This window comes from Ambystoma mexicanum, chromosome 11 (assembly GCF_040938575.1).
Source record: "Ambystoma mexicanum isolate Mex_15411 chromosome 11, UKY_AmexF1_1, whole genome shotgun sequence".
In the NCBI taxonomy this organism is placed as follows: Eukaryota; Metazoa; Chordata; class Amphibia; order Caudata; family Ambystomatidae; genus Ambystoma; species Ambystoma mexicanum.
Window position 1 is genome coordinate 471,283,689 of NC_090934.1, and position 144,179 is coordinate 471,427,867.

Sequence of the window (144,179 nt, forward strand, 5' to 3'; positions counted from 1 at the left end):
CTATGCCTCGCAGCGAATTGGAATGTCAGACCCTCTAACCAAGATGACCACCCCCCCAATATCCCATCAAGGCTGTTGCAAGTTCTCCTGTGATGGGCAGACCTATGCTTTTGGGTTCCCACCCCTCCTCCAGACAAGTCTTTTTCACTGGCCCAATAATCAAATACTTGCGAGGACTTGTACACCTATTTCCCCCTGTACAATTCCATATTGCGCATTGGGACCTAAACGAAACCATTGACTGCCTTCGCGCACAAGCCATCTGAGCCAAGGGTAGCAATTGATTTACGTATGGTCACTTGGAATGTTCATCTTGTGCCACCTTCTGTATCAGTGAACTCCAAGCCCTGTGTTTTGAGGAAACCTCTCTACTATCACTGAGACAAGGTAGTCTCATCTTTTTATCCAAGGTGGTGTCGGACTTTCACATAAATCAAGGTATTATGGTGCCTGTATTTTTTCCAGATCTGCAATCAGAAGCCAATCTGATTTTGTATACCTTGGATGTTCAGAGGGCCTTGAGGTTCTACCTTGAGAGGATTAAGCCTCACAGGTCCACAGATAGGCTATTTGCCAACTTTGATGGGGTACATCCTGGCAAACGAGCGGTTAAAGTTTTATTGCAAGATAAATTCTCTTTGTAGCCCTAAACTCTGTCTGTGCAATCCTAGCCACAAACCCCTGCTCAGTTACCCCTCCAACGCTCACACACACAAAACTTGTGTCCAACAGAATCTCCCAAAAAAAACAGACACTGCACTAGCCGGGAGAATTCTATACTACACACCACATCCTATCTCTCTTCCAGACCCATTACATTCCCCTCTGCACAACACAGGATCATAATATCTACAACATAAACTCACACCCTACAGGCCCACCAGAGATCTCAGATCAGGCGCAGCTCTCCTGCTTGTCATCCCAGTCGCAAACTCAAACAGAATAGGGGAATCTTCTTTCTCCGTCTAAGCACCACCATCTGGAAATCAATTCCATTTAGCATCTGCCCCATAGAGGATTGCCTCGCTTTCCGGAAGGCACTCAAGTCCTGGTTCTTCCTTCCTGCATCTTGATTGACCTGGTCCACCTCCTGGGTGAACTATCACCCCCAGACACATAGGTGGGGGCATTTGAGGAGACAACAAGACAGTGCCTAGTCAGCGAAGAAGGGATTCCAGTCAATCTGCATGATACGATCTGCATACCCTCATTGTAACTATATATCATCCTTGACTCTCTGGTACATATAGCACTCCATCTCAATGGAACATAGCCGTATACTTCGCAGGGCACGGTCACCCACCTGAATGCATCGGCAAAAAATTCACTACTCGACTTCATAGCGTACATCACTTCTGCCATTAGAATGCAGCTGAGTCCCACAAAAAAGTTTGTTCCAGCTTGGCACATAATAAGTCGACTTAACTCGTCCACTCTCCTGACAGTCTATAACAGTACCCATCCACTATCCAGATCTCCATGGCTCGCTAGCTGCTTCTTCCCACCTTTGTCCTGGATACAATGCACACACACATTCTAAAATCCTCCTTTGAACTCTCATACCTCGGTCTTCGGTTCACCGAGGGTGTTCACCCCATAGCACCATGACGCCATAGAGGCCGTAACAATGGTTTTAGGCGCTATACAAATGTCATATAACATAATATACCATATGGCACTGAGTGGTCACTTTACTGAGAACTGCCTTTTCTGTGGGGACAGAAGACTGGGAGATGCGTTTGTTGTAGTGATATCACACTGAGACCTGCTCTTCCTGCATAAACACTGAATGTAAGGGCTTTCTAAGTGAAAACCTTGATTAGATGCAACACAGCAGTACACACGCCTGCTGGATAGCACAGCTTTACGCACCCCTCTTCTGACACGGGGAGAGACTACAGCGCGAAAGAATGAATCCTGTGAGTGGGGCCCAGATCCTTATGAGGTCATTACATAGTGTACCATAGAATGAGGTAATACAAACTGCAATTGCTACATAACTTAAAAGCATGGGGAGTCTGGCATACAGCACAATATCGAAGAGATAGATCATGAATATGGACGTTTTTTCCTGGCCCCTTTGAAATAGATGTTTAAACAAGCATTTCAGCCATCTAGTTTATACTGGCTTGAAAATACTTTTCGCCGTTATGTGGCTTCGTTTAACAAACTCTAGGCTTGTTTCCCCTGGGGGTATACAATCAGCTCCTTTGGCGTTAATTAGACGTGAGCTGGGTTTGACCTCTCTCGATACAGAGCTCTCGGTTAAAAGAGGTTCTTTGTATCAGAAGCTACTATTGTCTAAATATAATATCTGGTGCTGGCTTCAAGACTATCTGCGCCTAAAAAGGAACCCCGAATTACAACGTTTTGCAGAACTGAATGTGTCTTTCCTCAGTAAAATTAATCACGAGCTAGCATCTAAAGCCCCGATGGAAACTGATTTGAAAACTCTTTAAAAAAAAGAGTTTGAGACTGGAGCCAAAGCATTCCATATCTTCACACTTTTTGTAAATGTATTAAAGAATATCTAAATGGGCTCCCTATCTATTTTAGTTTACAATCATATTTAAATAACTTTCCAACCAAAGGTTACAGGCAGCTTTTTATGAAATTTAGATTTAACTTACTGGAGACAATGGAGATCATTTTGCCCTAAATTGACACAATACTGTGTACATTATTTTGGCAAATGTGTAATGATATTATTTCTGTGAATTCAGAAGCCTTTTGGCATAGAGGCAGGGTGGGAAAACAGATTAGTTTGATGTTGGCTCTAATTCCCCAGTGAAAAGAAGTTGAAACTGTTTTGGGAATCCATCCAACCCAAAATATTCAAGGATTATATGATTAGGTCTGCGATATATGCTCTCAATAGAAATTGTAATTTTGTATTTTTTTCCTTAGGAAATTTAATCTAAGCATTGTCATCCCTTGTGATTACTGACTGGTCTTATTTATTTTATTCATTGTATTGTTAATTTATCATGCCCTTAATGGCAGTAAGTGGTTTCTAAGCACAGGATTCGAACCTGTTTTGTGCTGCACTGCGTTGTCTTGCTTCCAGGACATACGCGATACCCCCTGGCTTTTCTTCCGCCCCATAAATAGTACTGAAAATCCAAACTGTGTACCTTTTTTCCTTTGTTTGATGGTATCCTATCGTATAACCGTGTATAAGGTTACAATCACAAACCAGGAATACACGTAAATAAAAACAATACAAAAATAAATCACATTCATGAAGAGGAAGGGTACAAGAGTATGGTGCTCTGCGCTGAGTAAAGACGTCACTTCCTAATATGCGCGTGCGTGGGTAATGGCCGGAAGCGCTTTCGTATGCTCTTCCACGGTACTTGTGTTCAGCATGAGAATACTTGTGTTCCCACAATGGGAAACTATGTCACTGTAGTGATGTCACACTAGGATGTACCTTTATCATAGTGACATCCCTCTGATAACTGCCTTTACAGTGACATCGCACTGGGAGGCGTTTTTACTGCAGTGACATCATGCTGAGGGCTGCCCTACGACAACACAGGGAGCTATGCTTACTAGAGTCACATGACACTGAAAGCTATTTTTACTGAGGTGATTCATCTTCAGCGCACTGACGTCACATGTTGTGCTCCCCTGACGGTAGTGACATCATACTGAGAGTTGACCCTTTTTACAATACCATCATTATGGAATATGTATTTACTGCTGGAACATCAAACTATGTGCTAACCTTTCATTTCTGGCCTCACGCTGAGGCCATTTTTTACTGCAATGATGGCGCACTGTGTGTTCTCCTAACTGTACTGATGTCCCACGCGCCAGTCTTTATTGCAGTGATGACACAGTGTGTGCTCTCCCAACTGTACTGACCTCACACCGAGCAAGTCTTCCCTGCCATGATGACACAGTGTGTGCTCCCCTAACTGCAGGGACTTCAGACTAAGAGCCATCTGTTCTGTAGTGATATTGCACTGTGCAATCTCCTGACACTGAAACACACTTTTACTGAAATGTTTAGCTACTGTTAACTTCCCCAACTGGAGTGACTTTAGATTAAGTGCAATAGTAACTGTAGTGATAGCACACATCACATGTTACACAGGATCCTTCTGTGCTGCACTCCCACTTAAGAGATCTTGATTGGCACCTACAGTAGACCCTTCATCTCCAGTGAACAGGGTCCTGGTTCTAGTGCATATGGCAGTGAGCCTTGGTCCAACCGCAGTCATCCCCATTGTTCACTGGGGATGCCTAGAGGACGCTGCCATGGATGTCTTCTGGCTTCACCTTTAGGGCAGAGGACTTTGAAGTAACACTACTTCCAACAGAGGTCCGCTGAACCCTTTGTTTCCTTATCAGAGTCCAAAGATGAATGAAAGAATGAGGTGGTGCCCCTCTCTTTTTTAAGGCAAAATGCCACAGGGATTTGGTCCAAAGCAAGTCTACTATAAGGGCTTCAATCCCTGTTGGTGTAACAAGCGTCCTTTGCCTGAGGACATCACACTATCCGAGCACCTTCAATGCAGGAAATGGAGGGGACGGGAAAAAGGAATTGAGCCCTAACCGAAACAAGATGGCGGGACCTTTCACAAGCCCAACCTTCCCTCTATGTATAGTCTAACTTCACTCCCTTTCCATGCTTGGTGACATGTAGTAATCAGCACCAGGGTACAGGGCTGGCTGTTTTATGTCAGTACTGCCTCTGAAGCACCGTTCCCAGAAAACCTCCTGGGGGAAGTTTCTATGACTTGGGGGAAGGTATTACCCTTATTGCAGGATGATCAAAAATGTATCATCATTACTATTGTTCCACACATTAGCTGCGAAGCAATCAGCCTAGACACCAATATATATCAGTCCTGTCATCGGAAGCCCTAATCACCGAGCTGATACTGGTGTCATATCAAATTGCTGTTGCCGTATAATTGTGTGTTCTTATCAGTCACCATGCCAAACTAGCTCCCAACATAACAGCCCTCCTGGCTTCATACAAAATTAAAGGGGTCACCTCCTGCATAGGCAGCCTGTCAGGACTCCCCAAGCTGCATCTGACATATGTAGCCCGGACAACTTAAATGAAGGGACTCCCCGACTGCTGGCACTAGCCGGGCTGCTTCTAGCATATTCAGCCCAGACAAAGAAAATAATTTGGGAGCCCCCCCACACACAGCTGTTGCCTGCAACCCTAAGAACTGGTAGCTTGCCAGAGAATCCACCATCAACAGAAAGAACACCAGAAAGCAGCAGCAAGAACCTTAAAACAAGTAAGGCATTTTATATATAGTTTGTGTACAGTGCACTGTATGGACTTTGTATATATTTCTGAAGGACTGTATATATTTAAAAAAAGACTAACATTGTTTAACCATTGTTTTTGATGTAGCTGTTTAGGATTAGTTAATTTTGTAAATCCTGTCTTGTATTTTCCCCTTTTCTTCTTACAAAACTCTTTATAAAAAACCCTGCTGGTGCACAGGAAGATAGTTTTTCCCCCCAGGTAAGAGGTGCACCGTTTCAGTCTCCCCCAATTACTTTGGCCGCTCGTTACAGCCTGGTTGCTGTCTACACCAGCCCGATGCGAGTGCCAGCCTTCCTTTCCTCTTAGGTCCGGTCCCCTGGAAGCGCCTCTTGCATTATGTTTCTCATGATATGCGTTCTGCAGTTGCACGCATCTTGATGCCTGGACCCCCCCCCCCCCCCCGAAATCTTTGCTGAACATTACTATCTTCACCTGTACCATTAGCATTGACCGATGCGCCAAACTGCAAATAATTGCGTTCCTCCATTCATTGTGCAGCTTCTAAGGTCGGCCGTATGTTTTACGGATCTTTACCCCTAATACAATAACTTTTATATTACCCAATGTTTTTGTCTCTTCGGATATTACCACCTACACGGAACTAACAAGTTTGCTCTAATATGTCATTTAACTGCACATCCTCCGTCATGACTTTCCATTGGCTGTACTCTTTATGACCTATCTTGTTTTATGCTCATAATCTAGATTTAGCGCTTGTTACAAAAGGAGAGCGTCGCCTAGTCTGCTTTCCTTTCTACCTACTTTGTCCTTTTGCATGTAATCTAGATGTGGTTCCCAGCAACAGGAGGCAAACCTTCCCTAGCTTACATTTTACATGACCTATTCTGTCCTCTACATGTAATCTAGATGTGGTTGCCTGCAACAAGTGGTGAACCTTTCCTAGCTTGCATTTTACATGACCTATTTAGTCTTTTACATGTAATCTAGATGTGGTTCCCCGCAACAGGAGGCGAACCTTTCCTAGCTTGCATTTTACATGACCTATTTTGTCCTCTACATGTAATCTAGATGTGGTTGCCTGCAACAAGTGGTGAACCTTTCCTAGCTTGCATTTTACATGACCTATTTAGTCTTTTACATGTAATCTAGATGTGGTTCCCCGCAACAGGAGGCGAACCTTTCCTAGCTTGCATTTTACATGACCTATTTTGTCTTTAACATGTAATCTAGATGTGGTTGCCTGCAACACGAGGTGAACCTTTCCTTGCTTGCATTTTACATGACCTATTTTGTCTTTTATATGTAATCTAGATGTGGTTCCCCGCAACAAGAGGCAAACCTTTCCTAGCTTGCATTTTACATGACCTATTTTGTCTTTTATATGTAATCTAGATGTGGTTCCCCGCAACAAGAGGCAAACCTTTCCTAGCTTGCATTTTACATGACCTATTTTGTCTTTTACATGTAATCCCGATGTGGTTCCCCGCAACAGGAGGCAAACCTTTCCTAGCTTGCATTTTACATGACCTATTTTGTCTTTAACATGTAATCTAGATGTGGTTGCCTGCAACAAGAGGTGAACCTTTCCTAGCTTGCATTTTACATGACCTATTTAGTCTTTTACATGTAACCTAGATGTGGTTTCCCACAACAAGAGGCAAACCTTTCCTAGCTTGCATTTTACATGACCTATTTTGTCTTTAACATGTAATCTAGATGTGGTTGCCTGCAACAAGAGGTGAACCTTTCCTAGCTTGCATTTTACATGACCTATTTTGTCTTTTATATGTAATCTAGATGTGGTTCCCCGCAACAAGAGGCAAACCTTTCCTAGCTTGCATTTTACATGACCTATTTTGTCTTTTATATGTAATCTAGATGTGGTTCCCTGCAACAGGAGACAAACCTTTCCTAGCTTGCATTTTACATGTCCTATTTTGTCTTTTACATGTAATCTCGATGTAGTTCCCCGCAACAGGAGGCAAACCTTTCCTAGGTTGCATTTTACGTGACCTATTTTGTCTTTTACATGTAATCTAGATGTGGTTCCCTGCAACAAGAGGCAAACCTTTCCTAGCTTGCATTTTACATGTCCTATTTTGTCTTTTACATGTAATCTCGATGTGGTTCCCCGCAACAGGAGGCAAACCTTTCCTAGCTTGCATTTTACGTGACCTATTTTGTCTTTTATATGTAATCTAGATGTGGTTCCCCGCAACAAGAGGCAAACCTTTCCTAGCTTGCATTTTACGTGACCTATTTTGTCTTTTACATGTAATCTAGATGTGGTTGCCTGCAACAAGAGGCAAACTTTTCCTAGCTTGGATTTTACATGACCTATTTTGTCCGCCGTATCTAAATCAGAGAAAGCTCCCCTCCATATGAGGTGAGCTCATCCAAAATTGGATGTAGACTTATATACGTCAGAATTGTAACTCATCTCATGCACTTATCTGTAACCATATTCTCAAGATGAATGTGCCTAGATACCCCTGGGTTTTGTGAGCTATATAAATGTCAAAATAAAATAGAATACAATAAATAAAATAAGTGAAGCTAAACAGAAACTAAAAGAACCGCACGCCAGCATTCCTTTGTCTGCCTTTCCTTGTTTGTGCCAGTTATTATAACCTAGTGTCTTTCTCCATACGGGTATTTGGGGGAATCCACAGTGTCCTAACCTTTGCTTTCCCTCTCTCCATGCCAGTGAGGTGCTCACCAGGGTGATGTGAAACCCAGGTAAGCCAGGGTTCAAGAAAGCTAAGAGGCGGGTGAAGTATTTGTTAAAAGTATATAAAAAGTGTATTGCCTGACTGCCTATCCCTGTCTCCCCATAAGGTGCATGGGTGGATCCCCGCTACACTAGGCTTGGTTTATCTTTAAAGATGTACATGCCACCAGAGTGATTAAAGCATACAATTATTAGAATTTAGATCAGAGGTGCACACAGTTAGAATGTCACCCCTGTCTGCATTGACTGTGTCCCTCATCAGCTGCCAGGGATGTACATGTAACATTTGAACATGCTTTGTGCCACTACAGAACATGTGCTGTAGCTATCAGGAGATTGGTTACAGAAAGGCACATGTGTACAGTATTGTTTTGGCATGGGGCATTTATGAAAGGAGGTCTGAATAGCAGACCACCCTTTCAGAAATAGAATTACCCTCACCATGATATATAAATAAAAATAAAAAAGCCAGGGCTTTCACACCCTTGCAGATGACAATCCTTCACAAAGGGGCATAACTATTAAAGAGGTGTAGAAAGCTAGATGTGTGTGCAGCAATGTAAATAAAACATATGTTAGGCAAACACAAAAGTCTTGCATCTGTTCTTAGTTTGCTTCATGACTGACCTAACTCAGAGACACAATAACCGGCAATGAAGTTTCCTCAAGATGCAACTCCTCGGAACACTGCTGGTGAGGCATGTGGCTGTGACTGCTGGGCCTCTTTCTGCCCTCCAGCATGTTCTTTAGCTCCTTGTTGCTTCCAAGAAATCAGTGTGTTTGCTTGTTCCTGCTCAGTGTGCCTCCTCGCTTAGACAGTACTCTGGATCCTCCTTCTGGGTGCCGCAGCATTCTCTCCATTTTAACCCACGAGCAAGGTGGTTCATTTTCTCTGTAGAACCACAGCCTGTAGGTTCTTCCAGGACCTACATGAAATGGGGAAGAATGCTGCAAGAAATTGATCATTTAATCCGTGAAAGCTGACTCTTGAAATCTTGCAAGCGTTTAAGATATCCTCACACGGCAACCGTCTTGGATTGGGCAATATTGTCAGTTTGGACAATATGTTAACCGCTGGTGCATAACTGAGAGCCACAAAGCTACAACAATACTAACTTTGTTGCTGTACTGATGTTAAAGACTGTTTTTCTACAGCCTACACTGCATAGTGTTTGAAGTGCTCCCTGAGGTACATTTTCACCGATCTGCCTTTTAATGAGTGAGATCTTCTACTCTCATCATGCCCAATTCTGAGAATACAAGTGCAGCTGCAGTAGGAAGCCCAACTGCTTTATATATGTTTGACTACTTGGGCCTATGCACATGTGACATTTGAACATGCTCTGTGCCACTACAGTGCCTTGAGCTTCCCAGAGTGGATCCCTGCTTCTATCATTCCTATGCAGGACTACTCCTCCTTTGAATGCTTGGTCTGCAGGCTCTCTCTCTCTCTCTCTCCTGGCCTTTCTCTCACTGTGTCCACTATCTACCGGCCACCCAACCTTCTAACCTCCTTCCTCTCTGAGTGGGCAGATCTCTCCTCCTCCCTCCTCGCCTCTACCTCTCCTCGGAGACCTTAACATCGACTTGGATGCTTCCTGTCCTTCTGCAGGACTCTTTCACAACTCCTGCAACTCCCTCTGTCTCTCTATTCTTCCCTCTGTCCCGACTCATTCTGCAGGGCATACCCTGGATGCTGTGATCTCCTCAGAGCTCCTCATCTCCAGCCCTCTCACCACTCCTCTCTCCTGGAGTGACCACTTTCTCCTTCCCTCCCATCTCTCTCTCTCTACACCTCCTGCTGAGCCTACTCTAGCACTGCCACCTACCTTATTGGTCATCCGACCCATGAAGCGTGTGTCAGTGGAGGCATAGGCTGCTACTTCCTCTCCTCCTTCTGCACCTTTGGCTGACTCCCGTCCTGACACATCCCTTTGTAACCGCCATCTTTCTATCTCTGACACTCTTTTGATGTACTTGCCCCTGCCATGAGGATCCGCTTGAAGCCCAAATCCAAGTGCAACTCTTGGTACAACTCGGACCTCATCACTATCAAACACAATTGCAGGGTGGCTGAGAGGAAGTGGAGGGCTACAGGTGCACCCTTTGACTAACTGGCCTGCCCGCCTGCTCCAAAGGCAGTACAGACTCTCTGAATGTGCCAAAAAGAGACTACACATCCAAGCCTGCGTCTCTGCAGCATCTAACAACTCAGCCAAACTCTTCAAAATCTGCAAGTAGCGGGCCAACTCTGATGCAGTCTCTACCTCTCCTGTTCCTTCCCAGGCCCGCTGCACGGCATTGGCCTCTCATTTGATCACTAAATCTCAGGACATCCTTTCCACCCTCTCTTCCTCATCCTCCTCCTCCCCACTCCTGGCCTGCCTGTGGCCTACTCTCTTCCTTTGCCTTGTTCACCCCAGATGATGTTTCTAGACATGTCCGAACTATGAAAGTCTCATCTAAACAGGTTCTTCCCTTTTCTTCCAGAACCATCAAGGACCACAATGACTCCCTTGCTCCAGCCCTGGCAGATTTCGGCAATCACTCTTTTGCCACTGGAACTTTCCCCTCCCCCCTGAAGCACTGCCTTGTGCACTCCCTCCTCAAGAAGCCCTCTGCTGATCATTCCTCTCCGGCTAACTATCGCCCAATCTCTATCACTCCTTTCCTGGGCTAACTCTTGGAAAAGCTGTCCATCTCACAGCTAAACTTTCAAACTTAATCTGTTGTTTGTGTTCATGACCATCAGTCTGGCTTCAGAGCGGCCAGAATCACTGAAACTGCTCTCCTGAACATCTGTCATGACCTGCTCTCCAACCTGGACTCTAACCTTCCTTCTGTCCTCATTCTCCTCGATTTTTCTTCTGCTTTTGACACTGTCAGCCATGCCATCCTGCCGAAAGCACCCCTGTGATAACCTGGGTGTTAGGGATCAGGCCCTGGCTTGGCTGACCTTGAAGAGGGAAGGTCGAAATCCATCCCTGCCTCCCATCCCACCAGAAACACGAACCAGAAGAGGAACTGCATACCATCCCAGACCGACCCCTACTGCTCCCCTGAGTGACAAATATGTTGAAAGGTACCCACACCGTCAACCCTACAGATCAGGGCCAGCACAGAAACTGCCTAGAGTGGATGAGGAACCTCTGGATGTCGTTAAGGACACTTCAATTGACAGCCTCGACGAAAGCGCCAAGAAAACGTACTCATAGTCGTTAGAGACACCATGACATAGCAGCGTTAGACATGAAGCACACATGCCATCCGCACATCGGGACATGGTCACGCACCCAAATACATGAGGAACACAAGCGTACCTTTCTATAAGCTAGAGGACAGTCACATATACATACTGCCTTTGCTTTTATTATTTTGTCATTAGCTTGACCGCAGCAACATGGACACTGCAAGAAGCAAGAGATCCTGTGTAAATGCTTGCAGATGTCTATGTGCAGTTAACTCTATGGAACTCAAGGAGCACCCGAGGGACATGACAGCGCCATACACAACTAACCTATGGGTCCTATAGAACAGCCCAAATAGCTAAGGAGCCACGCCATGGCTCAGGCGAATTACAAGTAAGCCACAACCGTCTCAGTGAAAGCTGTGCTGAGCTGGGCTGACTTCAGAGCTAACAGAAGAGCAAACCGTGTGGAACAGGACCTTCTGCCAAGGCCACCATGATAGGAGTGACATTCCATTTCCTGAACTGCAGTAACACCAGCACAGTAGAAGCAAATAAATCCTCATCATTTAGACTAATTCAGAGCTGCAGAACCCAGGAACACGGTCTCTGGACATGTGACCGGCCAAGCCAATGATGAACTGAAACTAGCAGCTGAGAAAATGATATAGTCTCACACAGTCATACAATGGCTTGCAATAATATTCTTACAGAAGAAGCCGAGTATTGCATGAGGAGAAGGATCGCTCTCATAGTCTGTGGTGTTTCAATCACGTTATAATGCAGACACATAGTTGCTCTTGTTACCTTGAAAAGGTACACTCCAAGCTGAGAACCAATTCTGGTTCCAGGCATGGGGGCGACAGCTCTAGCCAATCACAGTTCAGGACCCTAGGTGTGGGTAACGAGGGGCAAGAACCAATCATTAGACCCTCACACTGCAACATTGTAGAAGTAGCATTTTTTTGAGGATGAACCAGGCCAGCCGTATGACATCGGAGAGCCAATAAACTAACAGCTATAGGGTTCACCATAGGTGAACTATCACTCAACACCCAATCCATGTGCGCAATAGGTTTGCTGGAGATGGGCCCAGATTGTGATGTCATGCTGACGACATAGAGCTACAAAACTGGCCTGCGAGCCAGAGACCTCTGAGAAGTTCCAGGAGCCAGTACTTGTACTTGAAAGCTGCTTCCCTGAAGTTATTCTACATCTGGAAAACTAATCAATCCCCTACAGCATTATCTAACTATAAAGCATCCACTCATAATTACAAAAGAGCTATCACTGAAGCCAATACATTTTATCTGGACTCCAGAATCCTTCAGGCTACCTCGAACTCTAAGGAATTATTCATAATTCTGAAAGAACAAGAGATTGTCTAAGAACCTGTAGCATCAACGATCATAAAAAATGATGACTGATGCTTGGATATTCAAAACGCCATGGCTAATAAACTGAATGGTATTCGAGAATCCATAGCCACCAAAAAAAGTGTACTCGACACACAGGGCACCCACATAGTCAATAATACCTTCATTAGGGATCCAGACATTCCCATCTTTGACTTTGAACCCATATCAGAGGTGGAGCTAGCCTCCATTATCGACAAACTCAAAGCAACTAACTGCACGGGTGATCCATGTGCCTCTACTATCATTAAAATATGCCCCCCTACTTTGGTACAGGCCATATGTAAATTTGTTAATGCTTCACTTCGGACTTGCACGGTTCCAGATGACCTGAAACAATCCTGGGTCACCCCATTGCTGAAAAAACCCAATTTAGATCAAGGTGTACCCACGAACTACAGGCCAATAACTAATACCCTGTTCCTATTAAAGATACTGGATCGGGTTGCTTATACTCAGTTGGCTCAACACCTGAGTTCACACCCTATTCTCAACTCTTTCCAGTCAGGGTTCGGACAAGGTTTCGGCACGGAGACCTCATTATTAGATCTTAAGTCACAACTGCTCCAAAGAATGGATAATCAGAAGGCCTCCCTTCTCATCTCATTAGACCAATCGGCAGCGTTCAACCTCATCGATCATGTCATATTGGCAGACTAATTGGCTACTCTCTCTTCTATTTAATAGATCTAGCAGAGTATGCGCTCATGAGGCCAAAGCTCCCGCAATTAAGATACACTTTGGTGTACCTCAAGGAGCCAGCCTGTCTCCTTGTATATATAACATCTTCATGACTCCCTTCTTTGCCCACCTTGCCCAAGAGGGCATACTATTCTCTAATTACACAGATGGCACACAGTGTGTCACCCCCCTCACTGGCCAACAAAATCAAGATGAAAGAGAACTTAATCGCATATTCACAATCATCGAACACTGGATGATGTTGAATAATTTTGCTTTAAACTGTGGAAAGACGGAACTCATGGATGTGGGTTGTGACAGCATTTTGACTAAATTAGACCCAGCTTATAAACATTTTCAGCTGGGAGATGCTCTCATTCCCTCTCTCCCAAAGTAAAGATTTTGGGGGTGGTTCTGGACCAATCACTCACCATGAACTCCTATGTGGCTAGTACGGTGTCCTCAGCCACCTATTATATTAAATTGCTTTCCCACATGCGACCACTTATCTCGCAACCTAACTCAGAGTCCATTGCTCGTGCCATCATAGGATCGAAATTGGATTATTGCTGCAGTCTCCTAGCAGGTGCTAGCAAAAAGACTATCAGTCGCCTTCAGGTGGTGCAGAATGGAGCGGTCAGAGTTATTTCTGGTCTGGCCCGTAGAGCACATGTTTCTGAGGCATGTCGCGCTTTGCACTGGTTGCCCGTGGATGCGCGCATTACCTTCAGACTCATGGTTATCACTTTGAAATGTCTTAAGGGCATCATGCCCATTTACCTTCAAAGGTACATAGGAATAAAATCTAATCTCGGAAATCTTCGCTCCAATAATCAGAACCTGCTTCACCAGCCCAAAGTCAAAACCAAGAAAGCACAATGGGGTGCATTTGCCTTTGTGCCACCAGCTATCTGGAACACCCTACCAGTTCAGTTGAGACACTCTGTAGCCCTGAGCAACTTCAAAAAGGACTTAAAAACCTTCCTTTTCAAGTACTAGCACACGATCCTTAGCTTCTCCTTTTCTGCTCCCGGTCCTACGGGTCTTCTTCTTTATTTGTCTTGTCGGCGCCCTCACACCTATGGGTTTATGGTTGCGCAATATAAATGCAATAAAGTAAACTAAAGTACTGATCCCTGTTGGTTTTGGCTGTAATAAACCGCAGTTTGAACTTGCTGTCTGTCTGGGCCTGTGTTCCTTTTGGGGGGGTGGGGGGGAGTTAGGCCTTCCATGATTTTGGGGTCTGCAAATTCCTAGCAGCACTCCTGCCTATCTGGTAGTTTCATCCTAACAAGTTGGTAGCACAGAGGATGGTAGACTGCACCAGCCCGACACCACGCCGACCCTTCCTTCACTGAACCTGAGAGGCTGTGGACCCTCGCGTGCATTCCAAGTACACCAAGTACATCGGGAAATGCGTAATCGTATAAAGGCTGTCAGAACTGTTTGAAAATCAGAACAGTGAATCGGCGAGTTGTTCACGCAGACCAGGAAGGGGAGGCAATCATCTTGAAAGGGGGGCAGGCAGCCGAGCAGCACCAGTGAAGTATGGAACATAAGTATTGGTCCAGACTAACAGCAATTGTGGGTGTGAGAGAGGGTGTTGAGTATTGTGGGGTACCGGTGGGTAGTGTATTGTTAGATGTTGAGGAGAAGTATGGTGGGGTAGTGTTTAGAATTGTGTAAGTAGCGTGAAGTAGTAGGGACGTGAGCTGAGGTAGGTGTTCTTTTTATGTCTAGATATCCAGTCTGAGAGGGCTTGGATGACGAGAACTTATGAATAAAGGTATTCCTATGGGTTGGGTGTTTTAGCTTGGGTCATAGATCATGGTATTCCCATGTGAGCTAGCTGGAGCTATCCTAGATTGCAGAAGGTGAATTGGGTGGTTAAGTCCCCTGGAGAGAGGCGTTTCACACGTTAGGTGATGCAACGCGTGCAGTTCAATCACAATAGAATAGACGTATACTCTCTGGAGAGGCAGGAAGACAACAGTGTGGTTGTGTGTGGGGTCGGTGCAACAGGTTATTGTTGGTCAGTGTTGTGTGTGCAATTGGTTATTCACCGGTATTGTGATTTTAGCTTGGTGACATCACCCTTAGGTCGATATATAGGACTGAGAGTTTTGATGATAAGGAGCTAGTGCTGTGGACTTAGGATTGGTAGACGAGGTGAACCATTGGTGGTGCGCAGAAGGTGATTGCGCAGGATTGTGGTGGTGTGCCTGAGAGAGGCAGCAATTGTGAAGGAGGGGCAGTGTGCCAGGCATAGCTGGAAAGGTGCAGGGCCAAAGAGGCTGGTAGAAATACAGTGTAGATTGGTCCAAAGCCACAGAAGGAAAATTAACAAGGCCATGGCCACCTTGCGGCAGTTTCTCCAGGGACATGCAGCAATCCCTACTGACACATCCACAGGGTACCTATAAGGGGAAGAAGTTGGCCAAGCCCATGGCTATATTTGCGCTGTGGCGCATGTTCCAGGAGGGAGAAGGGGAGCAGGCAAGGCGTATGTGGATGATGAGCCAGCAAGAGGTGAAGGAAGAGGGAACTCAGCCGTCCACACCTCCCTCTACCCCTCCAAGTGTAGTATCTAGTCATCAAGTGTAGTATCTAGTCATCAAGTGTAGTATCTGATGACACTGATGATGAACCTACATATACTAAAGAAGAGAAACCGAAAGGTGCAGGACTACCAGCTAGTGGCGCGGGAACAAGTGGGGAGGGGCTGAAGAGCGCAAAGGTAGAATTTGAAGGCATAGTTATGGACGAATAATTAGCAGCGCAGATACTCTTGAAACCTAAAGGTAAGACCACAGGGGAGGCAGAATGGGCGACTAACGGGCTCAGGAGCCTGGAAATTGAGCGCAAAACATCTAATTGGGCAGACATAATGGAGGAAGAGGATAAAAGGGAGAAAGAGAGGTAAGTAAGGTTAAATAAAACATGAAGACAGAGAGAGGAGAAGAGAGGAGAAATTGGAACGGGATGATAGGGAGCGAAGGAGGGAGGAGGAAAGAGAATAGCAGGAAAAAGAGCACGAGGAAAGAGTAGAAAGGGATCTAAAGGAAAAGAAGAGAGTGGAGAGGGAGATGATGCAGAAAAAGGAGAGAGAGATGGAGAAGGCAGAGAGACAGAGGGAGATAACGGAGCAGGAAAAACACAAGTTAGTAGAAATGGAACAGAGGAATTTGCAGTTGGACAGGCTGATGAGGGAACAAGCTTGAAAGGAGGAGGATGAGCGAGCAATAAGTGCGGTCAGTGAGCAAGTGGCACTGGAATGGGAGAAGAAAAGACGGGAGGAGGAGGGGAGAGTAGAACCAGATAGCACGGATATACATGGAAGGGGCTCAGTAGGAAGTGGCATTGCACGTCTAGGGCTATGGGTAGGAGGCAGCAAGTATGACTTGGTGGACATTGACCTTAGTACAAACCTTAACGCCGACTCAACATCAAGGAAATTTAATTTTTCCGATGACTTCTGTAGTAACATGGACGTAGCGTCTGACAACGATGACAGACATAGCGGTGACGAGAGGGGGGAGCAGAGCAGACAGACAGGTGCACCACACATAAAACATATGTTAATAGGCTCAGGGATCTCCCATGACGCAGGAGAGAGGAGACACTGTTGGCATATTTCAGAGGGCGACTGTCTAGAGCTTATGATGAAAGCAAGCGGGTACCCACACTAGAACTAGTGGACATATGCACAGACATTGAGGGTGAGAGAGGACCTATTCAGGTCAAACAGTATCGAAGGACGGCAGAGGAAAGGGCAGCATACTCACAGATGTCCCTATTAGAGAGGGGAGGGACAAGGCCTTAGTATGTACCCTGAAAACATACGGACAAGGAAAATGTTAAGTGCAGATTACCCTCATTGAGTGCGGGAGCTGAGGAATTGATTTATGAAATGGGGAAGCTGACAGCAGGGCACAGGCTAGCAGTGGGTGACGTCAAGAGACTGTTGGTTTCAATATTGGGTGATGCAGCTGATGACATATGGAAGAGGGCTGTGTTCCCAGGGGTGATGATACAAAACACAGCACATGACAGAACGCGGTTCACAAATTGTAGAGCAGCAGTATTGAAAGCATCACAGACACAATACCCAGAGACGTCACACATTGGGGCAATTACATCATGCAAAATGCGTGAGGACGAGGATCCTGTCCAATATTTTCAGGAGAATCAAGAGCTGTGGCGCCTTGAAACTCGAGAGCTGTGGGACAAAATAATAGCAATCTTTTATCACATCTTAGTGCAGGTACTCCCAGAACTGGTACAGAAGAGTTTGAAGAAATTGGTGGGGATGGAAGCAAAGGGATGGCCAGAGATCCAGCTTGCATTAATGTACCACTGTAGATTGAGGCAGGAGAAGGTTAAACAAAAGACAGAGGAAAGGAAGGCAGATGAGGCCAAGTTAGTGCAAAAGAAATTATCAAAGTATGCAATGTATTTATTTATTTATTTTGAATTCTTTTATAACACCTTATGCCCACAGGCCTCAAAGCGCTTAAAAAAACACAACATACAAACAATACAAAAAAAGGAACATAAAAAATGTAAAAACAGTTCAGTCAAATCATTGCTCAGAACAGTGAAACAGGGTCAAACTATAAGACCAAGATTCGTGGAGCCCATGGGCAAATATTTACACAGTCTCAAGTACATAGGCAGGGTGCTGGCTCTGCACCGCACCAGAATGCAGTCTCTGCTCCCTTGGGCACACCAATTAACCAGTTCCACCCTGTGTATGAATTTCAAATCAGAAGAGCGCACTACCCTAGGCCCCGTTCTTGCAGGAAGCCACGCAAGTACTTTGTTGCGAAGTGCGTCTCTGGGTTCACACTTAGAGGGTTTAGGAACATTGGTAATAATAACAACCAGGGCTTTGAAATCTTCATCCTCAGTTATTGCCATATTGGATTTCTTTTTGTGCACAGACCTTAAGGTAGCAAGTTCTGAAAATTGTGGACTCGGGCCAACCAGCAAGACGCCCTTTTGCAGTAATGGTGACAAGCTCCAATGGGGCAGAACTATGGTTCCATGATGGCTTACATGCTGAGGTGGAAGAAGAAAGTGGTACTTCGTTACGAAGAGAGCACGGCTCAGCACACGTGCCAGCATGCAGAGGCCCAATCAAGTGTACATGATGTTCAGCTTCTTTTGGGGGCAAGTCTGTCTTTAGCAATGGGCAAAGGGCTTGCAGATAGGGCATTGGCTGCTTGCGCACTTTCATTAAAAAAGAACGCATGATAATTCTCTGCAGAAATGTCAAGTGAAACTAGCCATGCGTCAATGTCCTCAGAAGTGTAACAATTATTCAATTCCTTTATCAGAGTATCTTTGCAGAGGCTCCAGTGCTCAGAGATGGAGTTCATCTCAGCGTCCTCCAACGAGGCAAGGGGGGAGGCGAGGGTGAGAGAGTCAGCCCTCACCAACCGAGGGGAGTGTGCCAACATTGTAGAGGATAACCAGTCCCCATTAGCCTCGGAGGCTACGGGATATCCCTCTGTGATCTTAGTATTTCTATCCACCCTACTGGGAGTTGCTGGTGGGGTTAAACATAATGAGCCTATTTTGTTTACCTGCGGATTGGGTGTAACTACCATGTGGGCTGTATCACTTTGGTTAGTTTTGTCCTTGAGTACTGGGCTCTTAGGGTATGGGGCCAAACCATTGAATGGAGTTGTACAGGACACCTCATGGGGGCCCGTAGACTCATACAAAGACTCAGTTCGCTTAATCCGAACCCGCTCTCTCCTAGAAGAGCTAAGTGCCAAAACTTCAGACAGCTGTTCTTTTTTAGGAGCACTCAAGGAGACCGGGGAATCAAATGCAAAATTGATTATTTCAGGCATAGGGCCTCATTACAACCCAGGCGTTAAGGGCTTAACGGCGCCATCGGCGCCGTTAACCCTTAACGCTTGATTACCATTTTAACGCCTGCTTTTAGCCGGCGTTAAAATGCAAGGCGCTAACCCGCCTTGGTGCTGATTACAGCACCGTAATTTACGGTGCCATAATTATCGCCTTCCCCACTCCCATTATGCCCTATGGGGCAAAAATGGGAATGGGGAAGGGTAAATGGGGAATGGGGATTTACCGCCCCACTCACCTTGGAATGGGGCGGTAAATCCGCCATCCACCATGGTGTAAACAGAGTTTACACCATGGTGGTAAAGTAGGGAACTTACCGCCTGGGTTGTAATGAGGCCGATAGTGTGACAAGTACAATGCATGAACCATGTACAGAATGAGGAGCAGTGTGAGCATAAACAAAAAAGAAAAACCGTTGAAACAGCAGCGTTATTGAGCTTGTGTTAGTGTGCAGAGGTCAGGTCAGCTGAGGGTCGGGCCACAGGTAAACAAGGTGGAACATTGGAAAAGCAGCAAAGGCATACCTGGAAGCCCGGCGTCTTCCCCACCAAAGCTGTGTCTGAGCCAGAGACTGTGCACTCATATAGGAGCGGAGGGCAGAAGGGGCAGCACGGCCAAGAAGTCAGGCACCAGCCAAGCTTCAATGGCACAACAAGAAAAAACGGCAGCCATCCCCTTCAGAGGTATGGAGAGAGTCTGGAGCAAGGCGCACCAGCGCGGTTAGAGGAAAAAACCTGGCAAGAACACAGGAAGAGACATCAAGCCACACTGCCGTGCAACGGACAGCCGCTTCCGACAGCTAGCAGTTGACCGCCCCAGCAATGGATGGGGAGGTCATAACCGGCCCCGCCCTGCAGGCACCAGCACCGCAGCAGCAGTGCCAACAACCACAGCAATACGCACCACCCATGGGAAGAGGGTACATGTGAAGGGGTTGGTTTCTGCTGGGATTCCGAGGAAGGGGAGGGTTTTAGAGGGGGCAGGGCTTTGGCCCACAAACGCATCACAATCAAGGGGGCTTCCGGGGATACAATCAGCAGATGCAGCACGGGCCAGAAGACTTTGCAGGGTGCTTTACAGGGCAGGGGAGGGAGCCACCTCTGTGTTGGACGTGTGGGCAGCTAGAACATATTTCCAGAGCATGAATATTCAGAGAGGTACAACAGAACTGAGGAGACCAGGGACAGAACTATCAAGGGGGACAGGACAATCATTATTATGCTCAAGGTGCATAACAACAAGGACAGAGTCAGGGCACCTATCAGCAGATGCCACCAGCACAAACACAGGCACCAGTGCCACCACAGGTACAAACAGAGGCACCACAATCGACACCACCGTTACCCCAGTACCTACAAGCATCACAAATCAGAGGAAGTACACAGCAGTTAGCACAGATACAAGACTGTGACACAACGGAGCCCATGGACACAGTGGCAATGGTACCAGTTAGACAGCTGGGAAGAGTTACCATGGTGGGAAATAACCCTTTTACAGGGAAAGGTTTGTCGTTGTACCCCTAATAGGACAGCCCACAGATGAACTTGATGTGTCCCATCCTGTCGGTCACACCCAACCCTGTGGAGGAACCTCACATAGGGGTGGCGATAGGTGACAAAACTCTTTCCTTTCTTGTTGACTCTGGGGCGACTAGGTCATGCATCCGGGATGGGACTTTTGCATTATCAGGCGATGCCATGAACACGCAAGAAATCTCTGGGGCTCGGGAAGAGGTTTGTTTCACTGATAATATTTCCCTATCAATAGGAGAGCACGACTTGTCACTATGTGACTTTACTCTGGACAGACACCTGTAAACATATTGGAATGTGACATCATGAGCAGACTAAACATGACTATTTCATTCACAGACAAATACATAATATGCTCAACACCAGGCATACACATGTTAAATGTAAGACAGATAGTGCAAGCTTATTGTGGGAACACCGTACAGAGCGTGCTGCCAATGGACCCAGAAATGTTCCAATATGAGACAGATATTGACATTGCATGGATGCCAGGCATCGCAGGGAAGGTGTGGCGAGTGCCCGGTGAATATCTGTTCAGGCCAGAGACACCATTAGACGAGCCAGAGGGAAAGATAGTATCCATTGAGATCCAAGCAGTGTTGGCTAGAGAGGATTGGATTGCAGTACATGCAACAGATGACACTGGGAGGCCGGAAGAGCAACAATTGCAGTTGCAGAAGGACGCAGGCTAACAACAATGACAGATGAGGAAATATTTGGAGAAGAGAGGCTGGAGTTGGAAATGGTGTTCGAAATGAGTGTAGCTTTTCTGTTACAGATCCATTACAGAGAGGTGCCACAGAGAATGGGGATGGCACTGGAGGCGCCGCCCACATTCTGGGAGGAAAACATGGCCAAGGTACCTAACAGTTTATGGATCACAAGTCCTTATGACGTGGGGTGCATAAAGAGCATAGGGGGGTGAAGATCAAATTGAAATACAGAAGCAATTTTGCCAAGAGTAATATAATATCCCCTAATCAAGGAAGCAGATGAGGGAATCTATGAGACGATCAACGCCCTCATTGAAAGAGGCATTCTAGTACCCTCAGAATCTCCGTGCAACACGGCTGTGTAACCTGTATGCAAGGCTAATGGGGGGGTCATGGTGTTTCATTCAGGATTTACATCCTCCTAACCACATCGCAGAGGCAGAGTATCCAGTAGCAGCAAATCCTACAACAATTTTGTGTGGCATTCCAGCAGAAGCCACTTGTTTCACAGTCATTGACCTAAAGAACACATTCTTTTCAGTACCACTACACCCAGGCTCACAAGACTTGACAAGCTTTATGTATCGCAACCAGAAGTGAAAACATACTAATTTGGCACAGGGGTACTGCGAGTCACCATCTATCTTTAACAGTGTGATTCAGATGGATTTAGGCAATATTGAAACAGAGAGCGCAGTTCTACAATACGTAGATAACATTTTGATTTGCAGTGAGACAGAACATCAATGCAGGACAGATTCAGTGCACATGCTGACAGTTCTATCATACAAGGGATACAAGGTAGACAAGGCCAAGCTACAGTATTTTCAAAAGGAGGTGCTATACATTGGACATATGATATCAAAGGATGGGAGACACATTGCCCAAAGAGAGCACAGACAATTCAAAACATGCCACAGCCAAAAACATTGAGGGAAAAGCAGCAGTTTTTGGGTTTGTGGAACGATTGTAGGGCATTGATCTTTGACTACAACACATACACCAGACCACTCCTGACTGGATTGAAAGAGACCCAGGGTGGAGCAAAGATACTAACCTGGAACACAGAGATGACTGACACCTTCTTAGAATTGAAAGAGGCAATATGTACAGCTGCAGTGTTAGGGACCTCAGACTATAAAAAGTTATTCTTGTTTTCCCACACTGACGGTGTAGTGATGAAGGCAGTTCTGAAACAGATGACAAGCATGGGCCATAAGCCAATTGCTTACTACAGCAGACAGCTTGACCCAGTGATGAGAGGACATTATCTGTGCAAACAATCATTGGCTGCTGCAGCCTTCGCAGTGGAACGGTCATCAACAGTGACAATGGTGTGCACCAACACTCTTTATGTGGGGCATGCCCTGTTTGCGATACTGCACAAGCCATGGAGTGCATTGACTACACAGAGAGCAAAAGGATATGAGGTAATACTATACAAGGCAGTATTGAGGAGAGTCAGGTGCAAGTCTGTAAACCCAGCATTATTCTTGGCAGATGTCTAGCAACCAGGGGAGTGGGCTCATGATTGCACAAAAAACATAGAGAAATTCAGTGAGAAACGCAAGGTGAAGGGTGATGCACTTGAGCAGGGAGACATGCTTTATATTGATGGTTCATCAACTATTGATCAGACCGATGGGATCAGAAGGACTGGGACTGCTGTAGTGAGATTGAAGGAGGACTGGACGTGTGAGGGAGTTGTGAGTGCACAGTTGCCATCTCATTATTCAGCACAGGCAGCAGAACTAATGACCCTTATATTGGCTCTAGAGCACAGCGTAGGCAAAAGTGTGATGACATATTCTGACAGTGCGTACGTCACATCAACAAACCAGGGTCCGACCAACATTTAACACCCCACGAGGTACAAGAGCTGGCTCGTATATCTATGGTCATGGATGCCATCATGGCTGGCAGATGGACTGAAGGTGATAGTTGGAGCACTAGCACTGGGAGCAGCTTCCCTGTGCGGGACAAAGATTTGATTGGCAGATGCAAGAAAACAGCAGAAGAAGCAATAGGAATGTAGATACTGATGGATAGGAGTCATGGATGACATCGCAAGAGAAAGAGACATAATGAAGGAGTGCATAACAATGAGTGACCTAGTTCTGACACTGACAAAGGTAGATAATCACTGTCACCCAAGGAAGTGTGAAGGGAAGTGGGTTTGGTGCAACTCCGAAGGAGCCTGCTCTTACATGTACTGGTCCTTTGATGATCATGTAAACTATTATGGACACCTCGGAGGAGTGACAAAGATATGGCAATTGAAAGAAGACGAGTGGTTCTTTCATGATGTGGTTGACAAGTCAACCATAAGGGGGACTAAAAAGGGAATGTCAAAATCCAACCCTGCCTCCCATCCCACCAGGCACATGAAATGCAAGAAGGTTTGCAGGAATCATGACCGTCATACCATCCCAGACAGACCACTACTGTAACCTTGAGTGACAAATACATTGAAAGGTACCCACTCCGCCAACCCTACAGCCCATACCCAGCACAGACACTGCCTAGAGTGGATGAGGAGCCTCTGGATGCCGTTAAGGAAACTTCAATTGACAGCCTCGACTAAACCATCAAGAAAATGTACTCAAAGTCATCAGAGACACCACAACATTGAAGCGTTAGACATGAAGCACACGTGCCATCCGCACATCGGGAAATGATAATGCACTCAAATACATGAAGAACATGTGCATACTGTTCTATAAACTAGAGGACAGTCACATATACATACTGCCTTTGCCTTTATTATCTTGTCATTAGCTTGACGGCAGCAACATGGAAACCACAAGAAGCAAGAGATCCTGTGTAAATGCTTGCAGATGTCTATGTGCAATTAACTCTATGGAACTCCAGGATCACCCAAGGGACCAGACAGTACCATACACAACTAATCTATGGATACTATAGAAAAGCCCAAACAGGCTAAGGGGCCACGCCATGGCTCAGGCAAATTACAAGTCGGCCACAACCAAACAGAAGAGCAAACCATGTGGGACAGGGCCTGCTGCCAAGGCCACCACAATATGAGTAACATTCCATTTCCTGAACTGCATTAACATCAGCACAGTAGAAGCAAATACATCCTCATAATTTAGACTAATTCAGAGATGCAGAACACAGGAACACAGTCTCTGGACAAGTGACTGGCAAGCCGATGATGATCCAGAACTAGCAGCTGAGAAAACGGAGCAGTCTCATGCAGCCAGACAATAGCCTGCAACAAAGTTGTTACAGAAGAATCTGAGTATTGCATGAGGAGAACGAGCACTCTCATGGTTGGTGGTGATTCGCACACATTATAATGCAGACACATAGTTGCTCTTGTTACCTTAAAAAGGTACACTCCAAGCTGAGAACTGATTCTGGTTCCAGGCCTGGGGTGACAGCTCTAGCCAATCACAGTTCAGGACCCTAGGGGTGGGTAGAGAGGGACAAGAACCAATCATTTGACCCTCACACTGCAACATTGTTGAAGTAGCGTTTTTTTTTAGGGATGAACCAGGCCAGCGTCTAATATGGGAGAGCCAATAAATTAACAGCTATAGGGTCTGCCATAGGTTGACTATCACTCAACACCCAATCAACTTGCGCGATAGGTTTGCTGGAGATGAGCCCAGATTGTGATGTCATTCTGACGACATAGAGCTACAAAACTGACCTGCGAGCCAGAGACCTCTGAGAAGTTACAGGAGCATGTTGTTGTACTGATGCCTGTTGGTTTTGGCTGTAATAAACCGAAGTTTGAACTTGCTGTCTGTTTGGGCCTGTGTACCTTTTCAGGAGGGAAGGAGTTAGGCCTTCCATGAGTTCGGGGTCCCCGAACTCCTATTAGCCCTCCTGCCTACCTGGGAGTTTCATCCTTCCTCCCTTCTCTTCCTTTCCCTTGTTCAGCCCAGATGATGTTTCTAGACAAGTCTGATCTATGAAAGTCTCGTCAAAACAGGTTCTTCCCTGTTCTTCCAGAACCATAAAAGACCACATTGACACCCTTGCTCCAGCCCTGGCAGATTTTTACAGTCACTCTTTTGCCACTGGAACTTTCCCTTCCCCCCTGAAGCACTCCCTTGTGCACTCCCTCCTCAAAAAGCCCTTCTACCAATCCTTCCTCTCCGGCTAACTATCACCCGATCTCTATCACTACTTTCCTGGGCAAACTCTTGGAAAATCTGGTAATCTCCCAGCTATAACTTCATACTGAATCTGTTGGTTGTCTCCATGACTATCAGTCTGGCTTCAGAGCAACCAGAAGCACTGAAACTGCTCTCCTGAACATCCGTGAAGACCTGCTCTCCAACCTGGACTCTAACCTTCCTTCTGTCCTCACTCTACTAAATCCTTCTTCTGCTTTCAACACAGTCAACCATGCCATCCTGCTCAAGCACCTCCATGATAACCTGGGTGTCATGGATCAGGCCCTGGCCTGGCTGACCTCCTTTCTCTCTGACTGACCATCTCAGGTCCAACGGGGGTCCTTCCTCTCTTCTATATCTCTACCTGTGGTGTTCCCCAAGGGTCTACCCTCTCTCCCTGGCTGTTCAACCACTACCTGGCACCTATAACCCACCACATCGCTGCTTTCTGCTCCAACTTTCAGTGTTATTTAGATAACACCCAGCTCTCTTTCAGGCTCCCCTCGGGGGCCTCTACTCCTTCTCTCATTCCTGACTGCCCATCTGCAATTCATGAGTGTTGTGCCGAAAATGATCTATGCCTTAATGCCAGTAAGACAGTGATCCTCCTCATCAGAACACCTGCTCCCTCCTTTCCTCCCGCTCTCCGGCTGCCCACTCTGGGTTCTCTTCCTGCTCCTACCTGTGAGGCTAAGAATCTTGGGTAATCTTTGACCCCAACCTCTCCTTCTTTTCTCACATTTCTGACATCTCTAAGAAGTCAAACTATCAGCTTCACCCCCTCAGAGGTATTCTTCCTTTCCTCACTTTCCCCAAGAAGCTCACTGTCACCAGAGTTCTGGTCCTCTCAAGGCTGGACTACTGCAACAGCCTCTTTCTAAATTCTTCTGCCTCTACTCTCCGTCCTCTACAACCTATCACGAACAGGACTGCAAGACTTGTCCTTGACCTCAAGTCAAGGGATTGTATTTCTCCAGCTCTAAAATCTCTTCACTGGCTCCCAGTGGCAGCAAGGATCAAGTTCACGACCCTCTGCATTGTCCACAAGGCTTTCTGGGGCCTGGGGATGCACTACCTCTACCTCTCTCTTCTTAAGCATCTCCCATCTCGAGCTCTCTGCTCATCCACCACAAACTCTCTGTTGGTCAGCCGCTTTTCCAAGCAGAGAGTTGGGGGCAGATCTCTTTCTTCAGCTGGGGCCTCCTTCTGGAACAGCCTCCCTGCCTCTCTCAAACTTGAGCAGAACCATATTTGGTACTGGAGGCAACTCCAGACCTTCCTCTTCTCTCCCGATTTTTCTCTTCCTCTCCCCTGCTGATGACCCCACTGGTCATCTGGCCACACTCTGAAACTGGGCCCAGGTTCCTGCCTGTCCAGTTGCACCTCGCAGTGCCTCTTGGCTGCCCTAGCACTTGTGGTCTGTATCTGTAACCCTACAGTCCCCTCTCTCTGCACTTATGAGGCACCCGTTGGCTGCACTTTCTGATTACCTGCACCTAGCCACCCACTGGTTGCACTTTTGATTACCTGCACTTCTCCACCGCCCACTCTTTTTACACTTCTCCCATTCCCCTTCCCTGCGCTTGCGCGATCTGACTGACATAAGGCCTAATAAGATGGTTGTTTTGTCTGCCCTCTGTTTCCCCCACCTTGTCTTGTCACGCCTAGGAACACTTGTGGACAGGCGGGTTATAAATGCCATATCATATCATATCATATGAGTCAGACATTTTGTAACCTTCCTTCATGTGCATATTCAGGACTATTTAGTCAAATATGCTTGCTGTATGCTCATCCATTTGGTTGATGACGAAGAAGAAGACCTCATTCTCACTCTTCCACCGGACAAAACTTTCTCATAAAAGAACCTGAAACAATGTCTAATTAAATACTTTGACTTCCAAGAGAACGTCGATCATGAGTGTTGTATATTCAATTTGGTGCATCAGTTGCCCTGGGAATCGATGGACAGGTTTTGCAAAAGGCTATGCAAACTAGTGGCACACTGTGACTTTCACAAATAATGAAGCCATATGACTGAATTCTAGGGGGCTGTTCTTCTCCCTTATTCTAGAAGCGGTTTCTAGAAGAGCCACTGCCATTAACCACCCTACTCACCATAACAAGAACAGATGCAAGTGTTGGAGCACAAGTCTCTCAGGTGGAACAGAGCAAATCAAGCAAAAGTGAGCTGATATGTCCCAGGTCCAATCAATCATGGGTCAAAGATAGGGAAAACATGCCTCCCTGGGAACAAAACTCAACATTGTAAATTTTTATGCTACAGGTGGGGTCAGCCATTCCTATATGATGGTATATGACCCTCCTTGAATCAAATGTAGAAGGACTGTGACAAAGAAAACCACTTCATGAAAACTGGCACTTTCACTGCCAGAAATGCACGGACAAAAGAAATGGTGGTAGCAAATAGCGGATCTATAGTACTGCTGTTAAACTGCCATCTCCCTTATAGTCCTGATTTTGGAGAAGAACGACAAGCAGACCCATTCTCTCTCAGTCAGAACTTCAAGTCCTTCAGTCGGCAGCCAACAGCCCCATAACAAAAATCAGAGAACATTGTTGGCCCAACTTGAATCCAAAAATAGAACATTGTCAGGTGTTGTGCATATACTACAAGGTGAAGTCCCAGGTAGTTGACCATCCAACAGCAAGAGATATAGAGGTAGCTGCCATCATGTTTTAAATTCGGCAAGAGGAACCCATTATTGAACTGTATCTATCAGTCTTTCAGGGGATAGGTGACTTCAAGAAGCTCCAGTAACATTAGACATCAATAAGTATGTGAAGCCTTTGGCTTGATATCACTATCGAGTTTTGATACACCTACAACCACAAATTGATCCATCTTTATATCTTCAAGAAACTGTTTACAATTGTTACAGATCATCAGGCCTTGATGACAATATATGATAATTCTAAATGTAAGATATCTACGCGAATTAAAAGATGGGTATTTGGCTTCAGGAATATGACTTACACATTACTTACAAACCAGGCAAGGCATTTAATCTGGCTTGCGCAATTCATGTCCAGGCATCCCATACAGTCAATGTTGCACTAAAAGTCCTTGGCTGTGGAATATGTTCATAAAATACATAAATACAATAAATAAATAAATGAAATAAATAAATAAATTACCACATGGAAACTCTGCCATAAGGACCAGAACATTTTTTGCAAACACAAGTTGGTCCAATACTTTATAAAATGAGCGAAGGGGTCATGACCCAGAGATGGTGTTTAGTCTCTATTGCTAGCACAAATCGAGAAGATATAGTAAAGGTGGATCTATTGACTTTCAAATATGTCCAGTGTGAACTCTCCAAGTCATCAGAGGGGGTTGTGAAAAATCAAAGATATTTGTTCCTTCTCCCCGAGGGGATCCTTCTCCTTTGAGGCTAGGGAGGTGAGCCTGTGCTGCAAGACCCTCCCTTTGGGTATGGCCAAGTGGGGCCTCTCTGGGAGAGACTCCCCCTAAGGTGACAAGGACTCCCGTTGCTGTGAGGAACTCCCTAGACCATCCACCATAATGGCATACATGGGATTGCCACATGTTATGATATGATATGATATGGAATTTTTAACGCTCCTATACACAAGTGTTTGAAGGCGCGACGAGCCAAGGGAGGGGGAACAGAGGGAAGACAGACAACAATCCTAGTAGGCCAGGTGTCATTCTGATCGCGCAAGTGCATGGACGGGGAGGGAGGAGAAGTGTGGGGAGGGGAAGGGAGAGAGGACAGTGCAGTACATGGGATAAGAAAATAAATAAACAATAAGTAAACGTACGGCCAGGAGGTGGCAAGTGCAAGGGTAAGTGCAGACATCAGGTGTCAAGAGCAGGTAGAGGGACTGTAGGGATACAGAAAACGGTCCCCAAGTGCTGGGGTTGCCAGGAAGGCAGTGCAGGAGTGTGACTGGTGGGGGAGGCGACCTGGGCCCGAGATCAAAGGGTGGCCAGGTAACCAGTGCAGTTTCAGTGTCAGCCAAGAAAGTCAGCAAGGTAGAGGAGGAGAAAAAGCAGAAGTAAAGAGAAAGGTTTTGCAATGCTTCCGGAAAAGAAGATGATTGTCCTCAAGTTTCAGGGGGGCAGGGAGGCTGTTCCAGAGGTAGGCCCCAGCCGAAGAAAGAGATCTACCACCAACTAGTTGCTTGGAGAAGCGACTGACCCTGAGGGAGTTTGAGGCAGAAGAGCGAAGAGCTTGAGAAGGAAAGTATTTAGGAAGAGAGAGTTGAAGGTATTGAGGCCACAGGCCCCAGAAGGCCTTGTGGACAATGCAGAGGGTTTTTAACTTAATTCTCATGGCCACTGGGAGCCAGTGCAGAGATTTCAGTCCTGGAGAGATACGATCCCTGGGCTTGAGGGCAAGGACATGTCTCGCAGTCCTGCTATGGATAAGTTTCAGAGGGCAGAGAATAGAAGCAGGCAGATTTAGAAAGAGGCTGTTGCAGTAGTCCAGCCTAGAGAGAACGAGGGCTCTGGAGACAGTGAGCTTCTGGGGGAAGGAGAGGAAAGGAAGAATACCTCTGAGGAGGTGCAGCTGGTAGTGTGACTTCTTAGAGATGTCAGAGATGTGAGGAGAGAAGGAGAGTGTAGAGTCGAAGATGACCCTGTGGTTTTTATACTTGCAGGTGGGAGCAGGCCAGCCAGAGAGCTACAGGAAAAGAGGGAGCTGGTGTGCCGATGAGGAGAATCTCAGTCTTGCTGGCATTAAGGCAGAGGTCATTGATGGCACACCACTCCTGGACAGCAGACAGACAGTTAGAGATGAGGGAAGTAGAGGAGGAGGCTGATGGAGCCTGAAGATGAGCTGGGTGTCATCCGCATAGCACTGAAAGTTGAGGCAGAGAATGGCGATGCGGTGGGCCAGGAGTGCCAGGTATTGGTTGAACAGCCAGGGAGAGAGGTTAGACCCATGGTGGACACCACAGGTAGAGAAAAAGATAGCAGAGAGGAAGGACCCAAGTTGTACCTGGGAGGGTCGGTCGGAGAGGTAAGAAGTCAGCCATGCCAGAGCCTGACCTGTGATATGCAGGTTATCACCGAGACGGTTGAGCAGGATGGCATGGATGGCAGTGTCGAAGGCAGAAGAGAGATCAAGCAGGATGAGGACGCAAGGGGTGTTAGAGTCAAGGTTGAAGAGCAGGTCTTCATGGATGTTCAGGAGAACAGTTTCTGTGCTTCTGGCAGCTCCGAAGCCAGACTGATGACAACATACAGATTCAGTGTGGAGATTAAGCTGGGAGATGGCCAGTTTCTCCAGGAGCTTGCCCAGGAAGGGAGTGATGGAGATTGGGCGATAGTTAGCCGGGCAGGAGAGGTCGGTCGAGGGTTTCTTAAGAAGGGGTTGCACAAGGGAGTGCTTCAGGGGGGATAGGAAGACTCCAGTGGTGAAGGAGTGATTGCAGAAATCAGCCAGGGTAGGAGCCAGGGAGTCAATGTGGTCCTTGATAGTTTTGGAGGAACAGGGGTGAACCTGTTTCGATGAGACTTGCATAGATCGAACTTGTCTAGAAACCTCGTCTGCAGAGAACAGGGGAAAGGCAGAGAAGGAAGGAGGAAAAGTCGCTGCAGAAAGCCCAGAGGACGAGCAGGGAGTGGGGGGAAGGTGGGGATAGAAGGAGAGAGAGGACAGGATGTCCTGAGTTTTATAGATGAAGTGAGAAGCCAGTGCCGTACAGAGAGCCTGGGAGGGGACAGGAGAGGTAGAGACTGCAGGATTGGTCAGTTCCTTGCAGATTTTAAAGAGTTCAGCCGAGTTGCTAGATGGCGCAGAGACGAGGGCTTGGATATGCGCTCTCTTCTTGGTTAGGACAGAGAGCCGTTATTGCCTTTGCAGCAGGCGGCAGGCCAGTTTGTCAGAGGATGTACATGAAGCAAGCCATTTCCTCTCCCTTTAGGGTGACGAGGTCAGAGTCGTACCAGGAGTTGCACTTTGCTTTGGGCTTCAGGTGGATTCTCATGACAGGGGCAAGGATATCAAGAGCATCAGATATAGCAGACTGGAGCATGGAGAGGGCTGTGTCAGGGTGAGAGTCAGCCAGAGGAGGACAGGGGGTGAGAAGGTGGCGACGAAAGCCTCAGCTGACACGCACTTCATGGGTCGGATGACCGAGAAGGTGGGTGGCAGTGATGGAAGTGGCTTGGCCTGAGGGGTAGGGAGGGTGAGGTGGGAGGAGAGGAGAAAGTGATCCCCCAAGGAGAGAGGAGTGGTGTGAGGGACAGAGAGGGGAAGGTCTGAGGAGATCAGAGCATCAAGAGTGTGCCCTGCAGAATGAGCCAGGCAAGAGGGAAGAATAGTGAGTGAGAGAGAGTCGGAGAGGTCACAAAAGAATCCAGAGGGAGGACAGGAGGCATCTAGGTGGATGTTGAAGTCTCCAAGAAGGAGAGTTGAGTAGTAGAGGCCAGGTGTGAGGCGGAGAGGTCCGCCCACTCAGAGAGGAAGGATGAAATGTGACCAGGTGGCCGATAGATAGTAGCCACAGTAAGAGAATGGCTAGGGGAGAGAGAGAGCCTGCAGACGAGGCATTCAAAAGAGGAGTAGGCCTGCGTAGGAGTGACAGAGGCAGGAATCCACTCTAGGAAGATCAGGCTACACCCCCACCAGAGCGGTTGGCCCTGGGTGCAGAGAGGATCTTTTAGCCGTCAGGTAGGAGCGTATCAAAGCTTGTGACAGAGCTGGCCGTGAACCATTTCTCGGTGAGACCGAGGACATCAAGGTCAAGTTCTTCCAGAAGGCGGCAGATATCAGAGGAGTGTTTGACAGCATAGCAAGAGTTTAGAGTGGCGATATGGAGAAGGTTGCCATCCTTGAAGGACTTCCGGGGAGGGGTACAGATCAGTGGTACACCCTGCAGAAGGAGCCCGAGAGGGGGCAGAGAGAGAAGGGGAAAGCAAAGTAGCCAAGGAGGGGCCAGAAGGGGAAAGGGAGGTAATCAAGGAAAGGGGATAGGGGACAGCAGGAGAAGAAAGGAAGTTGATGAGGAGTAGGAAGCATCTATCAAAGAGGAGAAGGTTGGCCTGAGGGCCTTGGACCAGGACGGTCCCATTAGAGTTAACATGAATGATGACCTTAGAGGCTTGGAAGGATGCTAGGAGGGCGTTCCAGCAGAAGGAGCCCGAGAGGGGGCAGATAGAGAAGGGGAAAGCAAGGTAGCCAAGGAGGGGTCAGAAGGGGAAAGGGAGGTAATCAAGGAAAGGGGATAGGGGGCAGCAGGAGAAGAAAGGAAGTTGATGAGGCGTAGGAAGCATCTATCAAAGAGGAGAAGGTTGGCCTGAGGGCCTTGGACCAGGACGGTCCCATTAGAGTTAACATTAATGATGACCTTAGAGGCTTGGAAGGATGCTAGGAGGGCGTCCCAGCGGGTTCCACCTTTAATGGGAGAAGAGGAGAAAGGGGAGAGCACAGAGACCATATGAAGGGTCCATAGGTCTGGCGAAGGCACGACAAAGAGGATGTTGGTGAGAGTTTCCTTGGAGGAGGCACTGGTGTAGGTGTCGGCGATGGGGGGGCCTGGGTTGGAGACCAGGATGTCCTTTTTAAACTTCTTCCTACCAGATTTAGTGATGAGAGCAGGATAATCAATAGAGAAGCAGTTAGAAAAGATAGGAGAGACAGAGACCTTTGCGAAAGTCACTGGAGTAGGCAGACAAGACAGCAGGAGGCAAGCAAGTTGCGCAATAGGACAGTCGACAACACTAGTATAAGAGTTTTCAAAATGCGCCGGTTAGAGCAAACCTAAGTTCGAGAATCCTAAATAGAGGAGAAAAGGTCTGGTTTTTAACAATGCAATTCCTTTAAATACTGATACAGTGCATATTAAAACAACACATGGAAAAACACCAACGTTTGAGAATCCTAAATAGGGGAGAAAAGGTCTGGTTTTTCACAATGCAATTCCTTTAAATACCGATACAGTGCATATTAAAACAACACAGGGAAAAACACCTAAGTTTGAGAACCCTAAATAGGGGAGAAAAGGTCTGGTTTTTCACAATGCAATTCCTTTAAACACTGATACAGTGCATATTAAAACAACGTGGGGAAAAACACCTAAGTTTGAGATCTTAAAAGGGGTGAAAAGGTCTGGTTTTCACAATGCAATTCCTTTAAACACTGATACAGTGCATATTAAAACAACACGGGGAAAAACACCTAAGTTTGAGAATCCTAAATAGGGGAAAAAAGGTCTGGTTTTTCACAATGCAATTCCTTTAGATACCGATACCATGCATATTAAAACAACACAGGGAAAACACCTAAGTTTGAGAATCCTAAATAGGGGATAAAAGGTCTGGTTTTTCACAATTCAATTCCTTTAAAAACTGATACAGTGCATATTAAAACAACACAGGGAAAAACACCTAAGTTTGCGAATCCTAAATACGGGAGAAAGGTCTTGTTTTTCACAATGCAATTCCTTTAAACATTGATACAGTGCATATTAAAACAACACGGGGAAAAACACCTAAGTTTGAGAATCCTAAATAGGGGAGAAAAGGTCTGGTTTTTCACAATGCAATTCCTTTAAATACCGATTCAGTGCATATTAAAACAACACGGTGGAAAAAAACACCTAAGTTTGAGAAAGAAAAAAAAAACATGATGAACTCCAGGGACCTCTCTGAAGACAAAACGAAAATATCCCAGTCTGTACAAAAAGGAGGATCTGTCTCTTTAAGGGGGATACCTACATTTACCTGAGATGCGGAACCTGGAGCAAGAGAGTATGCCGAATAGAGGCGAAGCATGACTAGAGAGAGAAGAGCATAAGCAAAAGAAGCCCCCTGACGAAGTGCCGTCGGGAGATGGCTGAGCCACCCAGGAGCCCACGACTATTGTAGGAGTCCTGGGCACAGAGGGAAATGCAAGAAGCTTGGAATTTCTGACAAAAGAGAAACGAAAAAGAAGGGCAGCCATATCTCTGTGGTGGCATAACCATGAAGACTTTGTGGTGGGTAGTCTGTCCGTCGAACAGTGCCAAAACGACCAAACAACAAAGTCCACGAGAGAGCTTGCAACCCGTAGTCCCACGTGATCACGTAGAGGAAGAGAACTGAGTAGCAGATAGCTATGCCAAGGAGGAAGATGAGCAGCGCAGTAGAGGAAGAGAACCCGAGTGAGTGGTGAGCCTGAAAGCATTTCACTGCAAACACAGAGGTAACCTGGAGAACAGGAGTACTGCAAAGCTGCCGGGGCATCACTGAGTAAGAGGAGAAACTTATCTCAGTGAAATTGACAAGATACTGAAAGTAACGCCAGCAAAGTGGAACTGTATGAATGTACCCACAAGAATAACGAATAAGCCTGAGAGAGAAGGTATCAAGGAATGATACCAAGAGAAACTCATCCCAGTGAACGTGACGAGTTCCTAAATCTGAAGCCCGTAAAGTTGAACTGTATTAAATGGATCCAGAGAATAGTGAATAAACCTGAAAGAGAAAGTGTTAAGAGCTGCAAGCAAACAAGAAGGGTGGCAATCTAAATGGGAAATGTAGTCATAGGACAAAGAAGTGATCAAACTGAGCCATGCTAGGAAAGGGAAACGCTGACGTTGCTACAACGGATGGCCAACCCAAAGATGCCAGGACTGTAGAGATCAGAAGGGCATGTACACATGGGAGAAAGTTGTGCCCTGGGGACCCCAACGGGCCCATAGAGTCAGGGTTTGCCCAGAAGCACTTTAAGACAATATAGCAGCACCCGTGAGATGGATGGGGGTGCAGATTAATACTCCAAAACCAAATCAATAATGACAACTCGACGGTTTGGCAAAGGGAGTCCGTTTAATGACAAGTACAAAAAACGGGGAGTTTGATGAAATATCAGCGGATACATGATCTTCCCTCTCGCTTCACAACTCCAACGAACTTCATAATAACAACATCATTTGTACTAAAATCTCGTCATCACTGACGTTTAATACTTAAAAGTTGGCATTCAATTCTAGTGGTTAAGGAAAGGTAACTTTAATATAGGTACTATATCTTTATATGGTAACGGAGCAAGGGGATTGGATAAACACTGTCAGGTCGGACATATAAGCCCTACCTACAAAATGGCTACTATACACATCACTAAAAGTACGATGTCCCATTGGTTCTACTAATTATAGGACCCTAGATTACCTAGTCTACTGTGATTGGGTTGGCACCAAACCCCACTCAACTTTTCCACTTTGCCTATCAGCACGCAGAATGGTCGGCCAGGTGCAAGGGCCCCTCAGCTCCCCGGCCTTCCTCCAATTATTGTTACAATCAATCATCTCTTTAGTGGCCATGTGTCAATTATTTCACTGTGGTTGGCCTCGAGACTGCATCTTCTGTCTGGAAAAGTTCTTATATCTTTACCTGGCCGACTGCCATGCGTAGGTGTGAAAATATCGCTTCTTCTCGCTTGGCTGGTCACATGATTCAGACACCGTGAATTTGCCTCTTCTTTATGTAATTCGTGTATTTGATTTTCTTTTGACCTACCACCTGCCTCCAGTTTCTTATCTTGACCTTTCTGAAGGAGGATGTTCTGTTCTAAGTTTCAATTAATTGTAGCTACTGTTCGTCTCTTCTACTGATACGACCTTGGCTTTCTTGACACGATTTGCCTTTGCTGGGTTTCGTTTTTGCTGCTTATTCTTGGTTTTGCTAGATATGAAGCCCTCCTTATGTGGACTTTAGTAACCTTTGGTTAATTCTGCTTTTTGTGCAAAGTGGAAGTATACTTATATAACGTGCTTCTTTTGAGGTAGATTATATATAGTGGCACTTGCTGCACTATCTTTCTACTAAGCATAGCAAGCCGCACGATTTTCTTAGCTTCTTTTGTGGTTCCAAGCATGTGTACATGCATAAACTGGTCGGTTGTCTTCATCATGCTCATGGCATGGGTTCCTTGCGTTTGACATCGTCTTTTCACTTTAAGTTCACAATGTCTCTTGTTCATTGCGTTTCGTCTCTTTACATCATTCTGTGGTTGTCGTATCTTCTATGTGTGAGTCAGTCTGGGTTCTTGTGACGTCACCATTCATCTTCCATTAAGACCCTTTTGGTTTCTTCAGGGACTATACTTAGACGATCCTCATTTCGTTTCATTTGTTGGTATGGTTTCCTTAATGGGTACTTTACTGTCCATGGTTTCCTAGGTACTGGTACTTCAATAGGTGCTGTTCTTTTGATAGGTACTGGGCAGAGCCCCACTGCGGCTCTCTGCTGGTTTATTTGCTCATCATACGTCACATATTTTGGTGTGAATGTTCCTGGTACTTCAAAATGGACGGTTAGAGTGTGGGCTGTATTTGGGACCTCCTTTACAGAGTATAAGAAAGAGAATTACAAAGCCTTGTCGGATACCTATTCCAAAAGGGGAGAGCAAACATAAGTACATTATAAAAGAGCTACAGGACCTTGTCCAGAAGGTGGCAATAGACTATCTGAAGATATCTCACAAGAACTATGAAACACATAAATACATTGCCATAGGAGAACAACCAGATGGAAGAGACATTTAAGTTAGTCAAATAGTGGTCGGGTCAGTTATTTTGGACAGAGGACATCTTCATTTCAGACTTCTGATGACTGACGAGCAACTTGAGTTATTTGCATAGGCAGGGAAAGACCTATAGAGTAGGAAAAGATAGGTCTTATTCTTATTGTTTGAATAAATCACACTCAAAATGTTTTTCAAGTGCCTTCCTGCTTTTTCTGATCCACCACAGGGTTCACAGGAGAGGCTCTTGTATGCTCATACCCGGAAGATAACAACAGAGATTATAGACACTGTGCATGAAGCCCACCAGTGAATAGTGGTCACAAAAAGACAGATAGGAGACACCATGTGATCCCCTCACTGAACGTAATGGTTGAAAAAATGGTAGGTGGGTCTGTGTCATTTGTGTTAGTGTAATAAATGACCACAGAAGCCCAAACACCTAATCATATGAAAACTATATGATGCAGTATGGGACTGCATGGCAGCTGACTTCTTTTGGCCACTGAAAAATAACAAACACTATATTGTTTCATGGATGCATACTCCAGATTGCTGCCATTTCATGCAATGCCACATACGAATACGACCCCATGAACACCTCATCACCCTAATAAAATGCAGCTAGCTGAGCACATTCCGGTCAGCTACTCACATAGGCGTTCCTCAGGCCTAACGCAGCCAGAACCCAGTCTGGGTGTCCACCCACCAGACTGCACACATCCAACTGATATCTTCAGCACCACACCTATCGCAAGTAAGCAGCTATCATCCAACAACTACACCAGCTGCCCACATAGCCGATGCACCCACGCATCATACAGCACTATCTCTCTCTACTGACCTGAACTACGGTTCCCGAGGGCGTTCAGCCTACCAGCGCTTTGAGGTCATACCAATGATATATAAGGCGCTATATAAGTGCCAATTAACATAACATAACATGTCAGCGCCGGCTGTACTTCTCTTCCTCAATGACATATTTTCACGTTGGATAACTCATATGACAGTAAAAAGTGACAATGGCCCACCATTCAACGGACATGAATTGGCACACATCATGAAACATATGTGGTGTTACACAGAAAATATCTTGACTTTGGTCTTTGGAATGAGAGATACATGGGTGGTCTCAAAAAAAGTGGTGCAACACAGTAAGGCCAGTGCCATGTCTCTCATTCAGGCTGTATGTGCTATGTTGCGACACAATCACATATCATCTGACAGCACTGCAGTAAACTGGCCCACAGAGTGAATGTTTGGAAGGAAACCACACACAAGATTACCACGTCTACAGTCATGAAATCCGAGCCAGGGGTGTTGCTAGGTCTGGAAAACATCCAGGGCTATGCTAATATCGGGACTGTCGGGACTCGGGGTAGCTAGCCTTTTGGTTGGAGCCCCTGAGATTCTATCCGGGGCTACAACCAAAAGACCCGGGGCTATACCCCTCTAAGACCCCGTAGCAACACAACTGTGAGAACCATAGCATGAATCAAGATGTAGAGTATAACAGAAAGATTCACATGAATATGCTGGTAAGATAGCTCAGCAAATTGAGTGCTTGTTGCTGCGATCAGTGTGTGATCTTCAGGTTGCAGGTTTGAATCCTTGCAAAGCCAACTCAGCCTTTCATCCTCTCGAAGTTGATAAATGAGTGCCAACTTCATTTGGGTGGTAATTGTACGAAATATGTTCTATGGAAAGGGCTATATGAATAACAAATCATGAACATTCTGATCACAGATCATTTAAAGTCAGGTCATAAAGGGCCTCATGACAAGTATGCCGGTCTGGAAACAAGGGTGACGGTAAGCTCACTGGCACCTTTGTTTCCAGACCGACAAACTACTCGTTTGCCTGCTGGAGCCACTGTGCCTGACAGGTCTGAGCCTGCCGGACACAGCAGTCACGGTAGGCAAACCCGTCACGGAAGCACCGCCACCGTCCCCACTCCCATAGAGTTCTATGGGACTCAATTGGAATGGGGATTAACAGATTTACCGGCGCCTGACTTCACAACTGCCGGACTCGTAGCAAGCCGGTGGCACCATCAGGCGCTGGTAAATTTGTACAGGTCCAGCGGCAACCCGCCGGTAGCAACAGCAGAGTTCCCACCAGTAGCACCGGCAGGGTTACCGCCAATCCATAAGAGGCCCAAAGTCTTGGTTTGCAAACATCAAACAAATAAATCTAATGCAACATTTGACTCACTACCAAAGACCGTAACTCACATCAAAGGTTGCATCTTAAGGGCAAGAAAATTGACAGAATAATCACAAGGAACGGTTTTCATTCGTAAAGTATATTGAAAATGAAACTGCTCTTGACAGCGTAAGTGAGGACGAATCTTGCAAAGAAGACAAATGTAGGTGGCAGTCCCTTCTCCCATATACCGACCAAGAAGGGGGGGAGTTAGAAGACCTTTCAGACTCATAGAAGAAATATGAAATTGCTCTTTGTCTAACCCACCATGAATACCTACACATTGGGCCTCATTACTACGTTGACAGTAGCAGTGCCGGAGTCTTTTTACCGGCACCCGGCAATGGGGATGTCCCTGGGCATTCCATCCCCAGCGGACCCGGTACATCTCCATTGCCGGTAATAATTACCCTTGGAGCCCTATGGGGCTGAAATGGGAATGGGGAGGTCGGATGAACAGGCACCATTCGTGAATGGTGTTGGTGCATTCGACATGGTCTGCTCGCGGGTGCCGGTACGCCCGCCAGGTCAGATTTGCGGGCGGAAAGGCACCCGCGAGCAGAACTCGTAGTTTGCCAGTCTGAAAGTAACGGCGCCGGTAGCTTACCGGCACCGTTACTACCAGACCGGCAAACTTGTAATGAGGCCCATTGTTCTTTTTTAACTGCTTTGGTTTTCTTTACTGAGCCAGGAAAGATGGCGTGTCTCCCATGCATGATTAACTTCTCTGAAACAAGCAGCCGACAGTAAAACATTGGCAGTTGCAGGATTGGTCGGGGAAGAACACGCAGTGACCAGGGGGGAGGAAGAATAGTGCAGGCTATTTCAGGCGTTCAGTATAGGGGAAGAAAGCTATACATGCGCGCATCATGTACAGCAAGGAAAATAAAGATCACGTTCCACCACGCAAAAGTCTCCCGCCTGCACTAGATTCTCTTTGGAGCTCATGTTCGTCAATTGAGTAATTTGACAGGGGGGAGCCGTTAAGTGTTGACACTTTCAGTCGCCTCATACCAACATGAGCTCCTTCGTGTCTTACCTCAGTCAGAGACACGATAGGGCCATCTCCCCACAAATCCTCCCTGGCTTAATGCCCCCCCCCCATGGCGAGGGTGGGCACAAAGCCACCAAGGGTAACCAAGAAGTGACGGCAGCACTTGGAAGAGAAAGACGTTCAGCTCTGCGGCCTGTGTGCAAGTCACTGCAAGTCATGCATTCCCAAGGCCTGGCCTTCAATTGCATTGTTCTACGCACAGAATAAAAGCAAATTGTCTGTGGTTCTGCCATCCAACCGCAGTCCCTAATGAGGGGAAAGAGTGCGCTTTAAGGTTTTACGAGATACAAAGAAAGTGGCCTCGGATTCAGCTGTCACCACACTGTCTCCATATAATGGCCGTTTTATGAATGTGCTTGTCTGGGAATTTATTTCAAATGTTTTCCTCCCTTACTTTCCGTTGATGCAATAAAAACATTTTAAAATGTTTCAGCATGGAGGGCATCCCCCCATCCCTCGGAATATTTACATGAAACTCATAACGTCAATCCTTAGGGACGATCCACAGCTGGTACCGTGGCATGAAATACTCCCATCTCGTGCCACAGGTTCCCCCAACCATGTACACACGGGACAGAAGGATCATGATACGATACGATAACAGAAGTGTAAAGCAGAGTACAATGGGGACACCTTCCCAGCAAACATACATTGCTTTCCAAACAATTGTTTTGCTCCATTGACTTCAATGGAATCGCCCTCCCAAAACATCTTACGTCAGCCTCCTTGGAGACTCAAAAAGTTGACAATATTGTGTTTAGCATGTGAAAGAGAAAGACATCTTCATGGACTGTGGGTACAGTAAAAAGCGACCACGATGACCCACTCACTGAACTGCTGCTCATCTTCTAACCTATTGAGGTACCTAGAAAAAACAATTGATGTCTACTGGCGTTATACCCTGTATTCCCACCTTATCTTTTTGTCCTTCGCAAAGGGTAGCTTTTTCATGATTTAGGACCTTATTATGAGTTAGGTGGCATGCTGTCAAAGTGGCAGTAACAGAATTACCGCCACTTCTACCACACCGCCGAATCAAGAGTTGGCGCTAATTCCACCATGCAGATTTAGCACCAGTGGAAATAGCACCCGCACAATTACGGCATACATATGCTTCAAATTGAGGTGCACACACAGGAACAGCACCACTGAGCACATGGAGCAGAGAGCAGGATCAGACGCCCTGCAAGTTGACAGCTAAGTTTAATGAAGTATAAGATCTAAAATCTGTAATGAATGCGATAGTGACGTCAACATGCACATGCGCGTATGACGTCATTGACATCCTGATCGTAAATAATGCGGGAAAATGCCCCTCATTCAATCTACTGAAGATTTTTGAATAATTTTGAATGGCCTGATAGATTCTCATCAAGAACTGCCATTAAATTTAATGGGACAAAACGGTCAGTGAATATATGCGTGACGTCACCACGCGCATGCTTGTGTGACTTCACTATTGTCCTGGTGGCGCAGATAGGTAAATATACGGGTAAGAGTCCGTTTTCATTGTTGTGCACAATTACGTATGTGTGAACCGAAATAAATAGAGTTGAGCTGAAGAAGTGTCATCTAGTCTGGCATGAACCAGAATATAGAGATCTGGTCAATAATTTGTCAGTCTGAAACAACATGTGCTTACAATAACGTCATGGTGGTGTAATGGTGTTTAATGCTAAAACTTAGCTGTTTCTTATATATTATATCACCGGCACCTATTTCTCTCTAGGTCCATTCTTTTACGATTTGATGCTGCATTCGCAGTTGCAACCAACCCAAGCATTATGTCACACGCGCATGCGCGTAGTGACGTCATCGCCGAAATAAATACCGGCATCCAAAACAAGATGGCAGTACCTGCTGCTTTGATTCTGGAGTGCCAGGAGTAGCAAGAAGTAGGCTCGGAAAGGATAGCTGATTCTCTTCTTTCTACCTGAGAAGTAAGTGTCTTTTACCTCTATCCCAGGGCCTACAGACCCCCTTATGCAAGTTCCCCATACTAAATGGACTCTTTTTATAACTTTTACTTTGAGGACATGACAACCATTCCCTGCCACTGTCGGTTTCATCAAATTGGGAGTATAGCTACTAATTCTTCAGCATTACTGGCCTACCACCACCTACACGCATACAGCTACTTCTCCTCGAGGTAAGAAGATAATCATGACTTTACTATAAGCATCCTCAGACCGTAAGCTCATTTTTTCTCCTGTGAGCACTGGCACTGATTAGTTGAAACTTTCCATTTTTAGGACTAGCCCTAAACAGTAGGTCAAGTAAGGGTTCTCTAACAATTAACATTGGAGAAGAACATTGGAGGCTTCGGTCTTACATACCAACAATCTCCTAGTGACCTCTTTTAAACAAGTTTAGACTTATTTCTTCACATTTATACAAATTTACCTTGGGTTATAACCGGACTTCGATAGCATTGGATATACATACCATTTCCATTCTCGCACCTATTTTGCAAAAATGACTCTCACTAAAACTTCCATAACTCCCTCAGTTTTTATGATAGAAACAAAATTTCAACTCCTTCTTGTACCTAACATCTTTGGCTATCCATAGAACCCATAGCATTGCAGAACAGTGGGATTCACCCGTTATTGCGAATATCGCACAAGGAAACATTTGCAGCAATTTTACATTCTGAGAAATTTTACACGTGTGAAAAAGCTGTAATTTATTTAGCACTTGGACTTTAAGATTTTAAATGTTTTCTTCTGACTAAATCATTGCTTTTGATTGTTTGCAACTGTTCAAAGCAGCTCCCATAGGAATTTATAACAATTTAAGTATCTTTGACCACATTTGGTGTTTTTGCTCAGTCAATTCCAAAGACAATTCCAAAGCCATGCTGACAACTGAAAAGTCAATTCCGTTTTTCTCTTGTGTTTGAAGGGGAAAGGTGGGACTGATATTCTGTTTGATTTGTGCTATTCCTGAATACCTGCTCTCTCCTCCCATCTCTTTAAATTGCCTATTGGTGGGTTGAGGGGCGTTGCAGGGCGATCCTCCAACCATAATACTATCCGTTCTACACCAATTCAAAAGTATCATTTTCTGTACTGCATTTGTTTTGTGCTCCTTGCTGATTCCTAGTGCATTAAAGAGATTATTGAGTGTCCTGTCACCCCATTGGAGATTGTTTACCTATTAAAATATATTGTGATTAAATTCTAAATACATAAATAAATATTTACCTTTGCAAACTAGCCTGATTCCTGGTTCAGTGTGACTGGGGGGGTTCCAGGAGAAGGGTGTGATACAAGTGGCATATCGTTCAGAATATTGAGCTTATTGATAAAAATAAATAAGGGTTTCAATAGCGTACTACATGCTGGGCGGGACTTGGGTGTGTTCCGGATTGAAATCACTTACAGCTTGGGGGCTTGTCCGGGATCCGGAATTTGACATACCACTCATGACAGTCTAACACAGCGTGCCAGCCGGCGGGGTACATACACCTTGTTGGGTTACCATACTGTGCTACACTGTACAAGCACCCCTCAAAAGAAATACTCAAAGGAATTGGGCCTGTTTGCAAAAGTAATGTAGCCCTGAGATAAGTCAGAAGGAAATTAATATTTCCGGAATGGCGACCCCAGTGGAAATAAATATTGCCCAGGAACACTTTCTGCACAAATTGTTTGTCAGGGGTGAATGGCCAGAACGGGACAAACAGGTATGGCTGCAGGGAATAAAACAAGAAATCACTGGAATCAACCTTAATACCTGGCAGGACAAGGGTCCATTACATCAAGCACTTAGTGAATTGTATATGACCCCTAAAATAAAAGAGGTGCAATGCAAAATTGCCAAAATAGTGTCCTACCTGTACCTCCACATAGGAGTCATACAGGAAAAGTATGCAGACCATGTAGATTTCACAAAGAGGCAAGGGGAAGCACTGCAGAAATTCCAGAGCAATCTGGACTCTGCAGAGCAAAGGCTCCAAGATAGCAAAGAATCTGAAACAGAGGCTAGGCAGTATGCCACCAAACTCCAAGAAGTTCTGGCTCTCTTACTGCAAAACAATGCAGAGCAAGATGCCCAGGTAGAGACACTGCAAAAAGAGTATCAAGAAAGGTTGGATTCTCAACAACAGAGTCAACAAAAGCTGGAGCAGCAATTACATTTTAACAGAGTATGTGCAGAACAGTTAGGTGCCTTACAAGACCAGATAGACCAATTAAAAGGGGAAAATAATACATTCATTATTAAAGACCTAGAATCCCAAGCAGTGTTTGATGAGGAGTGCCAGAAAGCTGGGGCACTTAAAAAGCAGAGGGACGACCTGGCTGCACAGAGAAGTCAGGATAGGGATGCCTTAGGCCAGGAAGTCAGCCATTTAAAAACTAAGTTGGAATAAGGTAAGCTGGCCCTTCAGGAATTTGGGGAAATCAAAACTGATTATGAAAAGCTTTTAGAGCACACTAGGAAGGTGGAGGATGCTTTGGCAAAGAATAATCAGACTAATAAGGACCAAACTCAGGAGGTAAGTCTCCTGCAGCAAAAATTGGCCCAATACTCCCAATGCAGGCAGGAAGCACAGAGAGACAATGAGGCTCTCTGTGAAAAAAATGACAGGCTCCACAAACAGATAGACATGCAAGAACAAATCATAGAGACCTGTAAGGCCTTAATAGAGGAACAAAAGGGTCATATTTTAGCATGTCATCAGGGAGTAGGGTCTGAAAGAGATAAGGTAAGATGGTAAAGAGAAACCCCTGAGCATAACCTCAGGGCCCTTGGCATCAGGGACTTCAATCCCTTCAGTTCCATGGACTCTGCCACCCTCATGTCCACTGGCTCATGTGAACCAAGGGCCACGGGGATGGTAGACTTCAATACAATTGGAAATGTGGGACTGGCAGATAAGCGCCTCCCAGAAATGAATGGGCGGGAGAATCCAGTGAGGGAAGAATCAGAGAACTGTATCCTCAAAAATATCACCTACCAAGAGATCAGTCAGTTAAATTTGGTGGGGAATTCCATGAGACTAGGCCCACAAAGAGCATTTAAAAAACCTCTTCCTAGTTAGGACAGTGGGGGGGGAGGTACTCAGCCAATCCTGGGAGCAAGGGAGAGTCAGAAGACTCTTCTGAGCAACACAGGCTTCAAGAGACTAGGCCCCACATTCTGCCAGCTATTCCCAATCCCGCAGATTCAGGGAGAACCTAGAGGGTCAGACAGCCACCTCTGGTAGCAGTGCCTCTGGGTAGGAGGATGAGTGGACCAGGGTGACCAGAAATAAAAAGGGCAACAAAATTAAGAGAGCCCTATTGAAAGATACCCTGAAGCAAATCAAGGCTATTAGGAGCGTCATAATGCCCTACCATAAAAATGCTAAATATTCAGTTTGGGAGCACCTCGAATTGTTTGAGCAAATTATGGAGACTTTCCACCTGAAGGACAGCCAAAGCTGTATTCAGTATGTCAAGTGGACATTTTCACCTGAATACTTCAGCTTCTTTGCGGGGCTGGAGGATCAGAACCATTCAAGATGGTCCACCTATAGGACGGCCATCTTAAAGCATTTCTCAATACACAGAAACCCTCAAGAGGCCCGCAAGGCAGCCTACAATCTGCAATGTGGGGAAGACCAGGCCCTACAAGAATTTGTCCAAGAACTGAAACGTGCCTTTGCGCAGACCAACAGGAGGGTGCGCCCTCCCTAAATATATTATGACCCAGCTGGTGAGGGACTTTCATGAGAAAAGATCACTAGACTGGGTCATTGAACAAACAACTCCCATCTACAAAGTGCAGAAGCCAGTAGAAAATAAAAGTGCCAATAAAAGCCCAAACCCAACCAACACCCCTGCTGCTGCTAAGATGGCGGATGTGAAGGTTGCCCCCATTTTAGATCTGGAGATGGGGGGGCCTAAAAACATTCCTGTGCAAAATCCTACTAATCAAGGACCCAGAAGGCCCTAAGGTCAATCCCAAAGAGGGAGTCATGGAGGTAACCCCACAAATGGGACCCCTAACTCCCCTGACTACGTCAGCCCCCGTTAAAAGGGCAACAGACCCATCCTGGACTATGTGTGGGCTCCCCCCACCCAGAGGGGGGAATCCAACCAGGCAACTGCCAACTCAGGAAACATCCCTCCTAACTTTCCCTAGGAGGGCAGTAACCCCCAAATGCCGGGTTGAGGTTCTTTCCCCGGTACCCGCCAAACACCAAACCCAAAAAAAAACTTATTTCTTTCCCCACTTTCCTGAGCCCAAACAGCCTAATCCAGGAGAGGGGAGACCAAGGGTGGAGGGGTACCAAAACTATCCCAACCAGGGGTATTATGGGAGAAGGGACAGTTACCCTTCCCGTGATCAACCAAGGGTAGACCACAGGACCATTTACCAGCCAGAGCAGGTGTCCCAACTGGAGCGCCAGGTCCAGAACTTGGCAGAGGATCTGGGTCACATGCTGAGGGCTCAACAGAACCCTCAGATGAGAATGGCGACTCAGAACTCCACAAATCAAGGGTCTGGTGGTCCAGAGCAATGACAGGGGAGAACCCCGACAACCCACCAGTTCCAAGGGAGGAGGCACAAGGGGAAGGGGGGTGTAAAGCCTTAGAGGAAGCTTCCTTCCCCACTTGTGAAAAGCCCTTGGAAACCCAGGAACCGGAACCAAAATCTCCTGCCTTCAAAAATCTGCAACCTAAGGAACAGAGGGTGGGTAGGAGAACTAAAGAGCCTAAAAAGACCCATTTTGTGGAGGAGGTTCGAATCTTCCAATTTGAAGGAGAGGGGTCGTCAGAGGATTCTGGGAAAATGATCTTCTCCTTCAGGGATGGGGAACTCCTGCCAAAGAAAAATGAGTCCCAAGAAATCCTGATCAGGACTGGGTAGATGTGGGGACTGAGTTTAAACCGCCCATTATTGAACCCCAGATGACCAGCAAGAAAGTCACCTTGTTCAAACCAATTCTGGTGACTGCCTCCAAAAAACGGGAGAGCAGCCTAGGATCAAAATGGGAGCCCAAAACTCCCCCCATAACCAACTGTCAACTTTTTCTTACAGATTCCCAAGATCCCAAACAAAATTCTGCCCAAATCACCCCTCTATCAGAATCCAGAGCAAAGAAATTAACCCACCAATTGGCCAAAAATGTGCATTATCTTTCCCCTGGAGAAGGAGCAAAGATTTTATTGCCCGGTCCAAATACAGGGGCAATGTACATTTTTGGCACTGGTGAACACAGAATCGTAAACCACCCTTCTGTCAAAAAGGGCCTATGATCAGCTGAATTCGGGAAGGGGGGACAAATACCAAATCCCTCTCACACCTCTTCCTGGACAACTTCAGAGCTTCGATGGGAATGAAATTCCTGTCGAGAGGACTGCCGATTTAGACATTAAAATTGGGCGACACAAGGTAAAGCACCCGGTCATAGTTGTGACACCAGAGGGCACACCATGTTTAGGGAATGACATCCTGCGTAGATTGTCTCCCCTCATAGATTTTGTAAACAAGATCCTCTGTACCCAGACTAACCCACTAATAAAATTGAAACATAGGGCCTCATTACAACTCAGGCGTTAAGGGTTAACGCCACCGTTAACCCTTAACGCCTGATTCTGATTTTAACGCCTGCTTTTAGCAGGCGTTAAAATCCATGGCGCTAACCTGCCATGGTGCTAATTACGCCGCCGTAATTTACGGCGGCGTAATTAGCGCCTTCCCCACTCCCATTATGCCCTATGGGGCAAAAATGGGAATGGGGAAGGGAAAATGGGAAATGGGGATTTACCGCCCCACTCACCTTGGAATGGGGCGGTAAATCCGCCATCCACCATGGTGTAAACTGAGTTTACACCATGGTGGTAAAGTTGGTGCACTTAGCACCAAGGTTGTAATGAGGCCCATAGTGTCAACCATGTTAGTTTAAATGGCACATGCCATATGGTTGAACAGAAACCTGACCAAATTGAATTCCATTTCCAAAATAACCGAATCCCTGTCGTGACAGTAATTGCAGTAGGACAACAAACTGGTGATGGGAAGTCCTCTCTATTTCTGAAAATCAACCTTCCTTCCAGTCTTAAGTGGCATTCCACACTGGAAGGGAACACTCTGAAATTCTATGCAAATTCACAATCAGAAAATCCCACTCCTACAGTCCAAAATGATGAGAAATCAGCTCAAAGCTTGGCTGACATTCAGAAAATTGGAGAGCAGTTGTTCATCCCTATTCAGTTAAATGAGGGGAAGGACTCTGTTCTTGCCCGAGTGTGCTTGAACAACGGTAAGAGCTTCATCAGTGAAGCCATGTTCCGAAAAATCCCAAAAGATCCAGCCATTCCCACATTTAAATTGATAGACAAATGGGAAATGGACCTGGAAACACCCAATTGCAAACATCTCCTGCCTAGCAGGTGTATGCTCAAAATTTCGATAGGCAACAAGAGCATAGTCCATAATTGTTGGGTTGTGCGAGATGTCCCTGCTGCATTTTATTTAGGCAGTGACATTCTCAATCGCTTTGCCATTAGTTTGGACCTAATAAACGTCAAAGCCTGGTCCCGATTAGCGGGTAATCCCATGGATTTTGATGATCCGGAGAACGCATTTCGGTCAGCTCAATTTCTGCCATATGCAGCTGAAATTCAGATTGGAAAGGAAGTTACCATCCCAGAACGGACCCGACTAGTCCCACTTAAAGTAAAAATCAAAAGAGGACAGAAACTGAAAAATCCTGACGCCTATGTTCATCTCAATGCCCATTTTCAACAGCAAGGGTTGGGGTTAAACCCAACGCCACTAGTCAATACAGAACATGACACCATTCCAATAGAGGTGGATAACAGCGACCTAAAGAGTATCACTCTGGGCGCAGGCACCATTATTGGAATTGCGGTTGATGACCGACATTTTTCCATAGATTTAGGTAACAAACTGATAGGACCGATCCCCAATGACTTTTTTGACTGTAATAGCAACAATGACACACCAGACAGGATCCTCACTCGGCATGGGGGGAATTTCCTGGTGTAATCTTCCTGCCCTTATGGTAAGGAAGATGTGACCTATGACTTCAGGAGGGATGAGGTGATCTTTCAAGTCCACCAGGACTGCCTTCGCCACCTGAAGCCATCAGTCCAAGTCAGTACTGTGACCAGGAACTTCTCCACCCAGCTGGAGGAGGCCGCTGAGATAGCCAAACCAGAAGTCTTTCCGGGCTTCAGGCAGATGATTGAAGAGAGAGTCAACCTAGCTGATGTCTGTGAGACTCTGGAGCAAAAGCAAAAATATAAACACGTTTTCTTAGATTTTGAAGATCTCTTTGCAGTGGAAGCGTATGACTGTGGTCGCACCGACATCCACACAACAACAATTCCCATGGACCCTGGCATAACTCCAGTGTTTGTGAAGCAATATCGCTTGTCTCTCACATCAATGGAGTCCCTTATTGAAATAATTAAGAACCTTTGAGTCCCGTGGGAAAATTCGTCCAGTCCACAGCACCTTCAATAATCCGGTGCCGGGGATTCTGAAACCAAATGGCCAGTGGAGACAATGTGCTGACCTAAGGGAGCTCAATAAACGGGTCCATACTTCCCGATGGCCTCTTCCCTACATTGACCAAGGGCTGGCCCAGATCCAGGGGTCAAAGGTATACACTGTCATTGACCTGACCAATGGGTACTGGACTGTACCTGTCAGTAGGGAGGACCAATACAAGCTGGCCTTTACCTTCGCGGGGCAGCAGTACACTTGGACCCAGACTCCCTTCGGATACATCAACTCCGGCAATGAATTTAACATCATTCTGCATAAGGCCATGCCCGACGTGGGTGAAGTCGGTAGTGAAAGGGGAAACCTGGCCTAGGTAGATGATGTTCTAATCAAAATCTCAACTGTGGAGGAACACATAGCGGAGATCTGTTATGTTCTGTCATAGTTGAGGGCTGCCGGAGCAAAACACTCTTTCCAAAAGGCACAGTGGTGCAGGACCCATGTCAATTTCTTGGGGTGTGAGATAACTCCTGAGTGTCTCTGTCCCCAGGAAAAGAAAGTAGAAGTGCTCCAGAAAATAAAAGACCCCACAACTCTGCGGGAACTAAGGAGCCTCCTTGGACTAACTAATTACAGCAGAAAGTTCAGTGAGGATGACGGAGAGATCATGAGACGCCTGATCCATCTGTTGTAGGGGGGGTCAAGTGGGAGTGGGGTCCTGAACAAGCCGAGGCAGTAAGACAACTCAAAAGAAGCCTCTCACAAGCGCCTTGCCTAGCTTACCCTGTCAAAAACAAGGAGCTCTTCTTGGACACAGGGTTCTCTAATACATGCTTGACTGCAGTAGTATATCAAAAGCATGACAAGGTCAATAAAGTAATCTCCTATGCGAGTAAGACTTTACCTTCTGTGGAGGAAAAATTCAACGATTATAAGAAGGCAATCCTGGCAACGGTGTGGGCATTGAAGAATTACTGCCCGTTTATCCAGGGGGAACACATCATAGTGGAGACTCCACACCAACCTTTGCAATATCTTCAAAGTGACAGAATCCGGGCCAGAAATGTGAGTAATTCCCGAATTACTTCCTGGATTCTGTCAATGCAAGGCTTTCCTGTGGAGGTCAGAAATGGCCTCCACTGTGTATCTGCAATGGTCTCAATATTTATCTGCCACCGTTCCATTGCATCCAGCCCCCTCCAGATTGCATTGATGGAATGCTGTGGCATGGACTGTGGCCTATGGGAGGTCTGGGGCTGAAGCAGGGGTGGCCCAAAGCATCACGTGGTCCAATGGCATCAGTGTCACCCTCTGTATCCAAGTCACGCTGCAGATGTGCCTGGTTGTCTGCTTCAGGTGACGTGAGGGGGTCATGGAATGCAGATGTGTGGGTGCGGGTGTAGAGCCATGGGTACCAGTGGCTTTTGGTGGCTCCTCAAACACAACCACAGGGGTCGGCTGTGGAGTTGATGGTGGTTGCAGCTGCCAGGGATGCAGCACCTGCAGCTGTGTATGGTATGCTGCTATCAGGTGCAGTGCCAGCAGTGGAGTGTACATTGCTGGTGGTTGTGCCACTTGGCTCATTTGTGGGGACCGTGGTGGTATCTCCACTTGTTGCAGTTGGCATGGCACTGCTGGGTCCTGGCCCTGGTACTTCACTCCTGCCCTTCCTCATGCTTTTCCCATTGCTGAGTGGTGCAGGGTTGGAGTTTGATGTGCTTGCACCGTTGGCCCTGATATGGGATGTAGATAGGCTGCATTGGTTCCATGTAATAATGTCCCCGCAAAAATGCACCCTGATAAAAAAGTCGCAGCAACATTATGTATTATTACCTGATACCCCCGTATCATCATCCTGAGTCGACTGTGAAGCTGTTGGGTGGACAATGACATGCTGTAAGTCCTCATGCATACTGGTACGTGGTCATGCAACATGATGGACTGTCCTCGTACACACATGTGGATACAAACATGTGGTTTGATGGGCAGGGACTATTGCAGGCCAATGTATATGGCTAATGCAAGGTGGTGGTAGTGTCTGCTGAGGGTCTACACCGCATATGCATGGGCTCATTGCCTGTTGGGTTTGCAGTGTGCCTTGTACATGTTGTGGTGCAGGGGATTCACTGTCACTTGCCTTTCCCAGCATACATAGGTGCTTCTCTTGTTTGCATGGGCTTACATGCATATTTCCCCTACAGTGCACGTGCATGTGTACAGCTTGTCACCTTTCTTGCATGTGGTGGCATTGGCTTTGTACACATTGCCATGTGGTTGCATATTCCACTGTAAATTGGGCTCCTCTATGCTGAAGGACACATGCATGGGATGGTTATTAGGCCAGTGCATTAACATGGGACGGGGTACATTCATACTCACCAGCTTCGTCTTGGCTGCTGGCTCCAACCCCAGTACTCCCAACACCCTCAATCTCTTCCATGTGGAGGATGCTGCTTGCTTTCTCCTCCCTCGGGGTCAGGACAAGGGGATCCACTGTGCCGCCTCCTGTGGCAGTTGTCTTACGCTGGTATTTCACCAGGAGGCTGCAGACGCTGGTGTGCAGTAGCACCTGGAGCATTTCATGTGCCGAATGGGATTACCAAATAAATGATATCAGGACCAAATAACTGGACAGACTCAAAGAATATCGCAAAATAGCAGTTCAATAAAGTAGGTAAACCTGACAAACAAACAAATTGTAATTCACACACTCTCAATGCATTTCCATTACACAAACGGCTTTATACCTTGATGTACATCAGCTATGAAGTCATCCTACATAGTAAACAGTATTAGATTGAGGGATTGGTTAAGGGAACATATATACCTATAGTTCATAAAAGTGTAAGCATCATAAGTTGCTTCCCCTTATCTGATAGGCACACCTTGAACAACCTCTAAATATGTATAATACACATAATAATGCAATACCAGCAGCAGATAGGCTTCTGCAACAATGTATAGTTCACCATCACTTAGCGCCTCATGATTTGTTAGCACTCTCTTCCAACCTTGGGCATTCAGCTCTTTAGCAGAACGTCAGCAACAAAACCCAGTTGCAGGGGAACATCAGACAACTGCCTTTCTTAGATAATTAGCCTACCATCTCTCATCATTTAGGCCCTAAGCCAAGGCTTCTTCTTTGTAATTGACCTTGCTGGCCGTTCTCTTCCTCAGATCTTTAAAGGGAGCAAAGGTGCTTTGCTGCCTTCCTCTGGAGCTTTATGAATAGGCCTTGTTTTCTGTTCTTACACTATGTGTGAGGAGACCATGGTTTTGTCCATTTTGTCCTTCTATTTAATGCTATTTGATTCTATTCTATTGGGTGCTATTACTCATCTTGACCTCTGGAGACTTGGTTGCTCCGTCCTGCATATGTTTTCTGCATCTTTGATCAATATTTGGCACTCATAATTATTCACTCCTTTACTTCATTTGAGAGAAATATGTCTTACGTACATGGCTTATCCTCTTCAACTCCTTTCGTTCCTTGCAGTTGCTTCTTGCTGTGGCATTCATGATCCTGAATCAAGGAAATATCATATATGCTGTGCCTGTCAGCTCTTCAGCCTTGGTCTCTCTCCTTGGGGCTTCTCGCTTACTATTTATATGATGCTGATGTCCATTTTCTCAACATGGCTGCTTCCCTCGGGTTATATTTCCTACTTTAGCAAGCTTCTACATTGTCTTAGATACCTTGCATTTCTGCGTATATATATATCAATTACATTTCTTGTCATTTATCTTCTTAGTATATATATATATATATATATATATATATATATATATATATATATATATATATATATATGTATATAAATGTATATATATATATATATATATATGGTTTTCTTCGTATTTGCATGTATGTTTACTTCGTTGCTTCAGTTGCATCTTCATTCTTTGATCCTCCATACGTCAGATTAAGTGTGTCTATTTATCTTCTCTCTTTGTGACATCACTTTTCTTCTGTCATACTTTACTTATAGTTCTTCTATGTCCAGTGGTGTCTGCCAGCTCATGTCTACAGCATCTGTTTGAGGGTTCATTCGATACGGTTGTCTGAGCGCATAACATCTCTCATACCTTTGATGTGCTATTGGGATGATACAAGGTGTCATACATAATGCTCTCTTGCTGTTCTTCGAGTATGATAGAGCTGAGGCTGGTGGGCCCTATAGATGTCTTGTACATCTGCCTCCCTACTCTGGCATTGAGGTCATTCCAATGCTTGCGGCAGTCCTCGCTGTCCCGTAGGACAATGACCACTGCCGCAACCTTGTCCTGAAGGCTGGCCCAGATGGCAGCCTTCCTCTACCCAGATTAACCTCTGTGCCTTGACCCATATATCTCATCAGCATGAGCCACAACTTCATCTGTGAGGACCTGCAATTCAGAGCGGATTGTATTTTTGAATATGGTCAACGCCGGGCTTCACGTTCCTGCCATGATGCTGTTTCCACCAGCAGTAATTCTTCTGTCAGGATTAGCTCTGATGTGCCTGGTGGTAACGGTAAACCTTCCTTAAATTGGCAGAATTTCCATTCAAAGTTGCTTTGCGGCACTCATTTCATCAGATGGAATTACTGTTACTGCTGATGGTCTGTGCGAGCTGCCCTCAGTCTGCCAGACTGCACGGCAGTAACAGTAATTCTGCTGGGCGGAAATACCACTGCGCTCATCACCCAACTTGTATCTTTATTTGCCATCCTTCAGAATCGCAGCTGTTCCCATTTGCACTTCACCTTATGTTCCCTGCTGTGCAGAGCAGGTACAAACAATACCGGTGAAGCTTGGTATTTCCTCACCCTGCTTCCCACTGTTGACAGCAACAGGTAGGTGACTCGCCCACTTCTTCTCCGTGGTCTCCAATGCAGTGTCGAGCATTGTCAGTCTACTACTAAGCCAAGCTAGGCAAGTTACTTACGCACGCACATTGTAACCCTCTGGGTGCATCCCCTTTTGAGAGCGCCCCATTACTTCCCAGCTAGGTTTGCACTTTAGAAAAAGCCATGCATGCTGGGAAGGATAGGTCTAGTGTCCAGGGCTCTAAGCAGCCCTTCTGCTACAGAGAAAAGGTTGAGACTCACATGTCTCGATCATCACCAAGAATCGAATTAGAATTTCAGTAATTTTTTTTGCACACCACCTCATTTACTCAATGCTGCTGTGCCAAGCCCCATCCCTTACAATTGATTGTGAATTTAAGACATGCTGGGCTTACTAAAGCGAGTTTCATTAACTTTTTCTTTTTCTAAAAGTGTATCTGCCATATTTGCAGGATCATAAAAGCATACTCTTTATCTTTAAAATACTGTCCTTAAAAACATTGACAATATTTTTAAATGTGACTAAGAACCTGCGCATATCTCAAACCAAACTTAGTAAGGAATGTGGGGATTTTTATTTGTGTTTTATTTGGAAGGCAACGGGGTGCTTTAAGAGTTACAGGCATACCATACATGACCATCATTCTGAGTTTGTTGGTACCTCGGTGGTAAATCCATGAGATACCACCAAACGGATTTGCAGTTAACACCACTTGGTCAGTATGGTGGTGTAAAACCCCATTTAAAGGACTCTATGGGGATTTCAGCAGAATTACTGCCGGCGGTAATACCACTGATGGTAATTCTGCCAAAATTGAATTCCGCAAATGGTAATTCTGCCAAAATGGCAATTTCTTGGCAATAAGGTGCCAGAATTACATCCAGCATTTTGTTGAAAGTTTTTCCTCCACCTTACCTCCAAACCCATAGTTCAGTGGTGCGGTAATGCAGCCGTAATGCAAGGGAACCCTCCTTACATCACTAATGCTGTCAACATAGCATTTATTTTAGCTAGCATTTAGGGTAGCTGGGAATACTCAACGTTTGCAATGAATAGGGAACATGTAATCTTGTTTCAATCCTTGCAGGATATACATTATTATTGTGCTTGCGGTAGGCAGACTTGCAGAGTTTATCCTTTTAAAGTTCAAGCCTGAGAAGTTGTTTAAACTCCATGGTACTTCTAAAAGTATCTATAATGCTCACATAAGAAGCAAGTCGCTAAGTGGTGCCCTGACAAGTTAAACCAGCTCCAGAAAGAAAACCGTAGGTTCGAGCGACGCATGAGTGGAAACTACTCACCAGGGGAAATGCTGCCGATACCTTCACATCTACAGGTCAGAAACTAAACGAAATTAAGGGCCAAAAAAGCTCACTATGCACACTCCATAAAGCCTGAACGACATAGTCAACATGATCAAAGAATTCAAAAACCCTTCAGCCTTCAACATTTCAACAACTCCTTCTCAGCTACTCTGCGGCTCGATCTCAGCACACATTCAACGGATCTGGGGCCACCAAAACAAGGAGGTCTAACAGCACTAAACCCGACGTAGCACCACGCACGCTACGACTACTGTTGCTGGGACTTCCACCATTCTCAAAACAAAAATTCATGACCTCAGTCAATGCTAGCAATTCAGCAGGGTCACCCAAACAGGGATGTTGCTAGGTCTGGAAAAGATCATGGGCTAAGCTAATGTTGGGACTGGCGGGACTCAGGTCTAGGTAGCATTTTGGTTCTAGCACCTGAGCTTCTATCCAGGACTACAACCAAAAGACCCAGGGCTATAGTCCCCTCAACCCCCCCTAGCAACGCCTCTGCACCCAAAGGCCTATGCCCCCAAAACATGTGATGAACAAAGCCATAATCCAACAGCCCGAGTTCACCCCTATTTTCCAATACCGTCTCAAATTACCCATAGAATAAAGCATCATTAGAAGCCTTCAAAAATGCTTTCAAGACTTTACTTAAATAACTGACAGCTGACCACATCAGCCAGGCAAGCCACTGCCCTAGCTCAAACCCCCATCCCCCTCCCTCCCGTCCCCTTTCTTTTCTAAAATCCTGGAGACATTTGTGTATCAAAATCTGCGGGAAAACATGGAAATTAGCAACTTCCAACACAAATCACAACACTGATTCAAGCCAAAGAGGGCAACATAATCCACACTCCAGCATTTGGAACCCCCCAAAAAACAGTGACAAACACGTCAAGTGCACTCACTCTGCTGGCTATCTCTAGAGCATTCAATCCCATCAGCAAAGAAATACTGCTAAAACGTCAGCATGCACGAAACTCCTCCTTAAGAAAATGTTATGCATGAAACCATTCAACTGTCCTACGCATGTAGAAAATACTCTTGGAAACATGGTGGCTGGCACCTTTGTGTTCAATTTGGTCATATGCAGGGGATGTCTTCACCAAGTTTTAGTTCGAAATTCAGTTCACCTTTGTGTCCCCAGACCAAAAGACCTTTGCTAGACATATATTTGACCAATGGTGGATGCAACCTTAAAATGAGTCACACTATTAAGCATCCAATCACGTCAATGAGATTGCCCACCTACTCTGTGAGTTCTATGTCAGAATTGAACAAATTGTTTACTTGTCCGGCCCGGCACCCTTGGGAAACTCGCTGTAGTATGATGGTATAGGATGGCCTGAGTCGATTAATATCTTTATCCCCCTACCTGTCCCCTTAACCTCTGCAAATGGTGCTATATATTGCTCGCCCATTTATAGTATCACTTGACTGCCTTCGTTGGACTCCATGGGCTCCTCAACATAGCTTACATTATTCTTTCCCTTCTTTGGGTGTAGCCCGGCATACCCTGGCAACATGGCCTATGCACCGCATCCCCTGCATATCTCCCTGATTGCTGGGCGCTCCTTTCATAAAGCCATACGCTCCAGGAACCATACCTGGAAGATGTTGGGTTTTCCTTATCATTTAGTATGTCTTTTTTGAAGAGGCATCCTTCCATGACCACCACTTCCACCCTTTCCACTTTCGTCTTTAGTATTTACAGAAGATACACATTTGGTTGTGAATTTGACACCCCAGGCAATTGTCAGCGCCTCCACGAGTGTCGGATCTTTGGACAGATACATCCTTTCCTCCAGGACCTTCTTGATGGATGTGTCCATTATTATGTGATACTCTAATATACTCCTCATCATTGCCCGGGAAACTACATCCGTCCAGCAATGCCCTGAGATCAGCTCAAAGTTGTCCATAGCCTCCCCCCTCCCTTGATGCCTTGAAAAACACTTGTAGTGCTCCGACACTATGTTGTTTTTTCTGTCCACAATGCTTTTCCAATGTCCTCATGGTTGTTTCAAATGCACTGGCACATTGCTTGCTGCGCCTGCATCACCTTGCGCCTTGTGTCGCTGCCGATTCAGGGTCTGGCAAATGCGTGTGGATGTGCAGGCCCTCTTTGTCCAAACGTGTCATCAAGGTAACATATTTGTCCCTATCTGCCCATTGTGCTGCATCACCAGCTCATACAAGAAAGCCAGACATATCTTTCCAATGCTCCCCTGGAACAGGAGGACCATCAATTGAAGGCAGAAAATAAGGTGGTGATATACAATTCTTTATGCTAATATCTAATTCAACACAAGATACACAACCTGATGCTTGTGTCAAATGAACCACTCTGTTCACTGTAATTGCTTCCCCCAATTACAAACAGAAGTTCCTTTTGCTGCAACAGATCAGAGGAATCTCTGGCATTGTTACTCAACAAGGAGTTGCAAAGCAGTGACACCAATTCCCAGAATGGAGCTGCAGCGCCCTCGCCTTCAAGGATAGCTGCTGCGTGCATGACCACGTCTGCCTAAGTGATGATGCCTATAGGGCACATTCAGCCCAAATGGGATGATATTGGAGAATACAAGGAAAGATTCCTTCCAGCACTCCGCAACTTTGCGCCTACCACCAGCACCCCGCATCTTCACATAAGTATAGGGGTCGACTACCATCCTACTGCCACCTCATGTCTCGCATTGAGTCAGGGTTTTCTTGTCTGCGATTCGGTGCAACAGTTTCAAAATAGCTTTGTACTGCACAACTCACCAACAGATGGTTCACTAACACTCTGCCTGACACTGGCCAAAGACCTGGGCCACATTGCCTTTGGGAATCAGCAGGCCTGGAAAGCCCTGCCTGGGCCTACGTGAGTGTTTCTGTGCTTTTTTTTAAAAAAAGGAAAAAGAAAGTTGAATTTTTTTTCCCTCGCGCTCCTAGCGCGGTGTTTGACCTGCTCCTGCTCCCCCCCTCCCACTTCCTGGTCTTCCCCTCCCTCCCCGCCTCCCTGCCCGCCCACCCCCCCCTCTGATTGGCTGTGTGCCTGCCTCCCCTCTGGCCTACTCGACGGCCGTTCCCCACGCTCGCTTCTTTTCTCCAGCTGAGCGTGGAGAGCGGTCGCCGGTGGCCTGAGGGGATCAGCAGGCCTGGAAAGCCCTGCCTGGGCCTACGTGAGTGTTTCTGTGCTTTTTTTTTTTTTTAAAAAAAGGAAAAAGAAAGTTGAATTTTTTTTCCCTCGCGCTCCTAGCGCGGTGTTTGACCTGCTCCTGCTCCCCCCTCCCACTTCCTGGTCTTCCCCTCCCTCCCCGCCTCCCTGCCCGCCCACACCCCCCCCTTCCTCTCCCTCTGCCTATAACCTCCCCCCTCCTGGGCAGCCCTCTGCCCGGCAGCCCCCGCGGCTAAGGGCCCCAGGCCAAGGGCGACTCCTACAGTGCGGCTCCCTGTGTGTCTGCAGGTGTCCGCAGGGGACGCCAGGTGCCAGTTCCTCCGCTCTCTGGCCGACCCCTCCTCACCTTGCACACCTCATCCGCACGAGGCCTCGCCCCCTTATTCCAATTGTTTGGTAAACTATGGTGCTTTTTTCTCCCCTCGCAGGATTCTCAAACTTAGGTGGCCCTGACCTACTAAGCATTACTGTTTGCTCTGCATTGTGTTCAACTAGGGTGCTTTTTCTCCCCTCGCAGGATTCTCATACTTAGGTGGCCCTGACCTACTAAGCATTACTGTTTGCTCTGCATTGTGTTCAACTGGGGTGCTTTTTCTCCCCTCACAGGATTTTCAAACTTAGGTGGCCCTGACCTACTAAGCATTACTGTTTGCTCTGCATTGTGTTCAACTAGGGTGCTTTTTCTCCCCTCGCAGGATTCTCATACTTAGGTGGCCCTGACCTACTAAGCATTACTGTTTGCTCTGCATTGTGTTCAACTAGGGTGCTTTTTCTCCCCTCGCAGGATTCTCATACTTAGGTGGCCCTGACCTACCAAGCATTACTGTTTGCTCTGCATTGTGTTCAACTAGGGTGCTTTTTCTCCCCTCGCAGGATTCTCAAACTTAGGTGGCCCTGACCTACCAAGCATTACTGTTTGCTCTGCATTGTGTTCAACTAGGGTGCTTTTTCTCCCCTCGCAGGATTCTCATACTTAGGTGGCCCTGACCTACTAAGCATTACTGTTTGCTCTGCATTGTGTTCAACTAGGGTGCTTTTTCTCCCCTCGCAGGATTCTCATACTTAGGTGGCCCTGACCTACTAAGCATTACTGTTTGCTCTGCATTGTGTTCAACTAGGGTGCTTTTTCTCCCCTCGCAGGATTCTCAAACTTAGGTGGCCCTGACCTACTAAGCATTACTGTTTGCTCTGCATTGTGTTCAACTAGGGTGCTTTTTCTCCCCTCGCAGGATTCTCAAACTTAGGTGGCCCTGACCTACTACGCATTACTGTTTGCTCTGCATTGTGGTAAACTAGTGCCCTCCACTCACTTCCTGTCTGCATACTCGTGTCGTCCGCCTCCCCTCTTACTCCATGGTGCTCTCTATCTCGCCTATCTACTCTAACTGCTTCTCCATTGACTATCCTGCTCTCCTCACTAAATCCGGTAGGAAAAAGTTTAAAAAGGACATCCTGGTCTCCAACCCAGGCCTCCCTATCGCTGACACCTACACGAGCGCCTGCTCCAAGGAAACTCTCACTGACATTCTCTTTTTCGTGCCTTCACCTGAACTATGGACCCTTCACATGGTCGCTGTGCTCTCTCCTTTCTCCACCTCTCCCATTAATGGTGGCACCCGTTGGGATGTCCTCTTGGCCCCTTTCCACTCCTCTAAAGCCATCATTAATGTCTATGCTAATGGGACCGTCTTGGTCCAAGGCCCTCAGGCTAACCTTCACCTCTTTGATAGACGCTTCCCATGCCTCATCAACTTCCTCTCCGCTCCCGCTGTCCCCCCTCCTCTGTCCTCGGCTACCTTGCCTCTCCCCTCCCTCCCTGCCCCTTCTATTGCTTCCTCTTCAACTCCTTCTCCAACACCTCCGCAGGGCGTACCTCTGATCTGTACCCCTCCCCGGAAGTTTTTCAAGGGTGGCAACCTTCTCCACATTGCCACTCTAAATTCTCGCTCTGCCATCAAGCACTCCTCTGATATCTGTCGCCTTCTTGAGGAACTGGACCTCGACGTCCTCGGTCTCACTGAGACTTGGTTCACTGCCAGCTCTGCCACCAGCTTCGACACACTCCTACCTGATGGCTACAAGATCCTCTCCGTGCCCAGGCCTAACCGATCAGGGGGTGGTGTTGCCCTTATCTTCCCTGAGTGGATTCCTGCCACTGTCACTCCTACGCAGACCTACTCCTCTTTTGAATGTCTTGTCTGCCGACTCTCTCTCTCTCCTAGCCATTCCCTTACCGTGGCCACTATCTATCGGCCACCTGGTCAAATTTCCTCCTTCCTCTCTGAGTGGGCTGACCTCTCCTCCTCACTCCTGTCCTCAACCACCCAACTCCTCTTTCTCGGTGACTTCAACATCCACCTCGATGCCTCCTGTCCCCCCACTGGTCTCTTTCGCGAACTCTGCAACTCTCTCTCACTCTCTATTCTCCCGTCTGGGCCTACTCACTCTGCAGGGCACACTCTTGATGCTCTGATCTCTTCTGACCTTCCCCTCTCCCTCCCTCTCTCCACTCCTCTCTCCTGGAGCGATCACTTTCTCCTATCCTCCTACCTCTCCCTCCCTAACCCACAGGCAAAGCCACCCTCTTCACTGCCTCCCACCTTCTCGGTCATCCGACCCATGAAGCGCGTGTCAGTTGAGGCTTTCGCTGCTACCTTCTCGCCCCCTTCTCCCCCCTCGGCTGACTCCCACCCTGACACAGCCCTCTCCATGCTCTATTCCTCTATATCTGATACTCTCGATATCCTTGCCCCCGTCATGAGAATCCGCCTGAAGCCCAAAGCCAAATGTAACTCCTGGTATGACTCGGATCTCGTCACCCTAAAACGCAAGTGCAGGGTGGCAGAGAGGAAATGGCGTGCTTCATGTTCATCCTCTGACAAACTGGCCTGCCGCCTGCTCCAAAGGCAATACCGGCTCTCCGTTCTCACCAAGAAGAGAGCCCTTATCCAAGCCCGCATCTCTGAGGCATCTAACAACTCGGCCGAACTCTTTAAAATCTGCAAGGAGCTGGCCAACCCTGCTGCAGTCTCTACCTCTCCTGTCCCCTCCCAGGCCCTTTGCACTGCACTGGCCTCGCACTTCATCTCAAAAACTCAGGACATCCTGTCCTCGCTCTCCTCCTCTCACCTCCCTCCCTCTCTTCCCGGCTCTTCCTCTTGCTCTCTTGCAGCCGCCCCTCCGCCCTCCTTCTCTGCTTTTCCACCTTTTTCTGCTGATGAGGTTTCCAGACCAGTCCGATCTATGAATGCCTCGTCTAAACAGGTTCACCCCTGTTCCTCCAAAAACATCAAGGACCACATCGACTCCCTGGCTCCTGCCCTGGCTGACTTTTGCAACCACTCATTCGCCTCTGGAGTCTTCCCATCCCCCCTCAAGCACTCCCTTGTGCACCCCCTCCTCAAGAAACCCTCTTCCGACCCCTCCTGCCCGGCCAACTATCGCCCAATCTCCATTACTCCCTTCCTGGGCAAGCTCCTGGAGAAACTGGCCATCTCCCAGCTTAACCTCCATGCTGAATATGTTGGTAACCTTCATGACCATCAATCCGGCTTCAGAGCGGCCAGAAGCACGGAAACTGCTCTCCTGAACATCCGTGAGGACCTGCTCCTGAACCTCGATTCCAACACTCCCTGTGTTCTCATTCTGCTCGATCTCTCCTCTGCCTTTGACACTGTCAACCATTCCATCCTGCTCAACCGTCTCCGTGATAACCTGGGTATCACTGGTCAGGCTCTGGCATGGCTGACCTCTTTCCTTTCCGGTCGACCCTCCCAGGTCCAAATGGGCTCCTTCCTCTCCGACATCTTTTTCTCCACCTGTGGTGTCCCCCAGGGATCCAACCTCTCTCCCTGGCTTTTCAACCAGTATCTGGCACTCCTTGCCCACCGCATCGCCGCTCTCTGCCCCCACTTCCAGTGCTATGCGGACGATACCCAGCTCATTTTCAGGCTACCCTCGGCCTCCTCCTCTTCTTCCCTCATCTCCGACTGTCTGTCTGCTATCCAGGAATGGTGTGCCGCCAATGACCTCTGCCTTAACGCCAGTAAGACTGAGATTCTACTCATCGGCACACCCACTCCCTCCTTCCCTGCAGCTCTCTGGCCGGCCTCCCTTGGCCCCCTTCCTGCCCCTACCTGCAAGGCTAAAAACCTTGGGGTCATCTTCGACTCCACACTCTCCTTCTCTCCTCATATATCTGACGTCTCTAAGAAGTCACACTACCAGCTGCACCTCCTCAGAGGTATTCTTCCCTTCCTCTCCTTCCCCCAGAAGCTCACTGTCTCCCGAGCCCTGGTTCTCTCAAGGCTGGATTACTGTAACAGCCTCTATCTTAATCTGCCTGCCTCCACTCTCCGCCCTCTGCAACTTATCCAGAACAGAACTGCGAGACTTGTCCTTGGCCTCAAGCCCAGGGACCGTATCTCTCCAGGACTGAAATCTCTTCACTGGCTCCCAGTGGCTGCGAGGATTAAGTTCAAAACCCTCTGCATTGTCCACAAGGCCTTCTGGGGCCTGGGGCCTAAATACCTTCAACTCTCTCTTCCTAAATATCTTCCTTCACGAGCCCTTCGCTCATCCGTCTCCAACTCCCTCATGGTCAGCCGCTTCTCGAAGCAACGAGCTGGGGGTAGATCTCTCTCCGCAGCAGGGGCCTCCCTCTGGAACAGCCTTCCTGCCTCCCTGAAACTTGAGGAGAACCATCTCCGGTTCCGGGAGCACCTCAAAACCTTCCTCTTCGCTTCTGCCTTCTCTCTCCCTCTCCCCTGCTAAACCTGCCTAACTCCCCACTGAAATTCTGCACTAAACCTGCATCTTGGCCACTCTCAGCGACCTCGGTCCAGGGCCCAGCCACTCTCCACTTGCACTGCCTCCCTGGCTCCCCCTGCACTGTGGAACTGTCACTGTATCCCTACAGCCCCCTTCCTAGCACTTGCTCTGCACTTACCTCGCACTTGCCACCAGCTGGCCCTTTTATTTATTATTTATTATTTTATTAGGCTACTTACCGTGTACTGCACTTTCCCCCCACCTCCTCCCCCTGCACTTTCTCCTTTTCCCCTTACCTCTGCACTTGCCCGATCTGAATGACACCTGGCCTAGTAGGATCGTTTGTCTGTCTTCCCCTTGTTTCCCTCCCTCCCTGCCTCGTCGCGCCTTGAAACACTTGTGTATAGGCGCGTTACAAATACCATATCATATCATATCATATCATACACGGCACTCCCATGCTGGCAGGTTGCTGTATTCACAACAGTGTATTGGTGAGGTCCGGTATGCCAGTGGTCTGGGGGTTACTACAAGCTCACCCATACAGCTCCCAAGGGCCCAACAACCCTTCCCCTCAGAACAAAGGGAGGACTCAGCCAAGTACAAGTTAGAACTGTTGTTTATTACAAAAACCGACAGGGATCATTCAGGACATTCAAAAATCTCCAGAGCCTCCATTCCCATACCTGTATCCACCCTTTTTGATACAGAATGTCATCACAACCTGTCCCTCCCTGAAAAACCTATCACAACATTTAGTTGTAAGCTCAGAATTGTATACACTATAGATTACCCTTATAGATCTTACTCAATAGACCCTTATGTGTCAGGTGGCTGGCCTTCCCCTTCTCCAAGAAACTATCTATTACATAGTTGCAGGGTCACAGGATTACCACTGGCCCTTGCCGTCTGCCATCCACCCTGGGATTTCTGTCCCCTGATTGTCTGGAACGGGTCTCGCCAGGCATTGGACCCAGCTCAATTCTCAGCGCTCTGTGCACCTCTTCAAGGTGATGAGAATGACTATGTGTACCCAATGTATCTGTTAGCAGTACCACGTTTGCCTGTGAGAGTGCTCTCCATGTTGCAACGTTGTTAACTTGTTCATGTTTCACTTCATGTCTGTGTTGCTGAGAACTGTTTGTCTTCCCACCGCTGGTGAATGACCATTGTCTGACTTGGCTGCATTACGTTGTTGAGGACCACAAAATCAAGCTCTTCTGGTCTGCAATTATGAGGATTTATTCTGTTTTTCTACAGATGGCCCCTTGTCGTCTTAGGTTTGGAATGTGCTGCTTGTCCCTGACCTTGGCTGTGAGCCCTGGCCTTACTTCTCTGTGCAGCCTGGTTCTGCTTCCCCTCATCTCTTGTCCTATGGCTTGTGGCCTTATGTGATTCTCGTTTTACTTATACTATGATTTATGCACACTTATGTCCTGCTATGTGTATAGTTCCTATAGCATAGTCGTATCCGGTCCTGCCAGGCTCCTTATATGATCCTGTAGTTCCATAGGGATAGTTGCCATATGCATCTGCAAGCTTGCTCTGCATCTCTTTGTTGCCTTGCATTTAGCGTTTCTGCATTTAGCTAATTAGAAAAATAATAAAAGCCTCTGACAGTATGTATATCTATCTGCTGTCTATCTACAGGACTTTGTAAGCATGTTTTTCATGTATATGAGTGTGTGTTTGTGTAAAGTTGTGTATGGAGGGAGTGTAATTCATGGCTAACGTGGCTATGTCGTGGTGTCACTAATGATGTCAGCATAGAGGTTTCTCTGCATTTAGTCAACATCATCCATCATGGCATTTGGGTCTATGACCACTGTTGAAGCACCCGTATCCATAAAGACATTCACTGGATAAGGTTTGAATGGCTGTCTGAGAGAATACCTTTCTGCCTATGTCTCAAGCACTGGTGCTTCTGGGGGCTGTCCAAATAGTGAGTGACTTTGTGCGTTCTTGACTCTATGGGTTGTCATGTTACTGGTGTTGAGTGGGGGCATTCTTGGGACCCTCTCTTCTGGTGTGTCACCAGTCAATTTCATCATAAAATGTTGTAGGCAGATGTGGTGAAACAACTTTGATAGATAAAGCCCCCCCACACCCATACAGAGGCTCAACACATGGCAGCCATCTAACTGTTCCACCAACCATCATTGCCCAAGCTCTCAAGTCAGAATCCCCTCAATAAACCATTTCACATTGGGGGGTCGTAGAGATGTGATCTCGAGGCCCACAAGACATAAAATGCACACAACCCAAAACTACTTCCAGGATTACAGGCAAGGCATAGTGTTTGAGCCTTGCAGCACAATGGGCAGAAGTGTGCATGGTGAGCCTGTCATCACCTAGTGCATCAGAGAGTGAGGACGCTAAAGTACTATGGGAATTACAGGGAAGCCTTCCTGAAGACTTGTGTGTGCTTAGAAGCATCTGGTCAACAGCACTGGGGCAGTTCTGTGCTTCGGGGTGTGGATTTCCAGCATGCAGCTCTGGTGTTCATGGTGCAGCAAGGTCGTGGCAGGCAGTCAGTTGGAAGTTGAGTCCTGGTCAGGGCTTATGTCATAACTGGCAACATGACGTAGATCCAGTTGGCATTGATGCAAAGGCTCCAAAAAGATGGCACGTCATAGGTGCTGAGGATATCAAGGACCGGCCATCCCTTGAGCGTGAACATGATCTTCAATACATGTTGACTGGATGGGTTGTCTTGTTTCCATGTTACAGAAAACCTGCCAGTGAACTACAAACAGACCTGAACTCTGAAACATATGTTGTGGGGCTGTGCTCATTAAAAAAAAATGTCGACTACCATCCGTCAGTTGGGGGTTGTTGCCCAGTGACCGGAAGCTCTGATCGTGTGGTGGCTGATGGTGTCTACGCATCCAATGACTTGCTGCGCGCTACGAACTCTAGCCTGCATTGTGTTGCTTGCTGCTGCCTAAATGTTACAGGAACAACAGGTGTGCCAACATTCAAGTGATAAAAGTAGAAAAGAACATCAACTGTAAGTGAACTCCTGTGTTTTCTGGGGTTTCAATTTAATTCATTCTTATCTACCAGCATCTGGACCAGCTGTTTGGAGGAGTGCTTCAGGTAATATTCAATCTATCTGGGAGCTCTTTCCTAAGAGTGATGAATTATGAGGAGCTTGAAGAACGAGTACAAGGGATATAATACTAGGTCATTATTAGTGAAGTTTTATATGTATTTTTTTGTTAATTTCAATGTGTTTTTGAAGGCCTTAAACTATGACTATGATCACTTCAATTGCTCCACCTGTGATATTTATGCCTCCTCTGCATGAACCACTAGTCCAACGAGAGTTCCGGAAGAAAGTGCTTGATTCATATCTGTTGGCATGGGAGGAAATAACTCTGGCGTGGAAAGGAAGCCGGCCATTTTATTAAACTAAATTGGCTTGATGGCAGTAGGGGAATTTGAAACCTTGCCACTTGCGAATATTAGGGAATAGCGATGGTGCTGCAATTAATGTATTTTGAATGACAGGAAACATGCAAGTAAGCATTTCGGAAGTATGATGAACGTAGCACTTGAAAGCACATTCCTTTTAACGTACTGCAGGTTTAAAAAAACATAACTAATGCGTATGTATCTGCATTGAGGGGTTTGGTAGCTACTTGCAAGATTGGGCAGCTAAATGGAGGACTAGTAAGATACTAGATGGGCAGGTAGTGTTGTGTTGTCTTCTGCCTCTCTTCGTGTGGGCTGAAGCACGCAGGGCCTGTGCTGTCACTGTGGAATGTGGTCACGGAATGAATGCCTGGTGGTAAACTGAGTGAGCGTTCTGTAGGCAACAGTTAGATATGGATGCTGACTGTGAGGAAGGGGTGTGGGGAAGTAATCATCTCCCTGTGGACTTACCGTAGATACTTATCATCATGCTAGAGGCATATCAGCGGAAAATAATGCATCCCCTTCCTGGTTGCATCACTGGCGATGACAGCGATGTTCTTCTATGGAGAGGGACAGACGTGAAGGGGGAGCAGCAAAGATTTGGACAGCAGCTGCTCCCCAAAGCACCCATCCACACCCACAATGAAGACGAGTATGGGGGTGGGGGGTGCCAGTTTGAAGGAGCAGAGGACTGGCGTGTGTCTCCGGTAATGGTCTCAGAATCGTTGTTTTACACGAGGGACAGTGGTGTAGTTGACTTCCACCAACTAGAACTTGGCAGACCACCAGTGGACGAGCAGACCCCAGGCGCCTTTTAAGGGGAATATTATGTGCTCCTAATGTGGGATGTGGGCACCACGTTGCCCCATTGAGTGACTTGCCTCCATTTTGCCCCTCCATTTGTCAGCAGTGATTTTGCTTGAGCCAACAAAGGTGTTATATGTATGGATCTGGCAATGGCAGTCGTCTGTGTCCATCTCCAGCCAAGGGCGAGAGTCCATTGCGTGCTGGTGTCTGCAGGCCATTGGAGATTCTGGGAGCTCTTCTCCCTTTGGCAAGTGCTGGAGGAATGATGACGTCACCAACCATTTCACTGCGGGCCACAATATCAATGCCACTGTGTGCCAAGAGACGGAGCTCCGTTCCTCTCCTCAGTGACGATCTGCACGATGTGGTGTCCTGTTCTCTTACGTCATGAGAGGACTGTTGGTATTGTGCAATGGGTTTGTACCTAGTTTTGGAGCTGCGGGACCGTGAGCAGGCAATGGGTGCCCCAGGCAGAAATCTGGCCAGTGCAGATGAGGAATGAGCGAGGGGGAATGATTGTATGGAGGGCTTTCTTGGCAACGCTTCTACCTCTCCCTTCCCGCCTGTGAAATGGAACTTTACAGAGGGACAGAGGAAAGTCATTTTACCTAAGGGAAGGGTGAAGCTTCATTATTGTGACCTGGAAGAGGAAGGGGGTCGGTGCTGGGTGCAAGTATGGAGTTTGGAGAGCTCCTCATACCATGAGTCAACCCTTGAAGTGGAGGAGGTGTTGGGCTGTCACACAGTAATTCTTATGCAGTGATTTTGCAGGAGTTTGACCCTTAACTGCTATCAATGCTACATGAGACAAAGGGCCTAACCATCAAAGAAGAGTAGAAGTAGTTAAGTTTGTGTCTAGAGGCATGTGTTTTTTTCATGCTAGTTGAGATATGTAGTGGCCTCATGTGTCAGGTCAGGTGTTCCCATCCCGATAATGGGGTGAAGAGGGATAATATTTAGATATGGGAGGTCTGAAATATATGCATACTGTGCAGGTTAGGAGGGGTTAGGTATTACACTCGCCCCTTTGGTCACCCCTCGTTAAGGTAGTCAATGGTTGGTCATGGGACGTGTTGGTCATTGGAATGGTGGGTATGGGATGGTCCAGTTGGGTCCCAATGTTTGACTCTCAGCTAAAGGAGATTTTGGGTTAATGCAGTGTGTATTTGTTGTTTCTTCTTGTTTGGTTAGTCAGTCCTAAGGGCTGGCCAGGTGGGTTCTTTGTCGGGCATGGAATGATGGTGCATTACATGTATTTAGTTCTGTCATCATAGTAATGGGTAATGTACCTTGTGTTTCACTACATATCCCTTATTTTGTGTGGATGGGTGATTTGGTTCCAGGGTTTTTGATGGCCATCACACCTGGAATGGTCCATTGGGTTCAGGAATTCTTTTCATTGTGCGTAATGGTGACTGTGTGCATTGTTTTTGGAATTCCACACATCTGGATTGGCTGGTCGGGTTCCAATAATGTTTTTTATTCTGTTGAAGTGTGACTATTTCCATTGTTTTTGGTATTTCAGCATACCTGGAAAGGCCAGTCGGTACCAGAATGATTATCAGTTGTTCTTGAGATTGCCTGCAGCAGTGTCTTGCTTGGCTTAGTTTTAGGATGCTGCTATGTGCTTGTTAGAATGGATTTCTGAACTCTGCTCTGGTGAAAAGAGGTTCAAGAGGACACCCTTGTTTAAGTGAAACAGGGAACATTTCTAGGAAGTTAGCCAGGAAACTTCAAGGTAGTTTGGAGAGCAGTCAAGGGTAGGTCTCAGGATTAGTGGGGGAGATCTGATGTCTTGGATGAGCACACACAGTACGATGACAAGAATTACCCTTAGACAGTGATATATCAAAAATATACGATTTATTAGGCCCAGAACTAAACAGAAGTGAAGAAAGGCTAACCGTAATTCTACTACTTAAACACACACCCTATAAAACATATGTATAGACACTTTTTGGTCAATGTGGTAAAGTGTGGATTCCAGCCAAAACCTGTGAGGAGCGAAAGCAAACAAACTTTATCACAATGGCCAACTCTTTAATCGATATCTCTACCTTAAAAGTCCAGCCTTACGAAGATCGGAGCCTTGTGCTCAATGTTATGTTTATTCATAAAGACCCTTGTAGATGCATCAAGCTCACAAGAGACAAGCTTCAATGGGAAGGAAAAGTTAGAAGATGACACTGGAGTATGGAAATTCGGTTCCAAAAGTTAGAGAAGGATCTTCTGCAGAGAACAAAGCTGTCCCCACCTTTTGGATGGCTATGCGAAGCGGAGGCCATCCAAGTCAATGTAAGGACAACAAGGGATACTTCATGCGTAAAAGGGGTGTGGACTAACTATGGGTCACCGGTAAGTGTATTGATTACTCACTGCCCTTAGCTCACTCTGCATCCAAACTTGGCAGGTTCGGATATCATCACCTGTAGTGTGAAATCGCACTCTTGAACATGCCTCAAGATGCACAGACTCTGCCGATGCGGTTGCGTGTCCGGTTTGCACCAGGAGCTGGATATCTCAACTCGCATGAAAAACAAAGAAAGCACCTCTGCAGCAGGTCTCAGCACACTTGAAGGAAGGCGAGAAAGTCACCAGCAGCGACCGCCACTGTCGCACAGTGATGCAGGGGCACCCAGGTGTTGTGGTGTGACGCACGCTTCTATCTCGTGGCTCAAAGCAGCTTAGATGCCGAGATTTTGCAAGAAGGTGCTTTGTAGTGCGACCTAGGTGTCCTCCAATGCTAGAGTCAGAACTCGGTGTAGTAATGTTCCAGCACCGGAACCAAGGTTTGAGCGATTCAGCCCACTGGATGGCCCAGGGACACTTTCGAGAAGGCTCGTTTGTAGGACACTGAGGAGACATTGAGCGTAGTTGGTTCCACAACTCAAAAGGGTTGAAGCACCTTTGCAGGTCTTTGGAAATCGAGTGCAAGCAGGGCTTAGTCGTGACCACATCGGGATCAGGGTGTCAAACCTTCTCTGCGTGATTCTGGATGGTCCTTGGATCTGCTTCACTGGTCTGGATACTTGGCTCAGAGTATAGGTCTATTCGAACCTAAGGTTGATCTGCAGGTCTGAACTTAGGCCCCTCCCTCATATCCCAAAGCCCAGTGAGTTTTCGCGCCCCGCTGGCCAATGAGGAGAGCTGCCCCACTCATGCACACCAGCAGTGGTCCAATCAGGGACCACTGCGGCTCTCATGCTCTTGTACACACCAGCCATCCTGGCACCAGTAATGTGGCTTGGTACCAGAGAGTCCCAGCCCACTTCCTGGGTACCTACACACGTGACATACATTAGTCCGAGAAATTCTGTGGCTTTCGCAGGTGAATGCATGCCCAAATAAGGATTCCCCGGTTCACTCAGACCAAGAGGAAGATCAACTGACAAAATGGCCAAAGGAGAGAACAAAAGACCTCATGGCATGGCTATGACGGGCACTAGCTACAGTCATGACAGTCATGAGCCAAACGCGCGACGCGTGGTATGACTTGAGTACACAAATATATGTGAAAAGGCTACTTCTGCCTCCAGTCCACTCCTAGGCATCTTGTCCAGTTCCCAAAGAATTCTTACTGGATGTCTAGGGCCCGAAAGCACAAGGATCCCAGTGTGCTGTATTGTAATGTACTTTGCACACTAAAATACAGTTGCCAAACTTGGCAACATAGTCAACACACTAAGGGAAACAATGTTTCCCACTACTGACTGCCTGAAGGACAAGTCAGTTTCCCCATAACGATGAGCAAAAGCCCAGTGGAGTGTAGCTGAAGGCTGTGCTCCACTGGTAAAATGTCAAGGCAGGAGGCTGTAACAAGAGCAAAACGTTTGGAGTGTTCACAAATAGAAAAGCAAAATTGCAGTAAGTGAAATTTTCCCTAACAGTGCCATGTAGAATACAACGAGAAATTGTTTTAAATTCAAATGCAAAATCAAACAAATCTAATTTAGGGAAGCAATCACCAGTGTAGTGATAATATACAGCAAAATGTTATAATACACTTAATTTAATCTTTCTGACATCAGATACATCAATGTAAATAATAATGAAAGCAAGATCACTGTTTGTCACACTCATAGATAGCACTTGCGTTAGGTACTCCCCCTGCAACACTCCCATTAACCCCTGCTAACTAAATTCTGTCTGGATGGAAAGGAGTGGCAAGGAGTCACAAATAAGAAGGAACACTCAATTCGACCTATCACCCCAGAATGGGAGGCCAAAACGAAATGAAAACCTTGAAAAAGGAACAAAATGGCACACAGAGTTCACTGGATAATTTGAGGTCAGTTTACATATGCGGTAAAAGAGATAGGAGTGGACATAGTTTGGCTGTACTAAAGAGGCAAGAAAACTTACAAGCTACAGGGCAAGGTACTAAAGCAACATGAACACAGGTGAGAAAATTGACTTTGGGGCGGAAAACAGTGCAGCAAAAATCACACGTGCCAGAATTGCAATTTCTTATTTTTCACAGATTTTAAACAAGCAAACTGCTAAGGAAATGAGCTTAGCAATCAAAATCGGAAATCAGTTTTTGGGATAGGAGACAAAGGCACATAACAGATAGGATACTGAAGTGAAGGGGGGACTCTTATAGGGTGACAGTATGGGTTTCTTTATACGAAATGAAAATCAGATTTTATAATGAAAGCAATCACACAGGCAAAAATCGGTTTTGTTAACAAAATGATTTGTTCTACTGAGACTTTATTTTAGTGGCTAGATTATTAAAGAAAGACACTGCACGCAAGGAGGTTAATTTGCAATTTTAACCAATTTGTGCCGTGTTCCTCCTTATTGGAGAATGAATGTATTTCTTTCAAAAATGGTACTAAGGACTTACACAGAGGACTGAAATGATTAGAAAAGAATTACACTAACAGATATATATACTACACCGATTATTCTAAGGACAGGATAAACAGAGGATGCTGACAATTTGGGAAATTACTAGGGTTCTTATGAGATTTTCATAGGATTTGGACAGAATGTGAGGTAACAGAGCGTTGTATGCAGCTTTTGGTACTGGGAAGGGTGATACTTACAAAATGCACTTGAGTTGGGTAGTTTGGACAGCTAACCAGGTCTCTGAACAACGGGACAAGGATCTGGTCACTTGGGCACCAGCTGGGCTCACATTTATGGGAACAGCTGGACAACAGGGGTCTGGTCACTATGGACAGCGCTATGCATCAGCTGAGCAAATGGGTCTAGTTGCTGGATTCTCCCCAAGGGATAAGCAGCCAGCCTCTACTCCTTTCGTCCTGAATTATTGGGATGTATTTGGTTCTGGACAGGTGGCTCTGGGTAGGTGGTTCTGGACAGGAGGTTCTGGATAGGTGGTTCTGCCTCGATCTGGATCAGCGACCTCTGGACCTGGTTCTGGAGTCTTGGAGTCTTGTATGGTGAATTTTGAACCCCCTCATGCCTCCCTGCCTAGCTCTTATATAGGCAGAATGACATCAAAGAATTTACAATGTGGGGGGAAATGACCTGGACATGCCGCTTGATTTACGATAGGTCAGGCTATTCCTGTTGCGACCTCCCTCTGAGCTGATTGGACTGAAGGAAGTGACCTCCCCTTAAGTGTATGCATTATGACTCCTTTTGTCCCACAAACCTAATTTTCCAAAATTCTACAAATGGCTACACATAAGCATAATAGTGTCTGGCATATTTTCTCCAAATTGAATATCTCCCCCAAAAGGCCTTTTTACTGCCATTCATGCCAACCACATGCCAGGAAGACACACATAGGGCCTCATTACACGGTAGGCGGTAAACCATGGTGCTATTAGCACCATGGTTGCTGCCTGTACCATACCGGTACCACCATGGAGGAAAGGGGAATTACCACCCCATTCCAAGGTTGGCGGGGCAGTAATTCCTCCTTTCTCCATGGCCCTTCCCCATTCCCATTTTTGCCCCATAGGGCATAATGGGAATGGGGAAGGAGCTAATTACGGTACCACAAATTGCGGTACCATAATTAGCACCAAGGTCCCTTTGCGGGTCCCAACTTTAACGGCTGGTCTACACCAGCCGTTAAGGTCGGGTCCCGCAAAGGGACCTCGTAGTAAGGCGGTAAGGGTTAACGGTCACCGGTACCCTTACCGGTGACCGTTAACCCTTACCGCCTTCTGTGTAATGCGGCCCATAGTCTTATTTTACTTGTCCAAAATTACATCAAAACTGTCATAATATCACATTACTGCTGGTGAAATAAATGTCTTAATATAAATAGTTCTTTAAGGTCTATGGATGGCATTTGTCACGTATGGGCTGTCCTTCAAATCTCCGTAGCCAGCCTGCCCCCTCTGTGTCAGTCTGACCAACAGGGTTACCATAGCACCCTTTGATCCTAGGCAGTTGAAGCTGAGGAGGGGCGTCAAAGGAATTCACACTAAATTGTGACAGTGCTAGTTCCCCTTGGTCCACTGTCCCTTGCTGTAGAAATGCCGGCAGTCTGACGAGGTTGCGAATTTCCACACATTGGCCCTTTCATATTTGTAAAGGGGCTTCCTTTCCCATGGGGGCTGGTACCTTTGAAGTACCTGCCTTGCCAAACTGGTTCTGATGTTTCAACAATTTCTTTTTCTTTTTCACTCTTTATACTGTTTCTGCACGAGCATTGGGATGATTCCACATTTAGCTTTCAGAAGAGCAGTTTTCTTGCTTTTGCAAAAACTGATTTACACAGGTTCATATTTGACATGTTGATTTCACAAGATGCGGTTTTCATTGTATTTGCCTTCTAAAGGCTTTTTTATAGCTTTTTTTATAGCTCTGGTCAGTTTCTGTACACAGGGATATGCTTGAAAAATGGTTTCTGTGTATTTGACATATAGCAAGAGAGGGAGAGCTTTCTTTTGAAGTACTTTGCGTGGGTTAATTTGTTTCCAAAGTGAATCCTACCCGTGCGGACTGAAATGAAATTCCCTGCTTTATTTGCTAAAACAATGCCGTTATGGAGGGATAGCCTTCTTTGATGGTGTTCAAAATGCAATAGATGGACATAGTTGTGTTTTACTGGAACAAAACTGTGTGATGTTTAAAAATGAAAATAGCACCTGTGTGAAGCCGTTTAAAAATACAGGACATTTTCTTGCGCAGTTTTGAGTTTTTGAGATGATAGACTATCAGCGCAGAGCCATTCTGTCTTTGAGATATTTTCTTTGGATTTGCATGAAGAACACAAAATGCAGCCATTTTTGGGGTGTCTATGTTCAATCTCACCCCATATATGCTTGGCAGACAAAAGCACCGCCATTATTTATGTAACTGCTAAAATGCAGTTTTGTGATGCAGGGGATTTCTGTTGGGGTTAGTAAATATACCCCCACATAATTCCCCCCCCCTGCTTTCCCAGAACATCTTGTTGAGGGAGAGTAGGGCAAAGTGGGGTTCATCTGGCAGAGTTCTTCTTTCATCAGGAAGCGGCACGCCAGGATTTCCTTCTGTCTTTTGGTTGGAGAGTATGGAACGGCACCCCCTTTCCTTCCTTCCCTTTCCAGGTCCCTCTGGAGGTCCTCGGCAGTCTAGGAGGTAATTAAGTTAATAATCTAATAGGAGATAGATAAAAACAGGTTTTAGAATCTTTCACTGACAGTCTTCCCGGAACAATAACAACAGCTGAACAATGCATACAGTTACAATTTTCAGTGGGATTTGAATAATGTCCTCAAACAAATTACTCAACAAGGCAAAGACATGATTGGACTTTTACACCATGGTTTCATCATACAGTTTTGCAATAACAATAAAGAAAAGTACTCCCTGTTACATAGATATACCTATGGGCCTACATATTTCCTTCTCCTTTTTCTTTTTCTTTCTTCTCATTCTCCAGATGTCTCCTCTGTTTGATTTTCCTTTGGCTGATCAATCAGCTGCAAAGTGTGTCTGGGATGACAACTTGTTAACTGATTGATGTGGACCAATTTCTCTTCTGACAGTTCTCCTTTGGGGATGCAGATTCTGTAGGCGACCAGACGTGGGGCCTCATTACGACCCAGGCGGTAAGTTACCGCCTGGGCCGTGACTTTACCACCATGGCGTAAACTATGTTTACGCCATGGTGGTTGGCGGACTTACCGCCCCATTCCGAGGTCGGCGGGGCGGTAAGTCCCCAATCCCCATTTACCCTTCCCCATTCCCATTTTTGCCCCATAGGGCATAATGGGAGTGGGGAAGGCGTTAATTACGCCACCGTAAATTACGGTGGCGTAATTAACTCCATGGTCCCTTAGCGCCATGGATTTTAACACCTGCTAAAAGCAGGTGTTAAAAGCGCCATGGCGCTAAGGGACCTCGTAATTGGCGGTAAGGGGTCGGCGCAGCTAACGCTGGCGTAAACCCCTTACCGCCAGGGTCGTAATGAGGCCCGTGGTCTCCCTCTCACTGTGCTTAGAGAGGCATCAGCTTCACCTCACTGATGATCCCCAACAAGGGTGAAACACGTGTATGGGGTTGCTGGTGGTACTCTCGTTCAGGTTGGAATTGCCATTGCATTTCGGTGCTGGACTGCCCCTGGGCAGGACAAAGACTGATATGCAAATGGATATTTCCCATCTGTGAAAGGCACAGTGAGTAAAAGCAGTGGCTGCGAACTCTCAAGTGGTTAATAACCACTGAACAGGTTATCAGGCCTTGTTCTGTCGAGAGAGGGGGGGCGCCCGCTACCTTTGTAAACTAAATTTCAAGGAACCTGGGATTGGTAACCCTAGGTCTCCTGGGGGCAACCAGACGTGGTCTCCCTCTCACTGTGCTTAGAGAGGCATCAGCTTCACCTCACTGATGATCCCCAACAAGGGTGAAACACGTGTATGGGGTTGCTGGTGGTACTCTCGTTCAGGTTGGAATTGCCATTGCATTTCGGTGCTGGACTGCCCCTGGGCAGGACAAAGACTGATATGCAAATGGATATTTCCCATCTGTGAAAGGCACAGTGAGTAAAAGCAGTGGCTGCGAACTCTCAAGTGGTTAATAACCACTGAACAGGTTATCAGGCCTTGTTCTGTCGAGAGAGGGGCGCCCGCTACCTTAGTAAACTAAATTTCAAGGAACCTGGGATTGGTAACCCTAGGTCTCCTGGGGGCAACCAGACGTGGTCTCCCTCTCACTGTGCTTAGAGAGGCATCAGCTTCACCTCACTGATGATCCCCAACAAGGGTGAAACATGTGTATGGGGTTGCTGGTGGTACTCTCGTTGAGGTTGGAATTGCCATTGCATTTCGGTGCTGGACTGCCCCTGGGCAGGACAAAGACTGATATGCAAATGGATATTTCCCATCTGTGAAAGGCACAGTGAGTAAAAGCAGTGGCTGCGAACTCTCAAGTGGTTAATAACCACTGAACAGGTTATCAGGCCTTGTTCTGTCGAGAGAGGGGCGCCCGCTACCTTTGTAAACTAAATTTCAAGTAACCTGGGATTGGTAACCCTAGGTCTCCTGGGCGCAACCAGACGTGGTCTCCCTCTCACTGTGCTTAGAGAGGCATCAGCTTCACCTCACTGATGATCCCCAACAAGGGTGAAACACGTGTATGGGGTTGCTGGTGGTACTCTCGTTCAGGTTGGAATTGCCATTGCATTTCGGTGCTGGACTGCCCCTGGGCAGGACAAAGACTGATATGCAAATGGATATTTCCCATCTGTGAAAGGCACAGTGAGTAAAAGCAGTGGCTGCGAACTCTCAAGTGGTTAATAACCACTGAACAGGTTATCAGGCCTTGTTCTGTCGAGAGAGGGGCGCCCGCTACCTTTGTAAACTAAATTTCAAGGAACCTGGGATTGGTAACCCTAGGTCTCCTGGGGGCAACCAGACGTGGTCTCCCTCTCACTGTGCTTAGAGAGGCATCAGCTTCACCTCACTGATGATCCCCAACAAGGGTGAAACACGTGTATGGAGTTTCTGGTGGTACTCTCGTTCAGGTTGGAATTGCCATTGCATTTCGGTGCTGGACTGCCCCTGGGCAGGACAAAGACTGATATGCAAATGGATATTTCCCATCTGTGAAAGGCACAGTGAGTAAAAGCAGTGGCTGCGAACTCTCAAGTGGTTAATAACCACTGAACAGGTTATCAGGCCTTGTTCTGTCGAGAGTAGGGCGCCCGCTACCTTTGTAAACTATATTTCAAGGAACCTGGGATTGGTAACCCTAGGTCTCCTGGGGGCAACCAGACGTGGTCTCCCTCTCACTGTGCTTAGAGAGGCATCAGCTTCACCTCACTGATGATCCCCAACAAGGGTGAAACACATGTATGGGGTTGCTGGTGGTACTCTCGTTCAGGTTGGAATTGCCATTGCATTTCGGTGCTGGACTGCCCCTGGGCAGGACAAAGACTGATATGCAAATGGTTATTTCCCATCTGTGAAAGGCACAGTGAGTAAAAGCAGTGGCTGCGAACTCTCAAGTGGTTAATAACCACTGAACAGGTTATCAGGCCTTGTTCTGTCGAGAGAGGGGCGCCCGCTACCTTTGTAAACTAAATTTCAAGGAACCTGGGATTGGTAACCCTAGGTCTCCTGGGGGCAACCAGACGTGGTCTCCCTCTCACTGTGCTTAGAGAGGCATCAGCTTCACCTCACTGATGATCCCCAACAAGGGTGAAACACGTGTATGGGGTTGCTGGTGGTACTCTCGTTCAGGTTGGAATTGCCATTGCATTTCGGTGCTGGACTGCCCCTGGGCAGGACAAAGACTGATATGCAAATGGATATTTCCCATCTGTGAAAGGCACAGTGAGTAAAAGCAGTGGCTGCGAACTCTCAAGTGGTTAATAACCACTGAACAGGTTATCAGGCCTTGTTCTGTTGAGAGAGGGGCGCCCGCTACCTTTGTAAACTAAATTTCAAGGAACCTGGGATTGGTAACCCTAGGTCTCCTGGGGGCAACCAGACGTGGTCTCCCTCTCACTGTGCTTAGAGAGGCATCAGCTTCACCTCACTGATGATCCCCAACAAGGGTGAAACACGTGTATGGGGTTGCTGGTGGTACTCTTGTTCAGGTTGGAATTGCCATTGCATTTCGGTGCTGGACTGCCCCTGGGCAGGACAAAGACTGATATGCAAATGGATATTTCCCATCTGTGAAAAGGCACAGTGAGTAAAAGCAGTGGCTGCGAACTCTCAAGTGGTTAATAACCACTGAACAGGTTATCAGGCCTTGTTCTGTCGAGAGAGGGGCGCCCGCTACCTTTGTAAACTAAATTTCAAGGAACCTGGGATTGGTAACCCTAGGTCTCCTGGGAGCAACCAGACGTGGTCTCCCTCTCACTGTGCTTAGAGAGGCATCAGCTTCACCTCACTGATGATCCCCAACAAGGGTGAAACACGTGTATGGGGTTGCTGGTGGTACTCTCGTTCAGGTTGGAATTGCCATTGCATTTCGGTGCTGGACTGCCCCTGGGCAGGACAAAGACTGATATGCAAATGGATATTTCCCATCTGTGAAAGGCACAGTGAGTAAAAGCAGTGGCTGCGAACTCTCAAGTGGTTAATAACCACTGAACAGGTTATCAGGCCTTGTTCTGTCGAGAGAGGGGCGCCCGCTACCTTTGTAAACTAAATTTCAAGGAACCTGGGATTGGTAACCCTAGGTCTCCTGGGGGCAACCAGACGTGGTCTCCCTCTCACTGTGCTTAGAGAGGCATCAGCTTCACCTCACTGATGATCCCCAACAAGGGTGAAACACGTGTATGGGGTTGCTGGTGGTACTCTCGTTCAGGTTGGAATTGCCATTGCATTTCGGTGCTGGACTGCCCCTGGGCAGGACAAAGACTGATATGCAAATGGATATTTCCCATCTGTGAAAGGCACAGTGAGTAAAAGCAGTGGCTGCGAACTCTCAAGTGGTTAATAACCACTGAACAGGTTATCAGGCCTTGTTCTGTCGAGAGAGGGGCGCCCGCTACCTTTGTAAACTAAATTTCAAGGAACCTGGGTTTGGTAACCCTAGGTCTCCTGGGGGCAACCAGACGTGGTCTCCCTCTCACTGTGCTTAGAGAGGCCTCAGCTTCACCTCACTGATGATCCCCAACAAGGGTGAAACATGTGTATTGGGTTGCTGGTGGTACTCTCGTTGAGGTTGGAATTGCCATTGCATTTCGGTGCTGGACTGCCCCTGGGCAGGACAAAGACTGATATGCAAATGGATATTTCCCATCTGTGAAAGGCACAGTGAGTAAAAGCAGTGGCTGCGAACTCTCAAGTGGTTAATAACCACTGAACAGGTTATCAGGCCTTGTTCTGTCGAGAGAGGGGCGCCCGCTACCTTTGTAAACTAAATTTCAAGGAACCTGGGATTGGTAACCCTAGGTCTCCTGGGGGCAACCAGACGTGGTCTCCCTCTCACTGTGCTTAGAGAGGCATCAGCTTCACCTCACTGATGATCCCCAACAAGGGTGAAACACGTGTATGGGGTTGCTGGTGGTACTCTCGTTCAGGTTGGAATTGCCATTGCATTTCGGTGCTGGACTGCCCCTGGGCAGGACAAAGACTGATATGCAAATGGATATTTCCCATCTGTGAAAGGCACAGTGAGTAAAAGCAGTGGCTGTGAACTCTCAAGTGGTTAATAACCACTGAACAGGTTATCAGGCCTTGTTCTGTCGAGAGAGGGGCGCCCGCTACCTTTGTAAACTAAATTTCAAGGAACCTGGGATTGGTAACCCTAGGTCTCCTGGGGGCAACCAGACGTGGTCTCCCTCTCACTGTGCTTAGAGAGGCATCAGCTTCACCTCACTGATGATCCCCAACAAGGGTGAAACATGTGTATGGGGTTGCTGGTGGTACTCTCGTTGAGGTTGGAATTGCCATTGCATTTCGGTGCTGGACTGCCCCTGGGCAGGACAAAGACTGATATGCAAATGGATATTTCCCATCTGTGAAAGGCACAGTGAGTAAAAGCAGTGGCTGCGAACTCTCAAGTGGTTAATAAACACTGAACAGGTTATCAGGCCTTGTTCTGTCGAGAGAGGGGCGCCCGCTACCTTTGTAAACTAAATTTCAAGTAACCTGGGATTGGTAACCCTAGGTCTCCTGGGCGCAACCAGACGTGGTCTCCCTCTCACTGTGCTTAGAGAGGCATCAGCTTCACCTCACTGATGATCCCCAACAAGGGTGAAACACGTGTATGGGGTTGCTGGTGGTACTCTCGTTCAGGTTGGAATTGCCATTGCATTTCGGTGCTGGACTGCCCCTGGGCAGGACAAAGACTGATATGCAAATGGATATTTCCCATCTGTGAAAGGCACAGTGAGTAAAAGCAGTGGCTGCGAACTCTCAAGTGGTTAATAACCACTGAACAGGTTATCAGGCCTTGTTCTGTCGAGAGAGGGGCGCCCGCTACCTTTGTAAACTAAATTTCAAGGAACCTGGGATTGGTAACCCTAGGTCTCCTGGGGGCAACCAGACATGGTCTCCCTCTCACTGTGCTTAGAGAGGCATCAGCTTCACCTCACTGATGATCCCCAACAAGGGTGAAACACGTGTATGGAGTTGCTGGTGGTACTCTCGTTCAGGTTGGAATTGCCATTGCATTTCGGTGCTGGACTGCCCCTGGGCAGGACAAAGACTGATATGCAAATGGATATTTCCCATCTGTGAAAGGCACAGTGAGTAAAAGCAGTGGCTGCGAACTCTCAAGTGGTTAATAACCACTGAACAGGTTATCAGGCCTTGTTCTGTCGAGAGTAGGGCGCCCGCTACCTTTGTAAACTATATTTCAAGGAACCTGGGATTGGTAACCCTAGGTCTCCTGGGGGCAACCAGACGTGGTCTCCCTCTCACTGTGCTTAGAGAGGCATCAGCTTCACCTCACTGATGATCCCCAACAAGGGTGAAACACGTGTATGGGGTTGCTGGTGGTACTCTCGTTCAGGTTGGAATTGCCATTGCATTTCGGTGCTGGACTGCCCCTGGGCAGGACAAAGACTGATATGCAAATGGTTATTTCCCATCTGTGAAAGGCACAGTGAGTAAAAGCAGTGGCTGCGAACTCTCAAGTGGTTAATAACCACTGAACAGGTTATCAGGCCTTGTTCTGTCGAGAGAGGGGCGCCCGCTACCTTTGTAAACTAAATTTCAAGGAACCTGGGATTGGTAACCCTAGGTCTCCTGGGGGCAACCAGACGTGGTCTCCCTCTCACTGTGCTTAGAGAGGCATCAGCTTCACCTCACTGATGATCCCCAACAAGGGTGAAACACGTGTATGGGGTTGCTGGTGGTACTCTCGTTCAGGTTGGAATTGCCATTGCATTTCGGTGCTGGACTGCCCCTGGGCAGGACAAAGACTGATATGCAAATGGATATTTCCCATCTGTGAAAGGCACAGTGAGTAAAAGCAGTGGCTGCGAACTCTCAAGTGGTTAATAACCACTGAACAGGTTATCAGGCCTTGTTCTGTTGAGAGAGGGGCGCCCGCTACCTTTGTAAACTAAATTTCAAGGAACCTGGGATTGGTAACCCTAGGTCTCCTGGGGGCAACCAGACGTGGTCTCCCTCTCACTGTGCTTAGAGAGGCATCAGCTTCACCTCACTGATGATCCCCAACAAGGGTGAAACACGTGTATGGGGTTGCTGGTGGTACTCTTGTTCAGGTTGGAATTGCCATTGCATTTCGGTGCTGGACTGCCCCTGGGCAGGACAAAGACTGATATGCAAATGGATATTTCCCATCTGTGAAAGGCACAGTGAGTAAAAGCAGTGGCTGCGAACTCTCAAGTGGTTAATAACCACTGAACAGGTTATCAGGCCTTGTTCTGTCGAGAGAGGGGCGCCCGCTACCTTTGTAAACTAAATTTCAAGGAACCTGGGATTGGTAACCCTAGGTCTCCTGGGAGCAACCAGACGTGGTCTCCCTCTCACTGTGCTTAGAGAGGCATCAGCTTCACCTCACTGATGATCCCCAACAAGGGTGAAACACGTGTATGGGGTTGCTGGTGGTACTCTCGTTCAGGTTGGAATTGCCATTGCATTTCGGTGCTGGACTGCCCCTGGGCAGGACAAAGACTGATATGCAAATGGATATTTCCCATCTGTGAAAGGCACAGTGAGTAAAAGCAGTGGCTGCGAACTCTCAAGTGGTTAATAACCACTGAACAGGTTATCAGGCCTTGTTCTGTCGAGAGAGGGGCGCCCGCTACCTTTGTAAACTAAATTTCAAGGAACCTGGGATTGGTAACCCTAGGTCTCCTGGGGGCAACCAGACGTGGTCTCCCTCTCACTGTGCTTAGAGAGGCATCAGCTTCACCTCACTGATGATCCCCAACAAGGGTGAAACACGTGTATGGGGTTGCTGGTGGTACTCTCGTTCAGGTTGGAATTGCCATTGCATTTCGGTGCTGGACTGCCCCTGGGCAGGACAAAGACTGATATGCAAATGGATATTTCCCATCTGTGAAAGGCACAGTGAGTAAAAGCAGTGGCTGCGAACTCTCAAGTGGTTAATAACCACTGAACAGGTTATCAGGCCTTGTTCTGTCGAGAGAGGGGCGCCCGCTACCTTTGTAAACTAAATTTCAAGGAACCTGGGTTTGGTAACCCTAGGTCTCCTGGGGGCAACCAGACGTGGTCTCCCTCTCACTGTGCTTAGAGAGGCATCAGCTTCACCTCACTGATGATCCCCAACAAGGGTGAAACATGTGTATGGGGTTGCTGGTGGTACTCTCGTTGAGGTTGGAATTGCCATTGCATTTCGGTGCTGGACTGCCCCTGGGCAGGACAAAGACTGATATGCAAATGGATATTTCCCATCTGTGAAAGGCACAGTGAGTAAAAGCAGTGGCTGCGAACTCTCAAGTGGTTAATAACCACTGAACAGGTTATCAGGCCTTGTTCTGTCGAGAGAGAGGCGCCCGCTACCTTTGTAAACTAAATTTCAAGTAACCTGGGATTGGTAACCCTAGGTCTCCTGGGGGCAACCAGACGTGGTCTCCCTCTCACTGTGCTTAGAGAGGCATCAGTTTCACCTCACTGATGATCCCCAACAAGGGTGAAACACGTGTATGGGGTTGCTGGTGGTACTCTCGTTCAGGTTGGAATTGCCATTGCATTTCGGTGCTGGACTGCCCCTGGGCAGGACAAAGACTGATATGCAAATGGATATTTCCCATCTGTGAAAGGCACAGTGAGTAAAAGCAGTGGCTGCGAACTCTCAAGTGGTTAATAACCACTGAACAGGTTATCAGGCCTTGTTCTGTCGAGAGAGGGGCGCCCGCTACCTTTGTAAACTAAATTTCAAGGAACCTGGGATTGGTAACCCTAGGTCTCCTGGGGGCAACCAGACGTGGTCTCCCTCTCACTGTGCTTAGAGAGGCATCAGCTTCACCTCACTGATGATCCCCAACAAGGGTGAAACACGTGTATGGGGTTGCTGGTGGTACTCTTGTTCAGGTTGGAATTGCCATTGCATTTCGGTGCTGGACTGCCCCTGGGCAGGACAAAGACTGATATGCAAATGGATATTTCCCATCTGTGAAAGGCACAGTGAGTAAAAGCAGTGGCTGCGAACTCTCAAGTGGTTAATAACCACTGAACAGGTTATCAGGCCTTGTTCTGTCGAGAGAGGGGCGCCCGCTACCTTTGTAAACTAAATTTCAAGGAACCTGGGATTGGTAACCCTAGGTCTCCTGGGGGCAACCAGACGTGGTCTCCCTCTCACTGTGCTTAGAGAGGCATCAGCTTCACCTCACTGATGATCCCCAACAAGGGTGAAACACGTGTATGGGGTTGCTGGTGGTACTCTCGTTCAGGTTGGAATTGCCATTGCATTTCGGTGCTGGACTGCCCCTGGGCAGGACAAAGACTGATATGCAAATAGATATTTCCCATCTGTGAAAGGCACAGTGAGTAAAAGCAGTGGCTGCGAACTCTCAAGTGGTTAATAACCACTGAACAGGTTATCAGGCCTTGTTCTGTCGAGAGAGGGGCGCCCGCTACCTTTGTAAACTAAACAGGTGAAATTGTGTCTACAATTTCAAAGGGACCGCATCAGGAGTGGGAGGAATTTTCTCTCCTTAGTTTGGTTCCTCTGAAAATTGAACAAGTAGACCCTGTTTCCTACTTGGTATTCTTTTTTGGTTGTTTTTAAATCATAGTGAGTTTTCATCACCTCTGCCGATTTCTCCAGATTCCGCTGAGCGTACACAAAAGCATGCTGAAGGTGTTTTCTTAGATTCTCAACATATTCCTGTGTTGTGGAGGCATTTATCAGTGTCCGTTCTTGCGTTCTATAGAGCATATGCTGAGGTAGCACCATCCTCCGTCCATTCATTAGCTCAAATGGAGACATTTTGGTCGCAGAAGATGGTGTAGATCTAATGGCCATCAGGGCAAGCAGTAATCGGTTGTCCCAACTTGGTCCAGAATCTGCCACAAACTTTTTGAGAATGCTCACAATGGTTTTATTGTACCTCTCAACTCCCCCAATAGAGGATATGAGGTATGCAATATGAAGTTTCCTTTTTACCCCAAGATTCACCGACATCTTTGTCATCACTTCAATAGTGAAATGACTTCCTCGGTCTGACTCAATCCTTTGGGGATGGCCAAAGCGTGAGAAGATGTGGTTGATCATCAGGGCAGCTGCTGTTTCTGCCTTGCAGTTTGGAGCCAGAAGACATTCCACCATTGGTGAACAAGCATGTTACTGCTAACATGTACTTGTTTCCCCTAGAGTAACAAATCACAGGCCCGATTAAATCTACTTGTAAATCTGACCAAGGCAGTGTCATCCCCCTCTTCTGGAGGGGAGCTCGGTGTGTGAGTGAACTTTGTTGAAATTGTGCACACACAAGACGCTGCTTCAAAATTTGGTCAAGTTCCTGCCCCATGTGTGGCCAGTAAGCAACATCTTGACAAATTTCTAGAGTAGTATGAAACCCCTGATGACCGGTTGTGTCCACGTCATGGGCGAGACTTTGCATCAGGCTTCGGAATGAGGTAGTACCACCCACTGGTCACATCCAGAGATGGATCTCCTTACCAACAAACCGTCTTGGATTCAGAACATTTTGGGACACTTCATCAACACCATGAGGTCCTCTTTCCCAATGTAATCGGTTTCTGTCTGAGGAAAGTTCATGGGGTCCTCAATGTGTTGGTAAAATTTCCCAAAAATTGGATCCCCTTTTTGGGCCGTGATTAAATCAGCATCTGGAGTCTCCTTACTCCACTTGGCATTTGAGAGTTCATTTTGAGCATTTGTCTGGGACCTGGTGACAGCAGTGACCTGAATTTCCCCCAGCAGGGACTCGATCTCGAGGTGATCCCCCTGGATGGCTCTGGTTTTGGCCAAATGATCAGCCAGGTCATTTCCAGTTTTGTCTGGTCCCTCTATTCTGGAATGACCCTTGATCTTTTTCCTATAGATGGTCATCCCATTAGAGGTGACCAGATCATCAATATTTTGTATGAGCTTGCCATGTTTAAGTGGTTTGTTTTTGCACACAGCATGACTCTGGTTCTCCAATTGATCAGGTGCTCCACGAACCTGTTCCAGAAATAATCAGAATCAGTGATTATGACCAGTTTGTGGAGTCGGTGTTGCACAGCAGTGAGGATGGCCTGGTGAACTGCCATCAACTCTGCTGCCTGACTACTGCGGGGACTGGTTTTGTACCCAGCGGAGGGCTCTGGGGCATTATTCACCCAGGCATTCCCACCGCCGGCCACCAGTTCATTTTCCACGTTGTTGTCAACATGGTAGGAGAACCCATCCACATAAACTGTGGGCATCCCCTTGCATGTGTCTTCTTCATAGACTTTGTGTGGGGAATTCAGGTACGCCTCCATGTTGTCTTGGGTGTTGAGACTTTCGTCCTCGAGACGGTTGTCTCTGGCACAGTCATGCAAGTCAGCCAATCCTTGCACGAGGGGACTCTTATTGTTTTGGCCATATCTGACCTTCACAGGAAAGCCTTGCATGACAGAATCCAGGAGGTCATTCTGGAATTTCTCATATTTCCTGCCCAGATTCTGTCGCTTTGAAGGTATTGCAAAGGCTGGCATGGAGTCTCCACTATGATGTGCTCCCCCTGGGTGAACGGCTGGTCATTTTTCAATGCCCACACCATTGCCAGGAGTGCCTTCTCACAATTGTTGAATTTTTCCTCCACTTAGGATAAAGTCTTGCTTGCATAGGATAAGCTTTATTGACCATGTCATGCTTTTGGTATAATACTGCTGTCAAGCATGTATTCGAGAACCCTTTCTCCAGGAAGAACTTCTTTTTGACAGGGTAAGCTAGACAAGGCGCTTGGAGGGGAGACTTCTTTTGAGTTGTTTCACTGCCTCGGCTTGTTCTGGACCCCACTCCTACTTGACCCCCTCTTTAACAGGTGGACCAGGGGTCTTGTGACCTCTGCGTAATCCTCAATGAACTTCCTACTGTAATTAGTCAGTCCAAGGAGGCTCCTTAGTTCACACAGAGTTGTGGAGTCTTTCAGTTTTAATAGTGCTTCTGCTTTCTTTGCTTGGGGACAGAGACCCTCAGGGGTGATTTCATGTCCCAAGAAGTTGACACAGGTCCTACACCACTGTGCCTTCTGGAAGGACAGTTTTGCTCCGGCAGCCCTCAACTGGGTCAGAACATGGCAGATTTCTGCTATATTGTTATTGTTATTGTTATTGTTATTTTGCATTTATATAGCGCCTTATATACCATTGGTATAGTCTGAAGGTGCTGGTAGGTTGAAAGCCCTTGGGAACCAAAGTTCAGGTCAGTAGAGAGAGTAGAGAGAGTCAAAAGGTGCGTGTGCAGCTCGTGCGGTTTCGGTGTGATAGCTGCTTCTTAGTCATAGGTGTGGTGGTTGAGAGATCAGGAGTAGGTGTTCGTTCTGGCAGGATTTATCCAGACCAGATGTGGCTGCGTTAGGCCTGGGGAGAACGCCTGGCTGGGTGGTGAGTAACCAGCAGTGTTTACTTAGAGTGATGTGGAGTGGGCGGCAGATGTTGGTATGAGAACAGTTATACCGAATGGTGTCATAGTATCCCTGTGTTCTAGTTGAGTGATGATGTAAAGGAGAGAGTAAGCGTGGTGATGTGTTATGATGGGTTGTATGGTCTTTCGAACGTTCTCTGCATTCCAAACCATACAATATACGTCACGCAGTCCGTTCCATGCACTCCCATCCACTCCATGCATCCCAGTCTGTTCCATACACTCTGGTCCGTTCCATGCACTCATGCATTCCAGCTCGTCCCTCGAGCTCGCTCCACGCGGTCCAGTCGGCCCCACGCATGTATTCTTGTCTGCCCCACGCATGTACTTTTGTCGGCCCCACACATGTACTCTTGTCGGCCCCACGCATGTATTCTTATCTGCGTCACGCATGCATTCCTGTTTGTCCTGTGCATGCACTTCTGTCTGCTTCATGCAAGCATTCCTGTCTACGGCATAGGACAGGCAGGAATGCCCCACGCATTCTGCAGCTCTACGTATTCATTCATTCATGTACTCATCAGTATTAGATGCAGTCTGTGCTTGTTCGTACTACGATCTCGTCCGCTCTAAGCAACACGTCCGTCTATTCTGGCACTCATTCGTTCCGGCATTCATCTGATTTTATGTCCTCGCATGCACTAAGCGTTCACTTGTTTTACGCACTCACCCCCTCTACGCACTCATCCACTCGCCACACTCATACCGTCTACACACTCATCCCCTCTACACGCTCATCCCCTCTACACTCTCATCCCCCTCTATGCACTCATCCCCTCTACGCACTCATCCCCTCTACGCACTCACCCCCTCTACGCGTTCATCCCTTCTACATATTCGTCCCTCTACACACTTATCTGCTCCCCGCACTCGTGCTCTACATGCATTCAACAGCAATATCCTGTTCCATATATTCATCTCTACACTCATCTGTTCTATGCCTTCATCGGTTCTGTACACTCATCCTCACTGTATACTTATCTACTCATCCGCTCTATCTACTCAATCAGCTCATCCGCTCTATCCACTTATCAGGTCAATACATTCATCTGTTCTATCCGCTCTATTCACTCCATCCACTCTAACCGCTCTACCCGCTCTATCCACTCATCTGCCATAAACGCACTCGTCTCCTCTACGCACTCATCCCCTCCACGCACTCATCCACTCTATCTACTCATCTGTTCTAATCCTTCATCCACTCATCCACTCTGTCTACTTATCCGTTCTATCTACTCATCCATTCTATCCATTCATCTTCTCTATCTACTCATCTGCTCTATACATCCGTTCGCTCTATACACTCATCCGCTCTATCCACTCATCCGCTCTATCCAATCATCCGCTCTTATCCATTTGTGCGCTCTATCCATTTGTCCGCTCTATATATTTATCCGCCATATACAATCATCAGCTCTATACACTCATCTGCTCTATACACTCATTTGTTCTATACAGTAATGTGCTCTGTACATATGTTCCTCCACAGTGGAGATTTTTATCAGGACATCATCCACATAGGCCAGGTTACCCCTTTCACCCAAGTCGGCATGGCCTTGTGTAGGAAGATGTTGAATTCATTGCCGCCGTTTATGTATCCAAATGGAGTCTGGGTCCATGTGTACTGCTGCCCCCCGAAGGTAAAGGCCAGCTTGTACTGGCCCTCCCTACTGATGGGCACAGTCCAGTATCCCTTGGTCAGGTCAATGGCGGTGTACACCTTTGACCCCTGAATCTGGGCCAGCCCCTGGTCAATGTAGGCAAGAGGCCATCGGGACATGTTGACCTGTTTCTTGAGTTCCCTAAGGTCTGGGCAAAGTCTCCATTGGCCATTTGATTTTAAAATCCCCAGTACCAGATTATTAAAGGTACTGTGGACTCCGAAGGAGGTCATTTCCTAATAGATATGGGGTTCCCTCTGGAGTCACTACTATGACCGGACGTTTCAACTTATGCAGCCCAATTTTAATTTCCAGATCCGCAGTCCCCTGAACAGGAATTTCATTCCAGTTGAAGTTCTGGAGTTGTCCAGGAAGAGGGGTGAGAGGGATCTGGTGTCTCTCCCCCTTGCTGAATTTAACTGCTCAAAGGACCTTTTGGACAGAAGAGTGTCTTGGGAGCCAGTGTCCACCAGTACTAAAAATGCACATTGCCCTTGCACTGGGACAGGGGCATAGAACCTACCTTCTTTCTCCTCCAATGGGGAAAGGTAATGTGCATTTTGGGCAAGCTGGGCGGTTAATTTCTTTATTTTGGACTCCGACACTTTGGGATTGTGGACAGTATTCTGTGTCAGAGTTTGGGAATCTGAAAAAACAATTTGGCATTCTGATATTTGGGGAGTTTCAGGCTCCCCTTTCTCTCTTGATCCTGTGCTGTCCCCCACTTCTTGGAGACAGTCACCAGAATTGGTTTGAGGAATTTGAGAATACCCTTTTCCCTCTGGTTCTGTGCTGTCCCCCACCCCCTCCTTCTTGAAGGCAGTCACTGCAACCAGTTTGTGGGGAGGATCCCTCTGTGATCATTATGTTCTCTAGATAACAATTCTGGGGTTCAGGGATGGGTGATTCTGAATCGGTCCCCACACCTACCCAGTCTGAGTTCTGGTCTCTTGGGACCTATTTTTCTTTAGGAGGAATTTCCCCGTCCTTGAAGGGGAAGACTTTCTTCCCAGAATCCTCCAAGGATTCTTCCCCTTCAAACTCGAGGACACTGACTTCCTCCACAAAATGGCCCTTTTTGGTCTCTTTGTTTCTCGTGCCCACCCTTTGTTCCCTGGGCTGCAGATGTTTGGGGCAGGAGATTTTAGTTCCGGTTCTGGAGTGTCTAGGGGCTTTTCAGGGGTAGAGGTGAGAAAGGAAGCTTCCTCTAGAGCTTTGCACCCCCTTCCTCCCGTGCCTCCTCCTCTGGAACAGGTGGGTTATCAGGGTTCTCTCCCCATCATTGTTCCGGGGGGGCAGACCCTTGGTTTGAGGTATTTGGAGCCGCCATGTTCATTTGACGGTTCTGAGGGAAGATTCCTGGGGCAGTACTCACCCGATTGGATCTCCCCCCTTGGGGCGGGGGAGTCCACACGTACCCCAAGATAGGTATATTGCCCTTATACCTGGGACTGATGTAATTAGCAAAGTTAGAGGTCACATTGGTGGGGTTTCCTACCTGACTAGCACCTGTTGCTGATTGATCAGAAGGTCTTCTTTGCCTCTGATTTGGCTGGTTTTGGGAAGCTGTGTTTTTAGACCCTGCCATTTCTAGGTGCAAAATGGGGGGAACCTTCAACTCTGCCACCTTGGCAGCAGCGGGTGTTTTGGTTGTTTTGTGGTTTTTGGTTTGTGTTTTGTTTTCTACAGGTTTTTGGACCTCATAGATCGGGGTAGCCTGCTCTATTACCCAGTCAAGGGTCCTATTATCATGAAAATCTCTTAACAGCTATGTCATAATATATTTTGGGAGTGTGTGAAAATAGATGTTTCTAAATTCCCTACTATTCGTGAGCACCCGCCTAGTGGTTTGCGCAAATGCCCGTTTTAGCTCCTGCACAAATTCTCTTGGGGACATTTCCTCTCCACACTGCAGATTGTAGGCCACCTTGTGGGCCTCCTGGGGGTTTCTGTGTGTGGAGAAGTGCTTCAAGATGGCCGCTTTGTAAGTGGACCACCTTGAATGGTTCTGGTCTACCAGCCCAGCAAAGAAGCTGGAGTACTCTGGAGAGAACGTCCATTTGGCAAATTCTATGCAATTCTGGCTATTTTAATCTCAAAAGAGGTCATCATCTGTTCATATAGATCCAGATGCTGCCAGACACAATATTTGCATTTTTGTGATATAAGGTCATGACATTTCTAATAGCTTTAATCTGTTTAATGGGGTCTTTCACCAGAGCTCTATTTTGATAATTAGCCTTCTTTTGACACTTCACCTGACTCCATTCGCCCTCAGACTCAGAGCTGCTTTTATTTGAGGTCCCCTCGTTATCGTGTAAACACTCCCTAATTCTTTGAGTTTATGAGTTTCTCCCAGAATGATGGGGCCTAATCTCATCTCCTCTGTTGTGCCTTGGGCTCTCTGGGTCACTCCGATTGGACTCCCTGTTTCACACAAGAGAGTAGTCTTCTGACTCCTCTCCACTTCCAGAGTGGGTGGAGAATCCCCCCCACTGCCCTGATTGGGAGGAGGTTTTTAGAATACTCTTTTGGGGCCTCAAATCCTGCTCTTTTTTTTCTGCAAAGCGAACCAAATGGTCCCTTTTGTAGGTGATGTTTCTGCAGGTCTAGCTCCTTGATGTTCTCCTCATAGGAGATTTTCTGGTCAGCTCCCTCTGCCCTAATATGTTTTAACCTGAACAGGGATGACCGTCCATCAGTCTCTGATGTGCGCTGTCCTGTCAGCTCAACTGTGCTAGGCCTATGGAAGTCTGGTCGCCTCATGGTTTCTGGCTCATGTGAACCTGTAGACATGAAGTGAGCAGTGTCTTGGGTATACAAGGGGATAAATGGGTTTGAGGCCCTTGGTACAGAGGGCATCACACCGTGATTAGGGGTGGTCCTGTCCCTCTCTACTTGTTCAGGGCCCCTCAAGTTTTGATTCAGCCTAGCAGACTCTTTTTCTAACAGCTCAAGTTTCTCCCACTCAGCCCATATCTCCTAATGGTAGGCAAAGGCCTGAGCCTTTTGCTCTGCTACCAGGGCTTGACTTACCTCTATTACCTTCCCTTGAGCTGCTACTCTGGAGTCCACTGTTCTCGTCACAGAAGGCCTCATTGTCTTTTTTTGCTGCCTGTATTGCCTGCGAACACTGAGACCATTTCTGTTGCAGGAGGTACATCTCCTGACTGCACATTTTTGGCTTGGGTGATCTCTTCTAGAGCACCTTCTACTTGTCTCATGCGCACCAATACATTTTCATATTCACTTTTTAAGTCAGTCAGTTACAGAAGGTCTGACTCTCTTTTCTGTAAGTCTGTTTTTAATGTGTATATTTCCTGACATAGGGCATCTCTTTCCTGATGCAGGGTGCCCCTCTGTTCAGCCGGGCCATCTCTCTGTTGTTTAATATTTCCACCTGATAGTCATTGAAGAAACGTTTCTTCAATGACTATCAGGTGGAAATATATATACACAGTAAGTTGTACCAATTTAAGCTGCTCCTCTTTGATACTCTGAGTCATATACAACTTAGGCAGCGCTTGATGCAATAGGCCACTGTCCCGCTGCACATCCATGTTTATGGAGGTGACTTCTTGCATCATGTTGGCTAGCCATGCTCCCTGATCTTGCTCTGTCCATTCCTCTCTAATGAATAGTTTGGACAGAAGGTGCTGCTTAGCCATGTTTATCTCAACGGTGCTCATTGTGAAAAGTGTTCTTCCTTTATTAAATTATTTATACAGGACAAATCTGTACTCTGCTTTTGTCTAGTTCAGGGTTAATTTTACTTTATTTTTGCACACAGGCCTGATACTTAAGTTTTGGGATGCGCTTTTACAGTGTAATACAGTTTTCTAACCACAAAGTATCATATCACTATGTTTCCTGGGTTAGCGTGCTGTGTAAAGCTGTCACAGGTGGAAACACTTATCTCAATCCCAGCCCCCACTGAGTAGCTGAATTTACTACATGGCACACTCCAGATCTGGACTCTTTTCACTGGTAAGGGATGTGGCACCCAATAAAAACACCTTGAATTTTATTGATTTCAGATCCTACTTTGAGAAGGCACCCAACCCGTCTTGCACCCCCCTTGACAAACACTCCATGTCAAAATGGACCATGAACCAGGCCGGTGTGTAATAATGAAATATTTGTTTATTTTTAAATTCAAATACAAAATCAAACAAAATCAAATTTAGGGCAGCAATCACCAATGGGGTGATAATATACAGCAAATGTTATAATAGATTTAATGAAATCTTTCTGACATCAGATACATCAATGTAAATATAAATGGAAGCAATATCACTGTTTGTCATACTCATAGATAGCACTTGCATTAGGTACTCCGACAGCAACACTCCCCCAAACCCCTGCTGACTAAATTCTGAATCGGACTATAATCGGATTGTAAATTCGACGTAAAACCCCAGAATGGGAGGCCAAAATTAAATGAAAACCTTGAAAAAGGAGAAAAATGGTAGAAGAGATAGGACGGGAATTAGTGTGGTTGTACTAAAGAGGCAAGATAACTTACAAGCTACAGGGCAAGGTACTAAAGCAGCATGAACACAGGTAAGAAAATCGACTTTGGGAAGGAAAACATTGCAGCAAAAATCACACGTGGCAGAATTGAAATTTCCTATTTTTCACAGATTGTAAACAAGCAAACTGCTAAGGAAATGCGCTTAGCAATCAAAATCGGAAATCCGTTTTAGGGAGGACTCTTACAGGTGACAGTATGGGTTCTTTATAGGAAATGAAAATCGGATTTTATGATGAAAGCAATCACACAGGCAAAAGTCAGTTTTGTTAACAAAATGTTTTGTTCTACTGAGACTGTATTTTAGTGGCAAGATTATTAAAGAAAGACACTGCACGCAGGGAGGTTAATTTGCAATTTTAACCAATACGTGTCACATTCCTCCCTGTAGGGGAATTCATTAATTAATTTCAAAAATGGTACTAATGACTTGTACAGAGGACTAAAATTATTAGAAAAGAATTACACTGACAGATATATAGACCACAGGATAAACAGAGGATGCTGACAATTTGGGAAGTTACTAGGGTTCTTATGGGGTTTTTATAGGATTTGGACAGAATGCAAGGTAACAGAGTGGTGTATGCAGCTTTTGGTACTGGGGAGGGTGATACTTACAAAATGCACTTGAGTTGGCTAGTTTCGACAGCTAACCGGGTCTCTGGACAGCGAAACAAGGATCTGGTCACTTGGGCAGCGGCTGGGCTCTCCTTTATGGGAACAGTTGGGCAACAGGGGTCTGGTCACTATGGACAGCGGATGCATTAGCTTGGCAAAGGGTTCTAGTTGCTGGATTCTCCCCAAGGGATCAGCAACCTCTCCTCCTTTCTCCCTGAATTATTGGGATGTATCTGGTTCTGGACAGGAGGGTCTGGACAGGAAGTTCTGCCTGGATCTGGATCAGCTACCTCTGGACCCGGTTGTGGAGTCTTGGAGTCTTGCAGGGTGAATTTTGAAGGTTGAATTCCCTCATGCCTCTGTGCCTAGCTCTTATATAGGCAGAATGACATCAGTGAATTTACAATGTGGGCGGAAATAACCTGAACATACCTCTTGACTTATAGGTTAGGCTATTCCTGTCGCCACCTCCCTCCGAGATGATTCGACTGGAGGAAGTGACCTCCCCTTAAGTGTATGCATTTATGGCTCCTTTTGTCCCACAAACCTAATTTTTCACAAAAATTAGTTATGGAATACAGCTTTATATTTACAATGGTCACCATTATACAAATCAGATAGGCAGATCCCATTTTTCACAAGGAATATACCAGTTCAAACACCAAGTCTGTGCGATACTGCTTCGCCCTTTGGGCACCATTTAAAAGTTTTTTAGGAGAAACCTTTTTTCTAAAATTCTACAAATGGCTACGCATAAGCATAATACTGTGCAGCATATTTTCTCCAAATGTAATATCTGTGCCATTTACGCTTTCCTCCAAAATGCCTTTTTACTGCCATTCAAGCCCACCACATGCCAGGAAGACATGCACAGGGCCTCATTACGAGGCTGGCACTGACGGAATGAAGGGGGCTCATTCCATCAGGGCCGATTACAAGCTTCCCATTGAGGGACCCGGATCAGACGCCTGGTAAAACCAGGCGTCCTTTCTGGGTCCCAGGAGGGGAAGAGGGAAGTAACAACGGGACACTCGTAATGTGCCCGTTGTTACCTGCATCCCCATTCCCATTGAGCCCTATAAGGGCTCAATGGGAATGGGGAATGGTTCCTGCAAGGAGGAATTACCGGGTCCTCCAATGTTGGAATGACCGGGTTATTCCTCATTGCAGGAACCCGGTAAATGAGCCCGGTTTGGTGGCAGCCATGGAGCTAATAGCTCCATGGCTACTGCCAAACTCGCAATGAGGGCCATAGTCTTATTTTACTTGTCCAAAAAGTACACCAAAAAGTACATCAAAACTGTCATAATCTCACATTACTGCTTATTCAGATTATTGAAATAAATGTCTTAATGTAAACAGTTTATTAAGGTCTATGGATATCATTTGTCACTGTATGGGTGGTCCTTCAAATCTCCACAGCCAGCCTGCCCCTCTGAGTAATTCTGACCAACAGGATTACCATAGCGCCCTTTGATCCTAGGTAGTTGAAGCTGAGGAAGGGTGTCAAAGGAATTCACACTTCTTTGTGACAGTGCAAGTTTCCCTTGGTCCATTGTCCCTTGCTGTAGAAATGCCGGCCAGTCTGACAAGGTCACATATTTCCACACCTTTGCCCTTTCATATTTGTAAAGGGGCTTCTTTTCACATGGGGGCTGGTACCTTTGAAGTGCCTGCCTTGACAAACTGGTTCTGCTGTTTTCAATTTTTTTTTCTTTTTCTCTCTTTCTTCCCCAGAACCCAGGTCTTTTTGTAAATAAATATTAAACACATTTAAACTTCCTCAGCCCCACACATATAATACTGTTTCAGTGCGAGCAATGGTATGATTCCACATTTAGCTTTCAAAAGAGCAGTTTTCTTGCTTTTGCAAAAATGGATTTACACGTGTTCATTTTCCACATGTTGATTTCACAAGATGCAGTTTTCTTCGGATTTGCTTTGTGAAGGCTTTTTTTTATAGCTCTGGTCAGTTTTTGTACACAGGGATATGCTTGAAATATAGTTTCTGTGTACTTGACATATAGCGAGAGAGAGAGCTTTCTTTTGAAGTACTTTGTGTGGGTTAATTTGTTTCCAAAGTGAATCCTAGCGGTGCGGACTGACATAAAATTCCCTGTTCTTCATAGACTTTATTTGCTAAAACAATGTTCTGGGAGGGATAGCCTTCTTTGATGGTGTTCAACATGAAATAGCACCAGTTCAAAGTCATTTTAAATACAGGACATTTTCTTGTGCAGTTTGTAAGGACATATATGGGATTGTATTGCCAGCATATAATATGCAGCATAGAAATACAGCCAGGCCCAGTTTTTAAACTGCAGGCATTAGTTCAGTAGCAGCCAGTAACAGAGAGCAGGAGAGTTTTCAGAATACTTAGTAAAAAATACAATGTTTTAGCATAGTGTGCTGCCAGGTTAAAATAAAGAGGTAAACAATTTTATATTGGATGCGTTTCTGTTAGTTTAGTAATATTTGTATTATTGATTTTGTGTTAATCTTTTTTGCTTGATTTTCTATACATATATTTCCGAATTGCAATTACAGTTTTATACTCTATTTTTGTAAAGCTTTACAATAAACCAAAACAAATAAACTAAAAAATAATATTGGATGTTTCATGTGTGAAAACTGCATTAGAATACATAACTGATTAACTCTGTACTATTTGCCTTACTAAAGTACTAATTTCAACCTCTCTAACATTATAATGCAGTTTTCTGTGCACAATGAAATGCAGTCTATGTTTTATGGGCACAGTTCGAATTTGATTTTTCCATGAAGAGGTGCACACTAGCGTTTTTTTCCTTCATCTTGTGGAGAACGGAAATATGTAAAATGCAGGAAGGAAAATTAAACAGTTGCTTTACAAATTAAGTCTTCATTGTCTTGAAAAAACGAAGGCTGGCACAGGGCACATTCTTGTTGTTCTGATTGGTATAGATTGTAGGTGGATAAGCCACATCAACAGAGGGCTGAATTAGAGTTTTCTGAAAGAAGTGAAGGGAGGTGAAGTTTGTGCTGGGACCAGGAGACGGACGGTGCCATATCTGTTGAACTCCATGTGGGTTGAGCGCTGGCTACGGATCTAATCAGCTGGCTGCTCCCCACACATATGAAGGAGTTTGGCACTGGGTCAGGGTCTGTGAAGACAGCGAGGTCGTGCGGGGACTTCAGATCTCACTGGCCTTGGTAAGATTAGTGCCAAGTAAGGAAAAAATAGATTGTTGAATGTGTGTTGATACAATTTACTAATAGTACAGGGAGTCTAGAGAAAAAATAGTGTATGTTTATTTTTCTCTCTATGTTCAAGGTTTGTAAAACTAAATTCATTTTGTCAATATGCCTGCTTGTTTCTGTTTTTATTTTATATCTTGCAGGTGATGCTGTAAAAATCATGTGTTAAGATGTTTTGCTGTTTATAATTGTCATTTGTTACAGAGTGCATCAAAACAAAAACAAAAACTGAGGCTTTGGTGTCATTCATGTATCTGTGAATCATGTATATAGGGGAAGCGCAGAGGTGATGTGTATATCAGAGCAGTAGTGCATTTAACAATTTACCACTGTAGTTAAAATAGCAAGCAAGATAGAAAGGTGTATGTAAGCGTTGCATGTGATTCCTTCTTTCCATGCTAAAAAGAAGGAGTGTCAGATTAGACACATAGATTACTGGATGTACATAAACCAGTAATACTAGCCACAAACCATAGGTGGTGCTCTGAATAAACTCTTTGGGTTCTCTGAAGTGTCATAGGTATAGGGGCTCTCTACAGGTGACTAAAATACATTCTAATAGGAAGGAAAGATTTGTTTTATGATGGGGTTCTAGTATAAAAAAACATCTCACCACTATACCACAAGAATAAGATAATTCTGAAAATACCACAAAGTAAGATACCACTAAAATTACCACCAATACAAGCTAACCATATACACTCACCAAAATAGAGTAATACCAAACCCACTCTAAATGTAAGGCCAGTTTACTGCCAATTTACCACCAAAATTTTACAGTAAGTAAAATACTGCCAAATCTCAAATTTACCCCAATAAGACAAAATCTCTTACAGAAATGGTGTGTTGGCCGGGAAAGTGACTGTAGAGCATCTACTGGCCGTGGCAAGTATGTTCCACACTACCATAAGTGCATTAAAGGGAACTCATTTTGTGAGAGCAGTGTGACACTGAACGTGAATCTCAGCATGTCTCAAATTGATGCCACATTCCCAGAGTTGGTGAAATATTTGGAGGCAAAATTATATGCACATGGAACATGGTCATCAAATAATGCCACAGCGTGGCATGACCGTATCTATGGGGAAGTTCAGAAAGAACCATTGGACAACATTTTTGAAGAGGGTAGCATAATTCAGGTCTGTCTTCTGAGATTATTAAATGCTGCTGACAAACCTGCAGAGAAGGATTGTCTGATACGGCTATTTGCCAAAACATGGTTCGTTTTAAATAGGTCTCTGCGAATGCATGAAAATGATGCCAAGCTAATTAGCAGACTAAAAGTCGAATTAGATGGAGCTAGTGAACAGGAGAAAAGGTTGAGAGGAGAACTGGAGGTATGTCAAAAGGACATGCAATCAAAGTGTAAAGAATTCGACACTCAATTGTCTCCAAGGAAAACTCTATTTGAGGACAGTGCGCAAGAATTAAAACACTTGAAAGGATTCGTAGGTCAAATTAGACAAGATAAGGAAGAGGCTATTTTGGAAATACAAGTTTTACAAAAAGAGAATTTAGAGAACGAAGGTGAGCTTCAGACTGTTGAACGAGAGATAGCTAAAATGTTTCAAGAATGAGACAAGCAAGATAAAGAGTTTAATGAATGTCAAATGCAAATGAGCGGTATGCCAAATGTGATTAATAAGATGGGTTAATAAGATGGGTGATAAAAAGAATTACTTGCGTAAGGAGGCAGATCGACTGCTTAAAAGTGCAAGAATTTGGAACAGCAGATATGCACTTCCAGGTCCCAGGACAAGCGACAGGTCACCACATTCAATGGGATTGAGGTGAATTCCATTTCTACTCGGAGAGATAGTACCTCAGTGGCTGTGCCGGTGTCTGGACTTGGTTGCAGCGCCTTTTGGGAGTTTGACTCACCATGGGGGTTTGCCACCAATCCCACACACCTGGGACAAGGGTTGAACCACAAATTAATGCAATTCCAGATATAGTGGCAATTAGCCCTATCAAGATAATTAAATCAATCAAGGCCCTGATCAAACCATTAAAAAAAGGAGGCGAGTGCTGTATAGAGGATCACTTAGAAGTGGTGCATATTTAAAGCCCTACACATACCTAAGGAACAATGCAGACAATACTTTCACTTAAATCTGTATGCTCCCACAGTGAGCATCATTGGGGGATTAAATTAACAGCAGAACATGTCATGGGCAGAATTAGGTGTAATTTTTCTCCATTACAGTCATTACAGGAGGCAAACAAAGTTGCATACACGATAACAGCTAGGCCAAATACGTCCCCTCGCCAATTTCTTCAAGACTTAAAAAGAGCTTTTTCTCATTTTGATGTACTTTTTTATCCCAATTCCAATGTGTTTAAAACTGCCTATTTTTATGGTTTGCAGAAAGACATTATATCACAGTTAGTCCACGAATTTGATCATGAGAAGCCCCTTGAATGGATTGTACACCAAAGTACAAAACTATATGAAGTGCTCTCTCTACTGTCAGGGTAGAGAGAGTGATAAAATGAAAGATACAAGATCAAAATCTAAAGAATCTTCGTCAAAAGTAATGGAGATCAGGTTAGCTAAAATGTCACTTGAGTCTGCTCAAAGTCCAGGCACAGATAATGTGACACCTAAACAGAGGGGTACCCCACAAAGGTTGCCGCCCTCTGCACCGATGTTTCAGTCACATGATCCTAATAATAGGGAGATTTACATTAGCCCTAGGTACTTAGGAGACAGGCCCATGGCAGGATATCGATCTGACATGTCAGGCATGAACAATAATCAGAGAAAAAATCAAGATCAAAGAAGTAATAGTCCCTACCAGAAATTGGGGACACAGAGCAGATTTGACCCCAACACCATGATATATGGTAACCAGGACAGACCCCGGTATATGGATCGATTTACTGAAAATGGGAATCAGCATAGGGGACAATGCTCACAAAATGAGAGACAGGACATGAGGCAGAATATGAATTATGCTCCACATCAATACAATCAATCACCGCTACCAGGGGATTACAACCAAAGAATAGGTACACCCTGCTCCCTGCCCCAGATGAATCAAGAGTTCAGAAACAACTCAAATAGGAATCCCTCTCCTGAGAGATACCAGAATAGATTTAACCATCGGGAGAATAACCAATATCGGCATAGGCCGCAAAGAGAAGATTCTAGAGAGATGGAAAGATTCCAGTGTCTCGAGGCCCAACTAAAAATGTTGGCTGAACAAATGGAAAAACTCTGTACAGCCCAAAAACAGTCATCAAATGAAGGGGCAGAAGGTCATAGAAGTGACCTGGTGGCTTCTGATAATAAGTGACTAAATATTCATGACACCTGCAATGATAAAAAGACAGATTGCCCTGATCCGGTTTTGCATAATGGCTCTGAGCTGTTTAATGATTTAAAAAACGAAAATACCTGCAAATGAACATGAGGCAGAAATTGTAAACACATCTGAAAAAGAGGTTTGGTTTAACATGGAGTTGAATCAAACGTTGGAAATTTGTACAAATGAAAAAGGAAAACGAGAAAAACATGAAATTCCAAAGGAACAAAGAGACAGATTTAAGAAAGACAACTCATGAATGGATAAAATAATTGATGAGGGAGTAGATGTAGATGTTAGAACACCCTCCGTAGGCAATCAAGATGCTAATAAAACACAGGCAGGAAGAATAAGTACTAAAAAGGAAGGTACAGATCAGTCACCAGAAAAGTTCTTTGAGCCACAGATTTTTGAAGAAATTAAAAAGACTGGTATCATGCCAAAATACCCACAAATACCCAGAATTAGAAAATGACAACTTATCAGGTGGTGGTTATACGCATATTCAGTTGAAGAATTTCAGTGTGAACTTTGATGATCCCTGGATGGAAGGGCGAACAGTGGCCACACTCCAAATGACCTCTGAATATGGGGAGATGGGTAAGACTCAAATGGAAATGGACCGAAAGGAGGGAAACATGTCCTTTCATTTACCAATGTGCTTAGCCAAGAGTGAGAAGGGTCTGAGAAAAGTAAATCCTGAAATCAGTAAGAATTCACACTTTTTGTGTGTATTAGAAGAAATTGAAGACATACTTTATGCTCCCATTAATGTGGAAGAGAAGTGCAATACATTTGCAATGATTGACACAGACGCAGAAGCCACAATTATGTCCAAAGAATTGGTCAAAAGTATCAATGAAGGGAGATCTCCACAGAATCAGATCAAAGTGAGACAGAGTGAAGGCCCAGTACATAACTTTAACGGTGAGGAGGTGCCTATCGAAGGTGTCACTGAAGTTGACATAAAGATAGGAAAACACAGAATGAAACAGGAAGTATTGATCACATCTATTTGTGAAATTCCATTCTTGATGGCAACAGAGTGCCTGAAAAGATTGTCTCCTCTCATTGATGGGGTAAATGGGGTTCTGTGGTCTTTAACCAAAAAACCATTAAGGTCTAAGAAAATAAAGTCACAAAACAGCAGTGTAAATGAATGCCATACTGTTGCCAAATCGAATGATGCAGTGGATGTGTACCTACAGAATAGCTAGGTGCCTAGTGTCACCGTTATTTTGGTGTGTCAGGACAAAATGCAAAATGAAAGAGAAAAACAATCTGTGCAGATTTATTTGGATCCTAGGAGGAAATGGCAAACTGAAATAGATGAACACACATTGTGCTTCTATTTAAAAGAGAAAAAGTGCAAACAGAACACCGCCCCTAAAGCAGACACAGAAAAACACATCACCACACTTGCCGAAATACATATGGAGGATGAGCAGCCATGGATTCACATTGGTATAAATGGCCATTCTAAAATGATAAAAGCCACTTTGGCACTTGAACAGGAAAGGAGTTTTATTAATGAGAAACTACTGCAGAGAATAATGGAAAGGGAGGAGATCCCGAAATTTAGAATTAAAGACCAATACATCTCTGGTTTAGATAATCCAGATTTTGAAAATCAAATTGCAGGAAGGAGCATGCTAAAGATTAATGTTGGACAAAAAATCATTTACCATAATGTGTGGATAGTGAGTGGAACACAAAATGATTTTGATCTGGGCAATGATATCATGCACAGAATGTTCATGGTGTTAGATTTCCTTAACCAAAAAATATGGTCCAGGCTAGGCGGGCCTGAACCCGAATTTGAAGACAAAAGAAAGGCTTATCGTTTTGCACAATTAGTGCCATATGCAATTGAACTACAGGTGAAGAAGGATATTACTATCCCTGCATTCACTAAGCAGGTTGCTATAACACTAAAGTGCAAGAATGGACAGCAAATGAAGGATTCTGATGCATGTGTGTGCTTGAATGAATCCATGAAACAGCAAGGGCTGGATTATGAATATACCCCATTGATAAATGTTAGGGGTGGGGGTCTGTCAATATTATGGTGGATAATAAAGGATATCAAGATGTTCATTTAGAAGAGAATTCCATGCTAGGAATGGCCATACAAAAATCTCATTATACTGCAGATTTCAACAATATGGTGATTGGAAATATCCCTGGGAGATATGTAGATGCACAGGGTGTGTTACCAGAGTTCTTGGATTCTCAACCCAAAGGGATGTTCAAGATTCAGTCTGTACACCCTTATGATTCCAATGAGACAGTGTGCTGTCACCAGGAGAATTGTATAGTATTTGACTTAAATGAAAATGAAACAGGAAATCAGCACATTGAAATGGAGGCTGATATGCCAAATTATTTAAAAGTGGCAGCCTTGCAGAGAGATACAGCCACACAGCTGGAAGAAAGTACAGAGGTTCCTCCATTGGAGGATTTCCCAAAATTTTCAAAAATGGTAGAGGAGCAGATTCTGTTTGCAAATGCCTGTGATAGTGAGGAAGATAAGAATGAATTGAGAAAAATATTTATGGAATTTAAGGACATTTTTGCCAAAGACGCATATGATTGTGGTCTAACTTATTTACATGTTGCCACATTACCAGAGGGGTGTGGTATAAATCCAGTATGTGTGCGCCAATATCGATTGCCACTGGCATGCTTAGAGTCATTGGCAGAAATAATTAAAAACTTAGAGTCTAGGGGAATTATCAGACCCATTCATAGTACCTCCAACACTCCTATTGTGGGTGTGTTAAAGCCAAATAGACAATGGCGTTTGTGTGCAGATCTGAGGGAATTAAATAAAAGAGTGCTAGTGTCTAGATGGCTGCTGGCATTCATTGATCAAGGCCTTGCTCAAGTGCATGGGTCAAAGGTATTTACCACATTAGATCTTACATCTGGGTACTGGTGTGTGCCATTGGCAGAGGACATTCAGAATTTATTTGCATTTTCATTTGATAAAACGCAATACGGTTGGTCCAGAACACCATTTGGATATGTTAATAGTGGGAGCGAATTTGGCATATTTTTGAGAAATGCTATCCCAGATGCAGCGGAAAGAGGGACCATAGTCTATGTAGATGATGTCCTGATAAAAAATGAAAACTTAAAAAGTCATTTTGATGAAATTAGACATGTATTTAACCAATTGCAAAAGGCGGGGGCCAAAGTATCTTTACAGAAAGCCCAATGGTGCAAGAAAAAAAAGAATTTCCTAGGTCATGAAGTAACTGAACATGGATTAAATCCACAAAAGAAAAAGGTGGAGGCCATACAGAAACTGAAAGATTCTAGAAACATGAAAAGTTTAAAAAGTTTATTAGGAATGACGGGATATAACAGGAAATTTATTGAAAATGATGCTGAAATCACCCAACCATTGACTAAATTATTGAAGCTGAATACGCCCTGGAAATGGGAAAAAGACCAACCTGAGGCAGTTGCTAAATTGAAAGAATGCCTCATAAAGGCACCATGCTTGGTACATCCCATAAAGAACAAAGATTTCTTTATAGAAATAGGATTCACTGAGCGTTGTATGTCAGCAGTGTTATCTCAAAACATGATTTGAACCATAAAACTATTGCTTATGCAAGTAAGGCATTTTCTCAGGTTGAAATTAAATTCAGTGAATGTGAAAAGGCTCTTCTGACCACTGTGTGGGCATTGCAACACTTTCGTCCCATTGTTCAAGGGGAGAAAGTAATCCTTGAGACAAATCATCAACCATTGCAGTTTTTACAGAGTAAAAGGATTAGATCAGGCAATCTAGCACATATCTAGAATTACTTCATGGACATTGGCATTGCAGGGCTTTCCTGTGGAAGTAAGATATGGCCAAAATAAGAAGAGCCTAATTACTCAAGGGTTAGCAGATTTACACGACTGTGCAGCTGAATGTGTATCAGATGAAGTAGAGGTGGAGTCCAGTTTGCAGGAGTTTGAACAATCACCACACAAAGCTTTTTATGAAAATACATGCAAGGAATTGCCAATTGTATATGTCGATGGATGTGCTTTTCACATTTAAAATAAACAGTTGGTGTCAGGGATAGGAAATGTCTGGTTGAGATGTGAGGGCATTCCTAGTATAGGGATGAGAATTGGGGCGAGATAGCCAGGTAGCAGAGTTGGCAGCCATTTATAAAGCAATTAATACTGCAGTTGATAACAAATTCAGTGAAATTGTCCTGGTCACTGATTCTGATTATGCACAAAATAGCTTTGTAGAATATTTGCCTGGATGGAAAGCAAGAGGCATGCTCACATATAACAAAAAGCCCCTCAAGCAAGGGAAAATGATACACGCTATTGACAAATTAGTGTCAGAGAATGATTTAACAGTATACTGGAGGAACATTCATGGACATTTGAAAACACCAGGAGAGGATAAGGAGGGAAATGATAAAGCAGATCAATTAGCCAAGATTGGGGCTGTTATCGGAGAATTGTTGCCCATTGAACACTTGATTGGTGAAATACAAATAGATGCAGTTACACGCTCTAACGCTCCAAAAGAAGTTGAACAACCCGTAGTGCGATGGAGTTATGACACACCAGATCAAGATCTGATTAAGGCGCAAAAAGATGACCCTGTGTTGGGGATCTATTATAATTATTTGATGGACCCCGAACAAAATCCTTTAACTGAAAATGATTGTACATGAAAAGAAGAGTTGAGAGTGTTATTGAAGAACAAAAACGAATTAAACTACAGGATGGTCTGATGATCAGGGAATCCATAACAGGACAGATACAGTGGGTGGCACCTCTTTCATTCAGAGGGCTAATGTTACACCATGCACATGAAACAATAACTGCAGGACACAGAGGTTCACAAAAGACTTTAGAAATACTGAAAGATTATGCTTACTGGCCACACATGTCCCAAGATGTAGAATTATATACCAGGGGGTGTCTGGTATGTGCACAATTTAAATCTGCTTCCCCAATGCATAGAGCTCCATTGATGAAAAGAGGTTTAACTCTTCCATGGTCATATTTGTAAATTGACTATGTAGGGCCTGTAAAGAGGTCGAGTAGGGGAAACCGTTATCTTTTGACAGTGGTCTGCTTGATTTCGAAATGGGTACAGTGTATTCCTGCACCAGATTGTAGTGCGCAAACAGCAGCTACATTGCTAGTGAATCATATGTTTTCAAGATTTGGATTACCACAAAGAATAGAGTCAGACAGAGGAAGTTATTTCACTAGCACCTTAATGAGTAAGGTGTGGCAGATATTGGGGGTAAAAAGGAAATTACATATCGCATATCGGCACGCTTCTTCTGGAAATGTTGAACGTTGCAACAGATCTGTCGTGGAGATATTAAAGAAGTTTGTAGCGTAGGCAGGTTCTAGTTGGGATTTATGATTACCTTTAGTATTGATGGCCATTAGATCGACTCCTGCTAAAGCGACATGTATCAGTCCTCATGAGGTGTTGACAGGAAGGAAAATGGTACTGCCACAACATTTATTATACAGGACACATGAGCAGACACTTGTGAGTGCATCTACAGTTCACAAATATGTGGAAGAACTGAGAAAGCATTTACAACATGCATTTGCATTTGTGCAGCGCAATTTGGAAAGAGCTCCAGATAGTGCAAAGTCATACTATGATAAAAAAGACTTCTGTGAAAGAGTATAAAGTAGGTGATCGGGTATATAAGTTTTATTTTGGAAAAGGTAAACATAAAAACTCAAAATTTCTTGCGGCATGGCAAGGTCCATTTGAGATAGTGGATAAAGTGTGCCTGGTAGTCTATAAGATATTAAAAACAGAGGGTGAAATGGTGACAGAACAATTTGCTCATGTTAACCAAATTAAGCCCTGTCATCCTAAACATGAAGTCAGAAGACTTGAGCAGGTAGGGACAGGTTAAGTGTACTGATTTCATGGAAAACAAAGATGCAGTTAATTATTGTCTCACGCCATGAAAAACCGGATATATTGTTTAGTGTGGAGATAAATGCAAATGAAGGTATCAAATTTGAAAACGTGTGATAATATGCATTGATGGAAGGTGATGAATCAGGTTAACTTACTATGGTAGTTTTACAAAGGTAGCGGGCGCCCCTCTCTCGCAAGAACAGACATGATAACCTGTTCAGTGGTTATTAACCACTTGAGAGTTCGCAGCCACTGCTTTTACTCACTGTGCCTTTCACAGATGGGAAATATCCAATAGCATATCAGTCTTTGTCCTGCCCAGGGGCAGTCCAGCACCGAAATACAATGGCAATTCCAATCTGAACGAGAGTACCACCAGCAACCCCATACACGTGTTTCACCCTTGTTGGGGATCATCAGTGAGGTGAAGCTGATGCCTCTCTAAGCACAGTGAGAGGGAGACCACGTCTGGTTGCCCCCAGGAGTCCTAGGGTTACCAATCCCAGGTTCCTTAACAAATAGTTTTACAAAGGTAGCGGGCGCCCCTCTCTCGCAAGAACAGACATGATAACCTGTTCAGTGGTTATTAACCACTTGAGAGTTCGCAGCCACTGCTTTTACTCACTGTGCCTTTCACAGATGGGAAATATCCAATAGCATATCAGTCTTTGTCCTGCCCAGGGGCAGTCCAGCACCGAAATACAATGGCAATTCCAATCTGAACGAGAGTACCACCAGCAACCCCATACACGTGTTTCACCCTTGTTGGGGATCATCAGTGAGGTGAAGCTGATGCCTCTCTAAGCACAGTGAGAGGGAGACCACGTCTGGTTGCCCCCAGGAGTCCTAGGGTTACCAATCCCAGGTTCCTTAACAAATAGTTTTACAAAGGTAGCGGGCGCCCCTCTCTCGCAAGAACAGACATGATAACCTGTTCAGTGGTTATTAACCACTTGAGAGTTCGCAGCCACTGCTTTTACTCACTGTGCCTTTCACAGATGGGAAATATCCAATAGCATATCAGTCTTTGTCCTGCCCAGGGGCAGTCCAGCACCGAAATACAATGGCAATTCCAATCTGAACGAGAGTACCACCAGCAACCCCATACACGTGTTTCACCCTTGTTGGGGATCATCAGTGAGGTGAAGCTGATGCCTCTCTAAGCACAGTGAGAGGGAGACCACGTCTGGTTGCCCCCAGGAGTCCTAGGGTTACCAATCCCAGGTTCCTTAACAAATAGTTTTACAAAGGTAGCGGGCGCCCCTCTCTCGCAAGAACAGACATGATAACCTGTTCAGTGGTTATTAACCACTTGAGAGTTCGCAGCCACTGCTTTTACTCACTGTGCCTTTCACAGATGGGAAATATCCAATAGCATATCAGTCTTTGTCCTGCCCAGGGGCAGTCCAGCACCGAAATACAATGGCAATTCCAATCTGAACGAGAGTACCACCAGCAACCCCATACACGTGTTTCACCCTTGTTGGGGATCATCAGTGAGGTGAAGCTGATGCCTCTCTAAGCACAGTGAGAGGGAGACCACGTCTGGTTGCCCCCAGGAGTCCTAGGGTTACCAATCCCAGGTTCCTTAACAAATAGTTTTACAAAGGTAGCGGGCGCCCCTCTCTCGCAAGAACAGACATGATAACCTGTTCAGTGGTTATTAACCACTTGAGAGTTCGCAGCCACTGCTTTTACTCACTGTGCCTTTCACAGATGGGAAATATCCAATAGCATATCAGTCTTTGTCCTGCCCAGGGGCAGTCCAGCACCGAAATACAATGGCAATTCCAATCTGAACGAGAGTACCACCAGCAACCCCATACACGTGTTTCACCCTTGTTGGGGATCATCAGTGAGGTGAAGCTGATGCCTCTCTAAGCACAGTGAGAGGGAGACCACGTCTGGTTGCCCCCAGGAGTCCTAGGGTTACCAATCCCAGGTTCCTTAACAAATAGTTTTACAAAGGTAGCGGGCGCCCCTCTCTCGCAAGAACAGACATGATAACCTGTTCAGTGGTTATTAACCACTTGAGAGTTCGCAGCCACTGCTTTTACTCACTGTGCCTTTCACAGATGGGAAATATCCAATAGCATATCAGTCTTTGTCCTGCCCAGGGGCAGTCCAGCACCGAAATACAATGGCAATTCCAATCTGAACGAGAGTACCACCAGCAACCCCATACACGTGTTTCACCCTTGTTGGGGATCATCAGTGAGGTGAAGCTGATGCCTCTCTAAGCACAGTGAGAGGGAGACCACGTCTGGTTGCCCCCAGGAGTCCTAGGGTTACCAATCCCAGGTTCCTTAACAAATAGTTTTACAAAGGTAGCGGGCGCCCCTCTCTCGCAAGAACAGACATGATAACCTGTTCAGTGGTTATTAACCACTTGAGAGTTCGCAGCCACTGCTTTTACTCACTGTGCCTTTCACAGATGGGAAATATCCAATAGCATATCAGTCTTTGTCCTGCCCAGGGGCAGTCCAGCACCGAAATACAATGGCAATTCCAATCTGAACGAGAGTACCACCAGCAACCCCATACACGTGTTTCACCCTTGTTGGGGATCATCAGTGAGGTGAAGCTGATGCCTCTCTAAGCACAGTGAGAGGGAGACCACGTCTGGTTGCCCCCAGGAGTCCTAGGGTTACCAATCCCAGGTTCCTTAACAAATAGTTTTACAAAGGTAGCGGGCGCCCCTCTCTCGCAAGAACAGACATGATAACCTGTTCAGTGGTTATTAACCACTTGAGAGTTCGCAGCCACTGCTTTTACTCACTGTGCCTTTCACAGATGGGAAATATCCAATAGCATATCAGTCTTTGTCCTGCCCAGGGGCAGTCCAGCACCGAAATACAATGGCAATTCCAATCTGAACGAGAGTACCACCAGCAACCCCATACACGTGTTTCACCCTTGTTGGGGATCATCAGTGAGGTGAAGCTGATGCCTCTCTAAGCACAGTGAGAGGGAGACCACGTCTGGTTGCCCCCAGGAGTCCTAGGGTTACCAATCCCAGGTTCCTTAACAAATAGTTTTACAAAGGTAGCGGGCGCCCCTCTCTCGCAAGAACAGACATGATAACCTGTTCAGTGGTTATTAACCACTTGAGAGTTCGCAGCCACTGCTTTTACTCACTGTGCCTTTCACAGATGGGAAATATCCAATAGCATATCAGTCTTTGTCCTGCCCAGGGGCAGTCCAGCACCGAAATACAATGGCAATTCCAATCTGAACGAGAGTACCACCAGCAAGCCCATACACGTGTTTCACCCTTGTTGGGGATCATCAGTGAGGTGAAGCTGATGCCTCTCTAAGCACAGTGAGAGGGAGACCACGTCTGGTTGCCCCCAGGAGTCCTAGGGTTACCAATCCCAGGTTCCTTAACAAATAGTTTTACAAAGGTAGCGGTGAGTAAAAGCACAGGCACAGTGAGTAAAAGCAGTGGCTGCGAACTCTCAAGTGGTTAATAACCACTGAACAGGTTATCATGTCTGTTCTTGCGAGAGAGGGGCGCCCGCTACCTTTGTAAAACTATTTTTTAAGGAACCTGGGATTGGTAACCCTAGGTCTCCTGGGGGCAACCAGACGTGGTCTCCCTCTCACTGTGCTTAGAGAGGCATCAGCTTCACCTCACTGATGATCCCCAACAAGGGTGAAACACGTGTATGGGGTTGCTGGTGGTACTCTCGTTCAGATTGGAATTGCCATTGTATTTCGGTGCTGGACTGCCCCTGGGCAGGACAAAGACTGATATGCAAATGGATATTTCCCATCTGTGAAAGGCACAGTGAGTAAAAGCAGTGGCTGCGAACTCTCAAGTGGTTAATAACCACTGAACAGGTTATCATGTCTGTTCTTGCGAGAGAGGGGCGCCCGCTACCTTTGTAAAACTATTTTTTAAGGAACCTGGGATTGGTAACCCTAGGTCTCCTGGGGGCAACCAGACGTGGTCTCCCTCTCACTGTGCTTAGAGAGGCATCAGCTTCACCTCACTGATGATCCCCAACAAGGGTGAAACACGTGTATGGGGTTGCTGGTGGTACTCTCGTTCAGATTGGAATTGCCATTGTATTTCGGTGCTGGACTGCCCCTGGGCAGGACAAAGACTGATATGCAAATGGATATTTCCCATCTGTGAAAGGCACAGTGAGTAAAAGCAGTGGCTGCGAACTCTCAAGTGGTTAATAACCACTGAACAGGTTATCATGTCTGTTCTTGCGAGAGAGGGGCGCCCGCTACCTTTGTAAAACTATTTTTTAAGGAACCTGGGATTGGTAACCCTAGGTCTCCTGGGGGCAACCAGACGTGGTCTCCCTCTCACTGTGCTTAGAGAGGCATCAGCTTCACCTCACTGATGATCCCCAACAAGGGTGAAACACGTGTATGGGGTTGCTGGTGGTACTCTCGTTCAGATTGGAATTGCCATTGTATTTCGGTGCTGGACTGCCCCTGGGCAGGACAAAGACTGATATGCAAATGGATATTTCCCATCTGTGAAAGGCACAGTGAGTAAAAGCAGTGGCTGCGAACTCTCAAGTGGTTAATAACCACTGAACAGGTTATCATGTCTGTTCTTGCGAGAGAGGGGCGCCCGCTACCTTTGTAAAACTATTTTTTAAGGAACCTGGGATTGGTAACCCTAGGTCTCCTGGGGGCAACCAGACGTGGTCTCCCTCTCACTGTGCTTAGAGAGGCATCAGCTTCACCTCACTGATGATCCCCAACAAGGGTGAAACACGTGTATGGGGTTGCTGGTGGTACTCTCGTTCAGATTGGAATTGCCATTGTATTTCGGTGCTGGACTGCCCCTGGGCAGGACAAAGACTGATATGCAAATGGATATTTCCCATCTGTGAAAGGCACAGTGAGTAAAAGCAGTGGCTGCGAACTCTCAAGTGGTTAATAACCACTGAACAGGTTATCATGTCTGTTCTTGCGAGAGAGGGGCGCCCGCTACCTTTGTAAAACTAACTTACTATGGTATAATATGCTAAAATGTTCTGCATGAATATTGTTTTGATGTATAATAATGTGAAAAGTATATATTATTGCTTTCTCTCTAGCATGTGATTAGTTGCAGATATTCGGAAGAGTAGATCATAATATTTTGGGCCACATTTTGTTTTTGGAATAGTAGTAGAAAGGGTGAAATTGGTATTATGGTATGTATGTAATCTGTTCCTTTTCTATTTGATTTAGAAACAAATAACTAACATATTGGTTGGGGTCAGAGGTCGCAGGACCGGAGGACCTGAGAGATGATGGAGTCCTGGAGCCCACGGGATGAACCCCAAGTAAAGCCTAACCGGACCGAAGTATGGAAGTGAAGACAAAGAGAGTAGGATTCCAAAAGTGTTGATTTCTGTGGAAAAACACCCAAGAGCGCAAGGATGAAAGAATTCCACCGAACGCACAATGTAATGAAAATTTGGTGATCAAGACATCTCAGAGGTGCGGTCATGAAGATGGTGAATGCCATCAATGGAACAGTAGTGAGTTGAACTTAATTCTGCAGCGTTGCTGGTGGAGCATAGTATCATCCTATGTGACTAAAATTGGGGGTGATGGAGACTCACACATTTGTTCTTTTATTTAATTGTTTTAGTTAGTTATGTTAGTCATTTGTGTTATTTATTTATTTTATTGTTTTATTGTCATAATTAGAAATGTTGATTTCACACATCTATAAAGGCTATAATTTGGAAGACATTCAAACATACGTGGACACTTTTGTAGGAAAATGCGTGTACAATATTCCGTTATACATGCACATGCACATGTGTGTGAGGACTGATGGGTCCCATTTGGGATTTGTTTTACTTTTGCTATGATTGAGAAATGATTTGTTGTGAAATGTTTAAATGTTCATTTATTAAGATGCTATTATTTCAATTGTGATTCATATGATGGAAAAAGAGAGATGTGCATTTTAAAAGGTTTCCTCCAATTATGGGTTTGTTAGCCAGAATTGTCGGAAAAAGGAGGGAATGTGTAAGGACATCTATGGGATTTTATTGCCAGAATACAATATCCACATAGAAATACAGCCAGGCCCAGTTTTTAAACTGCAGGCATCATTTCAGTAGCAGCCAGTAACAGCCAGCAGGCAAGTTTCCACAATAATTAGTAAAAAAAAAAACGTTTTAGCATAGTGTGCTGCCAGGTTAAAATAAAGAGGTGCACAATTTTATATTGGATGTTTAATGGGTGAAAACTGCATTAGAATACATAACTGATTGACTCTGTACGAATTGCCTTACTAAAGTACCCCTCTAATATTACAATGCAGTTTTCTGTGCACAATGAAATGCAGTCCATGTTTTATGGGCACGGTTTGAAATTCATCCAGGAAGAGGTGCACACTAGCGTTTTTTTCCTTCATCTTGTGGAGAACAGAAATATGTAAAATGTAGAAAGGAAAATGAAACAGTTGCTTTACAAATGAAGTCTTCATTGTCTTGAAAAACAAAGGCTGGCACAGGGCACATTCTTGTTGTTCTGATTGGTAGGGATTGTAGGTGGATAAGCCACGTCAACAGAGTTTTCTTAAGGAGTGAAGAGAAGTGAGGTGGCAGTTTGTGCTGGTACCAGGAGACGGATAGTGCCATATCTGTTGAACTCCATGTGGGTTGAGCGCTGACTATGAATCTATTCAGCTGGCTTCTCTCCACACATACGAAGGAGTTTGGCACTGGCTCTGGGTCTGCGAAGACAGCGAGATCATGCAGGGACTTCAGATCTCACTGGCCTTGGTAAGATTAGTGCCAAGTGAAGAAAAAATAGATTGTTGAATGTGTGTTGATACAATTTACTAATAGTACAAGGAGTCTAGACAAAAAATACTGTATGTTTATTTTTCTCTCTATGTTCAAGGTTTATAAAACTAAATTCATTTGGGCAATATGCCTGCTTGTTTCTATTTTTATTTTATATCTTGCAGCTGATGCTGTAAAAATCATGTGGTAAGATGTTTTGCTGTTTATGATTGTCATTTAATACAGAGTGCATCAAAAACAAAAATAACTGAGGCTTTGGTGTCATTCATGCATCTGTGAATCATTTATATAGGGGACGCACTGAGGTGATGTTTATATCAGAGCAGCAGTGCATTTACCAATTTACCACTGTAGTTAAAGTAGCAAGCAAGGTAGAAAGGTGTGTGTAAGTGTTGCATGTGATTCCTCCTTTGCATGCTAAAAAGAAGGAGTGTCAGATTAGACACATAGATTACTGGATGTGCATAAGCCAGTAATACCAGCCACAAACCATTGGTGGTGCTCTGAATAAACTCTTTGGGTTCTCTGAAGTGTCATAGGTGTGGGAGCTCTCTACAGGCGACTAAAATACATTCTAATAGGAAAGAAAGGTTTGTTTTATGATGAGGTTGTAGCATAAAAAAACATGCTCACCACTATACCACAAGAATAAAATAATTCTGAAAATAGCACAAAGTAAGATACCATTAAAATTACCACCAATACGAGCTAACAGTATGCAATCACCAAAATAGAGTAATGCCAAACCCACTCTAAATGTAAGGCCAGTTTACTGACAAATTACCACCAAAATTATACGGTAAGAAAAATACCGCCAAATCCCGTATTTACCCCAATAAGACAAAATCTCTTACAAGTTTCGTGTTTTTTGAGATGACAGACCAGCAGCACAGAGCCATTCTGCCTTTGAGATATTTTCTTTGAGTTTACATGAAGAAAACCAAGTACAGCCATTCTTGGGGTGGCTATGTTCAATCTCGTCCCATATGTACTTTGCAGACAAAAGCACAGCCATTATTTTTGTAACTGCCAAAATACAGTTTTGTGATGCAGGAGGGGATTTCTGTTGGGGCTGGTAAATATACCCCACAGAAAGTAACCCAACTATTCGCAATGTACAGAGAAGGGATGTGGGATATATGTGCATCAAAGGGTGTTTTAGTTGCAATGAGTAATAGTAGCCTAAAGAAAGGGAATTGGACCATTCTGGCCCTAAATCAACAACCAGGGTCACCTGCAGTAGTCTGATGCATGGTTTTGTTTTAGGATGCAGCCACATCAATCATCTGCAGTGGTGTTCTGCATGGTTCTGTTTTGTGATGCAATGGTATGTCACATAAATCACCTGCAGTGATGTGCTGGAAGGTTCTGGTAAATTATGGTTTTGTTAATGTTTGCAGTGGGGTGTTGCTGAGTTTGTGGATGTGGCCTACATAGCCTTTTTGGGTGCTTCTTTTGTGACTGATGGAGTGTGGTAGGTGTGGTGTGTTTATATTTCATCTGGTTATTTGTGGCACACTGTCTTTTTTTTCCCTTGTCGCTTTGCTCCATTTTTGCATAACAGTTGGGTGGCATTTAACCTCCTTCATGTTTGCGTAAGGGTTGTGACTACATGTGGTTCGGGACTTCCTTGTGCATTTCCCTGCTGTGGTTAAAGTTTTCTCTTGTGTGCTAGTGTAGGTAATGTCTGTTTTGTTTTGTGACTTGGGTCAGATAGCAGCTTAATTGTCTTCACACTAGTCATGATTTTCCTGATGCTGGCATGGTCCTCTTTTTGTTTTTGGAATGGGTGGTGGTGGTGGTGATGTGTATGTGTGTGTGCGTCTGTCTGTTTGTGTGTTTCTTCCTGTGGCTGGTGTTCAAAGTGTGTCTTCTGATGGTTGTTCCCTTTTTGGTCAGCTGTGGTTTCTCCCTTCCTGAGCTTCATGTTGTTGTTTGCACAACAATGGGGGTATTGTAGTCTGCTACTTCTGTCTAGTGGTCTGAAGCAAGAACGGCCTGTGATGTCAGGGTAGAAAACTGTCTTGGAATGCCTGTAAGTGAGCTGAGTGAGTTTTCTGTAGGTGGCAGCTAGATCTGGATACTTCCTGTGTGTGGACCAGCAGTGGTCTCCTTATGGACTTAACTTATAGACTTACCTTTCTGTTACTGGCATACCAGTAGAACATAAAGCATACCTTTACATTGACTCCTGGATCATGTGTCCTTTATATCTACCTAACCCTAGTTACTTTCTATTGTAATAACAAAATGATTCAGGAATGTTTACTACCAATAATGCAATGTAAAATTAATTTATGCAGCACTCATTACCATTGTACTCTCCTAGTGCTGAGTCTTGTCTGGATGGATATTTTGTTTTGTCCCCACGCTTGAGATTCCAGACCTTCGTCTGGAGGGGAGAAGATGTGTAAGATTGGGTGAAATATTTATCTTTAAAACAGCTGTGGTAATGACACAGTAGGTGAAACACATAAGGAAAACATCACCATGGGGAATTTAACATTGTAAAAGGGAAAATAAGATAGAGGTGATTAGTGTAGGAGATATATGTGCCAGTTAGTATAATTGCTTAAGGATGGAAAAGAAGTAAAAAGGTGGACATACTTTGGGTGTGTGAGTTGGCAACACATGGCAACTAGTCCCAAGTGTACGAGCCGCAGTGTTTCATGTAGAAAATTTGGCTTATGGGGACATTTTGTCAGAGTGTGCAAGGAAAGGTGTTCAAGTGTTGTGAAATTTGTAGAACAGGCATCGTAGAAGATATACATGATAGTGAGATAGTGAGATAGTTAGATGTGAGTGAGCATGTTGGTGTGATGTAGGATTTGAGGAAGAGGTTTTGAGGACGTTGGCTAAGTTAAGGTCTCCAATAATCTCAAATGATGTGCGACATGGAGAAATCAGAAGATATTGAGAGTGCTGTCATTATGTTTGTAGTATACAGAGGGGATGCTATGTGTGTTTTGTTTTTTTTTTGAAGTTATTGAGCAAAAGATCAGGACAATTGGAAGGAAATTAAATGTGGATAAGAAAGGGTGATCATTATTAGTGAATTTATCTGTTTAAATATACCTGCGATTTGAACAGCCTACCATCTAAAGCAGGCCATATATGCCTGAAACCTGCTTATTGACTCAGACAGGGTTTAGTAAAACATAGAGAGGTGCATATTGGCATTCAGAGCTATTGACAACTTTTCCTTTCAGTACAAGTAAATTACCCCAACCAGTATGAATGTTTTTAAATTGCATTCAACTCAGATAACGATAATGCAAGTGACATGAGTGGTTGCTGACTTAGAGCTGGAAGAGCGCTCTACATAATTATTTCAAGGCTAAAGGCAGAGACAGAATACTGAAGAGTTTATTTGTATTGTTTACAGTTGATTTTGACAGCAAAAATGATTGCAAATAGTGTATTGTCTGTTATTTTTCTCGCTTTATTATGAGAACACATATCAAAAATGAAAATTAAAAAACCTTGCAAACGGTTTAGTTATACACAACATGCTATTTTGAAAAGATTGATTTAAAAACTGGAATAGAAACATTTACATTCAGAAGCATAGCAACCAGGGTCGGACTGGGACAAGAAATAGGCCCAGATGCACACAAAAAAGTGCCCCACCCCTCACCTCAAAAAAGTGGACCACCCCTCGCCCCACGACCTGTGGCCTCTGATGACATCACTGGAAGTGATGTCATTTGACCGCACCCCAAAGTGACATCCCGGGAAGCGGTGCAACACAACATTTCACCCCTTGACAAAACAGGAAGCAGCATCAAATAGCATTGTTCCTAAGTACACTATGAAAATATGGTTATGATTTCACTAATCTGATATACATTTCATACAAGAATGGATCACAATATGTATCATTGATATCTGTGTTCATAGATCCATATTGTCAAATTACTATGAATGCAATCAGACATCCAAGGAAAAATGATAATATGTTATTGTATAGCACTTACGCTAAAGCTCTTTTTATAGAAGAAATATGCATACAATATCACCTAGCCTGTGTTGGTACTCATTTATTGACCTAAGAAGGATGAAAGGCTGAGATGGCCTTGCTGGGATGCGAACTTGTAGACCACACACACATTGCAGCAGCGAGCTCTCAACCCACTGAGCTATCAAATCAGCTATAGTAAAATGAGCAATTATTCTGTAGTGGATATTATTAAATTGGTAACTGAGATTTAACAGCAGACCAGTTAAGTTAATCTGCAGGTCTGGTGCAAAGTTGGCTGCATGTCAAGCCTGCATGCATCTACTTTCAGGCTTGAGGTTGGCAAAATAGGGAAAGCAGCGCACTCACAGGACATCCCATACTCTGAGCACTCATTAAATCATACATGCAAACAAACATCCTGAACAGCATGCCAGGGAGATGGGAAAGATAGACACATTACAACAAAGCATTCATTGTGGCACAATGAAGTCAATGGCCAATTGGTGTGCTATAGTCAAATATTTCTACACTGTACCGAAGCTCTTAGGCACAAGGATTTTGTCAAGTGACCAAGGACGCCGAGATGGAATGTCTTGTGATGATCATAACAGAGACAACGGCAGAAAAAAAAAACATGCTAATACTGCAACTTGCAAAAGGCAAAATACATAGTCTGAAATTGATGCTTCTTCTACTCTAAAATTGGTCGTGTATCACTAATATCACTAATACATATCACTAATACAACAGCACAGCAACTCCAGGGGGCAATGTGCCCCTTAGTGTGGCAGCACAGTGACAGCCGCTGGTGCGGCGGCGGCCCCGGCCCCTCAACTTTGCATGCAAATGAATCATCAAAGCAAGGTAACATTAGTTACCTTGCTTTGATAAATTATGCTGTTGCAGGTGTTATTTTTTTCAAATATATATATTATTTTCTAAAATATATATTTTTTTTGTCTGGTTTGTCTGAACCGGCCTAGTCATGGGCAGAAACCGGCCCCCACTCCCCAGGGACAATTTTGGCTTGGCCACGGCCTGAGAGGCCGAGGGGCAAATCCGACCCTGATAGCAACACTATTTAATGGTAATATGGTCACGTAAAGTAGTTATCACTTTAACAGATATAGGTTACAGAAAATATGAGGAATCAGCCAATTTGAAATGTGATGTCATGCAAAGAAAAAATTGCTTTCTCCCGCTCTGTCAGTCACAAGAAGAGGATACTACTTGGGTGCAATTTTAATTGGGGGTTGCACACATCCTCATCTGAAGTTGCCATGTAAACATTTGACAGAATACAAGGTAGTCAATCAGAAATGAAACCAAATGGCACAAACAGTTTTTTAGATAAGCTAAATGTAGTCAGGGTAAGGGTGGCAGTGGTATTAGTAGGTGGTTCTAATATGGAAGACAATTTTAAAATGTGTGCAAGTAACAAAGCAAAATTGACTTCAATTTAATGAGAAACTAAGAGAACAGACAGCATAAATGATTAGGGTGGGAGGATAGCTCAGCGGCAACACAATTGTGTTTAAGCCTTTATAAACCACCTGGATAGAAGCACAGCAGGACTGCAACATTTACGTTCTGAATGTTTGTAAGAAACAGAATCGGATACCAAAAGGACTCAGGATCTCAAATCCACTTAGGTCTGTGCACAATAAAGCATATGTTGAGCAGACTTGCATAAAAGCATCAGAACAAATAAGGATCTATCTCCTACACCAGCTGTACACCAAGAAAACAGACTAAGGAATTAAATAAACAATCCCAAAGAGAGCTGCGAGATAAAATAAACAGCTGAGCAACCCAACTTGACTATGCACTGAAAAATAATTATCAAAAAGCACTGAATGCAGTATTATTTTGTAAGAACAAGAAACCTCATGATCTAAAAGGAACAGAGAAGGTTCAAGATGCCCCCTGAAAGAGTGATGCATTCTCAGAACAGAATCAACACTGAAAACCCAATGAGCGATCCTACCACCAATATAAATCAAGGGAATACAGACAGCTTCTTGACCAGAGTATTACCTAGAACTGAGTGATAGATAACCCTATCATGGAGTACAACAAATCTCTGGAAAGGATTATCAATGATCATTGCATAGGAACACTTTCAACATCTGCTACCAAACAATCTGTCAACATTCTACATGCTCCCAAATATCTGCAAACCAGGAAATCCTGGCTGCCCAATCATCTCTGGGGTCAATACATTAAGCAAAGTCATAGCTGAATATATTTAATCCATCCTGAAACCTCTGGTGATGGGACACAACTGATTTTCTCAGGAAGATTCAAGATTTAGAAAATGTACCACCGGATGCACCAATAGCCATGTTGTATGTCACCTCAGTTAGGGGCCGATTCATGGAACAAACGTGCGCCGAAAAAAGTGGCGCAAGCAGGCGCTAGCGTGAAAAATGAAGTGCACGCGCACTCGTGCGATTCATGGAAGTCCCTGTGCGTGTTTTACCCGAAATGTGCACCAAACCCGTGCGTGGCGCACACAGGCGCACACGTCATTGCAACATCCCGAATGCCGTGCGCAACGCGCACAGGGAAAGTGCATAACATCCGCGCACACACCAAAACGGGGGCGGGACACGCGGCGTAACACGCAGAATGGGGAACAACGCGTGAAAAAGAAGGTGTAACTGGTGAAGTACTGCAGGGAACTACAAGGAACGCCCACACACACGCGAACAACCCGTATTCATGGATTCGAATACGGGAAACCCGCGCACGGCAAAAGACGCACATAGGCGTCAACACGACCGCCACATGAAGGCAGGCGGAAGCGTCCCCATGCACAGTATAAAAGTGCGTGAAAACACCAACACGTATATACAGCTACAATGAACGCCCCATTTGTCACAGCACTGATCGTGGGACACCGCAGGAGGAGAATAGCCAGGGCCCGCATTTTTTCACCCCGGACAAGCCTTTTTGGGATGCCTGATGACCAGGTTTACGGCAGGTATAGGTTTCCACCTCGTATCATCCTAGACCTGGTCAGGAAGTGGGAAGATGACCTTACATCCCCCACCCTCTACTCCCAAGTATTGAGCCCCTTGGAGAAGGTGCTCAATGTCCTGCATTTTTTGGCCACTGGGTCATTTCAGCGGACTACTGCCATAGTGGGGAGGGTCTCACAGGCCACGCAGTCACGCTGCCTACACCAGGTCTTGGCAATCATGACATTGCGCCCCTCAGTCCGCAGGCACATATACATGCCCAAAACACCTGCAGAAAGGCAGGACGTTGTCCAGAACTTTTACAGGGTGGCACACTTCCCCAAAGTGCTCAGTGCCATAGATTGCACCCATGTGGCCCTACGTCCACCTAGGGCCACTGAGCACATATACCGAAACCGCAAGCACTGGCATTCCATCAACGTACAGGTGGTATGCGATGCAAAGGGAATCATCACCTCTGTCTATGCAAACTACCCTGGCTCCACCTATGACAGTTTCATATACAGAATGTCCGCCCTGAGCCGGGTCCTGGAAGCTGGACAGCATGGTGACACATGGCTCCTAGGTGAGTACACATGCCCGTGCATATGCATGCATGTCACACACACACAAATACACAAACCCCAATAAACACAACCATTATCACCTCTCCAGGGGACAGTCCCTACCCTCTGAGCAACCACATGATGACGCCAATCCAGAACCTCACCACACCACCCCTGGTAAGATACAACGCGGCCCATATTGCAACCAGGGCCATAGTGGATCGCACATTCGGAGTGCTCAAGTCACGCTTCCGCTCCCTTGACCGCTCTGGTGGGCAGCTACTCTATGCACCCCCAGTAGTGTGCAGGATCATTGCGGCAGCATGTGTCCTGCACAATGTTGCAACACGGCAGGGTGTACCGGTGGACATGGTGGTGCCCCCACATCCCCAACCACAGGCACAGGCGCTGCCCATGGGAGGGGATAGGGCACGTGGCGAGGCAGCCCGGACCCAGTTTGTGGCCACGTTTTTCACCTAAACTCCCACCCTTGCGGAGTGCACACAGGCCTGGCACATACCAGGTGACAATCGATGATGACAAAGAGACAGTCAAGTGTCACAACCTTACCACCCTGAGAATGTTGCCATGGAAGTGCCACATTGTGTGCATCCCTAGCTACTTAAACATAAGCAATCCTGTGTGACCAAAAGGCACACATGCAAGGTGTGAATCACACAGACCTGCAAAACAGTCCATGACTATCACTGGTATGTCACCCAAACACTCTCAAACCACAACATGACATGGCAAGCAATAGCAAAACACCAACACAGTACCAATAAGGTACACATTGACATGTGAAAAATGTACAGTGGCATCAGATGAAATGACTGATCAACAACCTCCCACCCAAAATAAGTCATACCCAAATGCATTACAACAGTTGTAGTTGTAACATAACAATGAATGCCTGTTTACATGCACATTGTGGATTGCAAAATCAACACTGCAGATTCTGTGTGCTGTGTCCATCTCCTGCAACACACTGCTCAGCACACAGCATAGTGACCAGCCATTGTGTGTGACGAACACCCTGAGCATCACATCAAAATGACAAACTACATTAAAAAGCAAATTACGCATGTACAGGATCCACAAATGATCATAGATCATGTGCTGCAGGGACACAGTGGGCCCCAGAAGGCAAACTGAGTGTGCATGTGGACATGGAAGGGTGGTTGTACATGTTGTGGATCATAGTGCGAGTGTGTGTGTCAGTAGGGACATGCACTCAATACATGCATGTGCAATCAAGTGACCATTAGTGTCCTCTACACATCACATGTGAACATTGACCATGTGTACACCCCAGCATGTCAAACCACAACTATCCCACAACACATGAACAGGTATTGATCAGCAGAATATATCATGTACATAAGATACCACAATTACAATGTCACGGTGTCCATCACACTGTAGGGCAAGGCAACTGTCAACAACAAAATACCCCCCTCCCTCACAAATGACCATGACCCACTGAACAACTGCGCCTGGGTTATGTAGCCTTCATCCTTGAAGTTCACCTGGCCACAGGATCACCCTTCCCCTTTGTCACCATCTTCCACCTTGTGTGTAAAAAGTGTCCAGCACCCTCGGAGGCCACCTTTACTTGCAAAAACACCAAATCAAAGAGAACTCAAAGCAGGCCAACACAGAAGCCAAGCAAAAAACCTGCAGGCAGCAAAACAAACCAGAAGAGCCTCCAGTAGATGACTTGAAGTAGCAGCACGTCACAAAGCCCAAGTACTACCACAATGATGTAACAACCAAGGTAGCACAGTAAAACAATGTCACAACAGGATGTGTACCATGTGTGGTACATAACATAGAATCATGCACCACAAACTGATGTGTACTGTCACAGCTCACGTGTACAGGCACAGGAGGGGCACGAACCAACCACCCCCACCGTGGTCTGGGTGCCTGCAAGGTCAAACTCACACAGGACTCTGAAACCCTGGTGGGGAAGGAGGGTCAGGGATATGCAGTCGAGACAGGCATTGGTATACTGGATAACCGGAATGAGGGGCAGGAGAGGGGAGTAGGATTGACACGGGAAAGTAGGGAATGCACAAAACTGTACTACTCACATTAACACATACACAATTAGACCAAACATGTTCATCATGCACATAGTACCAATTTACTGAAATGGAAGTCAAAGAGAAACTTATCTCTGGGGTGAGTGATGGCCTCCTGCCTGCGCACTCTCCGGTCTGGTAACAGGAGCAGTTCAATGATGCAAAGAGAGCCACAGTTACTAATCTGTGCGTGCCCATAACACAAACACACCACCATATATGCCCCAAAGTAACAAACTACTCTACAAACAAAAAAAATCTGGTGTGGTGCTTCATACCCATACATAACATTCCCCCTGTGATGGTTCATACACAGTCAATGCAGTAAGTCAGGCGCCGGTGGGTGTGTGGCAAATGGAAGACCAATGTGTCACAATTCACACAACATGCAATGTTACCTGGGTAAGCAGCCAGATGCATATATCAAGGTATGACTTCAGAACAAGTCGTGTTCCACCATAACCGAAATAAAGTAGGTAGTGCATCTGTCAAATTCTACATGGAAATGAAATGCACTGCACACAAGTCTGTCCCTCGCTGTCTGTCCCTGTGAGCTGCTTCTTTCCATGTCTTGGAACGCTACATGGCTAATACAACTGCCTCAATGGACCATGGTCGACCGGAGGGTATGTGCCACTGCCCCTGCAGGTGCCCCAGACAACTTTCCCATCAACTAGCCATAAGTCCACCAACGCATCTCAGCTGTATTGTGCGCTTCAACACCAACATTTGTCCAAGCTCACCATCAATGCTGCTACTAAGCATGCATGTGTCACTGGCCTGGTGGAAGGTTGGCTGCGGTGTGGCCCCCCAGTGCTGCTCATCTTGCCTGGAGTCCCTTGAAACACGTCAGCTTTTTTTGGATGTATGAGCGCAATCCCTGTGCCTCTACTTGCGCACACATGCGCATGTCGGCACCACCAAACGGGTCCAGCTTCCAGACGTCCGATGGGCCATGTCTGCTGGCAAAGGTGGTCTGGAGGCTCATCTCCCTGCAGAAAGGGCATGAAACACATATTTAATGCTTTAAAATCACCTCTGTGTGTCTCTTCAGGCATTTCATGACTGTACCATGTCATAGACATACATCAGAAATCACCCCATCAGTGCGTCTTTCACAGGCAAAGTGTGGTACACACTATATTCAGCATGAATTGCAACAAGCACATGTACAGTAAAGATAAGAAACATACTACACAATGTATAGCAATTAATGTACACATTAATCATGAAACCCCCATCTAGCAAAAGAAGAACAGTGGTCAATAACACCCCGATTATCCCCACCAGGGGTGTTAACACAAGTAGGACATCAGCAGACATGCCACAGATATGACAGCCCAAAGCCACTGTGTAATAGGCTGTTACACCGAACCATCCTTGCGAGCCCATGGATAAGGGAAGCAGGAGTGGCATATGTGAGTCAGGACCCCAAGCTGCAAACATATACACAAGACAAGCTTGAAGGGCCCAGCTGGAACAGACAGTGGATGCTTTCAAAAGCCACAAAGCACCACACCGTCACATGAAAGCACAATAGACAAGCAATTTTAAACTATATTAACTAATTACACTAACTATGAAAAACCTACATTACCTAATTAAACTAACAATCAAACTTAACTAACTAAACTAAAAGAAAAATAAAAAAAGGACACATACGACCCAGGGGGGTGGGGGGGCAATCATGAGGGGGGAGGTACAGGGTGCTGCTCAACACCCACATGCGATGATGTTGAGGAAAAAAAAACCTCCATGGGCTCAACGCCTGCACAACCCGACCTATGTGAGAGATACAGTGTCGTCCGTGTCTGGCTCTTCCTGGAAAGGAGGACGTGACACAGGAGCCTGACCACACCTAGCCACAGCTTGCCCCTCGTCAGCAGCAAGTCTGCCGGACGGGTGAGCCTGGTTCTGTGTGGAGAGGACACGTTGGTCTGCATGCAGAACCTCCCATGATACACGTGCTTCCTCTTGCAAGGTAGCACGTGTAACACAGAGTTCCTCCTGCAAGGCCTGGCTGGACAACTGATGCACCTCCCGGCAAGCATGTAGCTCAGCCGAGATGGTATGCTCAAGCTGCGCAAACCTCTCCTCTGACCGCTCCCTCTGGGACATCAGAAGGACACCCAGAGTGGATCTGAGCGAAGCATACTCCTCCCTCAGGACCTCCATGTGTGCCTCTGCGTGAGCAGCAATTGCTTGACGCAGAGACAACATTTCAGCCTGGCGTGCCCTGTCTGAGGCTGCCATGCCCAGTCTGAGCGAGCGGGCCGTGGCCCGTGCCGCCTGCTACTGGAGAAGCACCTGCCTAGCAGGGGGAGCACTGATTGGGCCACACGCTCCATGCTCACAGCGATGTTCTCCATTGCTGCCCCCTGGCGTTCAGAATTGGCAGTCATGTCTTGCTCCCACTCAGTATACTGCGGTTGCTGGGCTTGACCCCTGCGGGACCCAAGGACCGGGTGTCCTCGTTGTGTTGGCACCGCCCGTGGCTGCATGACTACATGCCCCCGTCGACGTGATGTCCCAGGCACATCAGTGACTGGTGTGGAGGGTGACCCTGTGTCCCAATCCATCACACGTGGAGGTTCCAACACTGTCTGACCCCTCAGTGCAGGTGTCGTGGACAGAGGAGTGCCGACATCAGAATCACTCACCCCTGACATGTGGACCTGATGCACATCGAACTCGACATGGACGTCAGAGTGTTTATCAGGGCTGGACTCCTTGCCAGCCAGAGACAAGATGGACTGTAGCACATGTGGGTTTTCGTGGCCTACCACCCCATGAACCCCACTTGTGCCGGGTTGCTGTAGTGATAACAACCCTGTGCCTGGCATGACAACACCATCCTCTGGCTCCATTGCGTCATCATCTGAAAAGTAGAGAGAAAAAAGGTCACTACACATGTTAGAAGCACACAACACACACACAGACATCACACAGACACCAAACACATCAAGCAGACATGTCACACACAAAAGAGAACCTGCCATGCTTGCTGGGTCAACTTGACATTGCTTCTGTGATTAGGTATGTAGAATGGTGTCATATTGCTCAGAAGTGGGTCGATGCAGTGCAGCAAATTTGTACGTTACTCACTATCTACATGTACAAGTACTTCATGATGTGTATCTGAAAATGTGAAGGCAGTGCAAGGTCAACTTCAGGCATCACGTGCAATGTGCATTCAATGGGTAGCATGGCTACAAGCAAACCACCCCTCCCCCCAAGTGCAAATGCAGGGATGCCTTGCATGGTATCAAAAGGATGACCATAGACCTGTGTATTGACAGACAGTGTTGACTAGCATCAACTGCATCATGTGAGTCAAGTGACAACACAGCAAATGATGATGGGACAGTAAGCAGGACACATGATGCAACCTCCGGAGTACACCCACGTGTGAAGAAGACACTAGACCAGTTGGACAGAGTCATTGGCCATTAAACAGGCTGAGGCCTGTGACCCACACAAACTGTCACACCCTAAACATGTGTGCGACGCAGGACTGAGCCACAGTGGCCATGGGAAGGCTGATGAAATGCCATGCAATGTAGGTCACCCTGGACTCGTACTACAATGATCGTCCAGTCAAGGACACATAGAGGCATGCGTGGAATACACATGGAGCATGAATGGGCACTCATGCCCCTGCGGAGCATCTGACCTCTGCACAGTCCAAGTGAGACACCCTGCATCAAGTACAAAGGATGTACCACACAGCATATGTCTGGCAGATTGTCGGGTGGAAGTTAGCATGTACACAGGACGCATGAACAGGCAAGTACTCAACGGCAAAATTGAAGCAGACCAGTGCAAAGGTGGAATTGGCGTGTAGAGGGGGGTGGAGGGGCAAGGGAGCACGCCTACATGGAGTACCAGCATGCATGCAGAGGACACATGCACGTCAGTCATGCTATGACATAGTCCCTGGCAGAAGGGCCAGAGAGCTGGAACATGGACCAGAGGGGCATCCTGGTGACCAGCATGTGAGTAGGGTGCAATAGTGATCATGCGGACAGTCCCCGTCCGCTCCACATGTCCACCATCCACCAGAGCAGCCATGCATCAGTGAAGCATTGCATTACTTGCACATCAGAACCATGTACACGTGACATGTAGTGTCAGTCATGCACAACACATCACACAAGTAAAACACACATGTCCTCAACAAACACGCAGCAACACTCACTGGACTGGGCATCAAAGTCCGGCATCTCTCCCACTCCTTCGACCGATTCAGGTGGTATGAACTCCGCAACGAGTGACTCATGCGGAGTGAGGTCTTCCTCTTCAGGTGCAGGCCCACTGCCAGTCACCAGAGTCAAGTTGTAATTTGAGGCACGCTTAGCCTTAGCGCTGTGTTTGAGGTCATTCCAATGTTTTTTGCACACTTGCGCCGTGCGCACCTCATGGCCGAATGCACTCACATGTTCCGCAACTTGCTTCCAGTGGGTATCACAGTGAGCAGCCGTCGTCTGACAATTAGGCCCCACTAGCATGTCACGGCTGTGGTCCCGCACGTAGTCCACGAGGTAGTCCAGTTCCTGTTTGCAGAAAGGCTTCTTCCTCGACATGCAGGAGGTCGTGGCTGTGTGCGGGGTCCCAGCCTGTGCTGCAGGTGCAACCTTCCTCCTCTTGGATTGTGGCGCAGACCCTGGCTGGTAAATTTCACAGTATGGCCAGTGGCATCGGTGGATTGAGCCAAGGGAGTGGCAGGTGGAGGGAAGACCAAAGGCCTGACTTGCATCAGTGGCAGCTCGGTGCCCTCTAATGGACCCTGCGCAGCAACATCCGCTGTGGCTGGGTCATTGACCGCGACTGTCCTGGTTGACAGACTCACAACCGGGGTGTTATTGGCTGCATCTGCCTCTGCACTTGCCAACACCCGCCTGTTCGGGGCAGCAGATGACATTACTGCCCAGGGACACGTGTCTCGCTCAGGGCAGCCCTGCGTGCACCTACGGTTTCCCTCCTGCCCTGTTGGAAATCTCCCAAGGACTCTTCAAATGCCAACACAGCCTGCGCTGGCAGACCCTGAGCCTGGGTGGTGGTGTCCACAGCTGCACCTGCAGCTACCACTACCCTTGGGCCCGTGGCAGTTGATGAAACAGACTGCCGGGTCACACGGGCGCCAGTGCCAGAAGCAGAAGCTGCATCTCCCGGAACCACAAGGGGTGGTGGCATGACTGCACTGACACATGGCACAACATTGTGCTCAAGTGGCGCACCCCTGCCTCTTCCCCCTCTGCGGCCACCCTGGACACCCTGGTCACCCCGGCCACGCCCCTGACCACACCCGCCACGAGGAGGATTCCTAGCTGTGGCGCCCCTCACCTTTGGTGGCCTCCCAACCATGGCACAGGTGGAGTAGTGCCGGCACAGATGGAGGAGTGCCAATGGGAGGTGTACACCACAATTGTCCTGGGCAATTGGGGTGAAGGGGGTGGGATGCAAGATGTTAATAGCCCCCCTGCACCTGCAAGGCTGCATGTGAACCTGGTGATGTAGTGACGGGTCACGCAATGCTCAGGCACCCCAAAACTGCAGTAAAACTGTGCACGCAACCCTGCAGCCTACGTGCGTGGAATTAACCTCCCACAGAACGCGGTGGCACCCAGTAACACAAAAAAAGCGTACACGTGGGACATGAAGGCTACTATGACACCGAAAACGGGTGCGATACACAGGGGCACCCGAAGTGGGAAAAATAGTGTGCGCGACTCACCGTCAGACTAGCGTGATGATGAAAAACATGCGCAGCCAATACCCCCGCTAAAAGAAGAGAAATGCCCTTGATCCGCTGTGAAGTTGTGATGGCGCGCAAAACAACACGAAGTAGCAACACACGTCGGTCTCCACGAAAGGCGAATACAGCGAACTGCTGGCCCCGCTCACCTTTAACCCGTGCTGAGGGAAACGCCTGCGTGCTTCGCATCACTTACGCGCGTAGGCCCTTTCCTCGGATTACACGCATTCACATGCGGACGTGCAGTTTTTTCACGTGCTGAACCAATATGCCCACGTCATGAGGGAAACGCCCGCGTGCGTAACGTCACAGATGCGCTTACGCGCTAAGGGCCTTTCCTCGAATTACACGCTGATGTGCAATTTTGTCACGTGCCAAATCACTCAGTATCAAGCTGGCCATGCAACAACACATGGAAGACCACGCTCCTGCCCAGAAGGCCATATTCCTGCCCCCCAGAGCCCCGAGCACACTCCCACCTGCCATCTGCTGCTGCCTGCCTGCCTGCTGCCCACGTGCCCTGCTATTTGGTGCCTGCACGTCAGCCAGGGGTGCAGTTGCTGTGACCACCCCTGCTGGAACTGAAGACTCCCGACTGGGATACCATCACTCCGCAGCCCAGCCCAGGACCCAGTTGCCCACCCACACCTGCCTCTGGGGTTGCCATGTTTACACCATCTGGCACCACTGGCAACCCCCAGCCAGAGAGGCAGAGGGCCACCAGTTTCAGGGGCAGTGAAGTTGGTGTCCTGGTGGAGCATGTCCTGGGGCAGTACGATGCCCTCTTTGGAAGTTTGCGCGCCGACAATGAAGGATGGAAGAGGATCTGGATGGACATTGTGACTGCCATCAACGCGGAGGAGGTGGCAGTCCGCGATATTCAACACGTCCGGAAGCGCTGGGAGGACTTTAGGTCCAGGACCCTCAACAAGGCCCTGCGCCTCTTGAAGGCAGTGGATACCAAGGGGTGCCGGGCCCACCTGTCCGACCACCAAATGAAGGTCCTGTAACGCATACGCCCAGCATTCCACGTCCAGGTCCTTGAGAGGCAGACCCGTCTGGAGTCAATCGGTAAGTGTACATGCCTACTGATTGGACGCTGTGCGTGTTGTGGTGTGCCAGGAGTGTGCAGGTTCAACATATGTCTTTGTAGGACCATATATGGATGCGTATGTACAGGGACGTGAACCAGCCACATGTGATTCCTCTCATGTGTGAGACACATCGATGGTGTATTTGTTGGCAAGCATGCTGGCAAAATGCATGTGTGGGTGCGCACATGGAAAAATTATGTGTATGTACTGTGGCATGGTTGTGGTGTCACACATGGATGGGGGTTCCTGCTGCATGTATTTGCACTGTGTACATATGCATGTGTGTGTATGTGAGAAGTGTGCAATTTTGATGCAACATGGATGCATGTGACACTGACATGTAGGAGGCTGATTTCCAGATGTGACATGGATGATGACATTATCACTGCAGTGGTGGAGATGTACAGATGCACGCCAGTCTGGTGGCGTGTGTGCATGTGTTGTGCACTCCCTGTGTTTCATGTGACGTCAGGCTCACCTTCGGCTGCTTGTGCTGTTGTTTGTGTATGGACGGTGCTGCCTGGTGCAAAATTTCTGTTGATTTGCTCATGTGTGTGAGTTGAAATGACATGTGTGTTCGGGAGTGTGATGCCATGTCTGTAGTTTTACACTGCCACTCATGTGCAACTGTCATGTGTGTATCAGTCCATTGTAAAGTGCCCTGATGCCTGTGTTCTATCTCTCCCTGTCTGCAGCATCAACTTATGAAGAGGGCGGAGAGGGTGCTGTGGAGTAAAGAGGCAGGGATCGCACCACCAGCCGGAGACGCAAGGCCCGGCTCCCCTCCCAGGTTGCCATCTCGTCGGGGAGTGAGGAGTCTGGTGCCGCATCCCAGGCCACAGCTGCCGAGGGTATGTCCAAGAGGCGGAGGTTGGAGGTGTACTCCTCGGCAGCAGAAGGGGCAGCTGAGACCCCACAGGGTCCGATGGAGGAAGATGGCATGGAGTCATCCAGGTTGGTGGGGGGTTTGGTGGAGGAGGAGGCCGTGGAAGGGACACACACGGGGTCTGGAGGTGGGGATTCCACTGGTGCTAGGGGTGCAGTGCAGGGGCAGGGACAGGAGGCAGCACAGGCTGCCGCGGAGGTGCCTGTGTGTAATCCTGTCCCCGATCCTGTGACTGCATCATCCTGCACCAGCAGGGATGCCTATGTCCAGACCCGTTTTCAGGGAGGGGATGAGTGCACAACAACTGGCCTTCCTCTCCCTGCGGATGTGGCAATCCGGGACTGGGTTGAGCCTGTCCTGTCTGGGATGGCGTTGCATCAACGGGGCATCAAGGTGACCTGCAGTGTTTTCGTGAAGACACTGCACGTCATCTCAGATGCCTCGTTGACGGCGTTGACCTACTGGGACGGGTCACCAGGGCTGGATTCCTCCGTATGCTGGATCATATTCCGACCCCCTCCTCACCTGAACTCCCTATGCGCCAGTCATCCTCCATGCCATCTTCCCACCCATGTATCACCTGGGTACCCTGTGGAGCTGCCTCTGACCCTGCGGCCAGTCTCTTGGAGGACACATCCATGCCACAGTCGGGAGTCGGACGTCCAGCAGGGGTGGCCACCTCAACAACTGCTCCCCAGCCGGAGGAGGACGTGCAGGCAGCAAGAGCCACGGCACAGGCACAGCAGCAGCAGCAACTAGCTCGGGGCCTTCAACATCCAAGGGGCAGGCATCGGCCAGAGGGGAGGAGGACCCAGGATTGGAACTGTCTTCCGTGTGGCAGCGGTTGGGCCAGGCCATAGATGCAGAGCGGCGGCGGGCGGAAGAGGCACGGCTCACAATGGTCAGGGCAGAGAACTCCATGTGGAGGGCACTGAGGCGGGCCGAGTGCCTCGAGGCAATTCGCAGGGAGTTGGAGGTCAACATGGCATCGTCCCTGCGAACCCTCGGGGCCATGGAAGAGGACCGCCTCCAGGACATTGAGCAGGAGTTCGATGATGCCCTGGCCCGGGAAATCGGAAAGTGAGCCGTCAGACTAGCCCGCTGCCATTGTATATAGTTTTTAGTGTTAGGTTTCATTTTCGTTTTCCTTTATTTTGGGGTGTTTGGACTTTGCCCCACACATTTGTATATAGTTTTTTTGTTAGGTAGTTTTTTTCATAGGTTTCTGTTCTTTCGTTGGGCTCATGGACCCTTGACAATTGATTGTACATAGTTGGACAATGGATTTATTGGAACTTTTTCTTTGGATTTCACCATGGATTTATGGATTTTACTTTTTACGTTTCCTTTGGATTTGCTTTGGCGGAGGGAGAGTTTGGACTATTTTTCTTTTGGATTTCTTTGGATTGTTTATGCTTTTCATCTACTCATCTTTTGGACATGCTTTTCATTTCATGTTTGCATTTTTATTATGCTTTAATTTCATTGCTTTATTTTTCTCCATAATACATTTTGATATTTTACTTCCATGTGTGTAATTCGCTCATTGAGTTCATGCATGTGAAAATGTGGGTTTACACAATCAATGACAACCAGTGTGTTTGTGTGACAGACATGTGTTGATGTACATAGTTGACTTTTGGTTTGTGTCTTGAGATAGGCATGTCAGTGTGGGGTGGATTGGGAAATCATTGCGTCTCAAGGCTGGGGTGGCATGCTGTGGTATTTTGGTGGAGATGTGGGCCATGATTGCACATCTTTATGTCATGTAGGGGGGGACATGAGTCGGGGCCTGCTGGCAGGTGCCTGTCAATGCTGGGTGGGGGTGGGAGTGCAGGGGGACATGAGTCAGGGCCTGCGGCTCAATGCCTGGTGGGTGGGGGTGCTGGGGGACATGAGTTGGGGCCTGCTGGCAGGTGCCCATCAATGTTGGGTAGGTGGGGGTGATGCCGGACATGAGTCGGGGCCTGCTGGCAGGTGCCCATCAATGCTGGGTGGGGGTGCTGGGGGACATGAGTCGGGCCTTCTGGCAGGTGCCCATCAATGCTGGGTGGGTGGGGGTGCTGGGAGACATGAGTCGGAGCATTCTGGCAGGTGCCCGTCAATGCTGGGGGGTGGGGGTGCTGGGGGACATGAGTCAGGGCCTGCTGGCAGGTGCCCATCAATTCTGGACGGGTGGGGGTGCTGGGGGACCTGAGTCGGGGCCTGCTGGCAGGTGCCCGTCAATGCTGGGTGGGTGGTGGTGCTGGGGGACCTGAGTCGGGGCCTTGTGGCAGGTGCCCGTCAATGCTGGGTGGGTGGGGGTGCTGGGGGACCTGAGTCGGGGCCTGCTGGCAGGTGCCCATCAATGTGGCGTGGGTGGGGGGTGCTGGGGGACATGAGTCGGGGCCTGCTGGCAGGTGCCCCTCACTGCTGGGGGGTGGGGGTGCTGGGAGACATGAGTCGGAGCATTCTGGCAGGTGCCCGTCAATGCTGGGGGGTGGGGGTGCTGGGGGACATGAGTCAGGGCCTGCTGGCAGGTGCCCATCAATTCTGGACGGGTGGGGGTGCTGGGGGACCTGAGTCGGGGCCTGCTGGCAGGTGCCCGTCAATGCTGGGTGGGTGGTGGTGCTGGGGGACCTGAGTCGGGGCCTTGTGGCAGGTGCCCGTCAATGCTGGGTGGGTGGTGGTGCTGGGGGACCTGAGTCGGGGCCTTGTGGCAGGTGCCCGTCAATGCTGGGTGGGTGGGGGTGCTGGGGGACCTGAGTCGGGGCCTGCTGGCAGGTGCCCATCAATGCGGCGTGGGTGGGGGTGCTGGGGGACATGAGTCGGGCCTTCTGGCAGGTGCCCATCAATGCTGGGTGGGTGGGGGTGCTGGGAGACATGAGTCGGAGCATTCTGGCAGGTGCCCGTCAATGCTGGGGGGTGGGGGTGCTGGGGGACATGAGTCAGGGCCTGCTGGCAGGTGCCCATCAATTCTGGACGGGTGGGGGTGCTGGGGGACCTGAGTCGGGGCCTGCTGGCAGGTGCCCGTCAATGCTGGGTGGGTGGTGGTGCTGGGGGACCTGAGTCGGGGCCTTGTGGCAGGTGCCCGTCAATGCTGGGTGGGTGGGGGTGCTGGGGGACCTGAGTCGGGGCCTGCTGGCAGGTGCCCATCAATGCGGCGTGGGTGGGGGTGCTGGGGGACATGAGTCGGGGCCTGCTGGCAGGTGCCCCTCACTGCTGGGGGGTGGGGGTACTGGGGGACCTGAGTCGGGGCCTGCTGGCAGGTGCCCCTCACTGCTGGGGGGTGGGAGTGCTGGGGGACCTGAGTCGGGGCCTGCTGGCAGGTGCCCCTCACTGCTGGGTGGGGGTGCTGGGGGACATGAGTCGGGGCCTTCTGGCAGGTGCTCATCAATTCTGGGTGGGTGGGGGTGCTAGGGGACATGAGTCGGGGCCTGCTGGCAGGTGCCCATCAATGCTGGACGGGTGGGGGTGCTGGGGGACCTGAGTTGGGGCCTGCTGGCAGGTGCCCGTCAATGCTGGGTGGGTGGGGGTGCTGGGGGACCTGAGTCGGGGCCTGCTGGCAGGTGCACATCAATGCTGCATGGGTGGGGGTGCCGAGGGTATGTCCAAGAGGCGGAGGTTGGAGGTGTACTCCTCGGCAGCAGAAGGGGCAGCTGAGACCCCACAGGGTCCGATGGAGGAAGATGGCATGGAGTCATCCAGGTTGGTGGGGGGTTTGGTGGAGGAGGAGGCCGTGGAAGGGACACACACGGGGTCTGGAGGTGGGGATTCCACTGGTGCTAGGGGTGCAGTGCAGGGGCAGGGACAGGAGGCAGCACAGGCACTGTCATACCGCCGAGTTCTTGGCGTCTATGGAGCCGCTGGCGACGCGGAACCTAGCTTCGTTCGCTTCGGCCACGCCCCCTGTTTCCTGGTTTCCTTTTTCTGATTCTGATTGGCTAGACGCTCCGCGGCCCGGTGTTTTAACCAGCCACTTCCGGGTCACGGACGCGTTGCAACGCTTCCGGTTTCGTCCGTAGGCTGAGTTGCTTGCTGCCTGTGGCTTTCGTGCTGCTCTCTCGCTTGCTGCCGGTCGGGTCCTCGTACCCTGTCTGAACCTGTCTGTCATTCATTCCGCTGGATCTGTCTGCCTTTCCCTTTCTCTCTTGGTTCGCAATAATTCTCCTTTGCCCTCCTTCCATCTTACTTCCCCTCCCACCTTCCCATCTTCACTTACCGCATTTTTCCTTTTCCTGTCTGTTATTCTTCCCGCTCTTCCTTCACCTACCTTCAGTATTGCTTCTGTGACCTCCCGTGTACCAGACTCCGGCCTGTTCCCCTGGACTGCCTTTGCTTGCTGCTTCAGTACTTCCTCACTTAGCCTGTGTACCAGTTACTCGGACCTCTTAATGGACTGCCTGTGTTTCTGAATCTTCACTCCACGTGTTTTCTTCAGTCACTTCTACCAGATCTTACCTAGAGTACTCCGGGTTCCACGTTTACAAGACACCCAACGATTCTACAGGGGTTTTTTGTGCCTAAGGCTTTTTCCCCTCTTGGTCGATCCCGGGGGTGGGCCCCCTGGTCTCCCTTCTTTGGGGAGCACGGTGGCTTCCTTCCGGGGTCGTCCCTATCTTCATAAAAAAAAGGTGTCTACTCGAAGAAAAGAAAAGAAGGGTTCTTGGAAGGGAGAAGAAGGTGAGGAGTCGGGGGAGGGGGAGATTTCAGAAGCTACACTTTCGGACGAAGATATCACCGACCCCGGTGACAGTTTGCAACGCCTAAAAGAGATGGCCACCCCACAGCAGGTACAAGAACTCGTAGCCGCTGTACAAAGTCTAAGCCTAGAGATGCAGAACCTTAAGACTGCTAACGCCACCCTTCAACAGCGTATGACGGACAGAGAAAGACCTTTAGCCGATTTGCCTCCACTTCCCTTAGTATCAGGGAAGTTCGATGGATCCCCAAAGAAGGTCAAAGAATTTCTGGACGCATGCAATCTTCATTTTACCTTTCGCCCTCTGACCTTCGCCTCAGATCACGCCAAGGTGGGGTTTATGATCACCCACATGATCGGAAATGCCCTGGCTTGGGCTACCCCTCTAGTAACCCAGTCAGACCCGGTTTTACAGGACTACGATGCCTTTAAGGCCCTGATTCAACAAACCTTTTTGCGAACAGAGAGTACATACTTGGCCTCGGAGGACCTCCTTGACATCCGTCAAGGGAATTCTGATTTACTGACATACATCACCACTTTCAAACAGGTGGCTGCAGAGGCAGGTTGGCAGGAACAGGCTCAGTATGCCATATTTCGGCGAGGTTTAAGGGAGGAATTGAAGGACGAACTTGCCCGAATAGAAAGACCGGTGTCTTTCGCCGAACTTCTGACAGCTACCCTCCGAATTGACTTCAGGATGACGGAAAGACGTCAAGAAAAGAGGAAGATCAGGCTAAGCGTACCCCCTCCCGTGGAGACTCCTTCACCAGCATCTGTACCCTTCCAACGGACAACTAAAGACGAACCCATGCAGATTGGGACCACCAGAGCCCCACTGACACCGGAAGAAAGGAAACGGCGCAGGGAGGGTTCCTTGTGTATGTACTGTGGATCTTCATTACATTTATTAAGAGATTGTCCGGATGTACCACCCAGAAGATCGGGAAACGCTCGCCCTCGGTAAACATTGGGACGCATTACCGAGGGGCTGCTTTTAGTCCCTACGCACCACTTTCTGTATCCTCTACAGAAACATCTGAAGACTCCCGGTTGATGGTGCTCACAGTTTCTCTCAGAGTAGGCCCCAAAGAAGTAACCGCTTTAGCACTACTCGACTGTGGAGCAGCAGGAAACTTCATGGATACTCATTGGGCAGAACGACATGGAGTCCAGAGGATAGCCAAGAATGAAGATCAAAAGGTGGAAGGAGTTGATGGCGAACCTTTGAGCTCGGGTTTGATCACTCATACCACTAAAGCACTTACTTTATCCATCCAACAACACACTGAAAGTATCACATTCGATATCATCAGAGCTGCTCACTTCCCTCTTATCCTGGGTATCTGTTGGTTACGCAGACACAACCCCTGTATTGACTGGTCTAGAAACCTACTTAGCTTTCAGTCCTCACTATGTAAATCGGAATGTTTGCCAGAACCAAGATTCGAGACCGTCAAGACCACTAATAGCTGCGAAGTCAAAACGGTGCACTGTCTTCCCCACTACCTGAAGGAGTTCAATGAAGTGGCAACTGAAAAGATACCCGTAGAGCTCCCTCCTCACCGGCCTGAAGACTGTTGCATCGATCTCACCCCAGGTGCATTGGTACCCTTCGGTAGGATGTTTCCACTATCATTAGAAGAAAAACAATACCTCCGAAAGTACCTGGACAGCAACATGGAGAACGGGCTAATTAGGCCTTCCAAGTCCCCTGCAGGGGCATCACTGTTCTTCATCTCAAAAAAGGATTCTAAGGAGTTGAGGCCGTGTATAGACTATCGCGGCCTAAACAAGGTTACCATAAAGGACCGGTATCCTATGCCATTGATAACCGATATCCTACAAGCTGTACAGGGTGCTACCATCTTTACCAAACTCGACCTGAGGAATGCGTATCACTTACTCCGGGTGCAGAAAGGAGATGAATGGAAGACAGCATTTCGAACTCCTTTCGGACTTTTTGAATACCAGGTAATGCCGTTCGGATTGGTAAATGCGCCGTCGGTATTCCAACGATTTATGGACAGACTATTCTCAGATCTCCTGTGCCAAACCACATTGGTTTATTTGGATGACATACTGATATACTCTCGTACTCCTGAAGACCATGTGGAACATGTTAGGGAAGTATTCAGAAGACTACAGAGAAACCAGTTGTCGGTTAAACTCACCAAATGTGTGTTTTCAGCCTCCTCCATTCCTTATTTAGGATACATTCTGTCAGACCACGGAATCTCCATGGATCCTAATAAGGTGTCTTCCATCCTTGAATGGCCCTCACCCACCTCAGTCAAAGAGATACAAAGATTCCTGGGGTTAGCAAACTTCTACCGAAGATTCATCCCAAATTTCTCTCAAAAGATATTACCTATCACCTCGCTCTTAAAGAAATCTGCAACTCCATTTAAATGGACAACGGAGGCAGAAGACAGCTTTGGTACTCTTAAAGAAGCCTTCTGTTCAGCACCCATTTTACAACAACCAAACCAACATCTACCCTTCATTCTAGAGACGGACGCTTCTTCAGCCGCAATAGGGGCTGTACTTCTTCAAGAAATCCAGGGTGCAGAACATCCAGTGGCTTATTTCTCGAAGACCCTAACCTCCAGCCAAAAGAACTACTCGGTTATTGAGCGAGAACTTCTAGCCATGAAAGCGGCCTGTGTAGAATGGCGTCATCTACTTCAAGGAGGAAGGTTCCCGTTCACCATAAGGACTGATCATAAGAACTTACAGGTTCTCAAACAGTTCGAGTGTTACAATACTCGACAGGCCCGATGGGCTCATTTCTTCGCACAATTCGTATTCAGCATAACTTACATCCCGGGAAAAAATAACGTTGTAGCCGACTCTCTTTCCCGCCGGTGTGATTACCTGTCAGAGTCAGAGACGAATCTTGAACGGATGTTTCCCCAGTCCAGGACCATCGGAATAATTTCTAAATTCCTTCAGCAGGTACAGGAGGATTCGGGAGGTCGTTTTGAAATTGAAAAACACTCTAAAGATCTGGCCTATGAAATCAGGAATGGTCTTTACCTTGTAGGAGGAAAACTTTATCTACCCACTCCGGCTTTTCGTAAAACCGCACTTGTCTGGTGTCATGACTCTAAACTAGGAGGACACAGGGGTGTGGCTGGTACTTACGACTATCTTCAAAGACATTTCTATTGGCCTACAATGAGAAAGGATGTAGAGCAGTACGTTCAGTCATGCATCATCTGTCTGAGGAGTAAATCATCCCGAAAGAAACCAATTGGTCTACTGGAACCTAATGCTGTACCCAAGGGTCCCTGGAACACAATTTCAACTGATTTCATAGTGGATTTACCTCCGTCTGAAGGATGCACCTGTGTCATGGTAGTAGTGGATTCATTCACCAAATTGGCTCACTTCTCCCCATTACCTGGCATCCCTACGACAGCCAAGATGGCGGAAGTGTTTCTCCAAGACATATTCCGGTTACACGGTCTACCTAACAAGATTATTTCAGACCGGGGTAGTCAGTACACTTCCCAGTTCTGGAAGGCCCTATGTAGCAGACTAGGTATTGAAAGAGCTCTCACCTCTGGATTTCATCCACAATCCAATGGGCAAACTGAACGTTTGAACGGAACCCTGGAGCAGTACTTAAGATGCTTTATCAACAGCCAACAAGACAACTGGTGCACACTACTCCCTCTAGCTGAATTCTCTTATAATAACTCCACACATGCAGCTCTGGGGTTCAGCCCTTTTTTTGGTACTTATGGTTTTCACCCTCGCTCTATTCTTCCTGTCTCAGGCCTTTCTACTAACGTACCTTCAGTAGATTCTTCACTCACCCTCCTTAGAGAGACACACAAGAAGGTAGAAGAAGGCCTTAAGTCAGCCCAAGCCCGATATTGCATTCAAGCCAATAAACATCGTAGACCAGTACCAGGATGGGATGTGGGTACCCATGTTATGCTCTCCACTAGATATTTACCTCGTTGGGTACATCCCTCCAAGTTATCTCCAAAATATCTAGGGCCATATGAGATCATACAGAAAATCAATCCTGTGGCTTTTCGCCTAAAACTACCAAATAACCTAAAAAGAATACACCCTGTTTTCCATGCTTCCCAACTTAAGTCATTTCATGCTGATACATGGGCACGACAGGTTAGACAGACTCCTATTCCCCAGGGTTCCACTCGAGCTGAATATGAGGTCGCCCAACTCTGTGACTCCAGGTATCATAAGGGCAGGCTGGAGTATTTGGTTAAGTGGAAAGGCTACCCTTCTTCGGAAAACTCTTGGGAACCCATCACACACATTAATGCTCCTGTCCTACTTCGCAAATACCACTTTTTCCATCCAGGGAAACCCGGAGGAGGAGCGTATAGGAGGGGGCATACTGTCATACCGCCGAGTTCTTGGCGTCTATGGAGCCGCTGTTGACGCGGAACCTAGCTTCGTTCGCTTCGGCCACGCCCCCTGTTTCCTGGTTTCCTTTTTCTGATTCTGATTGGCTAGACGCTCCGCGGCCCGGTGTTTTAACCAGCCACTTCCGGGTCACGGACGCGTTGCAACGCTTCCGGTTTCGTCCGTAGGCTGAGTTGCTTGCTGCCTGTGGCTTTCGTGCTGCTCTCTCGCTTGCTGCCGGTCGGGTCCTCGTACCCTGTCTGAACCTGTCTGTCATTCATTCCGCTGGATCTGTCTGCCTTTCCCTTTCTCTCTTGGTTCGCAATAATTCTCCTTTGCCCTCCTTCCATCTTACTTCCCCTCCCACCTTCCCATCTTCACTTACCGCATTTTTCCTTTTCCTGTCTGTTATTCTTCCCGCTCTTCCTTCACCTACCTTCAGTATTGCTTCTGTGACCTCCCGTGTACCAGACTCCGGCCTGTTCCCCTGGACTGCCTTTGCTTGCTGCTTCAGTACTTCCTCACTTAGCCTGTGTACCAGTTCCTCGGACCTCTTAATGGACTGCCTGTGTTTCTGAATCTTCACTCCACGTGTTTTCTTCAGTCACTTCTACCAGATCTTACCTAGAGTACTCCGGGTTCCACGTTTACAAGACACCCAACGATTCTACAGGGGTTTTTTGTGCCTAAGGCTTTTTCCCCTCTTGGTCGATCCCGGGGGTGGGCCCCCTGGTCTCCCTTCTTTGGGGAGCACGGTGGCTTCCTTCCGGGGTTGTCCCTATCTTCATAAAAAAAAGGTGTCTACTCGAAGAAAAGAAAAGAAGGGTTCTTGGAAGGAAGAAGAAGGTGAGGAGTCGGGGGAGGGGGAGATTTCAGAAGCTACACTTTCGGACGAAGATATCACCGACCCCGGTGACAGCTGCAGAGGTGCCTGTGTGTAATCCTGTCCCCGATCCTGTGACTGCATCATCCTGCACCAGCAAGGATGCCTATGTCCAGACCCGTTTTCAGGGTCTGGACATGAGTCGGGGCCTGCTGGCAGCTGCCCCTCACTGCTGTGGGGTGGGGGTGCTGGGGGACCTGACTCGGGGCCTGCTGGCAGGTGCCCCTCACTGCTGGGGGGTGGGAGTGCTGGGGGACCTGAGTCGGGGCCTGCTGGCAGGTGCCCCTCACTGCTGGGGCAGGGGGGTGCAGGGGGACATGAGTTGGTGATCACTAGTGCAAGGTGACATGTGGGCTGGCTGGGGGGCATGCCCATGGTGTATGGGCTACCTGCGGGACATGACCAGGGGTGCTGGGTAGTCCCCTGTGGTGTGGGCTGCCTGCAGGGGCCGTGGAGGGGGTAGAGGGCACACCTGGGAGGACCCACACTGCCAATTCCGCTCTGATAGCAAAATCGTGTGTGAAACTCCCCGCGAACCTCAGTAATACACGTACCCCGCTCGCGCAGGGCCAATCGCGTGTGAAACTTCCCATGCACCCCCGAAATACACGTACCCCGCTCGCACAGGGCCAATCACGTGTGAAACTACCCGCGAACCCCCGAAATACACATACCCTGCTCACTCACACAGGGCCAATCGCGTGTGAAACTGAGCGCGAACCCCAGTTATACACGTACCACGCTCACACAGGGCCAATCGCGTGTGAAACTTTCAGCGCACCCCCGAAATACATGTACCCCGCTCGCACAGGGCCAATCGCGTGTTAAACTCCCCGCGAACCCCAGTAATACACGTACCCCACTCACACAGGGCCAATCGCGTGTGAAACTTCCCGTGCACCCCCGAAATACACGTACCCCGCTCGAACAGGGCCAATCGCGTGTGAAACTCCCCGTGAACCCCAGTAATACACGTACCCCACTCGCACAAAGACAATCGCGTGTGATTCTACCCGCGCAGCGGGGTCCGTGTATTCGGAGGGGTGCGCAGGGAGTTTTACAGGCGTTTTCATGGTTGGGGGCCTGTATGCTGGTCCACTGGCCTATGCGCCGTGTATGGGATTTGTGCGCTGTACATGGTGCACAGGGAGGGGTTGGGGGCATAACTGGTGCTGCTGCAGGGTCGCTGCGCCACTATGCGCCACGGCTGGTAATGGATGTTAAAATCCATGAATACGCCGTGCGCGGAAATTGATTTTGGCGCACGCGACTGACACAGACTGTCACACGCGCACACTGTGCGCCAGCTGCGTGCGCCACTTGTGCGCTGAATTCTATGAATTACCCCCTTAATTCCAACATTCCACATGAAGACGCAATATCTGCATGCCAGAGTTTCCTGCAAAACACAGCCAGCAAGATGGACATCTCAATTGGAGCCATAACCGATCTCACAAGGTTTATACTTACACACAACAATTTCTATTTCAATGTAAGATAATTCCTACAAAAGACTGGAATGGACATAGACACAACAATGGCACCTCAGTATGAAAACCTTTTCATAGCAGAATGCAAACAGAAGTTTTAACAGCAATCCCATATACCACTAGCATACATATACTACATTGACAACATTTTCTTGATTTGGACAGAAGACAAAGATTATCTGAAGTAACTCAATAAATCTCTAAATGGCTTGCACCAATGCATTAAGTTCACTGCGGAGTATTCTGAGGTAGGCATACACTTCGTGGACACCACTGTTCTGTTGGAAAGAAAGGCTACCTAGAAATAGCTGTATACAGGAAACCAACAACCAGCAGCAAATACCTTCACAGGACAAGTCTCACAAAACAATCTATTATCTGCAGACAGGCGACCGGATACCAAAGTATTGCTCCAACAGAAAGACAAGGAACAACCAGCTTGCCACACTTTGTACATCCTTCTTGCAAAAGAGCCACCCAGCTAGACAAATTGACAGGGAATCTGATCAGGCATTGACAATATGCAGAAATGACCTGCTTCAATGCAGAGACGGTGAAACCACGGAAATAATAACCTTGGTCATCATGTATCATCCAGCACTAGTGCAATTGAATTGAAATGTTAAGGACCTGCAATCAATATTTAACAGAGCTGAGGGGCATTTTAAATGAAACCTCTTTAACTGCATGCAAACAACTGAAAAATCAAGCACTTTCCCTCACCAGAAGCATATTTCTATCTGATCAAAAACAAATGAGACATGGAACATTCACATGCAATGTTAGGAGATGCACACCAAACCGGCTAACGTGTCTGCACCAAATTAGCTGTAACAACTCCACAGAACCAAACATTACAAAAATAAGGGACATACAATTACAAGTCATCCAATGTGGTATACCTCATTCAATGTAAGACATGTCCACAAAGAAGGAATGTTGGTGAGGCTTTTAAGGAACTACATGAAAGAATTAACCTGCATAGATACACCATCTTGAACCACAAGAATTAAACACCAGTTGGGCAACACTTCATAGGATCGGCACACTCTGAAGGGCCAGTCAGTGAGGGTACTCAAAGGTGGCCTCTCCAATACCACTCTGGATGAAGAACATCCGAGCTCAGGTATTTGAAGATTCTCAACTTGAAAAATGTTTGTCCGAATATAGACACAGGGTGTATGGCAATGTATGGCCTAATTTGAGCATCTGACTTTTAAGACAACCACATAACAGTACCAGGGTATGGTCTACCTTTTTAACCTCTCACATATGCCTGCTGAACACAATATTTTAGACCCCGGTATGAGTAAGGATAAAGGCATCATGTATG